The 144179-nt window shown below is 35.6% G+C and overlaps 3 protein-coding genes across 8 annotated transcripts in view; 2 read left to right on the top strand and 1 right to left on the bottom strand.

Moving 5' to 3' along the window:
• The window catches only part of sulf1 (sulfatase 1), a 128334-nt gene extending 72048 nt beyond the window's left edge, over window positions 1-56286 (top strand). The window contains exons 2-22 of one of the 6 annotated variants that reach the window (XM_051098695.1): window positions 1771-2093; window positions 21894-22122; window positions 24607-24846; window positions 25471-25622; window positions 30551-30720; window positions 34098-34248; window positions 34345-34520; window positions 36203-36331; window positions 36637-36693; window positions 41073-41208; window positions 44496-44706; window positions 46934-47189; window positions 47281-47377; window positions 47462-47556; window positions 47858-47935; window positions 49439-49611; window positions 49726-49868; window positions 50937-51060; window positions 53172-53205; window positions 53799-53852; window positions 54467-54642. In XM_051098695.1, coding sequence (XP_050954652.1) covers window positions 21954-22122; window positions 24607-24846; window positions 25471-25622; window positions 30551-30720; window positions 34098-34248; window positions 34345-34520; window positions 36203-36331; window positions 36637-36693; window positions 41073-41208; window positions 44496-44706; window positions 46934-47189; window positions 47281-47377; window positions 47462-47556; window positions 47858-47935; window positions 49439-49611; window positions 49726-49868; window positions 50937-51060; window positions 53172-53205; window positions 53799-53852; window positions 54467-54500 — 2679 coding nt within the window. In that variant the 5' untranslated portion in view covers window positions 1771-2093; window positions 21894-21953 and the 3' untranslated portion in view covers window positions 54501-54642. Of the gene's footprint in view, window positions 1-1770; window positions 2094-21893; window positions 22123-24606; window positions 24847-25470; window positions 25623-30550; window positions 30721-34097; window positions 34249-34344; window positions 34521-36202; window positions 36332-36636; window positions 36694-41072; window positions 41209-44495; window positions 44707-46933; window positions 47190-47280; window positions 47378-47461; window positions 47557-47857; window positions 47936-49438; window positions 49612-49725; window positions 49869-50936; window positions 51061-53171; window positions 53206-53798; window positions 53853-54466 lie in introns of all 6 variants that reach the window. The other 5 variants (XM_051098696.1, XM_051098692.1, XM_051098691.1 and 2 more) reach the window with 5 other exon arrangements.
• A 5067-nt stretch (window positions 56287-61353) lies between these two features.
• LOC127155942 (solute carrier organic anion transporter family member 5A1) lies at window positions 61354-123755 on the top strand. The gene is made up of 10 exons (XM_051098556.1): window positions 61354-61445; window positions 61883-63146; window positions 94232-94364; window positions 96469-96680; window positions 100788-100952; window positions 110599-110797; window positions 115572-115731; window positions 116063-116304; window positions 118290-118354; window positions 118640-123755. The coding sequence occupies exons 2-10, from the start codon at window positions 62195-62197 to the stop codon at window positions 119041-119043; spliced, it is 2532 nt and encodes an 843-aa protein (XP_050954513.1). The 5' UTR covers window positions 61354-61445; window positions 61883-62194; the 3' UTR covers window positions 119044-123755.
• Window positions 123756-125489: 1734 nt separating this feature from the next.
• csrnp1b (cysteine-serine-rich nuclear protein 1b) lies at window positions 125490-138314 on the bottom strand. The gene is made up of 5 exons (XM_051097882.1): window positions 138116-138314; window positions 132120-132322; window positions 129383-129642; window positions 129001-129297; window positions 125490-128601 (listed from the first exon to the last, which is right to left on the bottom strand). Exons 2-5 carry the CDS (start codon window positions 132301-132303, stop codon window positions 127642-127644), a joined length of 1701 nt encoding a protein of 566 aa, XP_050953839.1. The 5' UTR covers window positions 132304-132322; window positions 138116-138314; the 3' UTR covers window positions 125490-127641.
• Between the last annotated feature and the right edge of the window lie 5865 nt (window positions 138315-144179).

Below are 144179 nucleotides of genomic sequence, written 5' to 3'. Positions count from 1 at the left end.
CTTTGTTTTCATTTCCTCAACTGATGAACTTAGTTGCTAAGATAGCGCAGAACTAGGGTTAGCTTGTTTATTGAGCTGCAGTTTGATAAGACAAGCCATTTTCTGTTGACGTTCTGCTAACATGAGGATAAAATGATTTAACTTTCGATTGTCAGTGCACACCAAAATTCAAGAGTCTTGTGGGTCCAAAGGGTCAACGACATGACAACTTTCTTGTTTTATTCAATAATTTATTTAAAAATACATTCAAGTTGCAGTGCATAGATACAATGACTTTTTGTTTTGGAATTGTTAAATAAAATTTTAATTAAAAATACAATAAAATAAAATGCAGTAAAAATTTAAAAAGCAAAAAAAGTAAAAGTAAAATAATAAAAAAAAAGTTTAATAAAATAAAATAAAATAAGAAAAAATAAAATAAAATAATAAAATAAAATAAAATTCAATTAAATAAAAAATACAATAAAATAAGAAAAAATAAAATTAAAATCAATTAAATACAAATGGAATAAAATAAAATGCAATAATTTAAAAAGCGAAAAAAGTAAAAGTAAAATAAGTTAGTTTAATTAAAGAATATAATAAAATTAAATAGAAAATAACAAAATACAATGCGACAAAATAAAAAATACATTTTTAAATAAAAATACAACACAGTAAAATAGAATTAAATTAAATAAAAAGTTAAATAAAATTAAAAAATAAGAAAAAAAGAAAAAACTAAATTCAATTAAATAAAAAATATAATAAAATAAAATAAATGCAAAAAATATAATAAAATAAAAATTCAATTAAATAGAAAATACAATACAATACAACAAAATAATAATAAAATACAAAAAATAAAAAACAAAAATGTAAAAAAAAATACAAATTGAAAAAAAATAAAAATAAAAAAAATAAAAAGGTACATGTCTTATCCTTGTATAATGGAGGAAAAAAGAGCTTTATTAATGTTATAATATAATATTTTTAGATTTTTTTTATAATGCAAGATTAGTTATTGTTAACTATGTTATTGAGGTTATAAGGTAATAAGTTCCATTTAAACATTTGTTAAGCTTTGGTTTTTAACAGAAGCATTTTCAAAACCAACACCCATTTAAAAAATTGCATTTTTAAGAATGTAGCACCTGCGTTTTATTTATTTATTTATTTTCTTCTTAGACCCTCTTATCTCCCATTGTCCCTAAAGTGAATGTTTCCCTAACCTAAACTTTACTGGAAAATAAGTTATTAACACTAAATATTTAGTCTAGCTTCAGATAAATTACAGCGAAGCTATTTAAATCCAGTACAGCATTACAAATGGCAGTAGCCAAAATGAATGAAACTAAATGGCGCTAATGATCCTGGCTCAGTCTCTTATCTCTGGAAAATCTTTCTCGCTTAACTTAAGGCAATAGATTGCAAAGGACAGGAATGCTGCCGAGACAGCTGAAGATTTATAACGGGGAGGTGTGAGCTGGGCAGATGTAACACTGTAGTGCAAACGGCAGTGCATTGTGGTCTACGTAAGACTTTCTTACTTGAACTGACCACACTGTCTTTTTCTGTGCACTTGGCTTTAGAGGAAACTACATTATGACTATATGCACAAGTGAGACTTGAGGATCCCCAGGCTGCTTCCATGGGATTTCTGCGAGCTACAAGTGGCAACATAACTGTTCAAAGCCGTGCTGCCCTCCCTCCCTCCCTCCCTTTCTCATTCGCATTCTCAATCCCCTCCCTCCTCTCCTCCTCTCCTCCCTCTCTCTCTCTAAATCTCAGGTTACCGTGGCTGGAGTTTTTAGACATCTCTGACTAGTGTTTCCCTTATGTCCTTGTCCCTGCCTCCAGCCTGGGAAGAGCCACCCAGTACCCTCTCTGATTGGACTGGGTAGTTTGTCTTGACGCACCACTGTGCTGAGTGCTGGAGGACGTGTTTCAACAGATGGTTGGGGTTAGTGTGTGTCATCACATTGGAGAACGGATTAGAGGAGGAAGGTTGTCTTCCAGGAGCAGTGTGGTCCCCACAAACACTCTCTGAGGAGCTCAAGAGCGAACAACCCACAGCGAGAGAGAGCAACTCCATGAGCAAGACTGACATCCAGGTAGTAACACTTCTGATTCTCACTCTCTCCAACTAGTCTGTTTTTCCTCTGAAGGTCTGGGATTTTTAGTTGATCTGTATTAAATGTTTTTGGCTGCTGCTCTCATCTGAAGCTGAAGGGCTGTCAGATTTGGGAGTCAGTGAGAGATATTTCTGAATGAGAGATTGCAGTTTCTTTTGCATGTTATGCAAGTTTTAATGAACCATCAAATTGGATTTTGACTACATGAAGATGACATGCAGACCTTGGACATCTTACTATAGATATAGTATTACTTTCAAACTTCCAATTCTTTTAAATTTGATATTTACAAATTCGTTTAGAGTCTGAGCCTGCCGGCATGCATGCTGCCGGCAAACTCGTTCAAGTTTAACGCATTTGAACAGCATCAGTCATGTCTTGCATTAAGCTGCCGCTGTCTTCGTTCTGAACAAATGTGGCATTACGAACATCTCTTGGACCAGGTTGCAACATATGCAAACCGTGAGGTGACTCGTGCCACAAGTTTCACTCAACTCCAGTAAACTGAAAAAAAGCAGACCTGCCAATGAAGTGCTAGATGTCTAGCATTAATATGTTGCTGCCGGGCATGTATACAGCACGAGGTGTTTGCTAAAGGGACTGTACAGCTGTAGAGGCAAAGGGAGCAGAAGAATGATGCCAGGAATGCCACAAAGACAGAGTTGTGTGAATGATGTTTATTTACACACATTAATCAGCCATGTCAACATCACTCACTCACTCACACGCTGAAATTCATTTGAGAAAACCACAAATACATCAGCACCAGTGTTGAGATTTTACAATGAAAGCAGTCATTACCAGTGACGACTGCGGGATTTTGAAGGGACGTGAGTTTAGAAACTCATTTCTTCTCGTTCATCGTGTTTGCATTTCTGTGGATGTACAGTTATGCCTTATTAGTTGCTTTTTTTCCTCTAACTTCATTAGCGTTTGAAAAATCATTCGTTGAATCAATTTAACGCACAAGCGGATTTGATTTAATGTGAGGTTAAAAATGACCTCGCCTAATCAATCTTGATGGCTTGCGTTAGTAGCCAAAACTGCTTTTCAGTGCGTCCTTCTTTTACATGAGCCATGTGTAATTAGGTGTTGTAGCTCTGAGATCTGAACTAAAGTCTGTTTATGGTTTCAAACCCTTATTTAAGTCTGAAAGCAGACAATACCCTGGACCTGTTCTTTGCGAACAGAGCCATGCCGTAAACTTGTCAGTTAAAGCTCTTCATCAATCACTTGCTGTAGGTGCAATTCGTTTTAAATATATGAGCCTGCTTCTCATTTCCATGCACTGTTTTAAGTGACCGGTACAGTCGGGAAAGGAAAGTTGTCATTTACTCACCTGCATGTCGTTTCAAACCTGTTTGACTTGTGGATCGCAAAAGGAAATGTTGAATTTTTGGCCACTCTTTTACGTTATGAAAGTGGATCTGGGATTGTCAAGCTCTAAAATCACAAAACGGTCTACTGAAGTCATCTGATAGCTTTGTTTGATGAGCGGACCAAAATTTTGGAGCTTGACAGCTCGGATTCCTATTTGCTTTCTTCATTTGAACACGAATAGAAAAATGTTTCGTATTTCTTTTTCATATAACAAATGACGAACGTGTTTGGGATGACTTCGGGGTGAGTAAATAATGACAGAATTTTCATTTTTGGGTAAACGGATACATGATCCTGATCTCTGCATCTTTTAGAGATTGCTGTGGTTTTGTGTCATAGTCTGAACAGTCACTGCAGCTGTTGCGAATAATTTGCAGTTCAAGATTTGGATCTGCCAACACTAATATTGTTTCAGTAGCTGTTTGGTCTTTTGGAGCGTTTGACCGGGGATCAGCTGTACCGTGAGAGTTGGACCATGAGAGAGCATGAACTCTAAGCTCTGTGTGTGTGTGTGTGTGTGTGTGTGAGGGAGAGAGAAAAGTATGGTTCGTTTTGAAGAGCAACTCCGGGAGTCATTTCTGTAGTTTTGAATTTAGATTTCAGTCTTATTGTGATTTAATATCCTGTATGGCTTCTCCATTTTCCTAGGACTTTGAACATGTGTTAAGTATTTAACCCCCTACCATTCGGGTTCACTTACCAACTCAAATCAAAAGCAGCGGGAGCCCTCGTGCCACTGCATCGCGTGGCTCTTGTGCTGTTTATAAAATGCCTCTTTGCTTTTAACTAGTTGCATATATTCGCTGCCGTTATGTCAAACAATTCACAGTTGCCAGAGAGCTGGACATTTAACAGCTTGTATGAACAGTCCTTTCTGTCAAGTGCTGGAAAAATGGCAGCATGTGGAGGTGGCCATCGGTGCCAGCTGTTCCCAGGATTCTCTGAGGAGCACCATTGTGTTAGCCACACAGCCATTCCCACCACATGGACATTAAAAGTCTTGTTTAGATAGGCAGCAAGAGAGGAAATTGAGCCACACTGTGTAGTAGCTGTTTATCTCAGCTTAATAATAGTGTTCCTGCAGGAAGTGAGGTGGTTATTTAAAAGGGAAGGGTGGGTGACATCATTGCTGTAATTGAGAGTTGATATTGCATGGTGTTGTCTTGCTTATCTGTAGCTCATAGCCCTAATTTATGGTCTACAGTTTATAATTTCACTGTGAATATCTTCATAGAGGGCAGTCGTGATGTTCGGATGATTGTTCCTGCTTTAGGAATGACAGACTTATAAGAAACAACAAGAGAATGAGCTCTCAATAGCGCCCCCAAGTGTTTGAAGAGTGTCACAGTTGCATCATCGTCATGATAGGTCCAACTTAGCTCCAACTTGCCTCAACACACATGCCTGGAAGTCTCTAGTATGCCTAGTATGACCTTTATTAGCTAGTTCAGGTGTGTTTACTTGGGGTTGGAGATAAACTGCAGGACAGTGGCCCTCCAGGAGCAGGACTGGACACCCCTGCTCTAGGCAAAATGGACAGTTCTCTAAGGGCCTTTCAAGAACTTGTAAGAACCTGAGGCTACCAGTGGTTTCTCTAGTAAGAACTTGAAGATGCCTGTAGAAAGGCACTTGAAATTGTATTTTGAGGCAACTTTAGAAGGTATCTAGGGGTTCTCAAAGATTCTGGCAATGTGGCAATTTGAGGAACTCCAAATGGTGTCTCCATTTGTTTCACTTTTATAATAATGCCCTCTCTAAAAAGTCAGAGATGCTATTAAGTTCTGGACTTAGGCGTTGACTGTTAGACACCTACTTGAGCCCCTTGGGGTCTTGATAATTGGTAAGATAATGGAGCCAGTCATTGTTGATCTTCCTTCACATTGTAGATCGTTAACAAGAATAGAGGAACAGGTGTGTGTTTGTTTTTGGCTTGTCCAAAGAATGGACACTGTTAGGGACCTTCTGAACCCTCAGGACTGGGTGGCACTGGAGGATCCATTCAGATGGATTAGCCAGGTCTGAAGGGATGTTTTAGGGCCTTTCAAAACTTGCAAGAACTTGAGGCTACCAGTGGTTCTTCTAGTAAGAACTTGACGATGATAAAGGTTCCTCTAGTAACTTCATCATAAACAAAGTTTCTGGCACTTGAAATTGTATTTTGAGGCACTTTCAGAAGGTATCTAGGGGTTCTCAAAGATTCTGGTAATGTGGCAATCTGAAGAACTCCAAACGGTGTCTCCATATGTTTCACTTTTACAACGATGCCCTCTCTAATAAGTCAGAGATGCTAATAAGTTCTAAACTCTAGGTGTTAAATGTTAGACACCAACTTGAACCCTTTGTATAAGGTAATCAAGCCATTTGTTATTGCACATCTTCGTTCACATTGAAGCTGGTTAACAGAAGACGAGGTTGTTTTTGGCTTGTCCAAAGAATAGACAGTGTTAGGGATCTTCTGAACACTTAGGACTGGGTGACTCGGGAGGATTGGGATGGACTAGCCAAGTTTGAAGGGTAGTAAGGGTCTTTTAAATTTGTATGGAGAAGTTAAGAGTTAAAAGAGGTCAGAGGGTCCAACCACCATTGTGCCATCCCAAACCCTCCCTTACGCATTTTCTCACACACATGCCAGTAGTCATGTTGAATACTGCTACCGCATGCAATCTCACACAAACTAGCCTGTTCTTACCTGCCTATGGATGGCATTGTCCATACCATGTCAATTCCGCTTTAAAAGTGTTGTAGAGAACAGGCAATCCTATTTAAGTTTGAAAGAGAAAGGGCCTGCCTATATCACATGCAATTAAGCAGCCGTCAGGATGCATTGGAGTGAAGGAGGCTCAAAAAGGTGGTGTGGCCAGGGGGTGATGCTTTTATCCTCCACTAATTCAGAATATAAATAGAGAACCAACTGGGGGGAAAGAATAGGCATGCAGCTCTGCCGACAGCTCACCTAATAAAAGACAGCATGCAACGCTTTCAGAAACGTAACCTTCCACCCTTCCGGTTTAATTTTTTTTTTCTTCAGGAACGAATTGAGTGGGTTCATAATGGCCTCTTTTGGACATGACAGCTCTAAGCATGCAACGTATCCAGACTCGAACGTATTCTGTTGCTGAATGACTTTGATTTGCTTTCATGTCTCTTTCTTGTCTTTACCATGGGGATATGAGTCTGACCTCTGCTGTGGCTTGCTCTTGAGTGGAATGCCAATAAACCTTTCATTGCTTTGGGTTTGTCTCGCCAGAGCCCAACATGCAAGTCACTGGAGAGCCGTACCATCCAAATGAAGTGGTTCTGTGGTTTTCCTGTTTGGTTGCCATGGTGTGATCGATGTGGCAGTGGCAGAAATTAGATGTAGATCAAGGGTAGGGAAATTGCATTTGGGTTTCTCCTCTTTTAACTAATTTGGCCAAAATGTTGTTTCAAGTTGACTGACAGATGTTTTATGATACAAAAGGAAGAAATAAGAGGCAATTTTTATTTTATTTTGTGACTGTTCCAGTACCAGTATTAAAGCCTGTTTAAGTAAAAGACAAATAGGGGGCATAGGTGGCAAAGCGCATAGTGTTTTTTTTTTTTGTCATCACAATCGTCCCGAGTTCGAATCCGCCTTTTGCCAGACTCGTTCTTTTCCCTTTTCACATTTCATATCAAATCGGAAATGGTGCTGTAAATAGCATATCGCTAAGAAAATATACTATTTTCACTTGGTGTAAATAGCATCTAATTGTAATTGTGACTTAATTTCTCAAAATAAATTAATTTCGTAAATCCAGCTGTCATTATTCTCACATTTCTTTTGATTGTGACTTTGTGCGACGTTATTTTATTTTCTGACTTGTATCACAATTGTGATAACAGTTATTTTATTTTCTGTAATTATATCACAATTGGACTTTATTTTGAATTTTCTCACATTGTTTATATACATATTATTCTATCACTTTTAGGTTGAAATGGGATTCCATAAGAAAGAGACTGGCCAGCTGAGATTCCCAGAGGGCATTTCAAAGCTCTGCTCAGGCTCATTTGCATAAGGCATGTTTTTCTCTGGCACTCAGCATTTTAGCTTTGGCCTGCTGGCTGTGAATTCGCAAACGCATGTGAATATTTGCCTGTGCTGTTTTTGAAAATGAATCCTGTGATTTTGAAAAGATCATAGAGTCTGTGGATGGGGCGTGACCTGTAAGTACAGGTGTCAGAAAAATGCCAGTGCACTCAAAGTTAATTACGTTACAAATGATGTGATCGCACGCTTCGAAAAAAGCCACACGCATTCACGCCTCAAGCGCTGGCGAGGGGAGCATCGGAGTACAAATTACGGGTTGCATTTCTTCGTGTGTCTGTGTGGCTAAAGAGATGGATAACACATAGCATTTTTTTTCTTTTATGAGTACCATCCCACCGGTATCTATAGCAGAGAGTGACAGATAAGGTCAGGGATGGGTGTCTTTCTACAGAGATTCTGTCTGTACATGCCCCACATTCTGGAAGTGTACCATTTCACACTAGGACAGAAATGCTCTGACTGGGGCCTGCTGACAGAGCCCTCCATCCACCCATTTACCCCTCCCAAAAACAGTCTGGAATTCTGTTTCTGAGCTCCCCTTGTACACGTTAAGCTTTTAGGTTGCCGCAGTCTTCGCTAGAAGAGGTGGAGTCTCAAATGAACATCCACTGGGCAGAGTATGTGCCCATTTGACAATATGTAAAGCCTTGTGATATGCGCTTATGTGGCTTTGTCATTCGAAGTGCAGCAAGCAAATGGTCTTACTGATGAAATAAGTGTGAGTTGAAAGCTGATCCTGGCATTAAATGGAGTAACCCAGTCTCTCCACTTTCAGTCAGGCCATATGTTCCAGTGGAGAGGCCTGCCATGTAAACCAAGTATTTGTATTTGGGGTTTGAACACAATTCAGCTTGGCTCATTAGCAATAAGGAGTCAAGGGAAGCTCTTTCTAATTTTGTTCACCTGTGCCCTGAAGTATGACTGAATTTATTGGATTAACATCACACACTTTCAGACTACTTAAACAAGTGCACAAAACCCTGGATTTACCATCCCAAAGAAACTGCTAATTTGTTTTGACAGGTGTTCCAGTAGGAATATTCATCAGTCATTATCAGATGGGTCATTTCATCTGTATACATCTGTGGTCAGGTCTTTTCGCCTGCCCGTGTCAACAAGACACGGAACCCCCATGACATAGATGTGGCCCGGTGGCACCTCTTCTATATTAGAGAGGGATTTATGTCTTCAGGCTTGTAATGGTGCCACACATCTTTAATATAATATTAGGCTCACTTAAGCGGCAAGGATACTCCAGCTCAAACAGATTTGCTTGGCTCCCTATATTCTTCATGTGGGATCTGGCTGCTGATTTCATGGAAAAGACGTTGATTTATTTATTCGGGATGGTTACGTCAGTGGAAACTCACTGAAGCAATTTGAATATTTTCTTTATGTGGCGTTTTAATGTGTTTGGTGTATTTGCCACTGTGGTGAGAAGAAGATTTCTGCAAAAAATTAAATTAAGATGAAACATATTCTTTGGGAGGTTCTCTTTAACTGGTTTTGTATTGCAATCTGGATCTGGAGTTCTAAAACATCTATTTTTCCCCATAGTGATGTATGTTTTGTGGAGAATATGAACTGAACGTCAAAGTCTCTAAAAGAGAGCGTTTCTCAAGACAAAGAAGCACATTTATTATGGTATGGCTGGTTGCAGCTGTAATTAATTTTTCTCCCCCTCCCACCAAAGACCTGTAAAATGCTTTTACTGTGTCTGTTTCTCTGTTATTTGTCATATACCGAGTTGATCAAAGGCCAAATGTTTGACATCGCCCTTCCTCCATTATGCTGTCTTCGGAGATCTGCTTTTTTGCTTCTTTCATTAACCACACACTTAAAGGAATGGCCTGCAAACCTCTCCAGCGAGACCTCCCAGCTGACCGAGAGAGGCGAGGATGGCTTGCTTCAGCTGCTTCAACTCAAGCAAAAACGCCAGGAAGAATCTCCGCTCGAACACTGCCAAATTTGGTCAGAGCTGATTTCAGCCTTACCTGGCAATCTCAGCCGATTGTGCTTGCGTTTAAACAGCAGGGTAAGTAGCCGGAGAATGTCAAGGAGGTCTGAAGCTTTGACTGGGTTATGCTGCGCCAACTTTGCAGGTGGCTAATGAGTTGGGCCTTCATAAGAGAAAGCTAATCTCTCCCAAAGCCAAGCCGAGGAGGAGCTGAATGGAATTTGCTTAGCTCTGAATTCTGCGCCCTGTATGTTTAAGCCTGCTCGCTCTTTCTCTCCCACAGACATTGAGATGCTGCGCGGCACCCACCGAGAGTCACGTATGCCGCGGTGCGGGTCACCCATAACTCCGCCGTCGCTCTCAGACAGCGTGACTTTAGGGGCCTCTCTGCTTCTAGTATATTGGATTATGGAAAAATCATAAAACTTGCTTTAGCCCCCCTGCCTTGGCATTCAGAAGTAGTGATGTGTGCTTAGTTTGGAGATTAGAAAGTGTTTTGGGTGGGCTTTAAGGTGCGAGGCCCGGTGGATGGGGCTCTTGAGCGACGGCATGGTCGACTGCCATCAGCTGCAGCTGGATGTGGGTGTGTGTGAGACCGGTGTCACTGGAGAACCTGTTAATGTGAGCTGGCATGGTAAAGCAGCTTGGCAGCCTGGGGAACTAAAGTGGCCATGGCATCAATCTTTCAAAGTCTAAGTGCTCAAACTGTCTGCACAAGTTCACAGAAGAACAAATTACTTAACAACTACTGTCCTAACATTCTCTAAAATCTGGGTTTTTGTCCTAACCAGCTGCCGCTGGGCAGTTTTGTCAGTAGCCAGGTTTTTATTCATTGTTGCGTGCTGGGTCCAACTCTCATTGGTCCAAATTCCTGCTCCCCACAAGGCTTTGAAGACTGTGGGAGGCAGATTATTTTAATGACATTTACATGCATTAATAATGAATGAGATTGGCTTTGTCAGGTAACAGGACCCAGAAGCCCCTACTCTTTTTGGAGGGTTGGAGATTAGCGCAAAACTTGTTTTCATTGAAAGTCACTGCCATTTGCTCTGAAAACCACACTGTCAAAGCCTCTTTGCCATTCAGTATAGTGGTTAAACACTAACAATTCTCTGCTAAATATAGTCTGTTGCCTGTTGAAATTTTTCATAAAAGCCTCTAAGACGAAACAGAAATAAATGAAGCATTTTGGCTTTTAAAAAAAATACTACATAACCACAAGAATTTGGTTGTGTTAGTCTATGTCTTTAACAAACCACTAGATAACTCTGTCAGGATGGAGAACTTTGGCCTACAGGCGCGCATATGGCATGCGTTCCTATTTGGACAGTGGCATTTTTTTATGCTGGCTGGCATCACACTGTTGACAACCGCTGCCGCTCATGATTTGATTTGATTTTGGAGGTTTGCTCAGCTGTTCTAGCAGATAGAAAAGCTTCTGTTCCCTCAGCACAAGTCAAGCCTCTAGATACACACACAAACATAGTAAGTGCCAAAGAAAAAAAAAACTACCCAGGAACATCAATTGGATGTTTCAAGCACACGGCCTTGCATTTGAAAGAACTTTTTTCAAAGACTCCTCCCATTGGGGTAGTGTGACTACCAGGGCAAAGCTTTGGCTTGTATTGGTGGCTTTTGTTATGGAACTTATGTAGTCATTCAAATGTAGAAATGGGGCTGTTTCTGTTTGTGTTTTAATTCAGATATGTTTGTGTAGAAATGCTGTAAACATCTTCAGTAGGTATTAGCATCTTGTTTCGAGGCAATTTGGAGTTTCAGAGCTATTAGAAAGTCATTAAAAAGATAATTCATCCAAAAATGAAAATTCTGTCATTAGTCACATCATGTCGTTCCAAACCTGTAAGACCTTCGTTCTTCTTCAGAACACAAATTAAGATATTTTTGATGAAATCCAAGAGCTTTCTTGACCCTGCATAGACAGCAATGCAACTGACACGTTCAAGGTCCAGAAAGGTAGTAAGGACATCGTTAAAATAGTAATTTTATGAAGCTATGAGAATACTCTCTTGATCATGACTGATGCAGAAGTGAAGTTATTGTTGAATAAAGTAGTTAGGGCTGAAACCCTATTGTAATTCACGGATGAGTGATTTCCACGTAAAACTGATCGTGCAGACCAAACCGTAAGTTGTAGAGACTTAAAACTTGGAGGGATGGTGGTACACACCACCTACAACGTGACCGAGGCCCAACTGGCCTGACGGGGTGCTACAGTGATCAAAATTACGAAATCACAGGTAACCCCTAAACTGTCAGTCACAGGTTCAAGTGTCTTATGTCGTTGGAATCCTTGGCTAATGCCGGACAAAACGCGCTCCCCAGATTCAGGCAAAATTTTCGAGTATTTCGCATTTTTTGCAAAACCTACTTTTGCGAACTAGTCTTACGTTTTTTGCCCATTCGGAACCGAACCAGCGCAAAAAGATTTTCTGGACAGTGAATACCAATAATTATCAAAAAAAAAAAAATTGAACTTTTTCACTACGGCAAAAGGACTCAAAAACATTCAAAGGTAGCAGGATCACTTTTAGTAAAATGCCTATAACTCCTGAATGGAATGAGATATCTTTGCCAAACTTTTTGTGTTTTTTGGCAAAGATTGGTGCTATAAGAGGGGGAAAAAGAGAAATAGCTAGGCGAGCCTTTGTTCTATCAACATGAAAATCGATGTTCATGGTCTTGGTCCAAAGTGCCACAAGTGCGGGACATTTGTGTATCTCAAAAAATGACACGGTTAACGGAGGCCGATTGCAACGAAACTCGGTGGGCCTGTTTGACTCACAGCCCCAAAGGTCTTTGAGAATTTTGAAAGGAATTGGCCTCTGGGGGGCGGTATCACATTTTTTTTTAAAGAGCCTAAATGTTTGTACATTGTGCGGTTTTCCGCACAATGTGCAATATTTGTATCATATGATAGACAACTTTGCCTCTAGAACCACTGCTGTCAATTAAACAGTTTTTTTTAAATGATTGAGAAAATGTGAAAAACTTACTTTTGCAAGCTAGTCCTAGGTTTTTGCTCAGTCTGGAAAAGAACACTGCAGTGCAATTCTCTGGACTCTCTAGGTCAATAATTATCAAAAACATGTTGAAATTTACCCTTTGGGAAGCTATAACGGGGTCCAAATATACCCTAAAACCTAAACAAAACAAAACTTCACAAAACCCGCAGAGCACATGCGACAGGTAATTCTAAACAAGCGTGCAAAGTTTCTTTTTGCAGCTTCATAAAATTACAGTTGAACCTTAGATGTTGCATAGACTATTTTAACAATGTCCTTACTACCTTTCTGGGCCTTGAACGTCGTAGTTGCGTTGCTGATATAGGACTAATTTAAACTCTTGCATACTTAATACTGATAGGATTGAGATTTACTAAACTTCATCAGCTGAATCTTGTTTTAGTGACTGTAATCCAAAACAAAGATTCTTGTTTGAGCTTTCAGGCAGAGTAGCAAAGTTGCACATGGTTTTCCCCTTAGAAAAGGTGTTTGCGTGCGAGTCGGTTGGCACGGATGTCGTTTATGCGACTGCAGTGTATCCATCCACTCTGCAGTGATTAGGCAGAATGGTCCAGTGGCGTGAGAACAAACTGAAGCCACTTCAGTCAGATTCCACATTCTTGTTCTTACCGCATAATCAGTCGTCTGTTCCATCAGTGAGAACAAAATGTGCTCTGAAAGTGATTGAGCAAAGAGGAGCTACATTTGGGTACCCACTCTAAAACTGGTCACATCACACTAGTTTTGTTGGATTTTCTCACTCCCATGTGGGTGGACGGCTCTTGTTGATGGAGGCTCATGCGGTGCGCCTGATCACCTTCTGCCAAGACACTGTAGGGTTTGACACTCTGGATGAAGCGAAGTCCTGAGTGATTTTTAAAAAAAGAAATGTTTAAAATCCAAACCTCAAAATTCTGTGGCTAAGTAATCATTTCTCCCCCCGATGGGAATAATCAGCATGCAGAAATATGCAAACAGCTTCTGCAAAAACAGTCATCTATGTGTAGTTTCTATACGATCTCTGTATTCAAACAGCATGTTTTGCCAGATGATCCTAAAGGAAAAGTTCACCTAAAAATCAAAGTTCTTATTTACAGTACTCACTCATGTCATTTCTCTCTTTTTTTTTTGTGGAGTGAAACGAACAACGTATTTTTGTCCAATGAAAATCAACATGGTCCAATGTTGCATTTGGGTGCACATTCTAAAATTGGTCACATCACACTAGTTTTGTTGGCCTTCCTCGCTCACATGTGGGTGGAATCCTCTTGTTGATGGAGGCTCATGCGGTGTGCCTGACCACAGTCCTCTACAACTCTGTAGGCTTTGACACTGCAGCAAAGTCCTGGCTGATTTTAAAAAAAAGAAACGTTGCAAAACACAAACCTCAGAATTCTGTGGCTAAGTAATCATTTCTCTCCCGATGGGAATAATCAGCATACAGAAATATGCAAACAGCCTCTGCGGAAACAGCCATCTATGTGCAGTCGCTATGTAATCTCTATATTCAAACAGCCTGTCTTTTGCTATGTAAAACTTTCCAGATGATCACTCAAATGAGGGAAACTTCACTCAGGAGTTCAAATTCGCATTTAAATTTACTCACTTTTCTGTCATTCCAATTTTTTTTTAACTGTCTGTCTTGCTGTTTTTTTTTTCTTGTCGTTCACTTTTGTGTAGACTTTTTTTATTGTATGTTTTCAATTTGTATTTTTTGTTGTTTTTTTTTTTTTTTGTTTTGCTGTGTTTTTGTTGGGTTTTTAGTATTTAGTTTTTTTTTTTTCTTTTGTTTTGATGTGGTTTGTGTTTTTTTTTTTTTTTTTTTTTTTTTTTTTTTTTTTTGTTTAGTTTTGTCAGTTATATTTAAAAATATGTCTTCTCATGGTTTTTTGCCCCATTGACTCTTATTGTATAGACAAAATGTGTTTTCTAATCTTATGTTTTTAATTTGTATTTATTTTGTATGTTTCTTTTGTTTATTTGTTTTGTATTTTGGGTTTTTTTTTTTTTTCTTTTTTTTCCGTTTTTGTTTCGTTTTGATATGTTGTTTTTTGTGTTTTGTTTTGTTGTTTTTGTGTTGTATTTTTGTTTTTGTTTTAAATTTAGATTTTGTGCGTTTTGTTTTATGGTTTGTTTTATTTTGTATTTTTTTTGTTTGTTTTTGTTTTGTGTTTTTTATTTTGTTGTTGTTTTATATTTGGTGTTTTTGTTTTCTTTTATATTTTGTTTTGGTGTTTTGTTGTTTTTGTTTTGTATTTTGTCTCTTTTGTTTGTCTACAGAAGAGGAAAGTTATACAGGTTTGGTAAATGACACTGAAACAGGTGTGATGTTTCAGGACACCTGGTTCAGCGATGTCTGTCACATAATGGGATGTTTTGAGCGTCGTCCAGTAAAAATCAATTTAACGGTGTCGTTAAAGAAAAAACAAACCTCGCCTTGGACTCTTTGATAATTAAGATGCAACTGTCACAACCAATAAACTGTGAAGTGTTCTTACTGCTGACTCTCCAGTGACTTGGCTTCTGTACAGGCTCATTCTGTGGAGAACACGGAGCGAGCAAAGTCTCTATAGTGAGGGAATGGAAAGGGGGATTAGCCCTCGAGACCGTCTTTGTCTATGGAAACCTTGCATTTATGAATGGCTGACTCACTATTTAGCAGTGCCATCTGGTTTGATTTATGCTTGTTCTTGGCTCACGAGGGACTCTCATTTGCAATGAAGATGCACAAACAACTTTGCCATGGTGAAGGACGAGTTCTTGCGTGGTGCTCTGGTTTAAAAGGAATTATTTCAAGCTGACAGGGATCAGGGTTTTCATTTAGAAGCTGATCGCACATGTTATGAATGCAGCCTTGCCATTTTCGTCTTCCTGGACGAGGGATTGACAGAAACCAGACTATTCGTGATTCAGTCTAGATGTTATAAAACCCAGCGCAGTTGGAAAGAATGTGCCGGGTCATGACATTCTGATCTTAATCGTGCGGCCTGTTCCTCAGGAACTCATCTATCCTTACCTGTGAAGCTTGCGAGTTCGGCGGCGCTCGTTTCCAAGAGACTTTTGAGAGTCCAGGTGCTTGAGGTTTGGGTTAACCACCCCACATTACCACGTGGGTCAAAGGGGGTTCAGGGCGCATGAAAGTATGTGGTCTGGACCTTCACCACAGGCAGCAGTGGCGGCTTTTTGCTTGCCAAGAACCTCTGAGCCGCTGTCTCTGATAGCACTACATGGTAGAAAACACCGCTGTGTGGTTAGGAAGGGGGGCTGGATGCCTTAGTTTGCATGGAGGGGGGTTGAAAGCATAGTGAAATCATAAAAGTACAGATTTTGGATCACATTGAAGGACCCTGGTCCTGTCATCCATTAATCTGAAAATTGCACCTCTTTCATATGGGGCTATTTTTTGGCAGCTGTGTGTCAGGCTTGAAAGGTCCAATAGTAGCCTTTTTGTTTTGCTCCTTTGAACCTTCGAGACCTTTTTTTCTTAATAAGTCCCAAATATTATTCCCCCAGCTTAGCCCTGATTAGTACAGTAGAGGCTAATTTACTGGGTCATTTCCTCTAATCCCCAAAAACAATAAGAGCTGGGACGATGCTTGCTCCGGTGCTCATCTGTGACCCAGAAGAAAGCTTTCTTGTGTTCTTCAGCAATGCTGGTCTACAAAGGTATGGCGCTCAGCAGATGTGCGGAGAGCCTGAACGACATCTTAAAATAGCCTTAAGTTAGTGTGGTTCATCTTATAAAATTATGAAGTTGGTTCTAATTAAATTTTAGTTTCTCCAAGTATTTGGCTTGTTTTGTTTGTTTGTTTGTTTTTAATTTTGTTGGGTATTTATTTTTTCATTTTTTTTTTAATCTTATGTTTTTAATTTGTATTTTGTTGTTGTTGTTGTTGTTGTTGTTGTTTTTGTTGTGTTTTTGTTTTGTATTTAAATTTGTTTTTTTAGCTATGTGTTTTTGTTTTAATTTGTGTTCTTGTGTTGTTTTTGGTTGTTTTGTTGGTTTTGTTGTGGGTTTTTTTTGTTTTTGCTTTGCATTTTTGTTTTTTTTCTGTGTTTTTGTTTTGATTTTGAAGTTTTTGTTTTTTGTGTTTTTGTTTTGTATTTTGTGTTTTTGTTTTTGTTTTATTTTGTATTTGTTTTTGTGGTGCTTTGTATTTTGTATTTTGTCTTTAGTTTTTTGTGTTTGTTTTTTTTTTGTTTTGTTTTTTTGTTTTGTATTTTGTGGTTTTGTTTTTCTTTTATTTTGTATTTGTTTTTTTTTTTGTTTGTTTTGTTTTTTGTAGTTGTTTTTTTTGCTTTATATTTTGTCTTGTTTTTTAGTTTTTTGTGTTTGTTTTCTTTGTTGTATGTCTGTTTTTTGTGTTTTTAATTTGTTTGGTTTTTGTTGTTTTGTGATTTTTGTTTTGCATTTAGTTTTTTTCTGTTTTGTTTAGTTTTATTTTGTAGTTGTTTTTTTTTTTGTGCTTTATATTTTGTCTTGTTTTTTAAATTGTTTTTTGTTTTCTGTTTTTTTGCTGTTTTGTACTTGTTTTTGTAATTTGTGTTAGTTTTTTGTTTTGTTGTGTATTTCATGGTTTTGTTTTTTTGTATTGGGCTTGTTTTTGTTTACTTTTGTTTTGTATTTTTTTATTTCATTTTGTTGTGTTGTTTTTAGCTTTTGTTCGTTTGCTTGTTTTGTTTTGAGTTTTGTTTCGTTTTTTGTTTTTTTTAAACTCAGAATATAAAAAATAATTATTGGCTTAACAATATTATCCGGAATGTTAATATCTGTGTATCCCTAATTAGCACAGCATGGTCTAACAATGCTATCCTCTAGATTTGTTCAATGCAGGAGTATAACTTCAGTTCAATGTACTAATCTGGGTACTTTATCTCCAGATATTCATTGTGCTTCAATATAACCGCCTTGCATAATATTTAAAGCCAGTGAGTTGGAAGTACTTTTTGTTCTGCACATTACAAGCACATTATCCCAATAACAGTTTGACTAGGCCAGAGGAAGTCGCCAGGTTTTCCGCTAAAGGCTTCAGACACAAACATCACATCATTTTTGCATACCAGCCCAGTGCTGATTCAGTGTCAGAGAGTCATGGAAGTGTGGAAGCTTTGTTTCCCATTATTCATGGAAATGGAGGATAGCGGGTCTGTTTTTCGTAGGCAAGGGGTCAGTGGAGGACTCGCGCATCAGAGAGAAGCAAAGTAGCAGTTTATGTTCTTGCCAGTGCCACCAACTGGAACACATTTTCACAGTAATGAGGGTAATTAAAACAAAATTATAATTCACGACCCTTTTTCCCTCCAAGGAAGAAAATAGAAGAGCTATTGGGTTGACTGTATTCTAAAATTACAGTGCTGGAATGAGGGTGAATGTGTCATCTTTGAGGGCAGAGACAGTTTAATTCAGGGTTGCGTGAGGAACACATGATTGAGCTAAATAGCACGGTATTGGCTCTTCATTTTATATGTGGACTTTTTTTGGCTGCCGTTATTAATGTTAGTTTCAAACTGCTGGAGGCACATCACACAATAGTTCATCTTGTAGTGTCACATGCGAGAGGACTCATTTAGCGCTTTAAATTGAATACTGATGCTGAAATGTCAGTCTAATTTCCACCATCTAGACATAAAACAGATGATGGAAAGAAAGCTTATGTCTAAATTAACGTTTGAGAAACTTCTCTGTATATTTTCAAGAGGTTTTTATGAGATCTGGAAGTCATACTGTGTGTGTGCGTGTGTGTGCGCGCATATGCACATTCTGCTCTGACTGGACCTTGCCATCCCCAGCACCAGGGGTTTGTCTAAACAGCGCCAATGTTTGCACAGTGCTGTCAGGGTGACTGGACTGGCTATCCCTCATGCTGCCTCTCTGAAATCCATGGCTGTCCAAAAAAGCACTTAGAGCCCCATTTGAGAGGCAGCCCATCATCTGCACAATGATGGAGCAGGGCAAGCACATGGTTTTTCCGTTCAACAGCTCCTTCTTATCGGACATCACATGGTCCACTTCCTGAAAATGAAAATTGTCATTGTTTACTCACCCTAATGTCGTTCCAAATCAATATGACGTTACTTTTTAACATTGGTATCAGTCCATACAGCGACAGTTCTTAGTGATCACATCTGACAAGATTTAAAAAAAAAAAAAAAAAAAAGCACTGTAGAGGCAATGTATAAGTAGTTGTAAGCCATCGTATGGCTTTAAAAGTCATTAAATATATAGCTCAAGTCATATGGACTGATTTTATAGTGCTTTTTTTGTTGTTTTTGTACTACAGTTTTTCAATGTTCATGTTCAACAGCTGACGATAATATTCAGTAATGCAAAGTATCCAACTTTTCAAATTTTGCCATTTTAAATTAAAAACTGGTTTTAGCTTTTGCACAATTCATGGAAAGTAATTCCGAATTAAAGGTGATGAAACAAGAAACATTAACATTTTCGGCATTAAAGGACAAAATTGCTGAAAGTTTGCAAAAAAATTGCTGTTTTGTTTTTTTTGTTTTGAGTTCTGTGTTTTGTGCTTTTTGTACAGTTCTTTTACTATTTATTTATTCTTTATTCCTTCAGTCCTTTAATTCTTTTCATTTCCATTGCGTTTGCAACAACACCCATTTGGTTTTGTCCCACCACTGTCCAAGACATGGTTACATCCTTGCCTTCTCATAATATGATTTTGATTTACGTCACTAATTCATAAGGGATTTCCCATCTGTCAAACTGATTATTGTTTGTTTGAATATGGGAACACTTTGGCCTCAAGTTGATAGTGTAACCAGTGCTGACTCTAATTTACTCATTTATTTCTTGACTCTGAATGGTCTTTTTGTCACAAGTATTAAAATGACCTCTGAAGTTGGGTCATTTACATTTGTTTTTTTTGTTTTGTTGTTTTGTTTTTTGTTGTTGTTATGTGTGTGTTTTGGTTTTTTGTTTTGTTTGTTTTGTGGTGTTTTGTTTTTCGTTTTGTGCCCGCTAGAGTTTTTCGATGTTCATGTTCATAAACCGATGATAATATTCAATGATGCAAAATATCCCATTTTTAATAGCTATTAAAAAAGCTTTTATCTTTTGCACAATTCATGTGAGCTTATTCCTAATTAAATATTAATAAAGAAACATTAATAGAGCATTTTTGGCATAAAAATTTAAGGAAAATAAAAAATAAAAAATCATCATTTGCAGAAAGTTTGCAGTAAATTATAATTTTTTTTTTTAATATTTAAAACTTTAATTCTTTTATTTTATTTGCTTGATGCGTGCAGTAACACCCATTTAGTTTTGTCCCCACCAGTGTCCAAGACATAGTTGCGTCTCTGCTGTCTCATAATATGATTTTGATTTACATCACTAATTCCTAAGGGATTTCTCCTATGTCAAACTGAGTATTGTTAGTTTGAATATGTGGCCACATAATTTTGTAACGAGAATGAAATTACTATTGAAGTTGGGTCATTTTTTGTTTTGTTTGGTTTTTGTTTGTATTTTGTATGTTTTTAGTTTTGTTTTTGTTTTCTTTAGTTTTTGTTTGTATTTTTGTTTTTCGTTTTATGTTTTGAGTTCTAGGTAAATGACAAGCCGCTAGAGTTTCTCAATTTTCATGTTCAACAACCAACAATAATATTCAGTGTTGTAAAATATCCAATTTTTGGTTGTCAGATTTTGCCATTTTAAATTTAAAACAGCTTTTATCTTTTGCACAATTCAAGTTTGCACAAAGCAATTCATAATTCAGTCTGATTAAACAAGAAACATTAATAGAGACATTTTCGGCGTTAAAAAGAGTTTTTGAGAAAAAGGAAAAATTAAAAATCATTATTTGCATAAAGTTTGCAGTAAATTGGAGTTTTTTGACTATTTAAATCCTTTCATTCTTTTATTTTAATTTACGTTAAATTTGTAACAACACCTATTTGGTTTTGTCCCCACCAATGTCCAAGACATGGTTTTGTCCTTGCTCTCTCATAATATGATTTTGATTTACGTCACTAATTCAAAGGGATTCCCCATCTGTCAAAGTGAGTATTGTTAGTTTGAATATGTGAACACTTTGGCCTCGAGTTGACAGTGTTACAACCAGTGCTGACTCTAATTTACTCATTTATTTCTTGACTCTCACTGGTCTTTTTGTCACAAGTATGAAATGACTGTTGAAGTCAGGTCATTTACATTGCCAAGCAAAATTATCAGACCTAATGAATGGCATGCGACGAGGCCCAGGTGCATAAATGGCCATACTGTTTAACACCTCATTGATCGGAGACAAAGATCAGCATGGGGCCACAAGCAATATGGTCCTCCATAAGGTTTATACAATAAACTTGCAGAAAAAATTGGACGGGTGTATCAATCAAACCCAGTTTAATGCATGCAGCCAATCGACAGGAAAATTAAAATGTGAAAAATGACTTTACATCATGCATTAGTACAACAACTACAAGACTTAAACCCAAAACATGGGTTTTGGGAAATGAAGCATGTCTATGGAATATGAAACATTTAAGTCATCTAAGTGCTTGTGTAGAGCGAATGCCATGCCATGCCATGTAAAGGGGTCAGTGTGTAAATCTGCACGGCACAAGGGTTAATGTAGCGGAACCCTCTCCCCCATAGTGCCTTCGCTGGCTTCGTAATTCCCACCGGGTGTCCGCTAGGGGTCACAAGCTTTGGGCCTTCTGACTGACAACCTTGCCATAAAACGTGATTGGCTGGGTGTGGGACGGTGCAGCTCTTAATAGCCAATCGCAAGGCTTCAATGGTACTGAAGGAGTGTGACTGATTAGAGAGAAAGAGCTGGCTTGTGTGCACACACGGAGAGAGACACTCAGGCCTTTCTGACTTCAAGAAAGTGTCTGTAAATATGAGTTCAGGACTGAAGTAAAGATATCGGGTGTATGATGCCACATGTGACACTACTAAGCTAAGAACTTAACAGGTAGAGTGTTTTAAAGTTCATTACGTTGCAATTTTATCAAGAACTTTTGAGCTATGTATCTTTTTGTATGTTTATTTTAGTGGGCGGACATCCTGGAAGTAAGCTAGAAGTTTAAAGCATGTGCTGATGCCTTAAAAAGGGTGTTTTATGTTTATTTTCAGTGCAAGGTTTGAGATTTTCTATGGTCTGTTGCTGTTGTGTGAAAAATTGATGACACTGAGCTTAAAAACAGATGCATATGATTTATTAGAGGTCGCAGGCGAAGATCTGGAGTTGTCATTTGTCTTGCGAAGGAAGGAAAAGTGGTTCTTTTTAGTCTCTCCAGTTTCTGTTAACCATAGTAATATTTGTTTTGACCTTTTCCGAAAATCCCGAAGCATTAACATCTCTTTGCTCTTTTCTAAACAGATTACGTTGTGAGGATTCCAGACTTCTGATTTGTCTTCACACGCCCCGGTGCCCAGTCCCATGATGCAGCTGGTGAGCCTGGCTTGGATGATGGTCCTGGCCGCCCCACTGGTCTGCTTTGGCTTCACCACCCGTGGTCAGGGCCTGCGTGGGCGGGTTCAAGGTGACCGACGGAACATCAGACCTAACATCATACTCATCATGACAGATGACCAGGATGTGGAGTTGGGTGAGTATACCAGATGCAATTCATCTTTAATGGCCCATCTGTTTTGCAGACGAATGAGGTGGAGATCTCTCTTGAGGCTTTGTCAGTGTTCGGCATGCAATAGTTATGAATCAGCAAGTAGTCTGGAAAGTTACTGTAGAGATCCGCAGAAAGTGATATTTGGAGAAACATGGGAATGGAACTGTACAACAAACTTTTTTTTTCTTAATTCTCCTCACTGATTTGGGTGTTTAATTTTGCAATCTTCACTTCAATATTTGTGAGATTGATGTCTTAAGGAATTACTTTACTTACTTAAGGTTTAGTTCACTTCCAGAATAAAAAATTCCTGATTTACTCGTCCCAGTTTCATCCAAGAAGTTCATGTCTTTCTTTCTTCAGTCAAAAAGAAATTAAGGTTTTTGAGTAAAACAGCTTTTTCTCTGTATAGTGGACTTAAATGCTGGCCAACGAGTTGAAGGTCCAAACTGCAGTTTCAATACAGCTTCAAATGGCTCTTCACAATCCCAGCCGAGGAATAAGGGTCTTATCTAGTGAAACGATTGGTCATTTTCCAAAAAAAATTGCAATTTATATACTTTTCAACCACAAATGCTAATCTTGGACCAGCTCTGCGATGTGCATCTACAACTTTGCATTAGATCATCATGTTGAAACGGTCACATGTACTTCGGGTCAAAAAGGTATGGGAGGGTGAAAATCTCATTTTCTCCTCCAACTTCAAAATCGCCTGACATCGTTGTTTTACCTCTTTTTGTAAAAGGCATTTGACATTCGCTTTGTAAACACTGGGTCGAGCTGGTGCAAGATGAGCATTTGTGGTTAAAAATATACACATTTTTTTTTTTTTTTTTTTTTTTTAAATTATGATACTTTTGCTAAATAAGACCCTAACTCCTTGGCCGGGATTGTGTAAAGACCTTTGAAACTGCACTGAAACTGCAATTTGGACCTTCAGCCTGTTTATCCCCATTGAAGTCCACTATATGGAAAAAAACCCTGGAATGTTTTCCTCAAAAACCTTAATTTCTTTTTGACTGAAGAAAGAAAGGCATGATCATCTTGAATGACATGGGGGTAAATAATAGGAATTTTTACAAGCTGTGGAAGCTTGCAAGGAAGTGAACAAATCCTTTAAATCTAGATACATTTATCTAATAATCAAAATGATGAAAAAAGTATGAAAATCAGTCGTTTTTATTTAAAACAAGAAAATTATCCTTCACTGGGGTAAGAAAAGTAATGTTCTTTTCCATTTGGATTGTGTATTTTTCTTGCCCTGTTGGTAGATATTTCTTTCTTGTTTTAGGCATGAATTCATCCCTTTTTTGTTGTTGGTTTTTTTTTTTGTTTTGTTTTGTTTTTTGAAAACAAGACTTAATTTTGCTTCTCAAGGAACTCATTTTAAATTCTAAATGTTTACATATCAGTTCTGGAAAACAAATACAAAAAGAATTGCTTGCAGTACTCTACTGCAAAGACCATCTTAGGCCAGCTTTAATTTCTATACTGGTCCACGTTGGTTTAAGGTAGCACTAGTCTTGCTGGTGGATCACCATAACCAAACTTGGCCAACATAATGCCTGACGAATGTCTGAAATGTTCAGTCCTGTTCTTGGAGGGTCATGTTCCTGCAGAATTTGGCTGACACACATCTACCTGGTAATCCTGAAGACCTTGATTAGCTGGTTCAGTGTTTATTTAGGGCAGGGGTGACCAAACTGTTCTGGAGGGCCGATGTCCTGCAGAGTTTAGCTCCAACTTGCTTCAACACACCTGCCTGGAAGTTTCTAGTATGCCTAGTAAGAGCTTGATTAGTTGGTTCAGGTGTGCCTAATGGGGGTTGAAGCTAAACTTTGCAGGACACCGGCCCTCCAGGACAGAGTTTGGGCACCCCTGATTTAGGGTTTTAGGTAAACCAAGACAATCTTGCTGGTTAAACTAGTTAAAACACCTTGTAGGATCATCAGCATTGAAATGGTGACAGTAGGCTTCTTGTCTTTTGTAGGAGATCTGTTTAAGTTTAAGTTGTTCATTATTAACTCAGCCTTGGAAAGAAAAGCCTTGAGCCTTCTCGGACTTCAGTCCTAGGAACATTAGCTTGCTTGCTTGTTAGTCTTCTCAATCTGCCACCCAAGTCTCTCTTGGTATCTGTCCCATATGGTAAGCCTAACTGTTGTCACTGGATCAGGTTCCTTCCTCTGAGAGCATAACATCCAATAGGTCTCAATCTCAGACTGTCATCACAGGTTTGACTTATTTCCTCTTTTAATATTTAATGGCTTCCCTCAGACATCCGAGAGGCTAAGGGCCTTAGTCCTGGAACCACAGCCAGTTGTTGCACTGCCACAGAACTACAGGGATCCTTCTCCACATCGAACACTTTTAGGGGCTACTTTGACAGCTTGTATATTAAGACATGTTGAGGTTTGAACTACTTACACTGATTTACTTAACATGTATTTATCTTGCTTGGTCTGTCAGGCTCGTTGCAGGTGATGAACAAAACTCGCAAGATCATGGAGGACGGTGGAACTTCATTCACAAATGCGTTTGTAACTACGCCCATGTGCTGTCCGTCACGCTCTTCCATGCTGACTGGGAAGTATGTCCACAACCACAATACGTACACCAACAACGAGAACTGTTCATCGCCTTCCTGGCAAGCTCAGCATGAGCCACGCTCCTTCGCCGTTTATCTTAACAACACTGGATACCGAACAGGTAAGAAACCAAACAGAGTTGATTCCATCTTTCTTCATGTCTTGTATCATAGATGTTGTTCACTTGCCTATACAGTAAAGGCAAAAAATGATATATTTAGTGATACAACCGTTTCCCGCTTTATCCCTAAATGTCAGTTTCAAGTGTATTTGTCTGACAGCGTTGTGCAACTTCACTGGAATTTTGCTTTCACATTTGTTCCTAGAGGTCAAATAAAAAGTTTTACAGGAATTTTCAATTTGTCTGGTTTGTGGAAGCTAAACGTGGAGCTGAACGTGCCAGTAGCCCAGTTCTGTGTTTCTTGAGTGGCAGCACGTTCTGACGCTGAATACAGGGGTTCAGGCCTCACCACTGCTTGTGGTTTCCAGCTGATGTGTTAGTCTACAATTAACTCTCCAGGGCAGACTGGCTGCTTGCCCGGCTCTTTTGGAAGATGTTTTGGCTTAGCTTAGAGGGGGGAAAAGGGTTGAGGAGACATGTATACAATGCAGAGACAGACATTTACAGGTACTGTTCAAAGGCAGTGTTTTGAGACGCTTGTCGTAAGTGATAATTTTAGTCTTTGTGTCTATATCGCTGAACACGGATTCAAGTTTACACGTTTTTCTTTATTTTCTCCCACAGCTTTCTTTGGGAAGTACCTGAATGAGTACAACGGCAGCTATATCCCACCTGGGTGGCGCGAATGGGTGGGTCTGATCAAAAATTCCCGTTTCTATAATTACACCGTCTGTCGGAATGGGAACAAGGAGAAGCACGGCGCGGATTACGCAAAGGTATGTGCGCCCGGTCACATAAGTTCACAGTCCCGTCATCATGCCAAAAACATCTTTTAAACTCATTTTATTTAGTTTATGTTCAATTGTATGGTCTGTTCACGACTAATTTCAGGCCTCTAATTACATATAAAATTTAGGTTGGTTGACTGCACAAGGAATGTGGTTAGATTAAAGAGGGGATGGGAAGTTACATTGGTGTCTTGTGTATCATCAGGTGGTTACACTGAATAAAACTTGGTAGGAAAAAAAAGGCAGTGTCCTTGGGGCAAAGTTCCTTTTGGAAACAACTACTGTTCTGCTCATTTGAAAGGTCGGACATTTGGACTATGTTCAGACTGGCATACTTAGTATTTCTGCAGTCATCGGATGCCCATTTACAAAAGCTGATATAATTCTTTAGGGTTTTACTGAAAAGTCTATAACATACTTTGGTTAAAATTTCTCAATGGTAGTGTAAAACAATACCCTTTTTACCTGGTTAAAACAGCCCTGTTCACAGCGAGACGTTTCGGTGCATGTCCCTTTAAATGCTAATGAGCTCTGCTCACCCCGCCCCTCTTGGTTCAAGAGACTGTAAACTTTAGCTGCGGAACTTGCTAACTAGCACATTATTAGGAAAGGTGATTTGCAAAGATTCATAAAAACCCTTATACTCACTTCTTCTGTAGGTGAAGCTGGATAACGAATGAGTCACACAAACGTTTAGGTAGATCGGTGAGCGCATTCCCTTCAAAAACAAAAGTAACGTTAATCCACCACGTCTTCAGTGGCTCACTCTGTCTAAGATGAGTAAATGATGACTGTTATGTACATTATTACATCCAACAACAGAACACCTCAATCGCTCAATCAGAGACATTCTTGTCTACCCCTTGTATTGAAACAATGGCGGACCGTTTGCTTACTCAAGGTGGGTCAAAGGTAAGATGGTTGTGTCAATCAACAATCATAGGAGTGGCCTGTGCAGAACTACGTCATTCTGCCAGGAATCTCAGAACAGCAACAAGTGATTATTATTGTGGGGGTTTAAAAAAAACAGCACTGGGTGGATTTTTTTTTATCATTATAGGGTGGATGTGTACACACAACGGCAACACATAAATATGTTCAAACAACATGTAAAGGTGAATTTTGTATCTAATAACCCCTTATGAGGTCATGAGGTCAACAGTTTGGCACATTTAATAACGTATGAAAAATAAAATATAACAAGCAGTATGCAAAGTACATAATACTATACTATTACTACACAATACTAACTAGGGCTGGGTTTTGACACAAATTTCACGATTCAATTTGATTCTGATTCACAAGCTTGCAATTGATATATTTTTGGATGTATATCAGGTACGTATGCCAAATTTTCTCTAGGAAAAAAACTAAGGCTCCAATATACATGAGTCAGTTGGTATTACATTACCATAATATTGAAAGTTAAAATTAACTGATTTGTATACAAACGCTTTTTTTGTTGTTGTCGTGGAATATAAAAATTTAAATGGTGGGTGTCATAAAAACTTGACACATATTCAAACATTAAATGAAACATTGGAGAACAGTAAAAAATATAATGTCATATGGTGCATATATTTAGCAAAATGCTCCCCTTTTTTAGCTGACTAACGAGTTTATGGTCACCAACTGTTTTTCTCTGTGACCTTACATGACATCTGTTTACAAGCTGCTATTATACGTCTTTCTGCGGTTCAAACCCTGCCCTGGTGAAAAAACCAGCATATGCTGGTAGGTATGTTTTGATGCTGGGATGCTGGTTAGGTGGGTTTTGATGCTGGTTTAAGCTGGTCCTTTGCTGGTTCATGCTGGTCCCTGACCAGCAACATGACCAGCAAAAACCAGCTAAGGACCAGCTTAAACCAGCATCAAAACATATCTAACCAGCATCCCAGCATCAAAACATACCTACCAGCATATGCTGGTTTTTTCACCAGGGTGATTGAGCGAATACATGAGACAGGATACAGATTTCGGTGAGCTGTACTCCTTCTTTTAACATACTGTCGGATGTTTATTCATCTTTATTCCGTTCTGAAACTGGTATTAAAACGGAGGAGATGGTCCATTATCTTGCGCTTCGCGCTTTCCGCTTTCGTTTCTCTAGAACTGAAGCACTACAAGCGATCTGTCACTCCACATTAACATAGCACCAAAACGGCATTTATTGTTTGAATACTGTAATAAAATTGACAAAATTTTAAATCTAAGACTTCGTTTCATATCAAAAGTAACGAAGCTCAAAGCTTATTGCGATTTATTGGATGGGATGTGCGCTGCAATATTACGTTCATTACTGGAAACCAGGCTAGACTAATCGATACTTGGTTTACAGTAAGTTTCACTGTATGGCTAAATGTGAAGTGATAGTGACTTTTGCCATCCTTGCTCACCGTTAATATGAACAGAGTGATAAAATCAAAGTTTAAAGAGTTTAGTTTGACATGGCCACCTTCCATCTCTGTTTTGGAGCTGCTGTCAAAACAAACTTTTGGAGTCTCTCATTGCTGTCTCTCAGGTAGCATTTTTTGAGGGAATGTGGAATTTGTGCTGAGGTTTCATGGTTTGGGCATAAATTGGTCTGAGAGATGAGCAAATAAATGTTTGGACTGTTACTCGGACGTCAGTAACCTGCTTGTTGAATTGGATGAAGGTGTTAAGTTACCCACATGTGGAGAGGCACAAGAGGCTGAAGGTTTCTCCATGAGGTTTGCAGAAACTTTGTGGCTAGGTGTTCAAGTGGTTCCTGGAAACCTTAGGAGCGTTTATGTTCCTGTTTAAATGTTGAGATTTAATGCTAACAATGATTCAGTAGGTAGGCAAGAGCTATGAAGATTTAGAAGAACATCTTGGCTAGAAATGCTTCCCTAAATTTTGTACCTTTTAAGTCAGCAAGCAAATCAATACTTCTTCAGTCCAAGCTCTTTAATGTATTAGGTACATTTCAATTCTTTTTCACTGAAACGTTCAAGATGATTCCGTATAGTTTTCCAATGTAAACAAACATGCTGGTTCAATTAGTTGTATAACAGGGACCCTGACATGACATGGATATGTTTTTTTTTTTCTGTAATGCTGAGGAGCAAGGTCCACTGAGCACGTCTCTAAACAATAACTTCCATAAGACTTTTACTCCCACAGATGCCGGTAGCTGCATGTTTTAGCGATGGGGAGGGTGGGGGTAGGGTGGAGACTTTCCCACAACCAGCTCAGACCAGGAGCACTGCCATCAAAAGGCTTACGGCTTCAGCATCACGTGATTTTTACCCCCAAGCCCTTGTGCGCATTCCTGCTGCTGCCTCATAGCAGTAAGATTGAGACCTCAGTGTTGTCATAACACCAGACTCACGGAGGGCTGCGACCCTCTGTTAACATTGAGTGAAGCCGTCAACGCCCTTGTCGTGTTCAATACAGAGTTGTGAGCATCATAGCAATAGTTCTGTTGTTGTGTGTAATGTCGGTTTCATATAGTGGCAACACTTTACAGTAAGGTGACATTTGTTAACATTAGTTAATGTATTAACTAACATGCATGAACAATGAACAATACATTTATTACACTATTTATTAATCTTTGTTAATGTTAGTTGATAAAAATAGTCGTTCATTATTTGTTCATGTTAGTTCACAGTCAGTTAACTGATGTTAACAAACACAACTTTTGATTTTATTAATGCATTAGTAAATGCTGAAATTAACATTAAATGTCGTTTAGTGTAACCAAGTAAAAAGTAAAATTTTTCTTATTCTTAACACAGTATACACATTGAACACATAATTATATTTTTAAATGTATATTAATATATTTATATTTAAATATATATTTCCAATAAATAAGATTTTTTTCTTTTAATGAGACTTTTTTATATTCCAAATATGAATTCATGAACGTTTTTAGGAAGTTGTACCACATGATATTTTACATCCAGAAGTAACTTTTTTTTTGTTTGTTTAAAAAAAAAAAAAAAAAAAAAAAAAAAAAAAATTGTTAAAATATCTTACATTTTCCTCCAAATTTTCCCCAAGATTTATTTTTTTTTTATTTTTTTTTTTTTAACAAATATGAATTCATGAATCTTTTAGGAAGTTGTAACACATGATATTTTACATCCAGAACTAACCAACTAAAAATTAAATAAAATGAAATAAATAAATATATTATTTCAATTATTATATAAATAAAATTAAAAATTATTAAATAAATTATTTATTACCTATATAAAATTGTAAAATGATAAAAAATTGTTTTAATACTAATACTGTAATTTAATATTAATATTTTAAAATTTCTGTATTTATCAGATTTGCAGTTTTAAGGGTCTTCTGATCTAATAATCATTATTCATTTGTTTGTTTGTTTTTGGTTTTTTCCTCCTTGCATGTTGACCAAAGTTGTTTTTTGTTTTTTTTTTCCTTTAAGAAAATGTGAACGAGCTGTGAGACGCTTTTGTTAAAATATTTCCAAGAAATAATAAGACTGTCAAACCACTTGCCCAAGATTTTTTTTTCTTTTAATGAGGCTCTTTTTTTTTTTTCTTCTTTTTTTTGATTATTGAAATCAGGACAGTTATTTTGTCTTGACCTGACCTTGACCTGATCAAATTTAATTTTAATTTATAAATGAAAAGTATACTTATCAAAGAATTTGTGTATTTAATTCAAATTAGATGAATTGCAATTTAATTTTTTAACGATAATTCATTTTTTTTTTATGTTCATAAACAAATTTTAAAAATTCAAATAAAAATACAAATGAATATAAAATAATTAAAATAAATCAGAATGTATAGATAGACGGGGAAAAAATCGTATTGACCATTGCATTATTTGTTCAAGCTGTGAAAGAAAGCATATCCATGTGGAGAGCATTCACTTTATACTATATGCATGATTTTTTTTTCTTCCTGTTCCAGGACTACTTCACTGATCTGATTACGAACGACAGCATCAACTACTTCCAAATGTCCAAGCGCATGTACCCGCATCGGCCGGTGATGATGGTGATCAGTCATGCAGCACCTCACGGCCCGGAGGATTCAGCCCCGCAGTACTCGGAGCTCTTCCCAAACGCTTCCCAGCACATGTGAGTGACTCCCTGAACATTCAGTTAAACTCTGCTAGAGCGACAACGATGAACTCCACTGAACCCAGTCTATCCTGTGCGAGAGCCAAATCCCTGCTGGCGTTTGAATTGTTGAGTCTAGATATTTTTATTGTTCTGTATGTATTTATAATAGGATATTTCAAGGGACACATTTTTGTAAGAACAGTAGCATTCCAAGTAGATCATTTTCCTATAAATTTTAAACCATTATAATTTAGCTTGCAGGTAAATATAAGTTTGTAGCTTTAGGAATTTTTGTGGCCTCATATATTTGGACGTGCCATTAAAATTAGACTCCTCACACATGACACTACCACCATGAAACTAAAGTGATTTATCATCCAAGTAACGTTCTGGCACATGCCAAGTAAGATGATGGGGGATGAGATTTTTATGGTCCTCACTCGGGTGCCAAGACCTTGATGGGTTCACTGCACTATCATCAGTTTCGTGGCTAGGTTCCTATTCCACAAACAGTGCTGTGGCAACAGGCCATCCATCTCCAAGTCCTTAACATCCCAGGCATGTCAGGATTCTGGTCAGGGCGACATCGCACTTTTGTCCCTCGGGCCTATCTGTCTTCCTACACAACATTCTGGCTCTTCTCATATCAATCATGCCTTTCACTATGTAGGTTTGGGGAATGCTTTGTCTTAGAAGACCCTTTTGTGTTATTAATATCTTTTTAAGTGGATGGGCTCTGAATGGATCACACTTGGATACCCCAAGGTTCACATCGGCTGGCAAGTCGCTCTGGTGCCGAAAGGGTTGCCTGGCAAGTTGTGCCAAATGAACAGGGAAACAGATGGCAGGCGCAGGTTGCATTCTGGAGTGATGCAGCAGGGTTTCAGACACTTTTTGGGGTTTATTATTTATCAGCGGCGTAATAAAGAACAAAAGCGCACGCATCCAAAAAACAGAAATAAGGTGCTCAACCAAAAATAGAAAGGTAAATATAAAAATAAAAAATATCGCTTCAAGGACATTACTAACTTTGTTTGTTTGTTTGTTTACAACAAACGTTTATTTTACGTATTTGTTTTAAATATTTATATATTTATATTTTACTACAGGTATTATATTTATTTAATTAATGAATATTTATTTACTTTTATATTATATATATATATATATTTTTATAAAATTAATACATTTAATGTATATTTTTATTTTTACTTTGTCAGTATGTTTTATTTTATTTATACTTTATAATTTAAATATTTATATTTTACTTTATTATATACTTTTTATTACTTTAACTATATATATATTTTTTATTTTGAATGTTTATTTTACGTGTTTGTATTACACGTTTATTTATTTTCTTCTAGTTATATGTAATTAATAATAAATATTTAAATATTATTAAAAATACATTTTTATTTACTTTTATATTTTTTATTCTTTTATATTTTACTATTTTACTAATTATAAGTAACTATATTTTAGTAAAGCATGAATACATTTAATTTATATTTTATTTAGTATATTTTTATAGACTGTACCTTGTCAGTATTTATGAATAAATTTATCCATAGGTTAAATATTTATATTTTACTTTATTATATTTTTGCTTATTTTATTTTTTTCTGTTCTTATGTGTTTTTTTTTTTTTTTTATTTGCGCATTTATTTGTATTACATATTTATATTCTACTACAGTTATAATATGTAATTAATAATTTAATAAATAAATGTTTACTTTTATATTTTGTATTTATTTATATTTTACTAAAGTGTATAAATGCAAAATGTAATTTGTTTTTATTTATTTTATAGACTACTTTGTCTGTTTGTTATATTTTATTTATAATTTGCTGAAGGAGTTTAATATGAATAAACTGATACATATTTTAAATATTTATATTTAAATATTAATGCTTTAGTATGTTTATTCCTTTAATTTAACTTATTTACTTATGTATTTACTTTTGTTTATTTTGCGTGTTTATTTTAATATTAAATTTGCATATTCTTTTATATTCTACAATAGTTATGTGCTTAATAATGATAAATACATACATAAATATTTATTAATTAGTTATTTCACTGAATTAAAATAAATTAATAAATTTAATTTATATATTTTATATTTTTATTTTATAGGCTATTCTTTGTATTTTTTATATTTTATTTATATTTATTGAAGAAGTAAAATATTAATAATTTAATACATAATTTAAACTTTTGATACTTTTGGTACTATTATATTTTTATTTAATTTATTTATTTTAGAAACTATACTTTCTTTAATGTTAATAGAAATAATAATAGAATAATAGAATAGTATCATAATAAAAATAATAGAATAGAAGATCGTACTAGGTAACCATGCTAGAGTCATCATCTAAAAGTTCAATAAAGCTGTTTTTCGTGCTAGTTTGGAAGAAAAGTTGTGTAAGCCTGTCAGCTTTTTAAAGTGGTAATTGATACCAATAATCTTTTATTTTATTTTATTTTATTTTATTTTATTTTATTTTATTTTATTTTATTTTATTTAAAAAAAAAAAAAAAGAGTGCTGAGAGAGATTTATGAAACTCTTGATGGTTCTTGTGGTAATTCCTAACAGAAACTACACAAGAGTATTTCATCTCAAAGACAAACATTCTCTACCCTCCTTTGTGACAGGTGTCGAATCTGGACTAATTCCATCCTTTGACCTCCAAATTCCAAATTTGCTCTACCTATGCGAAAAGCCAGGTTTCTTTTGTGCGGTATATTAGCGTGCCTCAGTAGCTGGGTGAAGAGTTCAGCGAGCGGACAAAGGCGGACCGAGGAGGAGAGGGCAGAAGCCGTCCACTCAGACAGAATGGAGCTTTCCTGTGGCCATCACTCATTATGACACCAGGCACAAGAGCCTGGTCTGGAAAGCGAAGGAAGGCCGTGTCTTTCAGCTGTGGAGAGAGGCCAACTGCAGTCAACAGGTGGCCATCTCGTAGCCTTAGCTCCACAAACAAGTCCGCAGCCTCCTGTTTACCCAGCTTTTTATTCTCCACTTCAAATGCAAATGACTTATAGCCCTGTCGTTGCTGGACTTATTACAAACTTTATTTTGGGCCCGAAGGCTGGGGAAGCTATTATTTTTCTTACGCATGTGCCAACCCTCAAACGATTAAACGCTGCCAAGAAACCCTGAGACTCTCAGCATGGTGTGAGGAGAGATGGAGAGCGAGCCCAAGATAAACACCTAGCGAGGAGAATTAGTACGTTTCCGTAGACGGGGAGGGCGACTGCTCTATTATTGATGCTTGTCAAGTATGTTATACAACAGGCAACTCCAACAACCGCAAGTGCTTGTGAAATGGCAGACAGGTGCATGTTTTCCTCACAGTAGCGTGTTGTGCTTATTCACGCAGAACTCCCAGCTATAACTACGCGCCGAACATGGATAAGCACTGGATCATGCAGTACACCGGCCCCATGAAGCCCATTCACATGGAGTTCACCAACTACCTGCACAGGAAGAGGCTCCAGACGCTGATGTCTGTAGATGACTCTGTGGAAAAGGTCAGTGGTTTACGCGTTCCTTCTTCAAATTCTGGATTTTTAACAGACTTTGTTTATGAATGGAAAGGAAATGTGTGGGTTTGCTTTGCGTTACAGATATATAATGTCCTGGTCGACACAGGGGAGCTGGATAATACCTATATCATTTACACAGCTGATCATGGTTACCACATTGGACAGTTTGGCCTGGTCAAGGGGAAGTCCATGCCCTACGATTTTGACATCAGAGTGCCGTTTTTTGTCAGAGGTCCAAATGTGGAACCAGGGGCGAGGTAAAAGCAACTTCTGTTTGAAAAGCATGTATGTTTCTGTATTAAAATTTAATACACTAATTATAAAAAAAAAAAAAAAGAAAATAAATAATTAATAAAAATGTATTAAATTATTTATATTATTTAAAATAATTATATATATGAATATATTTATATACAAGTTATGTATTTGAATATTAACATTTTTATATAGGAGCATTATATTATAGTATAATGCACATTTTGCAATTTTCGCACATTAAAATATATTCATTTATATATTTTTGTATTTATACAAATTAATTATTTAGATATTTATTCAAATTAAATACTCTTTTTAAAAATAAAAATTGATGACATTTTTTATATATATTTTTATATATTTTATATATATATATATATATATATATATGTGTGTATATATATATATATATATATATATATACATATACATATACATATATATATATATATATATATATATATATATATATATATATATATATATATAAAAAAAATATATAAAAATATATATAAAAAAAGTCATCAATTTTTATTTTAAAAAGAGTATTTATATATATATATATATATATATATATATATATATATATATATATATATATATATATATATATATATATATATATATATATATATATATATATATATTATATATATATATATATATATATATATATATATATATATATATATGTATATATATATATGTAGTGTAATGCACATATGCAATTTCATACTTTTATTAAATTTGAGATGTGAATATTAGTTAATCAGTATATTTTTATTTACTAGCATTACATTATAGTGTTATGCACATTTTTTTATTTTCACACAAATATATAAATTAATATATTTTAATATTTTATGTATATATATTTATTTGTATATTTAGATATTTATTCAAATTAAATACTCTGTTTACAAAAATATAAATGAATTAAATTATACACAAAATTTTTATATATATTAAATTATATATTTGTATGTTTTTATATCAATTTATATATTGATTTATATTTATGTTGTATGTATTTATATTAATTTAAATATTTAGATATTTGTTAAAATTAAATAACCTATTTAACAAATAAAAATGTATTAAATTTACACATAAATGATAATATATTAAATTACATTTTTATATTTTAATTAATATATTATTTGTTTGTTTTATGTATTTATATTAATTCATACATTTAGATATTTATTAAAATTAAATACCCTATTTAAAATGTATTAAATTTACACATTTAAAAATTGTGTGTGTGTGTGTGTGTGTGTGTATGTATATATATATATATATATATATATATATATATATATATATATATATAATATTATAATATTATATTAAATGAATTTAAATGTATATTTAATGTTTCACTCTTTTGAAAATGTATTTATATAATCATTAATGTATATATTTATATTTTATATATTTAAACATAAACTGTACACTGTATGTGAATGCACTATACATATTGCTCATAATTTTATAATATATATAATATTAATATAATATTAGCAATGTAATGTGGAATAATACACATTTTAATATGCAATTTTTATGTATTTATTTTTAAATATGAAAACAAAATATATAAATTCATGTATGCATTTGCGATATTAGTTATCAACAATATAATGTAATATAATTTAATATAATCTGTATTACTTCATAGGAACAACCATCTTGTGCTAAACATTGATCTCGCACCCACAATCCTGGACATAGCTGGCCTGGACACTCCACCTGATATGGATGGCAAATCTGTCCTGAAGCTTCTGGAGCAGGAAAAGACTGGGAATAGGTGAGCTAAATCCTTTCCATAAAACACATTCCCAGTGTGATAAATGGTTGCGTAGTATCTGTTTATTGCTTTTAATTCAATTAAGTTGAGTTTAACGGTTCGTGAACATTTGGAGTTCATTTATAAGGGGTTTCTGGCAGGTAAAGAGCGCTGGAAGTGCTCTGGGGTCGCTGCCACTCATGATGGCAGGAGATGTTGAGCAGATCAAGGTGTCATAATTCAGGCCAAGCTAAACATCTGCTTATGGTATGCAAACGACACAAAGACGGAGAGCGAAATAAAATATTTGTGTTTTCCTATTGCAGATTCAAACCCAACCGGAAACCCAAAGTCTGGAGGGACACATTCCTCGTGGAGCGGGGGTAAGGCAAACATCATCCCCTCTTCTTTCTCAATCATACTATAAGATCACAGCAGAATGTGCGAAATAAATTAGAATTGATTTATTTCGTACGGGAGGCTTTTCAAACCCGTCCAGAATTTCACTGTAAAATCGCCAAAAGATAAGATCAGAAGTACGTGTTATGATTTTAGGATTCCATTGCACAAACATCCTTCTTCCTAGACGTGTCCCGGTTCAAGTTCACCTAAAAATCTGGGAAAATATCACAATAATGTTCTTGTTTATCCAAATTACCACAAGATTAGACGTATGCTCTCAGGAGCTCAACTATTCAAATGCCAGCTTTTTAGACTCTCATTATCATATATGTTTCAGTAACCTAGGACCCTCACAACACAAAAAATCCTTCCCCAGGGGAAATATATGATATTACCTGTGGTATCAGACTCAAACTTGATACATAAGCATAGCGTTTCCCTTGATTTCTGTGACTGATGTGAGGAATGTAGGTATGGTATTGAGGTTACCCTATTTAACTCGCGCAGCCTTTGTACGGCCATCTCTATGTGTTGTATCTGTGGCCGTGGGCACTCGCATTCCTCGTGTCACTCATAGGGAGCTGTCAGTCTGCGTAACGACGTATTACTGCTCCCACAGTCAACCCGTGCTTTGTTTCTGCTTAAGGCGAAGTGAAGGAGGTTTCTCAGGAATGGGGCAATCATAAAGCACATCGTTGATCAGTGCCGGCTGTTGCTTCCGTGACTCAGTAACCGTTGCGTATAAAGCCAGACCGCGGACTCGAAGTGTGTTTATACCAAAATGCCATTAACTCAACCTGTTTTGCACGGTCACGACAGCCCTCATTTTGTGAGAAGTCAGATTTAGCAGCTACTTCATTAATCAGATGTGGTGAAATCATGCAGAACACTTCATTTCCCTTACTGGCGGAGGTTAATTTGGGCCGGAATGATTCGTAATGGCGTTCCAGCTCTTTATATTTTAAAAAATGAAAACCCAAATTTTAAATGAGTGTCAGATGATGGCAGAGCTCATTTTTAAATGTAAAAATAGGCTAAATGAGCATGAACAATTAAATATGTATTATTGAATTTCATAAAATGCTTTAATTCATGCTTTTTGATGGACTGTGTTCATATCTTGTCTAGACTATCAGAATCAGTAGATTTTTAAGCTCTGTCAGCCTTTTTATGGATTGGTGGGGCTTAAAGAAGTTCACTTCTAGAACAAAAAAATACAGATAATGTACTCACCCCCTTGTCATCCAAGACATCCAAGATGTTCATGTCTTTCTTTCTTTGGTTGTAAAGAAATTGTTTTTAGAGGAAAACATTTCAGCATTTTTCTCCATATAATGGACTTCTATGGTGCCCCGAGTTTGAACTTCCAAAATGCAGTTTAAATGGGGCTTCAAATGATCCCAAATGCGGTTGTAAACGATCCCAGCCGAGAAAGAAGGGTCTTATCTAGCGAAACGATCGGCTATTTTCATAAAAATAATACAGTTTATATACTTTTTAACGTCAAACGCTCGTCTTGCCTTGCTCTGCCTGAACTCTGTTTTTTCCGGTTCATGACAGTTAGGGTATGTCGAAAAACTTCCTTCTCATGTTCTCCCTCAACTTCAAAATCATCCTATATCGCTGTTTTTAAGTTTTTTTGTTAAGGGTGATTTAAACTGCATTTTGGAAGTTCAAACTCGGGGCACCATAGAAGTCCATTATATGGAGAAAAACCCTGAAATGTTTTCCTCAAAAAACATAATTTCTTCACGACTGAAGAAAGAAAGACGTGAACATCTTGGATGTCTTGGATGACAAGGGGGTGAGTACATTATCTGTATTTTTTTGTTCTGGAAGTGGACTTCTCCTTTAAAAGAATAATTCACACAAAATACAAATTTGTAAAAATGTACTTACTCTCAGGGCATCCAAGATGTAGGTGAGTTTGTTTCATCATAGGAACAGATTTGCAGGGTTCATACAACGTGCTTGAAGTGCTTAAAGTATTTGAATTTGACTTTTTTGAAATGGAAAATCCTTGAAAATAGCAATATTCCTGAAGAGGTACTTAAAAAGTGTTTGAAGTATTGAAAGACAATGTATCTATGTAATAAGTATTTAATTGTTTCAATAAGCACATATCTTTTCACACAAGTTTACACATTTGAAAAAAAAAAAATTATACCTTTTTTGGCTTTCAGTTTATGTCAGAAAACTAGCAAGCTAAGCCAGGAGTAGTACTAGTAGTAGAAGACAAAAAAAAGAGTAACAGATGAACCAAATCAATTAATTTACGCTGGAACTGCTCTGATTGATTCAAACTCGTGACATCGGTTGTTCATTTCAAGTGGTTCACTAAACAAAACCAGATCAAATTAAAAGAGCCATTCATTTTTAAATTTCAACATTGTTCGTAATGATTTCAAAAAGCACGCAGTGATGGGTGAAACTGAGCTTTTCGAAACTCTTTTAAACCATTGTGTCACAAAATGATTTACTGTTTTGAAGTGCTCCAATCGGAAATCAGAATTTGTTTCAGATCAGGACTTCAAATCACGTATCGCAAATCATTTTAGGGATGCAACAATACAGTTAGTTCACGGTTCAATACGTATCTTGGTTTTTAACCACGGTTTTCGGTTCGGTTCCGATAGCTTGCCACATCAGTGTGTGTGGGGTTTTTTTTTTTTGGTTTTGTTTTTTTTTTTTGCATCTAATTAACAACAAAATACTCCTGTAAACCTCTGTACACTGGAAAAAGTGTGGATTATTATAGGTCTGCTTAATATTTCTTTTGAGAGAGGTATTATTTTTCAGATTTTTATAGAAGGGTATAACTGCAGCCTGGAGATTTTGTTTGTTGGACAGCAAGTTTAGAAAGGCTTATCACTGCATTTCTTTAGAAGGGAAGATGCTCTGCAAGTGTTGCTTTTTCAAATATAAATGGGGAGGCATTTCCTCATCTCAGCACGTGAAATCATGGGTGCACACAGCAAATTTAGAGAGAAATAAAACAAGGAAATTATTTAAATACAAAACCGAAAAACCGCAATTCACAAGAGCGTATTGAACCGTGGATGTCGTACCAAACGGTTCAATATTGTATTGAGTATTGTGACATCCCTATTTAACCTAGATTGGAACTTTGCATATTGTGAATCATTTGCGAATCAGATTGGAATGGGTTTGTGAATCATGTTGCGAATTCAATGATTCAAATCAAATGATTTTCGATACGTGATTTGAAGTCCTGATCTAAATCCAATGATTTGCAATATGCGAAGTTCCGAGTAAGACCGGTGTGGGTTCGGGACTTCGGAGCGTGTATGGCAAATCATTTGTTTCAGATCAGGATTTTAGAGCGATTTCACAAATCTTTTTTTTCTGTCTGTTTGTTTTTTTCTTTCCTTAAACAGAAGAAAGCATCAAGGCAGTGCAATCAGGAAAACAAAAAGAAAAAAGAAAGAAAGTATGCACAAATACAAAACCCTTAACGAACCCTGGATTAGGAGAAATTTAGCATTACGTCACTTGTTCGTCAGTGGATCCTCTGCAGCAAATGGGCGCTGTCAGAATGAGAAGCCAAACAGCTAATAAAACATTACAATATACCACAAGTAATGAAAATAATCCACAAGCTGCATGTTTGTAATGAACAAATCCATTATTAAGACGTCAATTTATCTAACTCAGGAGAGAAATATGCAGAGATTAAGCACTGTTTACAAGCAAAAACATTTTAAAATAAATGCATCTGTGGATTTCGATGTGAAAGAACAACAGAAAATGAACTTTTTCACCAGAGGAAGCGTCATAAATGATTATGGATTGGTATTTTGGCCAGAAGCAACAGTTAAAATGCCTTAATGCTGGATTTGTTTCTTAAAAAAATACAACTTTATACAACTTCATCACTTCAAGATGTGAATTGGTGGACTGGAGTCGTGTGGATTTGTCACATTTTTGTCAGCTGTTCTCATTCTGACGGCACCCATTTAATGCAAAGTATCCATTGGTGAGTAAGTGATGTAATGCTAAATATCTCTAAAATCTTCTGTGATGAAGAAACAAAACAGTTACATTTTTAATTTGGTGACCATTTCTCACTATTAACTATTTACAATTTTTCAATACATTGAGCAAATTTTCATTTTTAGGTCTTAAGTACAGTCTAATAGAACCAACTACAGCTAGGTAACTAGGACGGATATCTCCAGAGGAATCCCGGTCACACTGTTGTTTGTGTGCGATTAAAGTTATAATGCTCTCCGCACATTAGTTATGAGATGCTGACCTGGGTGGGACGGCTGTGCTTTCCAGGCTTTTGAAACTTTAAAGCGTGGCCTAGCAACTCACCAAAGCACATTTGTCATTCCAGCAAAATCCTGCGCAAGAAAGATGACTCAGGAGGCAACCTGAACACACAACACTCCAACAGCTTACCAAAATACAAGAAGCTAAAGGAGGTGTGTCAGCAGGCAGAGTATCAGACGCCCTGCGAACAACCAGGACAGGTATAAACTCAAATACACACATGCATCTACTCTCTCTGTATATATTAGGAATTTGCACACATATGCACAATGTTTGCTCTCAAACATCCTGGACCTTGTTTACCTTACTTTGGTGTTTACGCCCTAAGACATGATTTTTGCCCCAAACTTAAATGATGATTGAACACATTCATTTGCACCTTTACCACGAAACCAGAGATTGGAGCGTGCGGCTCACAGTCGAAGTCTTACGAGTGGTGCCACTGTAATTGAAACCGATATTTACCACGAATTAAGGATAATTGGAGATTGGTTATAGTTTTCTTTCATCAGCACAGTGTGTGCCTGCTCCACCAGACCCTCTGTGGCATGGCAATGAATCAGAGAAAGCTGAACATTACAAATTGGTACAATTTCAGGTAGCGTAAATGCAGACAGTATTTCAAGGACTGCAGTAATGCAAACCAGATTCTTTTTATGGTCAAGTTAAGTGTTTGCCTGCAACACTTTGTCTGGAAATTTGATTGAATGCAGAAAAGCTGTTGGAATAACACATGGGTTTCAGTCTTCGCATTTTAGTCCAGTCACCTGCCAGCAAAAAACTGAAGAAGTCGTTTTGAAGAAAGATCCTAACATGTTTTTATGAATAAACCTGACGTCTTTATTAAATTCGACATGAAGTCAGAGTGAGGCCATTTGCTTTTTTTAATACAAGCCTCTCATCTTAGTTTAAAAGTAGGTTAAATTACTGAAATTTTATGTTCACTTTAAACAACAGATTTTGCACAGTGGAAGACAAAAAAAAAGTGTATTTATAGAATGATTATGTATAGAATTGATACTGACACTGACTCAAGTAATGTCTGCTGAAAATTCAGTTTTTCCATCACACGAATGAATAAAATGCTTAAATATATTAAATTAGAAAGCAAACTGTTATTTTAAATTGTAATAATATTTCACTTTAATCCAGTTTTACTATATTTTTGATTCACATAAATGAAGCTTTTGTGAATATCGGAGACTTCTTTCAAAAATATTAAAAAAAATCTTTAGATTGATGTTTTCTATGGAAGTCTGTTTACCTATGAAAGGTAATTGTGAGTTTTTATCACAGAATTCTGACTTTTTTCTTGCGATTTGTTAATTAACACATTGCAATTCTGACATTTTTTTTCTCAGAATTTTATGATACAAACTTGCAATCATAACTTTTTCTTAGAATTGTGAGATATAACCTTGCAATTGCAAGAAAAAAATTCTAAATTGTGAGATACAAACATGCAACTCTGGAAAAAAAAAAAGTCAGAATTCTGAGTTTATATCTCACAATTCTGACTTTATTTCTTGCAATTGAGTTTATGTCCCGCAATTTTGATTTTGTCTCATAATTCTGATTTTTGTTTTTTCGCAGTTGCGAATTTACTTGCAATTCTGAGAAGTTTATATGTTTATATCTCGCAATTCGGAGACATGAAGTCAGAATTGCGAGATATAAACAGGCATTTTACTTTTTTCTCAGAATTGCGTGATATAAATTCACAATTGCAAGTTATAAAGTCTGAATTGCAAGACATAAACTTGCAATTGCAAGAAAAAAATCATGAATTGCGAGATACAAACATGCAACTATGAAAAAAAGTCAGAATTTTAAGTTTACATCTTGCAATTTTGACTTTATTTTTTGCAATTGTGATTTTATCACACAATTTTGATTTTGTATCTCGCAATTCAGATTTTTCTTACAGTTGGGAGTTTACATCTCACAATTGTCTTTTTCCTCAGAATTGTGTAGTACTTGCAATTCTAACTTTTTTCTTAGAATTATAAGATATAAATATAAGATATAAATTCGCAATTATGAGTAATAAAGTCAAAATTGATATATGAATCAAATTCTGAGAATTTAAGTCAGAATTGCGAGATTTAAACATGCAATTCTGACTTTTTTCCTCAGAATAGTGTGATATAAACACGCAACTGCGATTTGTAACATCAGTTGTGAGACATGATCTTGTAATTCTGAGAAAATATCAGTCTTTTTTTTTTTCCCCCACTTTATAACTCACAATTGTGTTAGTTTACATCTCGTAGTTCGGAGAAAAAAGTCAGAATTGTGAGATACAAACACGCAGTTCTGAGTAAAGTTAGGATTGTGAGTTTACATCCCACTATTCTGACTTTATAACTCGCTATATTGGGTTTATATCACGCAATTCTGAGAAAAAAAGTCAGAATTGCAAGATGTAAACTCACAATTGTGAGAATGTCAGAATTGTAAGATCCGCAAGTCGCAATTACCTTTTTTATTTCTTATTCTGTGATGGAAACGGGCTTCCATTGACATTATCGTTTTCCTGTGAAATGCACTCGTTTGGAAGACTGTCATGGTTTAATTGTTAAACACAGACAAAACTTGTAGTCATGGCCTTCTACTTCCAGCTCAAGTCTTAGCTTGAGTAGAGTATCAGTGTCTGTTTTTCCAATACACTCTTTCATTTTCGTTGACTAGTAGGAATGTGTTGAAAAAGCCGTGCAAAGACTGCATTAACAGTCCTACTGCCTACAGCGGGGTCAGTGAGGGCAGTGTGTTTGATTGAGGCTGTGTGAAAGTTTATGCCTGTTTCTTCCTCAGTCTGAGTCCGTCATTCAAGTAGTGAGGCTTCACATAGTTGGCTGTGGCACTGTTTGCTTATGTCTGTTTGACTTCTGGCTATTTGGAGCCAGTCTGTGTGCGTGTGTGGATGTGAGGTACAAGAAATGCTCAACGTGTTTTAGTGTGTTTGGCTACTGGAAGAACTAAATGAGTGAAAGTGCTCAAGCAAGCTTTGGCTAACTCCTTTTTGGTTTACCGCCCTTCAAACAAACATCCTTGCTGCGAACAGATACAGCATCACCCGCAGATACATAAACTCAGTGACGGGGCTCCAGAGCTTCTCAGGAAATCAGAACAGGGTTGTGGCCATTGTTTGGATATGGTTTCCCATAGTTGTGAGCACATGTCTGAGCTGTGGTCAGTTTGCAAAGCAAACATCTCTGCGAAATTAGGAGATTAAGTCGTAATTGGCTTCTGATTGCTTTTTTATGGGAAAAATTGCGAGGTGGCTCTTGTGCCGTGCGATTGCGAATTAATGGGATTACTCTACACATGCAGATGTTTGACCGCTAAGCTCGCCGTTCAGACAGAAGATTAATTTCATTCATAAAAACAGCTGTGGTTATGCAAATGAGGCGGCTCTAGCACAATAAGTGGTTAGCCAGACAAAAATGTCTACCCACAAACTGAATTCCTTCCCTTTTTGTTACAGAAATGGCACTGTGTGGAGGAGGTCAGCGGGAAGTGGCGTTTGCAGAAGTGTAAGGGGTCTTTGAAAGAAGGATCCAAGAAGAGGGCGAGGAGCCTGCGCTCTCGAAGCTACGACAGCCGCGAGAAAGACTGCCACTGCGGAGACCGGCCTTATAAAACGGCCAAGGCAGCGCGGCGGGCACAGAGACAGTTCGGCCAGAGCAGTAATCCACGTAAGTATATGCACTCAAGACTATAGACAAACACTGGAGCTTTTAGACTAGGACTGAAAGTCATTCACTTGTCGCCACCTACTGGTTTAATGATGCGGGAATGGTCAAATCAATGGAGTAAAGACAAACTTTTGAGTCACTGGGAAGAATCAGAAACTTCACTACTAAAACTGAACATTGAAACCGTATCTTCCCAAGATGCAAACTAGTTAGCTATCATAAAACTAAATACAAAGCTATTTACCAAGGTAATATGGGTGTTTTTAGTTCAGAGTTAAAGGGTTCACCCAAAAATGAAAATTCTGTCATTAATTACTCACCCTCATGTCGTTCCAAACCCGTAAGACCTTCGTTCATCTTCAGAACACAAATTAAGATATTTTTGATGAAATCCGAGAGCTTTCTGACCTTAAGTAACGCAACCAACACCTTCAAGGCCCAGAAAGGTAGTAAGGACATTGATAAAATAGCCCATTTGATATCAGTGGTTCAACCTTAATTTTCTAAAGCTATGAGAATACTTTTTGTGCACAAAGAAAACAAAAATAATGAGTTTGTTCAACAATTTCTTCCGTGTCAGCCTTTGACGTATGCTCACAAGGTATGTGGACAGGATAGTTGCCTTGCTGTTTATGCAGCATAAGAAAGCTTTTAGATTTCATCAAAAATATCTTAATTTGTGTTCCAAAGATGAATGAAGGTCTTGAAATGAGGGTAAGTAATTAATGACAGAAGTTTCGTTTTTGGGTGAACTATACCTTTAAATGTTTATGAAAGAATTCTCTTACGCTCACCAAGGTTGTATTTGTAAATTGGATTAAAAAATACAGCATGTATTAAAATTATTACAATTTAAATGAACAAATGAATTTATTTCAGGCATTTCAGCAGTCATTACTTACAGTCTTCAATGTCGCATGATCCTTCAAAAATCATCATACCTTTATTTTATTTAATTTTTTAATAAATGCATTTATTTTGTAGAAACTATTATGTAACTCTTTACTGTCACTTGTAGACTCTTTAAATAGAGAGGGGGGGGAAAGTTAGTTACAAATAGTTTAATTCATTTTTTTTTTTTTGACAGTTACAACAGTTTCCTCAACAGATCTGTTATTTTATTTATTTTATTTTATTTAATAAATAATTTAAAATAAAAAATAATTATTTTAAATATAAATCATTATTTTCTGGTAAATATTCTTTAAAAATGTTTTAATAATTTTATTACTATTATTAGTAGTAGTCGCAGTACTATCATTACATTAAGTAAAATATTTGTCACAATTTCTTCAAGTTAAACCGAATTTTTATTTTGACAGGTTGCTTTAAAGACCTGTAAGTTTTTGTCTATTATAGTATGATGATAGTTTTTCTCAAAATAAATGGTAAAATGCTGATGAACTGACTCTCAGAGCAGTTCTAGAGACGACTGTTCATGTTCCCATATTTTGAGACGGCAGAGGCTGAAAACACTGCAAGCGTCATGTGCGCTTCAGTATGTGTAGTAAATGAAACTGCGTGTCTGCGCCATTCATTCACACAGACTCAGAACATGCAAGATTCATATTTAAATAGTATTTTTGTGGACTAATATTCAGACACTAGTCCATATTGTGTTTTGATTGAAGTGTACCATCCAAGTTTCCACAACAGATCTCAGTTAAGCTGACAGAATTGTATGCAAACTTTATGCTAAATAATTTCAACTATTATTAATAAAGCGATGTGAAAAGCATGTTGCTGACAAGCGTCATTTAACTAAATATTTTAATTTAAAAATGCCTTGTGTGGTTAAATTATTCCATTTTTATCTGCTTTTTTAAACAAACTGTTCAAATAAACAGATTTATTAAGAGTAATCATGCTTTAGGGGGTAAAGCTGTGTATGCAGTACCATGTGACATTAAAAATGTATAATTTATCACTATACTATTCACTATACCTCTATATTTCTATTACACATAAAACTGTTGCTATGTAATTAGCTGTTATACTACTGAAAATGTAATTTAATTACTTTAAGGCTTCCATGATTGTAAGAATTCCAAGTCATAATTTGTTGGTGCCATCTACTGGTGATGAGTTGCATATGAGTTGCCAAAGTGGCATATGTTTGAAATATATTACAGGATATTTAATGAGCTCTACCAGTATGTATATAAATATTTAACTATGACATATAAATATTTAAGCATGTGTAGCTGACACCGATGTCTTCCTTCAGGCTACAGACCTCGCTTTGTTCACACACGACCGGCCAGATCCCTGTCAGTGGAGTTTGAGGGTGAAATCTATGATGTGGACCTGCAGGCTGATGACAAAACCCCTCTTGAGCCTCGTCCAGTCAGCAAACGGCACCATGAGCCCGAGGGAGGTTTTGATTCGGACTTCGGGTTGGAGTCCGACGACGGATCGGAGGAGATGCAGTCGGATGACACTAATGCTGTGGGATACCCCAATTCTCTTAAAGTCACACATAAGTAAGAGCTCCAAGCTTTTGGTCATATCTAAACATAACTGTATTAAAGTGCGTTTTGCTGATTTGTTGTTTGTTTTATCTTGGAATCACAGGTGTTTCATATTAATAAATGACACTGTACGCTGTGAAAGAGAGATTTACCAGTCCTCCAGAGCGTGGAAAGACCACAAGAACTTTGTGGACCAAGAGGTGAGGCCCACTGTCATGTATTATCTAAGATTACAGCTGTTTAAATTACCTGAATGATGTTTATTTCGTACCCTTGTCCCATAGATTGAACTTCTCCAGGATAAAATGAAGAAACTGCGTGAGGTTCGAGGTCATTTGAAGAGGCGGAGACCGGATGAGTGTGACTGTGGAAAGAAGAGGTCAGTTGACATTTATCTTAGGTAATTCTTTGTTGAGTCATGCAAACTGGATCAGTTTGGGGCACATCTAAGTGGACTGGAAACATGATTGGTCATCTTTCCACTGCTCATCTCTTTGGTTTGGTTATGCTACTCTATATACACTATTTCAAAGGTTTGGGGTCAAAATTGAATTTCTCTGATTAAATAACAAATTAGTCATTTTTAAATCTGAACAGCAAATCGAGTTTGTTCAAGGCCTTTTGAGAAATTCCAGCTGGACTCATTAAACTTAGTGCCGTTCTCTCCTTATTACAACCAGCTACTTTAGCAAAGAGAGAGAGCAGAAAAACAAACCTGAAAGATTGAAGAATAGGAATGACCATCTCCACCCCTTTAAGTGAGTGCTTCTCGTGTGTGTACGTGTGTCCATGCCTCGTCAGTTTGTCTGTCCTCTGTAGTAGATGAAGTGTGTTGGATTTATGTCTAGGGCCCTACGAAATCCATTTTATTTTTTTTGCAAATTCAGTTTAATTTTTTTCCATTTATATTTTTAGATTCCATTTTTTTCTGTTAAAATATTTATAGATTCCGTTTTATTGGTTAAATAAATTTTTAAAAAAAAGCATGCCTAGTTAATCAAAATCATGAAACTTACACAATTTAAAAGCGGTTTATTAAAAGTTTAACAAAAAATTAATTTTTAAGGCCAGATAAAATGTTTTATTTTTTCTCAGATTCAGCTTCTTAATTTTTTTGAATTTTATTTTAATGGTTTAGCAACATTTTAATAATCAAAAACATCTCCTAATTAATTGATTTTATTTTATTTTTAATTATTTTTTTCTTGTTTTTTTTTATAACTTTAAAATATTTGTTTTTCTGGTAAATATTCCTTACAAAATAATGTTTTAAAAATTGTATTAGTAGTAGAAGTACTATCATTACATTAAGTAATGTATTTGTCACAATTTCTTCAAGTTAAACCGAATTTTTATTTTGACAGGTTGCTGTGAAGACCTGTAAGTTTCTGTTTGTATTATGATATGAAACGAAAGAAACTGTAAAATGCCCATGAAGTGACTCAGAGCAAATCTAGAGATGTTTGTGTTCACATACTCATATTTTGAGGTGGCAGAGGCTAAAAACACAGCAAGTAGTAAAGGAAACTGTGCATCTGCGCCATTCATTCACACAGAGACATTTAGAACCTGCAGGATTCATATTTAAATAGTGTTTTTGCAGCCTGATATTTACAGACACTAGTTCATATCATGTTTTGATTTAAGTGAACTGACCTGCTTCTGATTTACTCATCCAAAATTATGACATTGCGCATTATGCAGTTGACTGTATTCGATTCCGTCCGTATTTTCCACATCACAGAAATCATAGGGCTCTATATGTCTAAACCCATGTAGCATCGACTGTGTGGTACAATTCACATTGATAATGCTGTCTCTTAATTCAAAGAATGTTGTATGTGAAAAAATGTATGGACTTGTGAATTTGTAGTTGAAATGTTCCAACAGTTCTCATTTGATCCTATTTTATGTGTGTTGTTGCATGCATGCATGTGTACATGTTAGATCAGTTCATTTTCAGTTCCCACAATCTGTGCTCATAAAAACGAGCGTAAAACTCATTTTGAACTGTAAACACATCATTACAACCGCAAAGTCACTTTGTGAGTATGAAACACCCTGGTCTGAAAATAAAACAAAAAAACTTGTGGTTTTTAGGGGAGGTGGTGTGTAAGCAATCCTTCCACTTTCTCATGACCTCTGACCCCCTTCTATGTGTGGAGCTGGCTGGTCTGCCTCCCCCTCATGGTTGTGTAATTCACCTGGGATGGAGTTCCCTTTCGCTCTGGCTCTAAAGTCTCCTTTATTTATGCCACCAGAGAGGCCATGCAGGAAGTGGACACCAAGACTCAACTCTACAACGAGATCCGCCGCAGGAAGAAAGAGAGGAAGGAGAGGAAGAGGCAAAGGAAGGGTGATGACTGCAGTCTTCCTGGCCTCACCTGCTTCACGCATAATAATGACCACTGGCAGACCGCCCCCTTCTGGAACTGTAAGGAATTGTTCATAGAATTTTGCTAGTGTTTAAGTCGCATTGACTTTTTTATTTTTTATTATTTCTTTAGGTATTTAGTAAATAAGTTGACAAAATTCTCTTTCTCCATAGTGGGTGGATTCTGTGCCTGCACAAGCTCTAACAACAACACATACTGGTGTCTGAGAACTATAAATGAAACCCACAACACGCTCTTCTGTGAATTTGCCACTGGTTTCTTGGAGTACTTTGACCTAAACAGTGACCCGTACCAGGTAAGGATGTGTGATGCGTTTTCAATATTTTAATAGGATAATATGCACTATTAAAAAGATGGTTCACCCAAAAATTTAAATTACCCCATGATTTACTCGCCCTCAAGCCATCCTAGGTGTATATGACTTTCTTCTTTCAGACCAATCCAGTTGGAGTTGCATTTAAAAAAAAAAAAAAATGTCCTGGCTTTTTCAAGCTTTATAATGGCAGTGAATGGGTGTTATTTTTCAGGAGTCCAATAAAGCACATCCATCCAGCATAAAAAGTGTCCCACACAACTCCAGGGGGTGAATAAAGGCCTCCTGAACAAATTCGATGTGTTTTTGTTAGAAAAATCAAAAAAGTATGAATGTGGAAGCAGAAAGGAAAAAGTAAAGCAAAACACCGGTCACAAATTAGAAGTACTAAACAAGGATTTGTAAAGAAGAATGTTGGAGGATTTCGATATAAGCCAAGAGGAGACTGGTTTTCCTTTGCTGTAAACAAAACTTGGTTCTCGTGAGACTAGGATATTCTACGTTACGCCTTCATCCTACGTCATCCGCTGAAATGCCACTTTCTTGTAAGCGTGTGTACAACAGTTAGCGTGAGCTGACTTTATAAAGTTTTAAATACAAATATTTTATTTACACAAATACATTGATTCACTTCAGAAGCCCTTTATTAACCTCCTTGGACTGTGTGGAGCGCTTTTCATGATGAATGGATGCTTTTTATTGGACTTCAAAAACTCAACACCCATTCACTGCCATGATAAAGCTTGGAAGAGCCAAGACTTTTTTTTTAAATAACTCCGATCTGAAAAAAGGAAGTCATATACACCTAGGATGGCTTGAGGGTGAGTAAATCATGGTGTAATTTTCATTTTTGGGTGAACTATCCCTTTAAATCTGATATGTAGCTTAGCAGTAGTGTTGTAGTGCTCCTATGGGGATGAAGAACTACTTCCTTCCTCATTTAAAAGCCCATAATTAAAAAAAAAATGACTCTTCCTGTAAGGACATGCTATTATTTTAATTACAGCACTTAGAATAGCTGACTCAATGAGTGCATATTATGTTTTGCAGTTAACCAATGCAGTTTATACAGTGGAGAGGGACGTCCTGAGCCAACTGCATTTACAGCTAATGGAAATGAGAAGCTGTCAAGGCCACAAGCAGTGCAACCCGAGGCCAAAAGGTTTAGATGCAGGTAACTCTCCTGTCCTGTCTCTTCTGTCTCTACACCACCCATTCTATGTGAAATGAGGGATGAAACATGCTAGCACACTTTATTTTTGCTTCTGAGAAGCTTTCAACATTCAAATCTGAAAGATGCAGTTGCATCTTTGCTGAAAAAACAAAATAAACCAGCCTTAGCTGGTTTGCTGGTCTCCAGCTGGTCTCCTAAAGTGCCTATAAAACCAACAGACCAACTTAGGCCGGTTTAGGGTTTATTTTTTGTTCAGCGGGTATGTACATGAAAAAATTGCTTGGTCTAATAGAGGCTGATACACGCTGGCTCTTTTTTTGCCAATACTTCATTGTCCAAGTTGAGAGGACGATGTCAAATATTTAGTAAAATATGGTCTAGCATGGTTTACTTTGACACGGTCTGATGCATGAATGAGGTGAACCACATATTGGATGCCATGTGGCACGATCTCTAATGGTGGATGATGATGAATTGGTCACTGAGTTTGGTTTCTCTCTAAACTGTCTGCTCATCTCCTTTTTTCCCCATTAATATTTTCCATTTTATTCCCTCACCAGGGGATTGTAATATCCCAGCAGCCTAGCGATCACATCATCTCATCTTTTTGCATTTTTTTCCATTCCTAGATGAATGGCTGCTGTGAAAGAGATTCTTTCTTTTATGTTTGTAGCAGCTCTGTGTAATTCTGAAAATCTAAAATTATAAACTTACACACACATTGATCTCTGAGTGTTTTTTAATTTTCTTTAGCAGTGGAATTGTGGTTTAAAAACATTTTCTATCAGGATTTTTGTTCTGTTTATTACTGGGAAGGAAGAGGTTTCTGTAACATTGGGTTTTGGCTATTTGCTGTCACCAGGACCATTGAGATTTTCACTGTTCTGAAAACAGTTTTCAGTGAGGAGAGGCTGACTCATAATGACATCATAAAAACCGGTTATAAGGGCTTTTGTTATTGAATATTTTGATTCATATTAAGTCGCCATAGCTTTTCAACAACTAAATCAATGAGCTCATCGCCTGTGTTTTGGAGGCAAAAACAATGGTTTTGGTTTGGAATAAAATCATCTTAGAGCAAATGTTTGGCCAAAGAAAAAACATCAGCATGTTCTCATACTCATGTCATTCCTGATCTGTATGACTGACTTTCTTTCACTGAAACTCTCTTTCATAAATGTTTACAGCCATTAGTTACGATTCACTTCCATTATATGGAAAAGAACAGCGCGAACGTTCTGTTAAACTTATAGAAATGGAAGAAAGAAAGGGTTTATAACAACATTTGAAGAAGTTTGATGACATCTCGGGCACAACTGAAACATTTTGTGATGAACACACACATCCATACATGTATATGTGACCCTGGACCACAAAACCAGTTATAAATTGACATTCATACATCATCTGAATGGTTTCTAAGTACAATATTTGGCCGAGATACAACTATTTGAATCTGAATCTGGAATCTGAGAGTGCCAAAAAAATCAAAATAGAAAAAAATAGAGAAAATCGCCTTTAAAGTTGTCTAAAGTAAGTTCACGTCCATGCATATTACTAATCAAAAATTACATTTTGATATATTTACGGTAGAAGCATGGAACATGATCTTTACTTAATATGAGAATGATTTTTTGGCATAAAAGAAAAAAACGATAATTTTGACCCATACTATGTATTTTTGGCTGTTGCTACAGATATGCCTGTGCTACTGGTTTTGTGGTCCAGGGTCACATATATGGTTGAGAAATGAAGAAAGGCAAATAAAAATATGATTTGCCACACGTACGAAATATACAAAAGCACATGCATGTTGATACATATTAGTCTGCATGTTATTTGTGACCTTAAGTCACTCAACACTGTTAACAATGTCATCATATAACACTCATTCCATACTTAACACTACATTTCCTCACTATCTTTTTCTTCAGGGTCATCTGAGGATTTTCCTCATTCGTCTTTCACATCATCATCCTTTCATTGTGTCTTTAATCTAACAATACCTATCCTCAGGAACTGGGGTTATGCATGAAGAACTGCAATGTGATTGTTTATTTTCTTTCTTATCACAAATTTAACATTTGAAATGCTTTTATTTTCCTGATCAGGAAGTAAAGATGGAGGAAGCTATGATCAACACAGGTATCCACACTTTTTGAATCCCTCATTGGCTTTTGAAATAACTGCATGGGCAGCTTGTTTCCACTAATACGCCATGTTTCATTGAGCTAAGTGTGTGGTTGCATGCTGGGTTGAGCTAACAATTCAAGTAAATCACATGAATACTAGTATATAAAACCCCATAGGTTTTAAAATTGCAGGATCATTCCTCTAATTTTAACTCTTGATGGATTGCTTGTTTTTTGCACTTTGTATTCATACACTCTTAATAATAAAGGTGCTTTGTGAGGTTCTTCACAGAGATGCCATAGAAGAACCAATTTTGGTTCAGTCAAAGAACCAGCTCTTTCTTTCACCACAAAGAACCAGAAAGGTTCTTCAGATGTTAAAGGTTCTTCATGGAACCGTTTAGACAAAAAGCGTTCTTCTATAGCTTTGTGACCTTTATTTTTAAGAGCGTAGATGTCATTTAAACTCAAATAATTGACATACAATCCAAGGCTATTTAGTGGGGACTTCTCCGTCCACAGAAGATCAATATTTCAGATTTTCTCAGATTTTTCTCATTCACGCCTGTCTTGACATCTCTGTTTTTTGGCTTACCTGCTTACCAGGCAACAGCAGCATCGAAAATGGTCAAAGTTGAGGAGGCCAAGCCTTTCATTCCTGTGAGTCTCTAAGACCATACGAATCCATTTCTGTTCTCATTCCACTCTCAAGTAGTGCACACCACATCTCCATAGACCTTGAGTTGAGTGGCAGTTCTGGTTCACAGTGCGGCCCGTGTCTCATAGGCCAAAAGTTACTGTCTGACCCGCTTTGGGAATGCTCATTTCATTCTCTCGCCCTCCTTTAACATGCTTTTGTTTTTGCAGTTTTTCATTTTCCACTTCTCGCCCACCCTTTCAGCCTCATTTTTAGTTTTTTGGGTTGCTGACTTCTTGGTTCCAGGATTTTCCATCTTTTCAGTCTGTCGTTGGATGTTTTATTTTGGTTTGAACCTCTGTCTGCGCACTCTTTATTTGACGTATTGGTTTTGGGTGTCCTTTCAGAGGACGTTCCCTGCCTTGATCTACATTCACACTGCTTTACTGCTTCACAATAGAGCTTTTCTATTGATCCTAAGGCTTAAAAAACACCGCAGTGGTGTGTGGGGCACTAATTCAAGACCCCCGGCACAAATAGGCCGGGAATAACTGCATGTTTTAGACTCGTTCCAAAGCAAATTCTGCGCCGAAATCGCCAACCCTTGCTGATTTCTCCAATGTCTCCCGTTTCCCAGAACACAGCCAGCCTGGGACGTCCACAAAGGTTAAGCTGCCCAATTTCACTGAGGACATCGACTGGCAAGGACTGGCAGATTTGTACAGCGTGAACGAGAGTCTGTACGAACACAGACGCAACTACAGTCCCGACCTGGATGACTGGACGAACTTTTGGAAGGATGTAGATAGTATGTTTGCACTGCTGAGAAATTTAAAGACACTCAACCAAACCGATAAGCTTGACCCCCTGGCTGAGCTGGGCTCCGGGGTCCAGGAGGAGGCCAGCGGCGCTGGATCCCTTATCCAAGAGGTACAGCCCCCGATTCCTGTCACCGAAGCTTCTTTGAGAGCTCCAACGCCCAAGACTCTTCAAAAGAGTCGTTTTAATGAACTCCCAGAAGGCCGCCCAACCAAACCAAGCGCGCTTCCCAGGGGAGACACCTGGGTTCAACAGCTCGAAAACGAGTTGGACAATGACGGAATGACGTTTAGCGGCAACGGCGTCACTGAACTGGAGACCCGCCATGATTTTTTGCTTCGTAGCTCTAAAATTCTGGATCTCCACCTGCTGGAAGAAGAGGAGGACATTTTTCAGGCCCAGGGTTATCTTCCCTTCTCGTCACAGCCGCCTGCCAGACCCCCAGAGCCCGCTGGGGAAACCCCTCCAGCCCGGAGCGACACCCCACAGGAGAAGTGGAATGGAAGCATCAAATCTTTTACCCACAAGCCCAGGGACGTTCAGGACTCGGAGGGTAGCGCCTCGGGACCATCCCCTTTGAGAAAGGACTGCTGCCATGCACTGTGAAGCCAGCCAACTCAGAGACACTAACCCCACGGAGCATGGACTTGCTCTCCTGTATAATCCAATGAATTCTTTTATTTTTTACAGGTGCCTCCATTTAGTAGAAATCAGTGTTATGTATTTTGTAAAAAAAAAGATATTATTATATATATATAAATATAAAAATGTAGAGGTAAAGTATCGGATGCATCTTAAATGTTGGGTTTGGTTTTAAATCGCAAGTGGGAAAACGCCATCAAAGTAAGGTTTTAATATATTTTAAGTAAGAAACACACTAAAATGGTGAGACCATCACAATTAGTTTCAATTTATCCACATGCAGATTGTTTCCCCACATATTTGATGCACTTTTTCCATGTTTCTCGACACATTTAGACGTAAACGACTCGGCATGTTGTTGGATTCGACTATTGGTGGTTGTTCTCTTCAATGTTTACTTCAGCTTGTTCGGTTCAGTTCACTGTTTACACTATAAAACACTGTTTTATACACTTGGATTGTGGGTTTAATGGTTTGACTTAGTGAAATGGTTCTCTTGCAAATGTTGTATAGTTCATTTACATTCAGGCCGTATAATATAACAAGGGCATTCACCATAAGTGCTTTAATCATGGATGACTCTAACATTTTCACTAACCTACAAAAGGTAATTAGTAATAGCTTGTTTCATTTGTGAAGAATGTGAGATGGGCATTTTAGTTTTCTGACCATTTTCGTTTTAGAATTGCGATGTCTAAATTTGTTTGAAGTAAAGTTTTTGAACATGAGATGACCGGCCAAATTTGCAACTTTAATTTTTAACCAGTGGTGTTGAAACAATTCTGGCTTCTGGAAAGCCAAGAAGCTGTTTTGAAATAAAAATCTGCCAAACATTCATTTCACCTACCGTGTTGCCTCTAACCTTTAAAATATTTATATATATAGATTGGAGTTTGCAATTGCATTTGCATTTCTTTTAAAAAATGTGACTCTGATGCAAATTAAAGTTGTAGAGCTTTTTATAATGTACTGCAAAGTAAACAGTTTTACAGTTAACGCTCTTATCTGGTGTCATTTTGGTGGAGAAGATGCAATTCTGGATGTGTTATCCTTCCAGCGAGTAAAAGGTATGACCGTATGAGGAAAATGCACTTTATTTCTTTGCTGTATCATGTGGACTTCTTGTGATTAGTTTTATTCTTTATAGCCATAAAAAGTTGTTTTCTCTCTCTCTCCACATGCTCTTTATTTTAGGCCAGGGCTGTCCTGGACTGAGTGCTTTGAATAAGAGTCAAGCCATTAGTAGCATTCTGCCAAGAAGAACTGAACGGGCTGTCTTGGCATGACTCTACCAATGCCATTCATTTTTCTTCATGTTTGCTCTATAAATAAATGCACTCCAGAAAGCCAGCGGAAAACATTTTATTTATTAAAGAAAGATTGAAACCCTGGTCAGGTTTGGCAACAATGCAATTTAAGAAGTTGCAGTAGTAGTGGTTTAACTGATTCATTTTAATATAGCTATTAAGTTGAGTGGTAACTAAATTGTTGTAGTGGATCCAGTCACTTGGCCATAATTTTGAGTGGTTGAGAGTTTCAACTTTAAACGCAACGTTGCATAAAAACAATGTAATATTAGGTGTATTTAGATATTAGACGTTACTGTTTTTAATATTAGGCATTAGGCCTACGGAAATACACGATTTTATTACAAACACTGACAACGCTGATTATATCGAGGTGTTTTTTTTTTTTTTTTTTTTTTTTAATCACAAACACGTTGTATGTTTTTCGTTTATTATGAACAATGTCAACATTGTTGCTAAAGTGTTTTTCTGTAATTGTATTCTAATAATAGTAATCTACCACTAGAGGGCAGCACTGTATTTTGTCTAATCCTGAACGTGATTTTTCATTGAGAGGTTTAAAAAAAAAAAAAAAAAAAAAAAAAAAAAAGCCATAAAACTGGCTACATATTATATTGGCTACACTTAAAATTATTTTAATAACATCTTAATCTTATTAAAAGAATACGGTTATTTAAATATTGATATTTAAAAAGAAAACACAAAGTAAAAATAATTTTACCTTCATAGAAATGTTCTATACTACTACTACATTTAATAAATGTAATGAAATGTTGACTGACCGAACTTTGGTTGCAAAAAACGCCATCAGTCAAAAGCTTTAAACGGTAAGATTTTTATTTATTTATTTATTTATTTTTAAAGTTCATCTTCTCACACAGCCTGCATTTATTTGATCCAAAGTACAGTAAAAACAGTAAAATTCTGAAATGTTTTAACTATTTAAAATAGCTGTTTTCTATTTGAATATAGTTTAAAATGTAATTTATTCCTGTGATCAAAGCTAAATTTTCAGCATCATTACTCCAGTCTTCATTGTCACATGATCTTTCAGAAATCATTCTAATATGCTGATTTGCTGTTCAAGAAACATTTATTATTATTATAAATATTTAAAACCGTTGAGTACATTTTTCAGGATTTTTGGATGAACATTATACACTATACAATTCAAAAGCTTGGAGTCAGTATCATGTTTTAATTATTAATTCATTAATTTTAGTAAATAAATGATAGAAATTAATGCTTTTATTTAGCAAGGATGTTTTAAATTGATCTGAAGTGGTAATAAAGACATTTATGTTACAAAAGATTTCTATTTCAGATAAATGCTGTTCTTCTGAACTTCTTTTTTCCGTCAAAGAAACAAAAAAATAAATCTACTCAGCTATTTTTTAACATAATAATAAATGTTTTTGAGCAGCAAATCGGAATCTTAGTGTGATTTCTGAAGGATCATGTGAATGGAGTAATGATGCAAAAAAATCAGCTTTGAAATTACAGGAATAAATTACATTTTAAAAATATTCAATTAGAAAACAGTTACTGTAAATAGTAAAAATATTACACATTTTTGGATCAAATAAATGCAGGCTTGGTGTGCAGAGGAGATTTAAAAAAAAAAAAAAAAAAAAAAAAAAAAAAAAAACATCTTACTGTTCAAAAACTTGACTGGTAGTGTATTTGTAGTCATCTAAAATGTTGGATGCAATACACAAATGTGACCACCAGGTGGTATCACCGTATTCATTTCCCCAGTGTATGTTTGAGTACAACTTTAGAGGGATGTGGGAAAGTCGTAAGTGGTGTCCTCACTGAAAGAGACGAGACCAAGACATGACTCAAAGCAAAAACATCCAGCATTTATGGAAGAATTGTGCAGCAGTGATGTTAGATGCTATTTTTGTGCTTATAGCTATTTGATTTGAATATAATCAACATGCTACTCTGACTTTCATTATAAGCTTGGCAAACACTGCCAAATGCACATTCTATGACTTTTTCAGGGAGTAGGGTGCTGATTAAGACTAAAGTGTGACACTGTTCATGGGTCAAAGGTCAGCTGGACACCTGGGTGAGACTTGACCTCTGAAGAAGACCATAAAGATTGGGTTTGACTTTATTACTATTATGATCATAATTTAAATATATCCTCAAGCATTTGTTTATTTATTTATTTTTGCTAATTGATCAAAACCGAAAAACGTTTATCATTTTATGAAAGGTTGTTGTTCTTATGTTCTTTTGAACTTTCCTTTTGTTGAAGAAAAACTGGAAGAAATCACCATTTCCAAATTTAAATATATCGTCAGACTTATTTATTTACTTATTTCATGATTTTTTGCTATTTGATCAAAAGTGACAGAAATGTCTGTAATTTCACAAAAGATTTGTAAATCTGTTCCTTTGAACTTTACTTTTGTTAAAGACTTCTGAAGAAATCAGTTTCCAAATTGAAATACATCCTTAAACTTTCATTCATTAATTTTAATCATGATATTTACTAATTGGTGAAAAGTGACACTAAACGTTTATATTTTTACAAAAGATTTCTAATTATGTTCTTTTGAACTTTCCTTTTGTTGAAGGGAAATTTGAAGAAATCATTTCCAAATTTAAATATATCCTTAAACTTTTAGTTATTTATTTGATCATTTTTTTGCTAATTGATCAAAAGTGACGGTACATTTTTGCTGTCACTTTCGATCAATTTGCAAAACATTTATAATATTACAAATAGTTAGTTCTTTTGAACTTTCCTTTTGTTAAAGAATTATAAAGAAAACAGTTTCCAAATTTAAATACATCCTTAAACCTTTATTTATTTATTTGCTATTTTATTTTTATTTTAATCATGACATTTTTGCTAATTGATCAAAAGTGACAGGAAAAACGTTTAGAATTTTAATAAAGGTTTCTAATTATGTTCTTTTGAACTTTCCTTTTGTTGAAGGGAAATTGAAGGAAATCACCATTTCCAAATTTAAATACATCCTCAAACTCTTATTTATTTATTTATTGCTAATTGGTCAAAAGTGGCAGTAAAAACGTTTATAATATTACAAATGGTTTCTTATTATGTTCTTTTGAACTTTCCTTTTGTTGAAGGAAAAACTGGAAGAAATCACTATTTCCAAATGAAAGTTTATTTTTTTTTTAATCATGATTTTTTTTTTTTTTTTTGACAAATTGATCAAAAGTGACAGAAAAATGTCTAATTTTAAAAAAAGATTTATAATTCTGTCCTTTTGAACTTTCCTTTTGTTAAAGAATTCTAAAGAAATCATTTTCCAAATTTAAATACATCCTCAAACTTTTATTTATTTATTTGTTTACTATTTCATTTTAATCATGATATTTTTGGTAGTTGATTAAAAGTGACACTAAAACGTTTATAATTTTACAAAACGATTTTGATTGTTCTTTTGAACTTTCCTTTTGTGGAAGAAAAATTGGAAGAAGTCACCATTCCCAAATTTAGATACATCCTCAAACTTTTATTTAATTATTTATTTATTGCTAATTGATCAAAAGTGGCAGTAAGAATGTTTATAATATTACAAATGGTTTCTTATTATGTTCTTTTGAATTTTCCTTTTGTTGAAGAAAAACTGGAAGAAATCACTATTTCCAAATCCAAGTTTGTTTATTTTTTTTTATTTATTTATTTTTATTTATTTATTTATTTTTTTGTCCTTCTGTCCTTTTGAATTTTCCTTTTGTTAAAGAATTCTAAAGAAATCAGTTTCCAAATTTAATACATCCTCAAACTTTTATTTATTTATTTACTATTTTATTTTAATCATGAAATTTTTGCTAATTGATTAAAAGTGACACTAAAACGTTTATAATTTTACAAAACGATTTTGATTGTTTATTTGAACTTTTGTGGAAGAAAAATTGGAAGAAGTCACCATTCCCAAATTTAGATACATCCTCAAACTTTTATTTATTTATTTATTTATTTATTGCTAATTGATCAAAAGTGGCAGTAAAAATGTTTACAAATGGTTTCATATTATGTTCTTTTGAACTTTCCTTTTGTTGAAGAAAAATTAGAAGTCACCATTTCCAAAAAAATCAAAGTAATTGATCAAAAGTGACAGTAAACACTTTATAATTTTAAAAATATTTTCTAATTATGTTCTTTTGAACTTTCCTTTTGTGGAAGAAAAATTAGAAGTCGTCACCATTTCCAAATGTAACTATATCCTCAAACTTTTATTTTAAATATTAAAATTAATATTTTGCTAATTGATCAAAAGTGACAGTAAAAACTTTAGAATTTAAAAATGGTTTCTAATATGTTCTTTTGAACTTTCTGTTTGTTGAAGAAAAATTAGAAGAAATCACTGTTCCCAAATTTAAATACATCCTCAAACTTTTACTTTATTTATTTATTTATTTGTTTATTTATTTATTTATTCGTGAAATTTTTGCTAGCTGCAACAGGTGGACACAAGTTGTTCACATGTTTTAAAGTTTTAAAGTTAATTGAAATTTCTACAATTATTTTTGTGGTTTTATTAGTTATTCAGTTATTTTAACAATTATTTCACATATTTTGACGACTATGATATTCAGTGGCAACTTGTTCAGTGACAACTACTGGGGAATGTTGTCGCAAATAACACTATATTTGGTGAGCTATAATCTAAACATCATGAATTGTGGTTTTTGAGGTCAAGAAATAAAAATAAGTATGTATAAAAACAAAGGAAAATCGACCTACATTTCCCAGCATGCACTTGGAGGGCTCCGTCACCCCCTTCATCAAATCCGCAATCTCATTCACTCACTGTCCGTGTCGAGGACAACAACTCACTACCTCCGTCTCTATCTGCCCGTGTAAGTACAACTACTCTTTATTCAGTTCACTCTTCATTCACTTCGTTATTATTATTATTATTAAGAGCTTAGAGTCGAGTTGTTGCGATGTGTTCTGAACGAATTCACTGAAAGGTTCAGTATTTGGACTGACAGTATATTGTACTATTTTTCTCCGAATTACACTAATGTATAAAGTCGTGACTTCGTAAACGTTAGGTGGGGAATTAGTTGTATTAGACAAACAAATAATTCGGGAGGGTTGACATGGTCTTTATTGTTCCTGACAGTGTTTTATCAGTGGTCTGTCGCAGGTTTACTGTTAGTCTTTGTCTTGCTCGACCGCTAATCTACCAGACAGCAGCTCGACTTCACAAAACAAATGACATTGTATTGCTTCTTGAATAGGTAGTAAACAAATATTAATACTAGTTTGTCTTTATTTCCTTTGTCTTTAGGAATCTGAGTCAATGAACTACAAAGAATCATTTCAGCACCATGACCAGAGATCTTTTCATCGTATGTGTATTCAAAGACATGAATTGAACTTTTCGCTGCTGTGCTTATAAATGAGGCGAAGTTGTTGGCAGCTACAACAGGTGACTTTATATAATATATCAAATGCATATGACCACATTCTGATTTATCATGATGAGGAATAAGAAAAACAGCTGTTGGACAGCTATGCATAGGGATCTTGTGTAGAAAAACTGTTGTAAACTACATTTAATTTATAATCTAAGTTCAATTTGCGACTCTACAAAGCCAAAATGACTTCTTCGTATAATGATGAGACCAGGAGTGATGTATCAGAATCTCTGGAAGTCTGTGAATTCCAGGGACAATATGGAGATCCGGGTGCTTACTACAAATCTAAAAGCCTACCCGTTCTTAACGGAGACTGTGCCACCGTTAATGAGTCGCTGGAACCGCGGCTGGTCAGTACGACCCAGACTTTAGTAAACACGGACCAGTGCTTGGCGTTCGATGATCTTCGACAGAAAGACTTGAGTGAACTGGATTCGCCCACCAGGACTGATTTCTCCCCTTCAATGTCCAGTATGGTGGGTCTCAGCAGCTCTATGAGAACTGAAACTAATCGAGCAGGTGGTAAAAAAATTGGCTTTTCGTTGGCAAGATTCATCCGCTTTCCTGTGAGGAAGTACATGAGGGTGATTCTGTCCGACTCTAGGTGTTTTTTGTTTTGTATGTGTTACCTGACGTTCATCCAGTCGTTGATGGTTTCAGGCTACCTTAGTAGTGTCATCACCACTATAGAGAAGAGATACAGCCTTAGAAGTTCAGAATCGGGACTGCTGGTTAGCTGCTTTGACATCGGAAGTCTTCTGGTGGTGGTCTTTATTAGTTATTTCGGGGGTCGAGGCCAGAGGCCACGCTGGTTGGCGGTAGGAGGGGTGTTCATCGCTGTGGGAGCAGCTCTGTTCTCTCTTCCGCATTTTATCTCTCCACCTTATCAAATTCAAGAGGTCAATTCGTCCACGGGGAACGAGGGCCTGTGCTCGAATGGGAACGGGAGCAGAAGGGACGCTCTGGACGTGTCGTCCTGTCCGAGGGACCAAGAGGGCAACGATCACTCTGTGTACGTTGCCCTGTTCGTCTGCGCCCAGGTTTTGGTTGGCATGGGATCCACTCCTATCTACACGCTGGGGCCGACGTACCTGGATGATAACGTGAAGAAGGAGAACGCTTCCCTTTACCTTGGTAAGAAGTTTCTTTTAGTTTTGTACTTCGGATATCACAGTTAAAGGATTAGTTCACTCCTGAATTAAAATTTTCAGAAAATTTACTCACCCCCGTGTCATCCAGGATGTTCATGTTTTTTTTTCACCAGTCAAAAAGAAATTGAGTTTTTGGGAAAACATTACAGGATTTTTCTCCAGATAGTGGAATTCAATGGGGATCGGCAGGTTGACGGTTTGAATTGCAATTTTGATGCAGCTTCAAAGGGCTCTACACGATCCCAGCTGAGAAATAAGAGTTTTATGTAGCAAAATGATCAGTCATTTTCTTAAAAAAAAAAAAAAAAATAAAAAAATATATATATATATATATATATATATATATATATATATATATATATATACTTTTGAACCCTTTTTTATATATATATATATATATATACACACATACTTTTTTTGCCACAATTATCAGGAAATTTTCATTCTAGAGTGAACTAATTCTTCAATAGTGTCATAATTTTTTAAAATGTTTTCTTCAAAACAAATTGTAATATTATTATAAAATTTACACAGCTGCATAAACAAATATAAAAAAAAGATATAAAACATAATATATAAGTATCATATATCAATATTTTATGTAATATAAATATATACACAAAACTGTATAAAAACTAAATATACACACTATTTTTTTAAATGTTTTAATTAATATATAATTATAGTTTTAGTTATTGATAAATAAATTATTCTCACACACATGTGTGTGTGTATATATATATATATATATATATATATATTTATATTTATATATTTACACACATTAGTGTATAATTATTCAACTTACACACTAGGTTCTATTTTTCAATTAATTTGAATAAATACAGAATACAGTATACACAATTTTATATATTTATATTTTATATGCATGTTACTTAAATATTTAAATATATATATTTAAATATTTATATACATCTTATTGAAAGATTTTTTTAAATATAAAAAGTGTGCAAAAATGATAAATATTGTAATATTTTTATATAATTTTGATATATATATATATATATACAAAAACGTTTTAAAAAAATCTATTTATTATATTATATTATATTATATTATACTATATTATATTATATTAAGTTTACCAAAATTGTAAAAAATTAACTGAAAATTTAAAAAATGACAAAAATGATTAAATAGAATAATATTTTAAATATGATGCTTTTATGTAATGTTACATTGTTATATTATATTATATTATATTATAAATGTTTACAAATATCCTTAACAAAAAAATGTAAGAAATGATAATAAATGATTAAATATAATAATATTTTTAAAAGGATAATTTTTTTTAAATATAATGCTTATATTATATTGTGTTATATTATGTTATATTATATTATATTAATGTTTACCAAAAAAAAAAAAAAAACTGGAGGAGCACCAGAGGTCATTGCAAGTGTAGGGGGGTATAATACATGATCACATGACCATTGTTCTTTCCTCTGTCATATACCTTTTTCCCTAATCTTTTCCAAATCCCATTCCTTCCACCCTGTGATTTGAGCATGCTGATGAATTTGTATGAAGCCTCTTTGGTTGCGCTTGTATTTATAGAGACGTTTGTTGAAAATACTGTTCCATACTTGGAAGAAAAAAAAAAAGTGACATCAGTGTTAAATAATCTTCTTGTTTTAGTTTTAATCAGCATCATGCTATAACCAACATGCTAAGTCATAACCATGGTAACTACGAAGATATGAAGCATGCTGGGAGTGTGCATAGTGACAGGTTATGACAAAACAAAGCTGCTTTAGTTGTATGATTGATTGGGACAGACCAGTGATTTTGATTTTTGTATGAAGACCAATTTATCTACAGTTTGTTGAGCAAGTGGGGCAGTGATGGACCCTCTGTCTGGGGCAAAACCCGACTGACTGTAACCCCCAGCTGTAGACACTCCCAGACTGCGTCTTTTAAAGAAGCACATCACTGATCCAGAAACAGGATCGCGTCTTTGTGATGGGTTGTAATGCTTCAGTGAACATGCACACGCAGTCTTTGGAATAAAGAGCACCCCATTATAAAGTACATATGCTGCAGCCTTAAAGCAATGTATTGATCACTGCTTACACCTGAAACAGTTCAGTGAGCATGATACGAGTGAGAGCAAGAGACACAAAACAACTGGCTTCTCTACATTCTGACAGCCTGAGGGTTTTCTTCTCCCTTGGAACTTCATGGCTAAGAATTTTTTTTTTTTTTTTTGTTATGTTGGTATCTTATACCTTAAAGCCTTTTTTCTCATGGTTTTTTTTTTCTTATCTTGGAATATGAAGCATTATATGAAGTTGATTAAGATGATAATATGCAGTTGTTTTTAATGCTTTGATCACTTTACCTTGTGCTCTTTATTCTATATGATATTTTAGATTAATAAAAATAACTAAATATTTAGAAGAAGTACATGGATTGGACTTCTGGTTGAGTCTTGATTTACAGACTGCAACATGCAGCTAAAAATAATATGAGTCATAAAACGAACCATTTATTGTGTCAAAATTGTACCTACTTTCTTTCTGGCATCTCCCTGTTCCAATTATTTCAAACCCCATCACAATTTGTGTAAAGCACTTGGGGCAAGAAAAGACAAATTGAAATCTCCCATACGTTGAGAGGAGATAAAGTGGAATGTTTGCTTTGTCCTCGTCTTGTTTGAGCCGCGCACACATTCTGCTAGCGTTGCTTAGGGCCGTTAAACTTCCCTCTGTGCTCTTCACAGGTTGTTCAAACAGGGTTTGTCTTTGCAAAACATGCTTTTTCTTCATCCTTTCTTCTGCCTTCCTTTGCCTGTGGTTTTTGAGTTAGTTGTGTGCAACGGACAAGCAGTCTGCATTATGAAAACATTTGCATACCCCAGAGTCCCTCAGGCAGATTCATTTTAATGAGCTGATGTAAATCAGTCTGTTGTCCACTGTTTTCACTTTCTGACACAATTTTGCATACTGAAACTGACCCCTGTTGGGGGAAGAATGACTGAGAATAAGATCTCTAACCTCTTTACTTGGTCATAAACATTAAAAAAATGCCCAATGCAGATAATTTAAAAATGTAAAAAAATGTGCCTTTTCATATCTCACAATTCTGACTTTTTTCTTGCAATTGCAAGTTTATGTCTTGCAGTTCTGACTTATTTTCTCAGAATTAAGATATAAACTCACAATTGTGAGATATTAATTGGAAATTTGGAATTTTTCTCAGAAATTTATAAGATATAAACTGAGAGAGGAAAAAGTCAGAATTGCGAGATATAAACTCACAATTCTGACTTTTTTTTTTCTCCGAATTGTGAGATATGAACTCGTAATTCTGAGAAATAGTCAGAATTTTGTGATATAAACTTGTAATTGGGAGTTATAAAGTCAGAACTGCAATATAAACTCGCATTTCTGACCCCCACCTCATCTCGCTATTTCAACTTTTTTCCCACAAATTGCACTTTTATACCTCGCAATTCTGACTTTTTTTTTTTCAGAATTGTGTTTCTCTAGCAGTTCTGACTTTTTTCTCACAGTTGCATTTGTCTTGCAATTCTGAATATTTTTTCTTGAAATTGCGTTACCTCACAATTTTTTTTTTCTCGGAATTTTTTTTTTTTTTTTCTCGGAATTACGTCTTTTTTAATCTCGCAGTTGTTTTTTTTTCGCAGTTTTTCGCAGTTGTTTGTTTGAATTGTTTACCTTTTTGGCAATTCTGAGTATCTCATAATTTTGCCTTTTTTTTTTTTTTTTTTTTTCCTTTTTTTTCTCAGAATTTCGCATTTGTATCTCGTAATTCTGACTTTTTTTCTCACAGTTACAAGTTTATTCCTTGCAATTCTGACTTTTCTCTGAATTGTTTATATGTTGCAATACTGACTTTTTATTCTCAGGATTCTGCATTTGTATCTCATAATTTTTTATTCTCAGAATTCTGCATTTGTATTTTTTTTTTTTTTTCCTTGCAAGTTGATATAAACAAGCAATTCTGAGGAAAAAAAACAGAATTGCAAGCTATAAACTATATAATACTTTATATCTAGCAGTTCTTTTTTTTGGCAAGTGCAAATTTCTTTTTTTCTCTGAATTCCGTGTTTTTTTATCTTGCAATTCTTTTTACTTTGAATTGCACATTTATATCTCACAATTCTGACTTTTTTTCTCGCAATTGCAAGTTTAAGGTTTTTGAAGAATTTTGTGGCCGTTCTTTTTAATATAATTGAAGTGAATGAGGACTTGGGCTGTAAAAAATACATAAATAAATAATGGTGTTGAGACCATTTTCACTCAAAAACTGCTAGTAAAAGAAATCACACTGCATTAAATGTGAAATTTTAAAGTACAAAAAATGGAACATACTCTAACTGAAATAGTGTAGTTAATATGACTTTTGCATTACATTCCAAGTCAAAGTAAGGTTTATACAGGTTTGAAATGGCATGAAGCTGCGTAAATAACAGAATTGAAATTTTATGGCTGAACTATCCCTTTAATGATCTTGTTCTTCATTTGAACAATGGACAGGACTTTGACCCCCAATTGGCAGCATGCAATTTCCTCTTAGGTAACAATTCATTAATGAAGTGGGGGCCCAGGTGTTTCTCTGACTGATTTACAGCCAGGCCAACGATTTTCTTAGCATGGTGCTTGTGGCTTATAGACTGCAGGCAATCTAGGGGGTCAGTTTTGATTGGATTGTTCCTGTGTGTTTGAGTATGTATCTGTATTGTAGGTTTGTTGCCAAATGTAGAATGAAGTAATAATACTTCACTAGGCAGCTCTGTAACTTTAAGCCTCTGACACTCTAATAACTAAGGGATGCATTATTTCTGTTTTGGCTGTTGCGCTTTTTGTCAGAGATAGTTGATCATAATGCACTGACGGCTCCCTGGTGGGTGAGCGGTTTTATTTGCGGTCGTAATTGAGGAATACTGCGAGATGGATGGAGGCTGTGTTAAATTGGTGTGCACAATATCAGGACGCCCTGTGTAAACACACCTACTCTGTCAGCCTGCTTCTGGTAAATTTAGAAGGGGGTAACAGCTGCTGCTTTTTGTGTGTGCGTATGTGAGAAGAAGAGAGACTTTGACTTTACTGGGTGTTTCTTCAACTACAAGCACTTGTGGCCCAGTGGGTTTTAGAAAATAAATGGTCTCAAAATCTAACTAGTTTAATTCGTCCAATAACATTACCCAGTGGTCTATATACATACAAAACCTGACTTTTTTTTCCCCACCACACTGTCATTTCCACCATAAATCATGTACTGTATTTAAGGGAGTCATGAAATGCAGTTCCAGTTTTCATGTTATGATAATGCATGCAGTTTCAGTGCAGCTCCAAAGGGCTCTACACAATCCCAGTTGAGGAATAAGGGTCTTATCTAGTGAAATGAACAGTAGTTTTCTTGAAAAAAAAAAAAAAAAAAAAAAAAAGGAAAAAAAACCTCAAATGTATATACTTTTTAACCACAAATGCTCATCTCGCACTAACTTTGCTATGTTTTTTTTTATGACTTCACCAACATAGGCTCATTCGAAATACGTGCCTCTATATACAGAGTTCTGGCATGAAGCTCTAGATGGCGCAATCCCGATAGGTCTAACTCAGTCTAACCTAATGACATCTTTATCGCATGGCACAGCTGATTGGTTCTCTCCTGTATCAGTAGCCAATGAGCTCACTGCTCAACATTCAAATATATATATGACTATTGCTAGCTGTAAGCAGTTTTGCAGCATGCTTCAGAAACCCTCCACCTTCCCCAGCTCCACCTGTATAGATCTGCTACGAGGTGATTCATGTATGCTATGGGGGTTTATTCATGCGTTATGTGCAACAGCAGTTTTTCTTGCATGCTCATAGCATCATGTTGTGGATGTATTACAGCAGCAGAGTAGCAGATCTATTCCGCCAAGACCAAATACATTTACATTGTCAGGCACGTTACCATGCTAATCTCTCAGAGAGTTGTCATGACAGAAATAAATTTCTGCAGTGTACAAATATATACATTTCTGCTATTTATGTATCACTGCAGTTTCCAATTAAAATGAACACTAGAGGCAACTTTTATTCCTTTTGACACAAAGTATGATTTACACACAGCTTTGATTAATAAAGCCTAATTTTCACACAGTTACTTACAGAATATTACATTATGCCTTCAAAACAATTTTAACATCCTGTGCAATTTGAAAACTGATACTTTTGCATGTTGTTGTAACATATATAGCTTCATATGCGTGAGTTTTGTAATTCAGTAAATTAGTTTGGTAGCTGACCCGATATGGCCTTGCACTTGAGTGATGAAGAGCTCCTGTACGAACCCCATGAAACTACAGTTTGACAAAATAGTTAAAATTCATATAAGAAAGTTAAAATAGCACAGCTGAATCAACAAATGCGTTTTTATATCACTTTCGCATTTGTTAACACTATCGTTTAGGTTTAGGGTTTGGTTTGGTGTAAGGGATATTTCCAACGTGATAGAGCATTAACATTTAACGACACTACCTGGATATTTTAATTCCGCAATACGTACCTCAAGCAGCGTAATAAAAACGCAACAATACGTGCCTGTACCAGTGTAATAAAAACATGCCACGGTCACGTACTGAACATGTGTTTTAGTGCCACTCTCTGAACATTTAGTCCAGTAAGTAACGGCACGAAACGTGCAGTAAGGTAGATAATTACGATGTTGCAGAAATGTATGTAGAGGCACGTATTTCCAATGAGTCTGGGTTGGACTTCACGCATTAAGTAATCACACTGGAAAGGCCATGTGTGGTTAGTTCTTCGTCTGTGTGCTTAGGTTCGAAAAATGAGGGTCGGGCGAAAAACTCCATCTCATTTTATCCTCCAATTTTAAAATCGTCCAACATTGTTATTTTACTTTTTTGGTAAAGGGCGTTTAAATATCTTTGAACATTCACCTCGTTATACAAGGTCATGCGTGGCCTTTCCAACATGATTACATAATGCATGAAGTCGTAGATGCAGATCTAGTGCAAGATGAGCATTTGTTGTTAAGAAGTATATTTCATTTTTTAAGAAAATGACCAATCGTTTTACTAGATAAGACCTTTATTCCTTGGCTGGTATCGTGTAGAGTCCTTTGAAGCTGCATTGAAATTGCATTTTGGATCTTCAACCCACCGACTCCCACTGAAGTCCACTGTATGGAGAAAAATGGAATGTTTTCCCCAAAAACCTTCATTTCTTTTAGAGTGAAGAAAAACATGAACTTTTTGGATGAACATCTTGTATTCTGGAAGTGATCAGATCCTTAAAAAAAAATCCTCCTGGTATAAAGTGCCTAAAGTTGAAGAGCCGCCCTACTTTTTCATTGTAACGCATTGCAGTTTTTCCTCTTTGTGTGCTCAACATTTCCAACAGCACACGTTGAGCTAAATACATCCGTCCTCTCTTGCTCCTGAATTTAATATTTTCCTCCACACGCTCCATCCATTATGTGCGATCATGTTCCCAGAGCTCTGCTTTTGCTGTTGTGTGGCTTTACAGAAACATTGGCACCCATGTCACGATACTGACTTACAGGACAGCCACGTCCAAACTCAACTACAGGTTTTGGTTACACATTAGAGTTACTCAGCAGATAGCGCAAGTAGTAAAGGAGCTTTTTTCACCCTCTGTCACTTTCCCATACTCTCCTACACATTTAAACACGTCATCGTCCTTGTGTATGCATCACGTCACCAGGAATGAATTGTATTTTTAGAAAGTCTTCTGTTTCAGTACATACACTAATTGATTTTCTGCACAAATGGATTCTATTTCTGGGTGTTTCCAAGTGAGCGAATTGCAGCGTTTGGTGATTGTTAAAGGTCACATGAAAATTGAATTTCCATTTTTCACGTGTTCTGAAGCAGTTGGCTTGTTTTAGCAGTGTTGCTGCTCACAAACTCCAAGTAACCTAATTTAAATGTATGGGCTGTGTGAATAATATATGATTTTGTGTTTGTTTCAAATGACTTGAATGACATAATGATTATACATTGCCATTTTATATGGCTCGAACATTACAAATTGGGCTATTACACCTATGTGCCTCTGAGCAGGCAGACTGGCTCTGACAGATGTCACATTGAGTTTGAAATGGGATCACAGCGCTTGTTATGGCGTTAATCGAAATTAGTACCTGTCCGCAGGGGTTGCCAACAATGCATGTCAATTTGACTCAAATTAAACAATCTTATTCTCCAAATTAACCCTAATTGCAGATCCGGGATTGTCACTGCATGACAGTGGTTTGAGCTAAATTATAACAGATCACTGTATTCATTGCTTTGACCCTTGGAGAGTTACAGCCTTCTGCCTTTGAAATTAAAATTGGCTGTTAAAACTGCAGGAGAATGGGACGAGGAGGTAATTTCAGCTTGAGTTGTTTTCATCTTTGATTGTACTTGTAGTGTGCTGGTAGTCTTTTATTGGGATTGTTTACCTCGAAGCATTTTAAGATTATGGCATTCTAGGTATTTGTCTTAAGCTTGACTAAAGATGAGCCAAGCAGTTGCTTAACACTTAAATAAGTGTTCATTGTGTGATTCTTGATGCTTGAGTTATTGATAGACAAGCCTATATACAGTTGAAGTCAAAAGTTTACATACACCTTGCAGAATCTGCAAAATGTTCATTATTTTACCAAAATAAGAGGGATCATACAAAATGCATGTTATTTTTTATTTAGTACTGACCTGAATAAGATTTTTCATTTGAACCCTGTTCAACAATGACTGTATGATTATAAGATCCATCTTTTCACACTGAGGACAACTGAGGGACTCATATGCAACTATTGCAGAAGGTTCAAATGCTTCTGATGCTCCAGAAGGAATCACAATGCATTAAGAGCCAGGGGGTGAAAACTTTTTGAATTTGAAGATCAGGGTAAATGTAACTTATTTTGTCTTCTGGGAGACATGTAAGTATCTTCTGTAGATTCTGAAGGGCAGTACTACATGAAAAGATATTTAGGCAAAATAAGAAAAACGTACACATCTTCATTCTGTTCAAAAGTTTACACCCCCGGCTCTTAATGCATAGTTTTTCTTTCTGAAGCATCAGTTGCATATGAGTCCCTCAGTTGTCCTCAGTGTGAAAAGATGGCCCTCAAACTCATACAGTCATTGTCGGAAAGGGTTCAAATACACAAAAATACTGAAAAACCAAAGAATTTGTGTGACCTGAAGGATTTTTCTGAAGATCAGCGGGCAGTTTAACTGATCAGGACGAGCAAGAAACTCATGAACAACTATCACTAAAGAAACAAAAAACACAAAGACAAACAAAAAAAAAACACAGCTGTGGATCAACACAGTATTAAGAATCAAGTGTAAGTAAACTTTTGAACGGGGTCATTTTTATAAATTCTATCTGTAAATGTCTTTTATGTGAAATGTCATACATGCATTTTGTATGATCCCTCTTATTTTGGTAAAATAATTAACATTTTGCAGATTCCGCAAGGTGTATACAAACTTTTGACTTCAATTGTATATATACTGTTGTATATATAAAAATAAATACGAGAGTAAATAATTAATGACAGAATTTTCATTTTTGGATGTACTAACCCTTTAACTTGACCTATGAATAATGGCTTGAATTTCTGATTGTTTCTCAAACATGCTTGAAAGCTTCAATGCAACCACATGGAAAAGAGCGACCAACACAGTCCATCTCCTTTTGCATTCAAGAAATTGCCAGAGTTTAATATTTTGGATGACCTCTTTAAGAAGTACATTCGCCCCTAGCTTTGTGTGTACTGTGGACATGTAAATATCTCCATTACAAATCGCTCTGAAAGACACCTATTGTCTTTGCTGACCCTTTTCTCAAAAGACATCTTGTTGCTGCTATTAAAATGGCACGATATGCGGTTGGAACCATACATAACCCAATGGAAAGGAGAAAGAGATTGTGCAAAACCTCATGCCATGTCCATTTTTTCACAGAAACCTGTTGTTTTGCTATAAATACATGGTAAGGTGATGATTTGCAGCCTCTCTGTGCATTTGCCATGGCTTATATCCCTTAATCACTCTTTGGCCTGTCTGTGATTTTAGATGTGACTTTGTCTTATCTAATGACCTTCCCTCAGGACATAAGGCTTTCTGAACTGCAAAATGTTTGCCATGTCTCTGTTCCAGCCCAGGAGCTATGGAAAAAGACCTTCTCGGAGGTACTCAGACAGTTATTTATCCGTAAAATATGCCTGTACTGGGATTCATATGTTGAAATTCTAAACCCAAATATTTGGTATTTAGAAACAACATCTGAAATTTAGCATGAAAGGTCATTTGTCTATTCAATGTGTGCTGAATCACATTTTCCATGTGCCAGTTTCCCATGTAACAACACAAGTGTTTGACTTGCTGTTCACAGTTGTTTCAATGTATGTCTTTATTAGCCCAGATTCTCAATTCTTTTGCTAATCTCATTTTGAAGACCTTGCCCCAGTTCAGAGTGGCATCTGCTGCTAGGTCTGGATGTTTTGTAGACTCCCTGGAGTATTGATGTATTATAGGGCTTGGTTAGTAATCCTTTGCATGGATGGGTGTTCCTGGATCTGATTGTAAATTGTCCAGACTCTGATGGCCCAGAACAAAACCATTGAGGAGTTCTTCTGGGTTGAGTTCCTCACATGGCAAGTTTTAGGGTGACTTTGGAGATCTGGTTTGTAATGTGAACCCACAAACAGCCCATACAGATGAGTTTTCAGGATTAACCTTTCTGTAAACCCCAGAATTACCTTATATGACCTTGTCTTTCATAATTGGTTATGTATGTCATTAGGGGTGGGCAATATACCGGTAGACATGATTACCTGTAGAAATTTGTCAACCGGTAGAGATTTTGGACTATTGTCTGTATCACAGGGACACACACATGATGTTGTTGTGCTATGTGGTCAAGAAAACAATCATTTGCATGTGTTTTTAAAAGTTACAGTTAGAAAACAAGTGATTTTAAGCTGTTAAAGCGCAATCTGAAGTGAAAGAGCTCAATTGGCTATATGCGACCCTGGATCACATAAGGGTCAATTTCTCGAAATTGAGATTTATACAGCATCTGAAAGATGAATAAATAATCTCTCCATTGATGTATAGTTTGTCAGGATAGGACAATATTTGGTTGAGATACAACTATTTGAATATCTGGAATCTGAGGGTGCAAAAAAAATCTAAATATTGAGAAAATCACATTTAATGTTGTCCAAATAAAGTCCTTGATAATGCATATTACTAATCAAAAATTAAGTTTTGATATATTTACTGTAGGAAATGTACTAAATATCTTCATGGAACATGATCTTTATTTAATTTCCTAATGATTTTTGGCATAAAAGAAAAATCAATAATTTTGACCCATACAGTGTATTTTTGGTTATTGCTACAAATAAACCCCAGTGACTTAAGATGACTAAACATAAGGTTTTATGGTCCAGGGTCACATATGCGCGCACTGTCTGAGAGACTGTTTCTGAGTGCTGTCATGTGGCGCGCACATGTGAAGACGGTGCTCATAGAGCACCAGAGTATTGAACAAGTTATTTTTGCCACTTTATAGGCCTTGAACAGTTAAATACACTTGCATGTGTCATAATGCTCGTCTTTCCAATTATTCTCTAAAATATAGTCATTTAGGTCTTAAGTGAAGCAAACAGCTGAGAAAGAAAACACACGTGTAACAGTAAATTGGATCCGGGCAGCTCTTAAAGTGACATCAGTCTAATATTCCTGCTGTCTGTTATTCATGGTAATCAAACAACAAAAGAGAGAAAGTCTCTTACTGCCCTTGACAAAATCACTTTTGCAACTTTAATTAGAAGAAATATATTTGAAATCTGTTTATATTTAGTGATATTGACACTGGTGACAAGAATGATGAAACTTCTATGCTTTTGAACAGATCTTATTTAAATCAAAAATAACTATATTGTGATTATATTGTTTGCGTGAAATAAAAAATCACGTTTTCTACTCTGAGTCTTAGGTCGAGTTTAGAGTTAGTTTACATTTTTCTGTTTGTTTTACATTCTTTGCTACAAAATTTATGTAAGAAAATGGCTTATGTTAACATAAAATGTAAAATTGAATGATAGCCCTAGATGCATTCACAGATATCTGAGCTGAACCCTGAATATCCACTGACCCCAACTACACCAACCTGTCACTGATTTTAGTAGATAAAAAAGCTGCAGGTGTATGTGAGTTTATTCTCTGACACCAGACACACACACAAAAGAGTGGGTACCCGTCTCACTGCCCCCTTCCCCCTTTGGGCCCTCATTGTTTGTGACCACTATGCAGATAAATACAGTGTGCACAAGCCAGTCGGCCCAGATGGCTCTTTTAGAAAGAATGTGCCGAGGGATCATCTGTCACTTACCCAGAATACTGGGTCATGGCAAAGGCATTTCTAAAGCTCATGCAATCAGTGCAAAGCCAGTTTGTAATCCAGCGTGAGAAGGAAAACAGACGTGCACTCTGATGGCCAGTGCACGTTTTCACTCCACCTACCTGTAATTGTGACCCTGAGTTTAATAAAATAATGAGGTAATGTTTGTCAGCGTATCAGACTATTATAGGGATGACATAATGTATGCCACGCATATACACTTGCTGATGGAGGCAGCAGTTTTAAGGCATCAAAAGTTGTGTGTTGCCTCTTAAAATTTTAGCTAAATTTGTAAGGCAGCATTTGCACATACATTACAAAATAAAAAAGTAAATGTATTTAGTTTTTAATTATTTTATCATATGCTAGTTATTTTTTTTGTAATTTTGTTTTTATTCATTTTATACTGAAGCCCATTTCTGCCACTGAATAAAAAAATAAGGTAATTGCAACTTTTTATCTCACAATTCTGACTTTATAATGCGCAATCGTGACTCACATTTGCATGTTATAAAATCAGAATTATAAGATATAAACTCATATAAAAAGTCACAATTGCAGGAAATAAACTTGCAATAAAAAACTTGCAAATTTTTTAAAAACAGAAAGAATTGTGAGTTTATTTCTTGCAATTTTGACTTTATAACTTACAATTGTGAGTTTATTTCTCACAATTTTGACTTTCTTACTTGCAATTGTGAGTTTATTTCTTGCAATTCTGACTTTATAACTCGCAATTGTGAGTTTGTTACGCAATCCTAAGAAAAAAAGACAGAATTGGGAGTTTATATCATGTAATTATGACTTTATAACTCACAACTATGAGTTTATACCACGCAGTTTTAAGAAGAAAAGAATTGTGAGTTTATATCACGCAATTCTGACTTTATTACTCGCAACTGTAAGTTTAGATCACACAATTCTGAGAAAAAAACTGAATTGTGAGTTTATATCTCCCAATTCTGACTTTTATAACTCGCAATTGAAAGTTTATTTCTCGTAATTCTGACTTTATAACTTGCAATTGTGAGTTTATATCAGGCAATTGCGAGTTTATTTCTCAAAATTATGACTCACATTCTGAGAAAAAGTCACAATTGCGAAAAAGTTAGAATTGCGAGTTTGTATCACGCAATTCTGAGAAAAAAAAGGCAGAATTGCAAGAAAAAGAGAAGTCACAATTACCTTTGTTTATTTTTTCAGTGGCGGAAGTGGGCTTCCATAGTGTTAAGATATTTAAAAGGCATATAAAAATAATACAAATCTACCTGTATATTTATTTTGTATTTTATGCTGTAATCTTGTAGTTTATTGTTATTTTTCTTCTCTTTTGTTTATTACTCCATGTTTTCTCATGGTCAGGTGACCAGAGAAAGAGTGATTGAAAGCAAAAGAAAGGAAAAGGGATACATAATAAGCAAGATCCACTCACAGAGTGGATAGGATTACAGATTTGGGAGGCCAGAGTGAGCATCTGACCTCACGGTGAATGACGCCGTGGCTGGCAGGGAAAAGGTACAAAGGGATTACCAACTTTTTCTTTGGGCGGTTCCTCGTAATAACATTCCTGCGCTAAAGCCCTTTAATGAGTGGAGCACGCCTTTGATCAGCAGGTCACATGGAGGAGGTGATTACCAGAGTGTGTCGAGGTCTCAGGTGCTGGCAAAGGATGTGATGAAACATCAGTTCTGTTGATGCAATATTTTTATCTATTTTGAAAGTTTAACTCTGTTTTTAGGTAGGCACTCATGTAATTCCACCAAAAAAAAAAAGAAGAGGTATACATCCCCACCCCCGTGTTCATTTATTGAATATTTAGCTAATTTGATAACAATTTAAGTATTGTTTACTATTCAAAAACACAAATGCCTAAATGTGTCTTGAAAATTAAAAAACAAAACAGTATTGTCATTGGTGGAAAAAAAAAGTCTTTTCCCAGTGTGAGCTTGAAACTGGAGCAGTATATCAGTCATGATGGATGAAAATTGAATTACCAGGTTCTGTTTTTTTTTTAGACATCACTGTCATAAAGGCCCATTTATAGTCCTACTGTAATCTCTGTAAAGGGACAATAAAGGGAAAAAAGAAAAAGCGTTAGTGACTGACATGACAGGCAAAACCTTTCAGAGAATTGGTATTCACTGAATGCATATGGTGGTTTTAATTGATAAGTCAGTTTATATTAGGGGTCAATCGATTATTGGCACCGATATTAAGCATTTTAATGGTTATCGGTATCGGTCATTTTCAAAACCAGTTTGCCGATAAAATAATTTTAAGGCATTTAAAGAGTTTTTGTCGGAGCCCTTGTTATTTTTAATTTTGACATTAATTTTAAGTTTTACACCAGACATATAAACTGACCAAAAATGCAACACTTTTGTTTTTGCCCCCATTTTTCATGAGCTGAACTCAAAGATCTGAGACTTTTTCTATGCACGCAAAAGGCCTATTTCTCTCAAATATTGTTCAAAAATCGGTCTAAATCTGTGTCAGTGAGCACTTCCTTCCTTTTGAGGGAGCGTGCATTTGGCATGCTGACTGCAGGAATGTCCACCAGAGCTGTTGCCAGTGAATTGAATGTTCATGTCTCTTCCATAAGCCGTCTCCAAAGGCGTTTTAGAGAATTTGGCAGTACATCCAACCGGCCTCACAACCCGCAGACTACGTGTAACCACACCAGCCCAGGACCTCCACATCCAGCATCTTCACCTCCAAGATTGCTCCAAGACCAGCCACCCGGATAGCTGCTGCAACAATCGGTTTGCACAACCAAAGAATTTCTGCACAAACTGTCAGAAACCGTCTCAGGGAAGCTCATCTGCATGCTCGTCGTCCTCATCGGGGTCTCGACCTGACTGCAGTTCGTCGTCGTAACCGACTTGAGTGGGCAAATGCTCACATTCACATTCGATGACGTCTGACACTTTGGAGAGGTGTTCTCTTCACAGATGAATCCCGGTTTTCACTGTACAGGGCAGATAGCAGACAGCATGTATGGCGTAGTGTGGGTGAGCGGTTTGCTGATGTCAACGTTGTGGATCGAGTTGCCCATGGTGGCGGTGGGGGATGTACAACAGCATGTTCCAGTTCCTGCCAATATCCAGCAACTTCGCACAGCCATTGAAGAGGAGTGGACCAACATTCCACAGGCCACAATCAACAACCTGAGCAACTCTATGCAAAGGAAATATGTTGCACTGCATGAGGCAAATGGTGGTCACACAAGATACCGACTGGTTTTTCGGACCCCCCGAAATAAAGTAAAACTGCACGTTTTAGAGTGGCCTTTTATTGTGGCCAGCCTAAGGCACACCTGTGCAATAATCATGCTGTCTAATCAGCATCTTGATATGCCACACCTGTGAGGTGGATGGATTATCTCGGCGAATGAGAAGTGATCACTAACACGGATTTAGACAGATTTGTGAACAATATTTGAGAGAAACAGGCATTTTGTGTATGTAGAAAAAGTCTTAGATCTTTGAGTTCAGCTCATGAAAAACTAATTTTGATTAGTGTATATCGGTTCAAAATATTGATTTTCAGTCTACTTGGTCTGTAATAATCAGCAACGGCCCTGAAAAAGTGTACATTTGGTTATATTAGCAGGAAGCAAGTCCATTCAAAGTTTTTCTCTTGCCTTTAATGATCTATCTTACCTTACATGAAATTGGTCCCAAGTGCACTTCCTGGCAGCCAATAAAACCAAAGTGGCAAATAACCATTAAGGTGGCAATTAGTCTATGGAACAGGAGGTCAGGTCCATGAGGAGAGCAGGTCAGCAGTTTTAGTGCCACCTCAGGATGTAGGAGGCAGACGGGAGCCTTCTGAAAGCTTACCTAGGGACATCTCCAGCTGGAGAAGAGCGAGTGGAGAATCTCTTTATGTTGGGAAGACACTCTGAAGTTGTTTTCTTAGAGAAAATGCCATCTTTGGGCTTTCTACTTTAGCAGAAATATCATTGCTACATTTTATTGTTTAGATTGTATGGACCACTTTCATTATGCTTTTACATTCTGAAGCGTGAAATCATGCGGATACTCTCAAAAATTGAGAGTTTATGGATCAGTCACTACTGTGCAGAAACAAAAGAAACTAGATATGATAATTGAGTTGTTTTGCCTAAAAGCTTTTTATGTAGCAGAAGTGTTTGTTGATAAAGTTACAGTCGTGGAATTCCTGTCAGCGACCGAAGCATTTTTAATGAAGGCAATTCTTGCCGCTGTCTTCAGTTTAACTGGAACGGTGGAACTTAGAACATCAGCAGTAGTGTTTCAGATTTGTAGTGAATGTTGCTGTCAGCATCAGTCGGAGTTCTGCGCGTTTGCATCAGAATCAGCAGAAACCGTGAAGGGAGTCAGCAATGTGCAGCAGAACCCCTGGAGAGACCCACCGGTTCAGCAAATAAAGTGCTCAGTTGCTCGGTGGGAGTGAAATGTTTATGGCTGGATGCCCTGTCCTGTTTATTTTTCTTTGACTTTTTAATGAAAGACTTATTAAAGAACTCATTTTGAGAATGCCCTGTGCAAGTTTATCTAATGCTTAGCAGAAAAGAGCATCAGTTATTTCTAATAGCTTTTCTATATTAAAGTGTTCTGTGCTTGCATATTGTGGTTCTAGTTTGACTTATAAATATTACAAAGACTTCCTCAAAATTGCCTCTTTTGCTGATTAAATTTACTAATCAAGCAGCTTATCCAATGTGTTTCATCTTATTTTATAATATTTAAACAGGATTTCATATTAGTCCCATTGGACAAACAACAGAGTCTGTTTTTCAAGTGACTTAACTAATTTGCTTAAGTAAAATAACTTAAGGCATTTGTTGCCTTAAGTTTGCTGAGTTTGAGCATAAAAACTCTTTACACCACTTATTAGTCTTTTTGGAAGAAGTCTTTTATGCTTACCTAGGCTGCATTTATTAATCAAGAATACAGTCAAATATTAATGTTGTGAAACATGTTTACATTTTAAAACAACTGTTTTCTATTTCAAAGTTTAATTCATTCCTTTGAAGGCAAAGTTGACTTTTCAGCAACCACTTTCTTCAGTCTTCAGTGTCACGTGAACTTTTGAACGGTACTTTATCATCTGATGTAGCCTGAGGGACTGACCATATGCAAACAAGACCATATTGGCCATAATGCGTACAGGTGGACGGGTTTACCAGCTTGCTTTTGAAAAAGTTAGGATATAGCTTAACATGTCTTCAGGCAAAGCCTGCTGAAGATGACAGCTTCTGGAATAAGATCTGGTCTTGTGGGGGAAATTATCGTAGCGACACATGACCCAGTTAATACAGATCTGGCGGTAGTGAAGACACTTGAAGGGAGAGTTCTTCAGGTACAGCTTAGTGAAGTAAGTTATTGCTGCTGTGAAGTTTCTGATCATAGTTTTAGGAGTGCCTCAGGGCTTTGTAGTCGGTCTATTCCCATTCTTACAAATTTCTACGCAAAAAGCTCTTGTTCTTCAGTTAAGTTAAGCACAATTTACTCAGTTGTCTAAAATTACCTTGTTCGTCAAAAAAATAAATATTCTGTCATCATTTACTCACCCTGCATAATAATGTTTTTTTTTTTTTTAACAATGTTGGGGTGCAAACAACACTGACATTTTGCAAAGTATTGTTTTTTGTGCCACAGAAATGCAGTTTTTCTTCAAACAGCCACTGTACTCAAAGGACTTGGTAATAATGATAAAGAGCAACATTACTGACAGTTAGGATTAAGCACTGTCACTTTGATTATACATCAGCTTGTGTGAAAGAGATGGTTTACCCAAAAATTAAAATTCTGTCATTACGTGCTCACCATGTCGTTGTAGACACCTACTGTATGACTATTTTATCAGCAGAACACAAAAGGAGGTGTTCGGCTGAATTCAAAAACATGAACTTCCATTCATGTCAAGCACTGGAAGTGAATGGGGGTGGATGATGTGAAGCTCCAACCTGAACAAGAAATGACCATCAAAGTAGTCCATACAACTACTGAATTACATTGAGTCTCATGAGGTCATTTGGCAGCTTTGTGTTCAAAACAGACTGTAATTTGGGAGCGAATATTGCAACTCTTATATATTTTTGGAAATATTAAATTGTGTTTTACTGTTTGTCTGTTTGTATATGTGTGTGTGTGTGTGTGCGTGTATGTGTAGAATTGATCATATATTTATGCTTTTAAATTATTTTATTGGCAAACCTGTTTATTTTTATTGGCAAACCTGAAAATGACCGATACGATAACCATAAAAATCCTAAATTATCAGGCAGGCCGATAATCAGTTGACTTTATTATTGGTATCGGTCATTTTCGAGCTGTTGTTGTTTTTAATTTTGACATGAATTTTCATTTTGACACGAGTCATATAAATCAGTTCAAAATACTGGTTATCGGTCTACTTAATCTGTAATAATCTAACTGCATCAGCCCTGAAAAACACATTCAGGTTTTGAAAATGACCGATACCGATAATCATAAAAATCCTTATCTATCAGCCAGGCCGATAATCAGTCGAACCTTATTATCGGTATTGGTCATTTTCAAACCAGATTTTCCTTATCAATTATCTATTATCTATAATAAGTGATAACAGCATTGTCCCTGAAAAACATACCGGTTTTAAAAAAATGGACTATAACAATAACCCAAAAAAATCCTTTTTGATCTCTGTTATCGGTATCATCATTTTCAAAACCGATTTGCAGATAAAATGATTTAAGTGCATTTAAAGAAGGTTTTTGTCAGAGCCCTTGTTATTCTTAATTTTGACATTCATTTTCATTTTTACACCAGACATATATAGTTTCAAAATATCAGTTATCGGTCTACTTTATCTGTAATAATCAGTAACAGCATCAGCCCTGAAAAACATATATCGATTGACCCCAAACCGATAACCATAAAAATCTTAATTATTTGCCAGACCGATAATCAGTCGACCCCTATTATCGCTATCAGTCACTTTCAAAACTAATTTGCTGATAAAATTATTTAATAGCATTTAACGAACGTTTTTGTCAGAACCCTTGTTATTCTAAATTTTGACAATAATTTTCATTTTCACACCAGACACATATATCCGTTTAAAATATCGGTTATGAGTCTACTTTATCTACTACCAATTTTGAAAATGACCGATACCGATAACTATAAAATGCTTAATTATTGGCTAGGCCAATAACCAGTCAAGCCGTATTATTGGTGTTGGTCATTTTCAAAACCGATTTGTCAGAGCTTTTGTTATTTTTAATTTTGGCATTAATTTTCATCTTTACACCAGACACGCATATCATTTCAAAATATTGGTTATCAGTCTACATAATCTGTAATAATCAATAACAGCATTGGCCCTGAAAAACACATGCCAGTTTTGAAAATGGCCGATACTGATAATTTTTTCAAAACCAGTTTGCAGATAAAATCATTTAAATGGATTTCAAGGACGTTTTTGTTATAGCCCTTGTTATCCTTAATTTTGACATTAATTTTCATTTTTACACCAGACATACATATTGATTCAAAATATCGGTTATCGGTTTATTTAAACTGTAATAATCGATAATGGCATCAGCCCAGAAAAACACATATCAGTCGACCCCTATCCGATAACCATAAATATCTCTACTTATTGGCCTGGCTGATATTCAGTCAACCCCTAATTTAAGTAATTGAAAGAAAATGAAGGTCATAAACTTTCTGTGTCAAGAGACAAGGCCCAGAATCAATAACAATCACAGTACACAAGCATCGCTGCTCTTCCACAGTGGTTATGATATTGTTAGTGGGTCAATGTCAGTGAAAAGTTGTGAGATTAATCATTTGAGTCCTTTTGACTAGTTGTGTAGAAATGGTGAGTTTGCTAAATGAAGCACAGTCTCTCTCTCTCATTTTTCTCTTTCTGTCTCTTCTGTGTCAGCTACATTGCTCTTTTTGTCTGATGGATCATTGCTGCTCTGTGGCCTTTGAGGCCTCTGTGTTCTCTCTGCACCTCATTACCCTCAAAGTCACACCTGCCCCAGGGACACAAATGCCCTCGGAGGGAGCTGTGGTTCCCTCACAGATTTGTGCTTCAGGTACAGCTTAGTGAAATGAGTTATTGCCACTCTCCTTTGTGAAGTAATTTTAGGAGTGCCTCAAAGCTCTGTACTCGGTTCTTTCCCATTCTTACAGATTTCGACATTAAAAGCTCTTGTCCTTCAGTTAAGTGAATTGCATAGACATGTGTAGATAATACATAGTAGTTTTAATGATTTTATCACAATACGATTATGTATCATTATATATTAAGTAGGTTGGGTAATATTAAAGCTGTCTTTAAACTCTTTTTTGGACATTTTCGCTGGGTGTTTGTAAATGAGTGTTGTCGGGATATCACCAAAGCCACGTCTAGTGCTCTGACTGGATTGAACTGGCAGCACAGCTGTGTCAGGCCATTCTGGTGGAGCTCTGGGACAGATATATAAGGTTAGAACTTGTAAGAAGACACTGCTGCATCAGCAAGTTGCCATGACAATGTCATTCCCCATTTCATTGTCTTTTACCCCTGTCTCCTAGCAAGGTTACAGGGTCGAACAACCATAGGGATTCAGTGCTGTATACTTACAGTAACTGGGAACTCTTCCCTGCCTCCATTTCTACATTCAGAATGCTGCTTTTCATTGGTTACATCGCTAACAAAAAGGCTCTGAATTCGTCTTCTGTTACATTTTGTGCTTCAACCCCACTGAACATTGTGTTATGAGTTGCTGCATGTTATGCTGTTGTTTTGCTCAAGCAAAATTCTCTAGGGAAACGAGGCTTCATTAGAGCCCAGTGTGAGATTATACAACTCAAGCCCATATTTAATCAGCTTCATGCTCATAACGGACAATAAAAACACAGACGTCCTGCGACGAATCCCCTACAGGGCACAATCGGTGACATTCGGGGACGTTACGATGTTTTATTTCATCATATGCTTCATGCTCGGTTGTTTTAAGGCTGTTAAGGGCCATTAATTATTTCTAGTGTTATGGACTTCACCTTGCACAGCCTTTTTGCTCTCTTTCATGGCAATGTCGGCATGCGCGTGCTGATTTTTTTTTTTCGGTATGTAATGAAACAATTTATTAATCTTCCCTAATTATTTTTGCCACTGGGGACGCAGCTCATTTAGCATGAAAGGTGCTCGCGTCAGACTTCATCATCTTCTGCTGAGATAACAAATCCTTAAGGAGTCGGTCGGGGTTGGGAGCGTTTCAGTCAACCTTTGTGAGCCGTGCCTGACGACGGGGGTAGAGAGAGAAAAAACAGCAGTTCCTCACACCGTGAAATAAACCGTATCTAAATCCATCACACAGGGGAGAGGGGAACACACACACAGCTGCACTACTCCAAAGGGATCGGTGGTGTGTGGTTAATCTAATTAATTAATTCATTAAATGTGTCGCTAATTAAATCACCAGTTCTGGGTTTAAACACTATTCTTACACTATTAAACTATTTTTTTTATTACGTTTTATTTTGTTTATTTTGTTTGTTATTTTATTATGTTTTATTTAGTTGGTTTATTTATATACTGCCCAGGTGAGGGTGTCTGATGATCTAAAAGACCCGTAAATAAAACACCCTGTGACCCTGGGTTCATCACTGAGGATGTGTCCAAGCTGCACCACTTAGGTGTTTCTTATAACTTGGTATATAATATATAATAATAATAATAATAATGAAAAAACAATTTATATGAATTATTATTAATATTAGTTTATATTAAAAGTTAAATGTATAGCAATTTATAATAATAAAAATAGTACAATAAAATATATAATGTAAATTATTATATTAATAATAAGAATTCTTTATAATTAATATATATTTATTAATATATAATAGTAATAATAGTAATATAAATTGATATTAAAAGTCCTTACATTGTATATGAATTGTTTATGGTTATCAATTAATAATAATAATAATAATAATAATAATAATAATAATAATAATAATAATAATAATAATAAATACAAATTAAATAATAATAATACATATATTGCATTAATTATTATATTAATTTAATTATATTGCTTTATATTACTTAATTTATTATACTTAATAATTAATATTTAATTATACAAATAATAATAGTAATAAGAAGAATTAAAACAGTTTATATGAAATTATTATTATTAATATTAGTTGATATTAAAAGTCTTATGTAAATACATTTTAATGCATATGAATTTATTATAGTAAAGATAATATAAAAATAATAGTAAATAATGTTAAATAATAGTAATAATAAATATATTAATTATTATATTAATAATTGCTAATTCATTATGCTTAAGTATAAGTAATGTATAATTAATAACAATAAAAACAGTTGATATGAATTAATATTAGTTTATTAAAACACTTATCATGTATATGGTGAATTTTTAATGTATATCAATTTCTAACAATAATTATTATTTATATGAATTAATATTAATATTAGTCGATATTAAATATATTATTATGTATATAAGTTTTTTTTATGTGTATATACATTTATAATAATAATAATAATTTCCTTTTTTTAAATAATTTTCAATTATTTTATAATGATTGTATAAATTATTTTATAATTTCGTTCATTTTGATAAATATAATTTTTTATTATTAAGTAATTATTTAAAACACTTTAAATTATTATTATTGTTGTTATTATTATTAATATAATAAAAGTCAAATTTTGTCTTTTTACATTGCTTTAAAGCAATATAATTTTATTTACATATATTTAAAAGAATATTTTAAACATTTTTAAATAATTCAATATGTAAAAAAAGAATATATAGATAACAGTACTTTCATTGTTGCTTAATTAATAGTCATGTTCTTTTTATTTTTAGTCAATAAATCCGTGTAAAAACAGCAAGTGTATTAATGGTGACAGAATATGCACCTTTAAGTAAAAAATTAATACATGAAAAATCAGCTCACAGGTCACATTCAAGTCCATTTTGATTGTGTCGTGACCAAAAGGGAATGAGCAAGTTGTTTATTTTGTAATTATGCCATCTAGTTTCAGTAATGTGAGGCACTGTCTCCTGTCATATGACTTTTCGCTGTTTCTTTATTTGTATACATTATTTGATCTCAGTAATATTGAATTATTTCCCCATCTAATTACTTTGGAGGAAAATCCAGTGGCTCTCATGAGAACACCATGTCCTTGAGTGACATTGATGTGTGGTGGCGTATGCGTGGTTCTACTGATGCACAGCTGCAGCACAAATGTCCTTCAACTCCCACTCCTGCAGCTCAGGAGTTTTTTACAGTTTACTGTAACCTGATTGGATCCTTTGAGATTTTTCCCATATTGTAAACACTGCATTTGTGCCGAGTGACTAACTGCAACGTATCTGCTGAGAAGGTCTGTTGTGTACGTTTCATCGCAAAGGTTCATTTGAGATTCGTGGAGCGTGCTGTTGTGACGTCAGTTGTTGACGTTGATTACGACAGTACGGTATTGCACAGACAGCATGTTTTTCTCCTCAGCAAGCACCTCCTCTGTCCTTCCCAAGAAGAAGGAGAAAACAGCACATTGGGCAGAGCTAAAATCTACGCTGGGTTTCTGCCAGGCAACAGGCAACCTTGAAGGATCTCCAATTAAATGACCCTCCTTCACCCTCTGTTCAAGCATAACGCTATTAACATGATCAATTGAGCCGAACAAAGCCGCTACACAATAGGGAATGAAATATGTGCATGTTCACCTGTGTGATGCTTGAGGTGAACTCTTTCAGTGATGGCTAATGATCAGTAATATACTGACTTCTGGCAAATGACTGTTGACAAGTAAGGTGATCAGTTCTGTTACAATTATGTTAATGATTATGGATTGGCTTTTGTGTATGTCTGTTATAATGATTGTGGGTTAATGAATGAACAACTTGAACTAGCATTATGAAAGTAACTGAGTCTGGATCAACACTCTTCTTGGTAATATGAACAATATTCATATTAACTGATCAGATTTTAAGATGGATAAGGTTAGAAATGCGTTTATTTAATATGAGAGTTCTTTTGGAGCCAATGACATGTTGATCTAGGAGTACATCTTTCTTGGAAAAAACACCAAAAATAGTGCCTATAATTTTATCCCGTTTTATATCTCGCAATATGACTTAATATCTTTTTAATTTTTTTGCACAATTGCAACTATATGTCTCAGTGGGACTTTATATGTCACAGTGTGACTTCATATTTTACAATGTGTATATTTTGCAGTGCAATTTTATATCTTATAATAATTGATATTTAATCACAACGTTTTCATGTAATTGCATCTATATCGCACAGTGGGACCTGTCTCATAGTGTGACTGTAACTCACAATTTAGCATTTATTTCTTGTAAATGTGACATCATAATTCAGTTTATTTTTACACTCAAAAGGTGATTTTTAACATTAAGACTTTAATATTTTATTAAAAGAAGTCTTTTCTGCTCACCAAGCCTACATTTATTTGATCCAAAGTACAGAAAAAAGTGAAAATTTGTCATATATTCACTATTTAAAATAACTGCTTTTTATTTGAATATATTTTATATTTTATTTATTTAATAATTCCTTCAAAGCTGAATTTTTAGCATCATTACTCATCATATAATCCTTCAGAAATCATTCTAATATTCTGATTTGCTGCTCAAAAACATTTATTATTATTATTATTATTATTATTATTATTACTATTATTATTAATATGTTGAAAACAGCTGAGTAGAATGTTTTCAGGTTTCTTTGGTGAGTAGAAAGTTCAGAAGAACAGCATTTATCTGAAATTGAAATCTTTTGTAACATTATAAATGTCTTTATCATCACTTTTGATCAGTTTAAAGCATCCTTGCTAAATGAAAGTATTAACTTCTATCATTCTATTAATTTTTTTCCAATAATTAAATAAATAAATAAATACATAGACTCCAAGCTTTTTAATCATACAGTGTATAATGTCACAAAAGCTTTTTATTTCAGATAAATGCTGATCTTTGGATCTTTCTCTTAATTAAAGAATCATGAAAAAATGTACTCAAAAAAATGTAAAAATGTACTACTTATAGCTTAATTATAACTTTTTTCTGTAATGGCAAATATAGGGGAGAGTGGGACATAACCTAACACTTTATGACCTTCTCAGTTTGTTATAAATCCACATTGGGTTCCGAATGTAATTTTTTTCCACATTAACTTTACACTTGTCTAGTACAAATATGTGGTTTTGTTTCATAAATACAGTGTATAATTTTTGTGTAAAAAAAGTGTAATGTGACAGCATGGCCCTATGATGGCCTAAAATATTATCTGATCTAATGAAAAAAAAAATGCAAGCTTAAAATTTTTTCAATAAAAATAAAATCAAACTTTTTCAAATAAAATAATGTCATTTTTAAGAATTAAAAATAAACTATCAGCCCCGATAGCCTTGTGGGCAGCTCTCTGCAGATCCCGCCCCCTTCTCTTTCTCCCACTTCGTTTATTAACAGCTAATGATCTGTCCTATCACAATAAAGGAAAAAAGGCCAAAATAAAATGTAAATTAAAAATTAAAAATGAACTAATTTTGGAGCTTGACAGTGAACACAAGACAGATGAGCCAGAACGCTTTACATTTCATAAAATAATAATTAGGAAACACTGAATATTGACTTCACCTGTTTCGTATACTTTTGCTATAGTTAATTAAATGTTCAGTAATATCTTTAAAAGAATTTTCTTGATAGCGTTTCATTTATATCTCACAGTGCAACTGTATTTCTTATTTTAAACTTTGCCTTGCAGTTACCTGTTGCATTTTTTACATGAGGCTAAAACAGGCTTTGATACATTCATGGCAAGCATAATCTATTTCTGTGAAGTTTGTCATGCCAAAGAATTCAAAACTGGCTCACCTCAAAGCACTCGACCCAACACTTACTGATAAACTGGCATGCTGGGTATTTTTTGCGCAATACAAATGCACCACATATTTCCATCTCTATATCAAGGCTATATCTGGCATTTCATTACCACATTTTATCCAGCAAAAATGATTCAACGTCTGTTTGTTCAGGGACGTCGTCCTGTTCTGTTCAGTAGGGAGATACAATGAAACATAATTTGTAGTTTTTCAATTACTTTACATTAAAATCACTTCATTAAGTGAAACTTTAGAGGACTCATGCTAGTCTTTACCAATACTCATTATGTGCTCAGTGTGAGCACTTGTTATTGGTAAAGTGGATTAGTATTGAAGCATTAATGTAATGACATGCCACTCTGATTTCACATCCTTTATAGTGAATTTCCATCTGCTTATGCTGAGCAGTAAAAATGGGATGCTTTGTACCACAGAAGCACTAATAAAATGGCTTTAATTATTGATGGATTCATGATGAATTAATTGACGACTTTAATGCTTCTGACGAGTGAAGTTTATTCCTCTGTATCCGACTGAATGCTGTTTTCGCTCTCTATTTGTTAGATGTTGGCCGGCTGTTTGGTTCTGTGTGCTGGGCATTTCTGCTTTGGGCTGATAAGAGCATTTATCAGCAGCTTTTGTGCTTTTAGAAATACTTTCTCCCTGCTCCCATAGTCTCCAGGGGTATTTTAGAAGAACCTGTTATTTAATTAGGCTGTAGATAAGGCTGATTGAATATTTGAGGAGTCAAAACTAGATGAGACCCTGGTGTTCCAGAGTTTGCAAAGAAAGCCACCCTTGTGAATAAATGAATAGCATTACGGGAATAGCCTGCGGTGTTATTTTTCTCTGCTTATGCTTTGAAGTGCACAAAAGAATTATGAGAGACATGTTTCAGACTCTCTGCCATGTTGTTTTTCAGCTGTGGCACATTGTAGCTTGTAAGTGACTTCACACTGACACAGCTTTCTTTTTCAGCTAATTTCTTGTTTATTTGTTGCAGACAAAAGTGCAGAATAAAAGGGTTTGTGACTGAGAGCAATAATATTTCTAGTGCACCATACAATGACTCATCTAACAAGATGCTAAATCTTCTAAAAAGTGAATTGTTGCAAACTTGACGCTTATCAGCTGAACAGAATAACTCATTTAACAATGCAGATAGTTAGAAACCGTCAAATACTGGCCTTGAAGATATATGGATTGACCACCAAACATACTTTATATAAGTTTTATATAAGTTTTATTAAAATTATGTTCTGGCTCTTCCAAGCTTTATAATGACAGTGAATGGGTGTTGAGTTTTGAAGTCCAGTAAAGTGCATCTATCCATCATAAAAACGGCCCCAGGGGGTTAATAAAGGTCTTCTGAAGCAAAAAAAAATCCATATTTAAAACTTCATAAACCATAATCTATAGTTTCCACTAACTGTTGTTAGCGAGAGAGTAGGATGTAGGAGTAGCGTAGGCTTTTTGTCAACGAAATGGTTCCAAACAAAGATCACCGGATTGTTTTGCATTTCTGAGCAACACACAGGACGGTGTTTTCTTATTGAATGAATCAACTTTTTGACTGAATCTTTGAAGTGATTCAGGAACTCACTCATTAACGCAGTCAAATGCTTTGTTCCTGAATGAATCAGCCATTTGAATGAATCTCAATGACTCACTCTTTAACAGTGACTTGCTGCCACCTACTTGCAATTTTAATTTCAACTTTTCCATTTGTTAAATAATTTCAGTTATTGGTATTTAGCGTTTTATGTTTAAAACAAAGCATATTTATGCATTTTTAACTGCAGGCCTTTATTAACTCAACGGGCCGTGAGAAGTCTTTTTATGATGGTTGGATGCACTTTATTGGACTTCAAAATCTCAACACCCATTCACTGCCATTATAAAGCTTACAAGAGCCAGGACATTTTTAATACAACACTCTTTAATACTATCCCTTTTAAATCCTTGACTGTCCTTGTTGGCATCATGGCAAATTGGTATTGGTCATAGTTTTCATTTGTGAATGTAGACTATTCAATTTAGTTGTGTGAATTTTGTGCATTGCTGTTAAAGATTAGCAATGAAGGATGAGCATGCAAGAATAAACCCATTTAGACGGTTTGTGAAGTTTGCCCAAACTATCAGCACTGGCCAGAATTATAATAGCATCTAAAAAAAAAAACAGAGAAGAAATTAAATAATACATCAGTTTTGTTTATGGCTGCCCCCTAATAGTCGAAGAGAAGAGACATGTCTGACCAAAATGTTATTAGTCGCTTAGTCACAGAAAAAAATACACAGAAAGTGGCAAAGTCAAGCAGTCTGTGACGGACAGATCGTTAACAGCTGGTCTATGTGGTAATATCGGGCAGGACATCCAGACGCTCACCTATCAATCATCAACCTCAAATATGACTTATCATTTCAAACATGTCAGTAGCAGAAACTTTACATCGCCACTCAATCTAATGTTAACCTAGAAAAATGTGCACTATTGAAGTCTCTGTGCAGAACGTGGAAGCTGATTAATAGTGCGCTTATACTGCAAGATAGATGGAGGTGCCGGTGCGGTCACTTGCTCTTAAAATACTCTGTAATTTTTGGTCATACAGATAACGAGCAATACATCTTTTGAATCTCTAAAAACTCTCCATTTATTTGTGTGCACTCAGAATAACAACAAAACGTTGTGCTTTTGTAAAATAATGAAAGCAAACATGATGCGCTTTCTGCAATCTCAGTCTCTGTGAACTTGAGTGTGAAACTTAGAAACTCTGTGTATACTTACCATACTGACATGAAAAATATAGGCTAATTAACCAATTCAAATGAAAAAAAAAAAAATCTCAGATTATCTAATCCATATGAAACTTGCATACAGACTCATCCACTACTGCGGTTTCACCGACTTCATCTCTTAAACCAAAAACAAAAAAAGCACTAATTTATCAATAAATTATTATTATGTTAATGCAGTCTCCTTGCTGTTTTTGACGCATTCAGTAATATAATCATTATATCTGATGGTACGCTGTGATAAGGTTTTTTTTTTTGTTTGTGTGTGCTTGAGTGCTTAAGCTATATAAGCAATTAAAGTCTCATTATTATGATTTATATAGTTTATTAATAAATGTGTGACTAATAGTCAACTAATGCTTTAAATGAGCGACTACTAGTCGACCAGAAAAATCTTTTGTCAAGGGCAGCCTTAATTTTATTCCAAATGGAATTGTTTAAATACACCTCACGTTGTTGGTGTCCAAAAGACTTAGGAAGACTTAAAGACAGCATAATATGTAATCAAACAGACAAAAGTCAGCCTGTCCTATTTCACAGTGTGATCATCACCCATTGCTAAATATGGTTCAGAGTGTGAAATATCTCTGCCCAAATGTCATGCTGCTTTGCCTGTAATGTGTGAGTGTGTGTATATTAGATTTGGCTCATTCTCTCGACTCCAGGCTGTAGAGGTCTCACGTAAGGACAGGAGACAGGAGTCTAAGCCAGAGTAGTCCTGTTTACATCAAATCAGAAGTGACTTATCGGTCTCCCTCAACATGTTTGTACTTGTGTTATATAACCCGGCAGGCCTTTGGCCAAACCTTCTCCCGTACTGAGGCAGATTAGAGATTAGGCCTAGTTGTGTAGCTGCACCTGCCTCAGTTCAGTGTGAGCTTCTGGCTGGATCAGAACCAGCTTGGCAGCCGCGAGGGCCATGTGGAAGTGGAGAGAGCCCACTGCTGCTTTCTGTGAACAGACGCAAACAGATGCCTGTAGGGATAATGCTCTCCTGACAGCACACACATCCATCCCTCCGGCTTTGAAAGCAACAACACAAAGCAGTCGAGCCTTGCATATGCACCTGTCCATGTGGAGGATTAGCAAATGCCGCTAAAGTCCTTTTTAAAGCAAGTCAGAGCACTCGGCAGTCATTTAGGGTGTCACCTCTGGGCTATTTCCAGTCATGCGAGTACAGCTCATATCTACTTAAATGGATAAAGACTGAAATCTCCAAAACTGTTGGCTAATCTTGTTGCAGTATCGAATAAAGTCACTAATGAGGTCTGACAAAAATCATATTGTACAGTTTAGTTTCTTGAGGTCATAACATAATACAGTACTAAGAAACCAAGAATCATTTATTAAAAATTCGAAGTGCATGCTGTTTCACTAAATTCACTTAAAACTAGCTCATATGAGTCATTCTTTCAAAAATCGGTTGAAATGCACTAATGGTGTTTGAGAGAACTCATAAGAGTTATTGTTCCACAATCAGACTACACAGGTCATGCAGTGCTTTTTTGATTTACAAAAAATAATTGCTTAGAAGAGTCATTTTTCTGGGTATCAGACTACATTGGTCATGCTGCATGTTTTTGATTAACGAAAAAGAATTGACTGAATTTCTTATTTGCTTTTGTGTCCTCCATATACTGTCGTATTTTGTGTATAAACAGCTCTGTACAGCAGGTAGAAAACTGCTACTAATACATGATGTTCTTCAGCTAAGTGGAAGCATGACGCACTATTAATGATTAGCCCTTCATGCTCTTCATCATCTCAGTGTGGCTGACTCAGTCGCCCAGTGAGTCAAGAGAGCCACTGAAAGTGGAAAGAACATTAAGAGCCTTAATCAGACATCCTATGAAATGAAGAAAAAACATATTATGTGGGTGTACAGAGCGTGGTTTGTAACGTGGTTGTTTGTGTCTTTCAGCTATTATGTACGTGATGGGGGCTCTGGGGCCAGCTGCGGGGTACCTGCTTGGAGGCGTTCTGATCGGCTTCTACGTGGATCCCAAAACCGTCATCAACATTGAGCAAAGTGATCCACGCTTTGTTGGCAACTGGTAAGATCTGTTCTGTAGCTTCTTTTCTGCCTAATAAAGAATTACATACATTTTACCACTTTTTGAGAACATTATACTAAATATAATGCTGGAAATCCCATTTCAATTTATTAATTTTATTCCAGCCCTTGCAAAAATAGCATAAATTTCATTTTTGTCACTTTCTAACACATTTAGCTTAAATTAAAACTGGAAATGCCCATTTCCATTAATTTGTTTTGATTTGTCATTTATGGAGATTCATATTTCAGTTTCATTACAGCCTGTATAAATTCAGTTTTTACCACTTTTTGAGCACATTTTACTACATATAACACTGGAGATCCCCATTTTAATTTATTTCCTTAAAGCCTTTGAAAACACAGCAAAAATGTTTTTACTTCAATTACCCTTGTAAATCCCACATTCCAAATGATTTATTTCATTCCAGCCTTAAAACGAATGGCATACTTTCAGTTTTTACCTCTTTCTGAGCATATTTTACTGAAAATAACACTGGAAATCTTCATTTCAATTCATTTGTTTTTATTCCAGCCTTTGACAGAGACTTTTTGATCACATTTTGCTACAAATAACACTGGAGCTCCATATTTTAATTTATTTCTTTCATTTTAGCCTTTGAATAAATAGAATAAATTTAATTTTTGCCACGTTTTGAGCACAGTTTACTAAATATAATGCGCCTCATTTCAATTCATTTATTTGATTTCAGGCTTTGAAAAATAGTATAAATTCCATTATAATTGTTGAAAGAATAGCATGAATTCAATTACCATTTTTTTGAGCATATTTTGTGCTAATAATAAAGCTGAAAATCTCCATTTCACTTTTATTTGATTTTAGCCTTTGAAAGCATAAATTCAAATTTTGCCACTTTTTGAGCACATTTTATTAAAAATAATTCACGGAGATCCAGATTTCAATTCATTTATTTCATTCCAGCCTATGAAAGAATATCATAAATTAAATTTCTACCACTTTTTGAGCACACTTTTTAACTAAAAAATAAAGCTGGAAATCTCCTTTTTTAATTTATTTGTTTCAATGCAGCTTTTGAAAGAATAGCGTAAATTCCATTTTTACCACTTTTGAGCACTTTTTTTTTTTTTTTTTTTTTTTCTTCAAAATAACACTGGAAGTCTGCATTTCAGTTTATTAATTTGATTTCAGCCTATGAAGTCATAGCATAAATTCCATTTTTACCACTTTTTGAGCATATTTTTACTAACAATAAAGCTTGATGTGTCCATTTTAATTAATTGACTTCATTTCAGCCTTTAAAGGAATTTTTGAGCATGTTTTGTACTAAAAAAATAAAGCTGTAAATCACCATTTGACTGCACTTAATTTTGTTTCATTCTAGCCTTTGAAAGCATAACAATTTTTTGCCAGTTTTTGAGCATGTTTTATTAAAAATAATGCAGGAGATCCAGATTTCAGTTCATTTATTTCATATCAGCTTTTAAAATTATATCATAAATTCAATTTCTACCACTTTTTAAGCATTTTCTTTATTAAAAATAAAGCTGGAAATCTCCTTTTTAATTAATTTATTTCAATTCAGTCTTTGAAAGAATAGCATTAATTACATTTTACCAATTTTAGACCACTTTTTTTTTTTTTTTTTTTTTTTTTTTTTACTAAAAATAACACTGGAAGTCTACATTTCAATTCATTAATTTCATTTAAGCCTTTGAAATCATAGCATAATTTCCATTATTACTACTTTTTGAACGTATTTTTTGCTAAATTCATTCATTTCATTTCACTCATTTCAATTTATTAATTTCATTTCAGCCTTTGAAAAAATAGCATAAATTATATTTTTACTGCTTTTTTGAGTGCATTTTACTACAAATAATGCTTCATTCATTTATTTAATTTCATCCAGTCTTTGAAAGTATAAAGTATAAATTAAAATTTTTCCACTTTTTGTGCACAAATAATGCTGCAATAATGCTGGAAATCCCCAATTCAATTCTATGTTCATTTCAACTTTTGAAAGCATAGCAAACATTCAATTTTTATCACTTCTTGAGCAGATTTTACTAAAAATAACAATCTCTAGTGTGATTTTTATTAATCCATATCGCTATGTTCTTAGGTGGAGTGGTTTCCTGCTCTGTGCTTTCGCCATGCTGTTGGTCATCTTCCCCATGTTCACTTTCCCCAAAAAACTGCCCCCTCGTCACAAGAAAAAGAAGAAAAAGCACGGGGCGGACAACACCTCTAATGATGATGATGTCCTGAAAGAGAAATCTAACAGCAAAGGCCAGACTGTCGCATCCTCCATGGGCTTTGGGAAGGACATCAAAGGTGTGTATCTGATAAAGGTCATGTGATGAAGCACACTACAAGAAGCATGCAAGTACATATTGGAGTGATACCTTGAAAACGTGGTTATTTACAAGTCATAATATTGAAAATCCTTATTTGCAGTGACTTGTCATTTACGTGACATATTTAGAATCTTACAGTACAGTTATTATAAAAACAATCCTCTGGAGTTTAGTGTCCTTCACAGGCAGGATGTGAACCTGCAGTCTTTCAGTTATCAGCCCAGATCTTTGACCATTAGGCTTCGTCACTCCCTCATTTAATTAGACAGCGCTGCTGACCACCACTCTCAGGAGATTTTCAAAGGCTGATATAAATATTGTAGATTGATGATCAAGCTCAAAAAGTTGTAAATGAAGGCTGCGTAAGCTAGCAGAAGTTGCTTTTCATTATTCATCTGGGATAAGCATTAATGACAATTCTGCCACCATCATCACTAATACGGTCCCGTTCATTATCAAACTGTTGGGAAGTTGAAGAATTACTGCTGGAACTTTATCTAAGAGATGACAGAAACCAGTTTCTGCCTTATGACAAAAAAATGAAGCCGGAAATTAAATAAGATAAATGTTTAAAATAAGAATTAAACTCACTGACACTGTGTATATAAAGTCAATGTGACACTGAAGACTGCAGTGCTGACTGCTGAAAAATTGCCATGAAAAAATCAATTACTTGTTAAATTATATAGTAAAATATATATTACAACTTTAAACTAGAACAGCGTACATTAAGTGGTATAAATCTCATTGCTATTCTCATCACGCTGTGTCTAAACTGTATCCAGATAAGTGCCAATTATTATTTGCCTGGAGAGACTTTTGTCCTGCTTTGACAAATACACACAAGTGACTACAATCAAGACAAGCCTTGATCTACAAACCCACTGTAACCTACTTCTGTTCCCCCCGGCCTGCATGGGTTTGCATAAGTAGGCTTTCAACATTTCAACTGTTCCTACAATGCCTTACAGTAGGCTAGAGTAGTTTCTGGGACTTTGATGTGGAGACAGACAAGCTGTTTTGTTCATTAGTAGCTAAAGCGTCTAATCTGGTTTCTTTTCACCAGCTTGTATGTCTCTTCTGTCAGTCCCATAGATGGTATGAGAGTTCAACCTTTAGGAGCAAATTAAAGTTTGATTATAGTCGGTTACCATGGAAACAGTGCTACAGCGCTAACCTGCTAATTAAAAGAGGTGGCTTTGTTGGCCACGATGAAGCATTCGGCTAAAACTTATGGGATTTAAATGGATTAGCCGATGAATCCAGAAGAGCTGTGGAGACACAGTGTTTAGGTTTAGCTGTCTTTACGCTATTACAACAGCAAACATCTGTTAGTATGGATTATATGACTGGTTTGAGAGCTGATGCGAAGAAGCGGGTCACGTTTGAAGACAAATTAGCATGAAAATAAGTTGATTTTAATCCAACTATCTATTTATCTATGTATCTATCTACAGTATCTATCTAACTATTGGGTGTGCGATAATGACAAAAAAAGATTTTTCATTTTAGGAGCATTTTTACCTTTATAAGGCCAATTTTTTTCTAACCTAAGTAAATGTATGCATCATCTTTTTTCAAATTCTTAGATTTAATCAATAAATTCAAATAGTAAGACACTATAGTCTCGCTGTTACCATTCAAATGAAATCAGTATCAACTAAATTTGTGCAATTGCAAGTTTTAAAATCATAATTGCAAGATATAACTTCACAATTCTGAGAAAAAGTGTCACAATTGCAAGATATAAACTTGCAGTTCTGAGAAAAGAAGTCAGAAGTGAGTTTGTATCTGGCAAACTAGCAATTGTGAGTTTATTTCACGCAATTCTGGAAAAAAAGTCAGAATTGCGAATTCATATCTCGCAATTCTGACTTAACTATTAATTGCAAGTTTCTCACACAGTTCTGCCTATTTTTTGCAGTTGCGAGTTTATGTCACGCAATTCTTTCCTTCTTTCTTTTCATTTTTACTCAGAATTGAGACTTTATTTCTCAGAATTGCGAGACAAACTCTGTCACTTAATTGAGTTTTTCTCACAGTTCTGACTTTATAAATTGCAATTGCATGCAATTCAGAAAATTACTGTGTTTTCCTGACAATTATGAGTTTATATCGCAGTTCTGTTTTTATAACTAGCAGTTGCGAGTTTATATCACACAATTCTAACTTTTCTACTCAAAATTGAGACTATTTCTCAAAATTGTGTTTGTCTCACAATTCTGACCAGTGTTGGGGGTAATGCATTACAAGTAACGCAAGTTACGTAATAATATTACTTTTTTCAAGTAACTAAGTAAAGTAACGCATTACTTTTGAATTTCTAAGAAAATATCTGAGTTACTTTTTTCAAATAATTAACGCCAGTTACTTCTTTCCCCATTTATTGAATGACAAGTCTTCTGTTGGGAAATTGGGAGTAAACATGATGTTACTGTATCTAGACTAAATGTGAACATGCATTAATTCATCTCACTCACAAAAAACAGATTTAGTACTCCTCAAAATGAATAAAAACAGTGAAATGCAAACTCAAAATATGACGCAAATCTGCAATAATTATGTTAAATAAAACAAATATCCTTTATGTATTTAATTCCATTTTATTAAACAGTGTCTTTGCTGCTGACCTTCAATGATGCAATTCAACCATACTAATAAGCAAAAATTACTTTAGATAAACTAACATTTGTGCTTCATTTTTTTTTTTTTTTTTTTTTTTTTTATAGCTAAAGAGTGATCTCCTGCATAAATGTACATTTCTTTCAGCCTGTGGTGAATTCACTTCACCTTTAGTGTAAAAGGGCTTTTACATTAGAATTATTTTCTATTAAAAACAAAGAAGCAAGCCCTGCCCAGATTTAAAAAGTAACGCAAAAGTAACGTAACGCATTACTTTCCACAAAAAGTAACTAAGTGACGTAATTAGTTACTTTTTCAGAGTAACGCAAAATTGTAATGCATTACTTTTAAAAGTAACTTTCCCCAACACTGATTCTGACTTTATAAAATGTAATTGCGAGTTTAAATTGTAATTCTGATTTTAAAAAAGTCAGAATTGCGAGTTTATAACTCACAATTCTGACTTTATAACTTGTAATAGCGAGTTTGCCACGCAATTCTGAGTTTGTTTCTCACAATTGCGAGTTATATCGCAGTTCTCTTATAACTAGCAATTTCGAGTTTATATCAATTCTAATTTTTTTATTCAGAATTGGGACTTTTTCTCAGAATTGCACGTTTGTCTTGAAATTCTAACTTGCAATTGTGTATATTACACAATTCTGACTTAATAGCTTGCAAATGCAAATTTATATCATGCAATTCTGAGAAAAAAAAGTCAGAATTGCAAGTTTATTTCATGCATTTCTGAGTTTATTTCTCGCAATTGTGAGTTTATATCACAGTTCTGTCTTACAGCTAGCAATTGCAAGTTTAGATCATGCAATTCTGACCTTTTTACTCTTTGTCTCGTAATTCTGACTATAGCTTGCAATTGCGAGTTTATATCTCACAATTCTGACTTTATAACTTGCAATTCCTTGTTTATATCTCACAATTCTAAGAGAAAAATCTGAATTGCGAGATGGAAACTTGCAATTGCAAGAAAAGAAAAATCAGAATTGTGAGAAAACATTTTTTGAATTTTTTTAATTCAGTGGCAGAAATGGAATTGCATGTCAAATCGCATATTGTTTAAACAACAACTACGATATTATCGTAGACTATATATTGCACTCCCCTAGTTTTGGATATATATTCACTAATATTAGACATTTATGCTTATTTTCTCTATTTTGACATTTAGATTACCTTTACTGCTATCTAACACTCACTTAAATGTAATATTTAAAAGCACTAATAATTTATCTGTTAAATGTCATTTTTATCAAATTAATATCCATTTGTCACACTGAATATTTAAACGTTGTAATGCCTAATTTTATTTATGATTTATTTAGTTTTTGGTGCTTCATTTTTATTTTATTTAGATAAAATATTGCAGAATTTTTAGGACATTTAACAGTTATTGCTGTGTGTATTTGCTGATGCTATTTTGTTTTTTTTATTTCTCATTGTACAGATCTCCCCAAGGCTGCAATAAGGATCCTCAGCAACATGACGTTCCTGTTCGTGAGTCTGTCCTACACAGCCGAGAGCGCTATTGTCACTGCCTTCATCACCTTTATCCCCAAGTTCATCGAATCTCAGTTTGGAATCCCTGCCTCTAACGCCAGCATATACACAGGTACATGTTTTCTCCGTAACAGTATTTAGACCTCTCATTCTATATTCCCTTATTTCTCCTTAACACTTTTACGCATGATTTCTTTTTATGTCATATCACACATTGCACATGATTCACACTCTGTTCCTCACATTACAGAACATGTGTTAAAAATGAAGTGTGAAGGCATGTGTGATATTTTTTTTCACAGCTGTGTTCGCTTATTTTGTGGACGCATATTTGATAGCTACTATATAAAGCTGTATATACAAATATGCTTCTTTGAGTATATATCACTGGGTCCTGAGATACCATCAAAATTTAATTGTTGCTCATCTACATCAACCCTCAAAACATATTGCCCTCTATCTCAGACTCTATATCATTATTAAGCCCTGCATATGTCAAAATATCTCAGCACAGATGCTCTCTCATAAGGTGACGGGAGACTGGCCAGGATTCCTAATCAGAGCCCACCAGGACTGAGTAGAGAGTGTGATCCACTTCTGTCAGCATGGGTCACTGCCACTTTCATGTGGTTCATTCAATATATATATAGGTCCCACTTTATATTAAGTGGCCTTAACTACTATGTACTTACATTGAAATTAATCATTTAATACAGTGTACTTATTGTGTACATGCATGTATTTACATTGTACTTGGATTTTAAAAATATGTGCATGTAATTACATTTCTAATTAATTTCTGTAATTACATTTATAATTACACTGTTGACCCGTCCCTTACACCTTAACCTACCCATATCACCAAACCTTTCCCTAACCTTTCTTCCACCTTAACAGAAAAGTGTTCTGCAGTACAGTATGACCACATTAAGTACATTGTACTTTTTTTTGCAAGTACATAATAGTTTAGGCCACTTAATATAAAGAGGGACCATTGAAATTAAACATTACATAACGTAATATAGTATTTGACATATTTCTAGTGTTATACAGTGTGTGTGTATGTGTATGTGTATGTGTGTAATAAAGAATATTATAATACTGTAAAATCTAAAATAATTTAAATGTAAAATTTAAACACAATGTTGCAACTTTATCTCTGCAACCTTTATATTAATATTAGTGCTATCAAATCGATTAATTGTGATTAATCGTATCTATTTAATTGCACCCAAAATAAATTGTTTACATAATGTAGGTGTGTGTACTGTGTATATTTATAAGTGTATATATAAATACACACACATGCAGGTATATATTTAAGAAATATATAATAAAACACACACACACACACACAGAAATATATAATAAAAACACACACACACACACACACACATCCATCCATTCATCCATCCATTTAATTACATATATATACATGTAAATACTTGTATAAACATATATACATGTATGTGTGTGTATTTATGTGCATATAAATATACACAGTGCACACACCTACATTATGTAAATATAAACTTTTATTTTGAATGTGATTAATCGGTTTGACAGCACTAATTAATATTAATATTGTCAATATTAAATATTGTTAATATTAAATATTAATCATCCAGTTAAAAAGAAATGTATATGTATATTATATATATATACATTCTATATATATATATATATATATATATATATACAGGGTGGGCCATTTATATGGATACACCTTAATCAAATGGGAATGGTTGGTGATATTAACGTCCTGTTTGTGACACATTATAAGTGGGCCATTTATATGGATACACCTTAATCAAATGGGAATGGTTGGTGATATTAACGTCCTGTTTGTGACACATTATAAGTGGTCAGAAACTTGTAAATAACTCATGAAAGAATAAAGTTACGTTAAAACCAAGCACACCATTGTTTTTCTTGTGAAATTCCCAATAAGTTTGATGTGTGATGTATCCATATAAATGGCCCACCCTGTATATATATATATATATATATATATATATATACACTAAAATTAATGTTATTTTATTTAATTAATTAATATTAACAATCACAAAGCAAAATCTTTGGCCAATAGTAACAAAATTTTAATAAAAGTTAGGTTGTTTATGTATTGATTTATTTATTATAAATAATTTATTTAATAACAATAATTATAATTGTATTTTCTAATGTTATATATTATATTATAACTTATTTTTTATTTATTATATTTTATTATTATTATTAATATTATTAATAAACTAATGTTATAAACATTTTTTTAAATTGCAGTTATGTACATTTAATATTATTAATATTATTATTATTATTATTAATTGTAATTAATCGATTTGACAGCACTAATTAATGTTAATATTGACAATATTAATATTGTCATCCTGTGTCGTATAGGTAATTTGTCGTATAGGTGATCTCTGTGCAAACTTTTTGTTAATATTAGTGCTGTCAAATCGGTAAATCGCGATTAATCGAATCCAGTTAATTGCATTCAAAATAAAAGTTTGTTTACATAATATGTGTGTGTACTGTGTATTTACATACATGTAAATATATACAGTACACATACCTACATTATGTAAACAAACTTTTATTTTTAATGTGATTTAACTTGTGATTAATCGATTTGACAGCACTAATTAATGTTAATATTGTCAATATTAATATTGTCAACCTTTGTCGTATAGGTAATTTGTCGTGTAGGTGATCACTATGCAAACTTTTTGTTAATATTAGTGCTGTCAAAATGATTAACCATGATTAATCGCATCCAGTTAATTGCATTCAAGATTAAAGTTTTATTTTGTATGCAATTAATCACGATTAATCGATTTGACAGTGCTAAAATTGTCAGCACTTTGTCGTATAGTTGATTTTAGAGCTTTGTAGCAAAATAAAATGTGAGTTAAGAACTCAATGCCACAATGCTGGATGTGTTTTTACTGTTTTAGGTGTTTTACTGCACATTTATTTTACCAAGTAGCCTTTTCAAATATGCGCAATAATGATGGCTTTTGCAAATATGAGCTGTAATAATAAAGGTGCTTTCTAAGTGGTGTCTCAGTGATTAGTGTCTGTATATAAACTAGCAGGGTTCTGCTTTAGAGTCATTACTGTGGCCCCTAAGCTTGTTGCCAGGATACAGCGAGCGACATAAATTAATGGTATGGTTGCTGTGTCGACTCTTAACTATGCTTGTGTGTTCTTAGATTATAACAGGAAGACAACTTGTTGGCTATAGCTGTCAGGACACAACACTCATGGATAAGGTCTCTCCTTCAAGCAGAAGCGAATAAAACTTTCTCTGATTTAAAGCCATGCTCTATTAACAGCAGATTGATATGCCTGCTGAAGTCGGAGCATTCACACTGGCCTGGATGTTTTACACATCAATAGATGCAAGCAGTTTGTCGTTTTTGTGCTGTTTCCTCAGTTATGGCTGCCAAGATTCCCTTCAGCCCATAAGACTGCAGCTGCAATAAACTAGAGACGGACAGAAGACAGATGGTGTACCATAAAACAGAAAACTGAGGCCAGGGAGCATCAGATCTACATTTATGCTCCAGCTTTCCTACAAATTAATTCAGTTATAAATCACAGCTTGACTGCAGATTTAACAATGGCTTTAACAGTGTTTCTAGATCACCTATATGAATGTTCCTATAGAGACATTGAAACTTGTGTATGATGTTAATCAAAATATATTCAGTTAGCCTAAGTGTAGACTGGTTATGGTTAAGTAGTTAATGTACGATCACAGAAGTGTGTATATCAATGTTTTTACGACATTTCATCCAATCTGATTTAATAGTAGAACTGTCCGCTTAAAAACAAAAAAAATTTATTTGAGAAAAATTTATGAGTTTCTAAAATATAGCATGTTTGTTTATTTATGTATATATATATATATATATATATATATATATATATATATATATATATATATATATATATATATATATATATATATATATATATATATATATATATATATATATATATATATACTAATATGAATGTTATTTTTGTTTTATTTTATTTATTTAATTAATCAGAAAAAAAATTATTTGGCCAATATTAACAAAAAGAGTTAGGTTGTTTATTTATTATAAATAATTTATATAATAACAATAATGATATATATTATACTTTATAATATAATATTATATGTTATATAAATTATAAACTGTTTTTTAATTGTAGATATGTACATTAATATTATTAATGAAAATATTTTTCATCTGTCCATTTAATTAGTCCATTATTAATTAAACTGATAATTATAATTTATTTTTATTTAGGTAATATTAACAATCAGAGAAAACTATTCTTTGGCCAAGAGTAACAAAATTTGAATAAACATGTTAGTTAGCTAATTAGTTAGTTAATTATAAACAATTGTATGTAACAACAATAATTATACATAATTATATTTAAAAAATAATATATATATATATGTAGTAATTCTTGTTTTTGATCAATTTAATGTTATACGCATTTTATTATTATTGTTGTTGTTGTTGTTTTATTTACATCATGCATAATAATAATAGCTTTTTAATTACTATTAAAATTAGTTTTGAAATAAACTTATCTGTTATTTTTATTTTATTTTAGTCATTTAATTAATATTAACAATCCGGGGGGGAAAAAAAGAAATAATTCTTCAGTCACAAAATTTTAATAAACAAGTTAGTTTGCTTGTTTATTGATTTATTTTAAATTATGATATATAATAACAATAATTATACATAATTCTATTTTAAATAAAATGTACAATTACAATACTAATTAATATTATTCATACTAATATTATAAACAAAAATATTATAAACATTTGGTTAATTATGGACATGTACATTAGAATGTGCATCACAGGTGTGTGTCTGTATTTTAGTTAGAACTGTCTGTTTTAATAATAGCAATTTTACATTTCTCATCTAGTATCAAACAGAGACTTGATGATAAAGTGTTTGTTTTTAGATTTAATTCTCATTCATTCTCATGTGTCTCACTGTGTCTTTAAGTCCACATGACTTCAGACAGCACTAATGACAGCGATATGAGTGTGTGTGTGTGTGTGTGTGTGCAAGAGATCTGTCAGTGAGCTGTGGTCATTAACACCCTGCTTTGCTCCAGCTTGTTGCCTACAGGAATCGATGTACTTTGGCTTTGCATGTCCCACGCTGCCCTCCTCCTCAACACACGCACGCATGCACGCACGAGGCTCTATGCCAGCTGTGCACGCAGCCGGGGCCGAATCTCTCAGGACATCCTCTCAAGGAGACTTTCCCTGCTCTCCTTCTAGTTACACTGAGGGTTTTTGTGAACAGTGCTTGTTTCTCCTTCTCTTTTCATGACAAGGAAGTGTTCCTGACGCACAACTGGCTAAATATAGCCCAGAGGAACACTGTATTGGCTTCACACAGCCGTGGTTGTCTCGTGAATGGGCGTTCTTACCACCTTGTCAGGCTGGAGGGTTATGTGTGTTTATCCACGTGTGGGTGTACGAACATTCGATGGAGTGTAATGAATCAGCCTGGCTACTTCATGCTAGTTTGGTGCTAGTCTAGCTGATGAACGTGCTGGTGAAGCTGGCTGACTAAGAAAGTCTTGGTGGTTTAGCTTAAGAGATCAGAGTTTGTCTGGTTAACATGGTCCAGTTTGCCATTGCTAATAGATTTTGCAACAGCATCATACACTCTTAAAAATAAAGGTGCTTCACGATGCCATAGAAGAACGTTTTTTGTCTAAACAGTTCCATAAAGAGCCTTTAACATCTGAAGAACCTTTCTGTTTCACAAATGGTTCTTTGTGGAGAAAAAAAGGTTCTTCAGTTTATAAAGAGGTAAGAAAGAGATGGTTCTTCAAAGAACCTTTGACTGAATGTTTTTTTTGTGGAACCAAAATTCTTCTATGGCATTGCTACGAGGAACCTTTTAAAGCACCTTTATTTTTAAGATATTTAAGCATAAATATTTAGATTTTTCAACAGTATTTTTTCAGATTTTTTACCAGTCCCTTATTTTTGTCAGTTAAAATTTACTTCACCCCCTTGTCATCCAACATGTTCATGTCTTTCTTTCTACACTCATAAAGAAATTGTTTTTTGAGGAAAACATTTCAGGATTTCAGGAGGTTCCCGTGAGTTTGAACTTCCAAAATGCAGTTTAAATGCAGCTTCAAAAGGCTCTAAACGGTATGTCGAAAAACACAATTTGCTTATTTTGGGTGGGTTTTGTTGTAAAAACCTGGCAACCCAAAATGCAGTTTAAATGCAGCTTCAAAGGGCTCTAAACAGTTAGGGTATGTCGAAAAACTTCCATCTCATTTTCTCCTACAACTTCAAAATCATCCTACATCGCTGCAGAAGTACCGACCCAGTGTTTACAAAGTGAACATGCAAAGAAGATCAAACGCCCTTTACAAAAAATGTTAAAACGGTGATGTAGGATGATTTTGAAGTTGGAGGAGAAAATAAGACAGGAGTTTTTCGACATACCCTAACTGTCATTAACCGGAGTTCATGCAGAGCTAGACAAGACAAGCATTTGAGGTTTAAAAGTATATAAATCGTAATTTTATTTAGAAAATAATTAATTGTTTTGCTAGATAAAGCCCTTCTTCCTCAGCCGGGATCATTTAGAGCTGCATTTAAACTTCATTTTGGACGTTCAAACTCGCGTGCACTGTAGAAGTCCACTATATGGAGAGAAATCCTGAAATGTTTTCCTCAAAATTTCTTTACAACTGAAGAAAGAAAGACATGAACATCTTGGATAACAAGGGGGTGAGTACATTATCTTTAAATTTTTGTTCTGGAAGTGAACGTCTCCTTTAACACAGTGCTAAGATTGTACATGCACGTTTTACATATTTTAAAAGGTGTTTTTTATCAGGAAAATGATTGCTAATTACACTCTAAAGTGATCGTTCTCTTATTTCTACTCAAGGACTGCATAAAATACACATAAGGGTGCTGTCTCAGCCAATAAAATGGCTTGGGCAAGGAAGGGATGGATTTTGCAGTGGAATAGTATATTGCGTCAACCATGCAACTGCCATTGACATAAATAAGAATGATAGTGGATATATAGACAACCCTGGTTTAGCTGCTTTCCTTGACTGAATCAAAAAGAGACTGATGTTGAATTTGACTTCTGTTTAGATTGTGTTATGGTGCATTCATGAGAAAGAGTGAGCTTCAGCTTTTCTTACCCACTATAAATTTTCTTTTATGAGGCACTCACTCTTGACCGTTCTGAAAGCAGGCATGTGCTTGCCTTGCCCACCCGATGGATTTACACAGTGACCTCGGACTGCCAGCAGTCAGCTTTGACTTTCAAATCCCAAGCTGTGATGCCAGCACGTGTGCCACACTGCTCTGCCTCACGCACATTTCTCTCCCCGCTCCCTGTTATTTTGCCAGCTTGTGATGTCTATCTTTGGTTCTTAGTCACTCCATCACTGCATTAACGTTTGTCCTTGGTCTTTGTTACTTTTTTCTTTTTGCTTCAGTCTTTTGATTCAAAAATCGACAGCCAAGCGGCTGTGACGTGAACAGATGTTTTTCTTTTTCATGACGGTCCTGTGAACTCAGTTCAGGATGTTCACATTCCTTCAGGTCTTTGTGTTAACTTCCACCCATAGAAATATGTAGACATTCCTTTCCTTGAGCTGCATTGTCACATTTTACTTCTATAATTTTGTGGAATTTTACTTTTGTCCCCTATATATCAGTGGTGTGTGGTGGTGTTCTAAAATGAGGAGGCAAAGTCCTCAGTTTTTTATCAAATGTTAATTCATGTCCCAGTCACAATTTCTTGGTTAAATAAACATTAATTACACTATCAGAATATATACATTTTTACATTAACAATGTAATAAATATTTTATTTAATAAAGAGCAGGCCATATGTTTTTTAAGTGTCCTGATATTGTGTTGGAGTCCCCTACAACAGGTTTAAATGCATCTAAGGTCAGAAAACATTGTAACTTTCTCAGAATATACATTTGTAATAGAGTCATTTGTCAGTGATTTCGTTTGTTTGCTTCCATTCTGAGCAAAACCCCTCCCTTCCATAAGCCTACTCTGCTCTGATTGATCAGCTGGCTAAGCCTGTTATGATTGGTACAGAGAGGAGTACAGTAGTCAACATTTGAAGTGGATCAAAACCTTTCATCAAAGTTGTCCTAAAACAAAAACAATACCTGTTCTTGTCGTAGGACAACTTTGATTAACCTTTTTGATCCACTTCAAATGTTAACTACTGTAGTTGAGCAAGTTAGCAAGCGCTACAATCTGTGTTGCCAAGTCCACAGTTGTTTTTGAAGTCCGCGGGTTGTCCGCCAATAACGTCATATTTAGACCCTGGAATGCAAATTTACCATGGGAACCCTGACAAAAAGCTTGTATTTTACACCTTAGAATGTGATTTTTTTTTTTTTTTTTTTTTTTTTTTTTTTTTTAATTCGCCCCCCTCTCGAAACGCAATTGAGCTATTTTAGGTGGGTTTTGTTGTAAAAACCTGGCAACCCTGAAGCATGCACCTTCACATAAAACAATAATATAGTGCTCCAAATAATATAATGTTCTTCAAATAATGAACATTTTGTTTAACACTTATGCAAGTGAATCGTGCCCACACTTGCCCACAACTGCTAAACTGTAAACACTAACATGACTAACTGATGAAGCAACACAGTTTGTAAACCAAAATATGTCTTAATTTTTAAAACAAAGTAATTAGAACAAGACGGTATACATTTTTAGACACATTCTTAGGAAACAGGATTTTTTTTGCGAGCGGGCGGGAATTATGCTAATATGTTTCCCAGTGAAATAGACAGAAGATTCAAAAATTTGACGACTCGTTAAGGTGATTCAGAATCTAATCTTTCTTTTTCTTCTTTCTTCTTTTCTTTATTTATCATGAACGTTTTTGGTTAAAAACTTGAATTGAAGGATAGCGACGTTACAAACTGATTTTTTTTTCGAAAACCCATATGACCCGTTTTTTAAAGCCATGTATGAATCTCATTAAGTTAATGTTTTTAAGCATTTTACATTTGTTCCAAAATAATAACTCAAGGCAGAAACAGTTTAAACAATATATTTTATTTGTGAACTTACATTCAGCTATTTCTTTTAATAGTAAAATTGTAACTAGTTTTGCATTTTTCAGATCATCAGTAATCAGAGCTCGGTAAATGCTGGTCACAGACACTGAGATCATGTTTTCAGGCCATTTTAAGTCTTATTTTGATGTAACAAAGTGGTTATATCTAAGTGTGTGAGTTGTTTACTTAATAATTTAAAGTCTTCCCATTAACGCTTATGAATTATATTATTCAAACTGATTCGCTAACGCAGATCGTGCACAAACACGAGGCGGGATTTATCGCATGAATCAATCACATCTGAACATAACCAGTCATATCCAATCATATCGCAGTGGAGGCACTGCTTCCTCTCACGTATTTTCCCCCATTTATTCTCAATTACCCCTTATGCTTTACAGTGTCTGTTAAAACTCAATGGGCTCAGGAGAGGCGAGAGATATGTGGGCTCCCGCTATAACTTTGCCTGCTGGTGTCACTATATACTTAATTTTCTTATCCAATAATTTGAGGAGGCACTTTCTCCTTTGGCTCTTCGAAGGAAACACCTCTGAATATATAAGTTTTATGGATACATACTGGATGAGTATTATGACTGATCTCTCTCCTTTTTTTAAATTTAGGTGTCATTATCGTGCCCAGTGCAGGGGTGGGCATTGTACTGGGAGGCTACATCATCAAGAAACTCAAGCTTGGAGCTCGTGAGTCCGCAAAGCTGGCCATGATCTGCAGTGGGGTGTCTCTGCTGTGCTTCTCCACCCTTTTCATCGTGGGCTGTGAAAGCATAAACCTGGGCGGGATCAATATTCCTTATACCACAGGGTAAGAGAGTTATGCAGGCACTAAAGCCTGTCAGTGTAAGATTTGATGTATACTGCATGGATTTGGGTATCCTGTTTATGTTTTGTGGTTTTAATTGTTGTGGGTCGTATAAACACTAAAATACTATGAATGACACAAGAAGCATATGTTGAACAGCAGGTGCAAAGGCTGTTTCTCGCGTCATGGTGCATTTCAATGCCCTTACATATGTCTGCACGTATGGTCTGAAAAGACATTTTGATGAGTTAGTATGTGATTGATTTTGTGGATGTTTGCTTGCACTTCTAACTAATCCTACACAATATTTTGCTTGTTAAATGTTACTGTACATAGAAAAAGCATGCCCAATTCAGACCTTAAAATTGCATACTAATGTGAAATTAGTAAGCACTCACTGCTCCTTAAAGCCACCTGAAACCGATATCTAAAATATAAATAAAAAATCATATATATATATATATATATATATATATATATATATATATATATATGTATATATATATATATATTTATATGTATATATATATATATATATATATATATATATATATATATATATATATATATATATATATATATATATATATATATATATATTAGATTTTTTATTTAGATTTTCATATTTATGTTTTTAAGAAAGTATGGGGGAAAGAATTACTAAATTAAAAAATAGGGGAAAATAATTAATATAATAAAATATAATAAAAAATAATTCAGTATAAAAACTGTAGTAAGCTGTATAAAACTATGAAAAACATTTTAAAAAAATGAAATGAGAAACATTGCTGTCTATTTATTATTCATAGAATTTTCAAATTTTTCATTATCAAAATCGTACAATTATAGTGTGCAATACAATATTGAATATGTGATACAAATGTAATAAATGGACAAAACTAGTTAACTTTTTTTTTTTTTCCTGGTTTAGGCTTTTTCAGATTGTGTTTATCCCATGAGCCATGTGTTTGACATTCCTGCTCTGTGAGCTCCATTGTCTAATTCCTGTCGTCCACCTTACAAGGCACTATTGAGTGACATAACAGGTTTCTTGTGCTGAAGTCTGCAGTAGGGGTGTTTGCACGGCCCTGACCAGCGAGACAGCGTGTTTGTGGAAGACATGACACAAACGTGTGAAGCCCTTTCAACAGATAGAGCTGCTCTGTAGAAATACAAAGCATTTACTCAAAGTAATGAGTCAACGCTTACATTTCACATCCGTCCAAACTTTTTCTTTCCACTACATTTCTCAAGGTTAGCCTTTCTCATCCTGTATGTTCTATAACGGTATTTTCATGGTTATAATAGACACACAAGTACATTTAGAAGCTCTTATTTATTATTTATTCATTTACAAACCACAGCTGCTTTAGCTCGGCTGACCTTGATGAGAAAACCGCTTCCGTTAACTGAAGCTTAAAGGAGAGCTATTATGCCCCTTTTTACAAGATGTAATATAGTCTCAGGTGTTCACAGAATGTGTCTGTGAAGGTTTAGCTTAAAACACCCCACAAATCATTTATTATATCATTTTGAAAATGCCTATTTTGTGTGGAAGCAGAAACACACTGTTTTAATGCATGTCTCTTTAAATGCAAATGAGCTGATGCTCCCCGCCACCTTTTCTGGAATATAGCTGTGCCTTTACAGCCTGTACCTCAGATACTCTGCTAAAAAACATCTGGTTTTGATTACCATATTAATCATACTGAAATCATGCGTTTTTAAGACGTATCAGTTTAAACTTCTGATATATGGCACACATCTGAAGCATGCACAAAGCAAGCTGCTGTAACACGACGTGAATACTAAACTAAGTTCTCTTTCATGTGTTATTGCATTTAAACTGTCAAATATACACAAGGTTATGTTAAAAACACACAGGAGTTACAAAAACAGTTATGTCTGTAAATGTAAACATTTGGGAAAGAAGTCGCATGTTTATGGGTTGTTGACGTGACATGTATTGTCACTGTCCCACAATATAAAAAGGAATATAATTAATATTGTCGTTATTTGAAATGCTGTAAATCATTAAACATTTCTTTGTCGTACGTGGAACTGTTGTTATAAAAGCTGCAATGTTATTCTGATTTATTTATTTATTTATTTGAGCCAAATGTCAAAATTTTTCCTATTGTGTGACTGTCTCAAGCATGGTTCAATAAATTACAACTTCTATAAATTAAAAAGAAAAGCATAAAAAAATTAATCCTGATTTTAAATCGGCCAGTTTCAGAGAAGAACCCCATTCATGATCATGTTACTGAAGCCCCCTGTCAAGCTCATGACATGTGCTCATGGTTTTGGAACCACTACAAAATTGTTATGTTTTGTTGTCCTTTAGTGGGACCCGCTTAAGTTGTATTTGATTAAAAACTGTATTTTGTCGGCGCCGATAGCCTTGTGGGTAGTACGTCGACATACAGCGCAACTGCGCTCATGGCGACCCGAGTTCGATTCCTGTCTCGAGCTCCTTTGCTGGTCCTGCTCACCTCTTTTGTCATCTGTCCTACTGTCCCCCCCCCCCAAAAAAAATAAAAAACTGTATGTTAAACTACATAATCATGGAAAATTATGCAAATGTGTCTTGCAAACCACTAATGCCAGGTTAGCTTGGAATAGCGAAGTCATTAATTGACACAAAAAGCTTAAACGTCCTAAGATGTGACAAAAAATGTCCTCCGGTGTGACGCCTGTACTGTCACACCATAAGACAAAGATGTCACACCAGAGGACAAGGTCTCTTTAAACAACATTTTAAATAATTACATAAGATTTGTTTAGCTCCCTTTTATTTTTTGTTGATCATTTTCAGTGTTCTTAAATGCAGTGATTACAATAAATAATTTTTGCAGAAAAGATTTTTTTTGCAGAAAACTTGTACTGTTGTAAAGTGTCATGAAAAAAAAAAAGAAAGAATTGACAAAGTTGGGGACCAGTTATATTTTTTCAACACTCACACTACACAAATATATGTATATACATAATATATATTTCTTTTTCAAAAATGGTCTTTTACAAAAAAAAAAAAAAAAAAGCATCTTTTACTGGCTATTTGTCAACTACCCTTATATTAGATCTGTGTGGCAGCAGCATAATATACTGTACAGTAAATAAATTAAAAAGAAAAGCATAAATGTTAATAAATACCTTTGGCAGAATTGTACAAGTGTCTATTTTAGTAAATGGCAATCATTTTTTTCATCAGTATATTTCTGAAAGTGTAGGAACTTATACATTTTAACTCTGAAAACCATGTCCTGTGGTGTGACACCATTTCCTGAATTTAAATCGGCCAATTCCAGAGAAAACTTTATTTAGTTGAAGAACCCTGTTCATGATGATGTTACTAAAGCCCCCTGTCAAGCCCATGACAGGTGCACATGGTAAATTGTTTCAGAATTGTTGAAATATTTAACTTTTTTGGAACTGCTACAAAAGTGTTATGTTTTGTTGTCCTTTGGCGTGACACCCAAAGTTATATGTAATCAAAAACTGTATGCTAAACTACATAATCATGGAAAATTATGCATATGTGTCTTGCAAACCGCTAATGACAGGTTATGGGAATAGCAAGGTCATTAATTGACACAAAAACTGAAACGTCCTATGGTGTGACAGAAAATGTCCTCTGGTGTGACGCCTGTATTGTCACACCATAGGACAAAGATGTCACACCAGAGGACGTTTCAGTTTTTTGTGTCAATTAATGACCTTGCTAAGGTCTCTTTAAAAAGCATTTTAAATAATTAAATTAGATTTGTTTAACTCCTTTCAGTGTTCTTAAGTAAATACAATAAACTTATTTTATATTTTTGCATAAAACGTACTGTTATTAAGTGTCATATAAAAAAACAATGAAGGAATTGAGAATTGGGTTGTTCTTTTTCACGTTTTCTGGGGTGGTAGATGCATCAGGGATCCGATTATAACACTTAAACACTGAAAAAGTCAGATTTTCATGATATGTCACCTTTAAAGAAATGGTTTGTCCACATATGAAATTCTGTCATTATTTAAGACATTTTTTCTTCTGTGGAACACAAATTGAGAGCTGCCAAACTTCAAAATGACAAACCAAGCCACCATGTTATCCCTTTACTTCCTGTAAGAATGAGAGCTGATTATGGTGTGTAGTTTTATAACAGAGGGCTCTGTCTCATTCAGTGTTTAAAGACTGGATTCCGATCGCTGCTGTTTCCGTCCATCTTTCTTGCTGTGTAATGCCGTGATTCATCCCCTCATTCTGCTGTAGATCTGAGAGGATAATGTAAAGTCAACCAGATCTGTTGCTGATTGCTCTGCGTTTTATGTGGGAAAGAGCTTTGTTTGAATTTGCCTGTCGTTCCCACAGCATTAAAATAACTGTTTATACAGTATCTCTTCGTTTATTTTACTGTCTGTCTGCTTCCTCCTTACTCTCTTTTATCCTCTGCGGGAGATGATAGTTTGAGAGGAATCGTGGCTTTGAAAGTCATTTTTGTTTTTTAAATAGTCGAATGACAAATAAATAAATCTTGTTGTACTGCATTGCTGTATTAAAGAGACAGTTAACCCAAAAATGAAATTCTGTCATTAATTACTCAAACCCGTAAGACCTTCATTCACCTTCTGAACACAAATTAAGATATTTAATGAAATCCAAGAGCTTTCTGACCCTGCATAGACAGCAACACAACTACCTTGTTGCCCACAGCAGCTGATGTGATGCATTTTATTCTCATAATGAAGGGTCGGGTGTCATAATTTCCCCTCTGTCTGTGTTTTTCTTCAGGCCGACACTCACTCTGACCCACAGAAACCTGACGGGAGGCTGCAATGTGAATTGTGGCTGTCGGATCAACGAGTACGCTCCTGTCTGTGGCTCAGATGGCATCACATATTTCAACCCATGCCTGGCGGGATGCAGCACGGTTGGCAATGACAGCACCGGGGTGAGCCACACTGCATGTCTTTCTGGAGATGCTCCAATTTTTTAGGACAGCACAGATCATTTCAGGTCAAGACATGCCCAACACCAAACACTGATATTAAATCTTAATCATCTAATCAGATGTTCTGTTCAGGCCTTTCATTCCAGCTACATCTGTTTACATGTAAACATCTTTTCTCATATCTTTTATCTTTGCCTGTTGATCTGGGTCACTGATACAGTGTCCTTTTTATTCTAGAAAAACTGATTTGAAAGCTAGTTGGTGTTAGCATGGTAAACAGTTTTCTTGAATATCTGTTGTAAGGTTCATGTGCCATTTTTTTTTAATGCAGATCAGAAACTACACAGACTGTGCCTGTGTGCAGAGCAGGCAGGTCATCACACCACCCACCAGCGGCCAAGGCAACCAGCTGCAGCTTGTCATAGTGAAGACCTACCTGAACGAGAACGGATTCGCTGTGTCAGGAAAGTGTGATCGCACCTGCAACACGCTCATCCCCTTCCTCATCTTCCTGTTCATTGTTACGCTCATCACAGCTTGCGCACAGCCCTCCGCTATTATCGTCACTCTCAGGTAGGAAACTGTAACTAATGTTTCTGTTCTTTTATGATGACTATAGAGGTGCATTTTTTCTTCATTAAAAACAGAAATAATTAGGCATTTTTAACACATTTGGAATCGGTAAGAGGTTTTTGAATGAAGTCTCTTATGCTCGGCAAGACTGCATTAATTTAGTTATCATGAGCAGCATGAGCATATTATTAAAAATAGCTCTTTTCCATGGAAGCCCATTTCCGCCACTGACATTTTATCTCACAATTCTTTTTTTTTTTTTTTTTTTTTTTTTCAGAATTGCAATACAGATTCGCAATTCTGACTTTTTTCTCAGAATTGCGCATTATAAACTAGCAATTGCAAATTCTAAAGTCATAATTGCATGACATAAACTCACAATTGTGAGTTGCAAGTGCAAGATATAAACTTACAGTTCTGGCTTTTTTTTTTTGCATGATATAAACTCATAATTGACGTTTTTCTCAGAACTGCATGAAATACTCACAAATGTGAGAAATAATGTTAGAGTTATGTGATATAAACTCAATTTTTTTTTTTTGCTCAGAATTATGTGGTGATATCTCACAATTGTGAGAAATAAGTCAGAATTACATGATATAAACTTGCAATTCTGACTTTTTTCAGAATTGTGAGATATAAACTCGCAGTTGCTAGTTATAAAGTCCAATTTTGAGAGGCAAAAAAGACTGTTCTCAGAATTGCGAGTTAATCTCACAATTATGATTTAACTCATAATTGCATGTTGAAAAGTCAGAATTGCATGATATAAACTTGTAATTGTGAGTTACAAAGTCAGATTTGCAAGATATAAACTATAAATTCTGACTTTTTTTTTTTTTTTTTAGAAATGTGTGATATAAACGTACAATTGTAAGAAGTAAAGTCAGAATTACGTGATATAAACTTGCAATTCTGACTTTTTTCTTGCAAATGCAAGTTTATATCTTGCAATTCTGATTTTTTAACATGCAAATCATAATTGAGATATAAACTCGCAATTCTGAGAACATAAGTCTTTTTTGCGTCTCAAAATTGGACTTTATAACTTGTAATTGTGAGTTTGTATCACAGTTCTGAGAAAAAAAAGTCTGAATTGCGAGAGGTCAGAATTGCGAGTTTATATCACTTAATTTTGAGAAGAAAATAGAAGTTTGAGTTTATATCATGTATTTTCTGATTTTTTTTTCCTCAGAATTACAAGTTATAAAGTCCAATTTTGAGACGCAAAAAAAGACTGATATGTTCTCAGAATTGCTAGTTTACGTCTCACAATTATGATTTAACTCGCAATTGCATGTTAAAAAGTCAGAATTACAAGATATGAAGTCGCAACTGATAAAAAAGTTTATATTTGGTAAAGGGTTAAAGAGTTTATATTTGTCAATTCTGACTTTATTTCTCAGAATTGCGACTTTATTTTAGAATTGACTTTATAACTTGCAACTGCACATTTATTTCACGCAGTTTCTGGGGAAAAAATAAAAAGAATTTTGAGAGAAAAAGTCACAATTAGCTTTTTTTTTTTTTTTAATTCAGTGGCGTAAACAGGCTTCCATAGCTTGCTTTCTTAATATATTTAAAAAAAAATGTATTTATTCATTTTATAGCAAATCTAAATTTTAGCAGTCGGCTTTTTACTCCACTCTTCAGTGTCACATGATCCTTCATAATTTGTTCTCATATACTAATTCGCTGCTCAAGAAACATTTATAATTTTCAATGTTGAAAACAGTAGCTTAATATTTTTGTGGAAACTGATACTTTTTTAGGATTATTTGATGCATAGAAAACAGCATTTATTTAAAATAGAACTATATTGTAACATTATAAATGTCTTTAATGTTATGTTCAATTAAGTGCATCCTTTCTGACTGAAAATTATTAATTTCTTAAAAAAAAAAAAACTGACCCCAAATTTTTTATTTTATGCAATTATTAGTAGAGGGTATTATGGAATACAATAAAGTCATTTTGTTTTGCAGGTCAGTCGAAGAGCAGGAACGACCATTTGCTTTAGGAATGCAGTTTGTGTTGTTGAGAACTCTGGGTAAGTCACAAATGCTTTATTTACTTGGGGAATGCAAAGATTTAAAAACTAACTTTGTCATGAAATCCATCAGCCTTGTTTATTCCTGCAGCAGAGCTTTTCATATAGCACCACCTTGTGTTCTTAAACGTAAACTACAGCTCAGCATTACAAAGCATACATTTAAGTTAACCAGTGCAGCATAAAATTCAAAGCTCACAGAGTCAAACGTTTGGAAAAATAAATGGAAAGTTAATAATTCAATCTTCCTTTTACCACAATTCTTCTCTTCTTCCATGTCTGCAGCCTACATTCCCACACCTATCTACTTTGGTGCGGTGATTGACACCACCTGCATGCTCTGGCAGCAAGACTGCGGTGTTCACGGCTCTTGCTGGGAGTACGATGTGACTTCCTTCCGCTTCGTGTACTTCGGCCTGGCCGCCAGCCTCAAGTTTGTGGGCTTTGTGTTCATATTCCTCACCTGGTACTCGATTAAGTACAAAGAGGATCGCCTAGAACGCTGGCAGCGGCATCTGCCTCCTCTGGGCACCGTCAGCGAGCTCATCTGTCACGCAGGAGGCCACAAAAGCCACGCTCGTACCCGCTCCTGCCCCGTGTTCACACCCCGTCCCGAGGCCACCGACCAGCCCCGCTCAACCGTGGACACTGCAGCCAGAGCTGCCCTGGAAATGCCCTCAAAGCAATAACCCCACCTGCCCGCTCGCTGCAGGAAATGCACATTTGAGGAACGTGCGCCCTGACGTCTGCCTCCACGTGCCTTCCTGTCGGTGTCAGCGCCGACGTACGCCTGTTTTGCCTCCGCGTGGCTTTCAGGGGCTTGCTGCGCTCACCGATCTCAGTGTCACCAGTACAAGCTCACAGCAAATACAGGTTGCGTCAAAATCATGAAATATTTGCTGTCGAAGCGTATGGAAGACATCTCATGGTGCTAAATGAGGAACGGAGAGGACGTATCTCTGTATCCGGTCTTGGATTCCAAGATTGTTATATCAAAGACAGACCATAAGCACAAAAGGATATCAGTACTATGCAACGCCGTACCGCATTAAAGCCTCCTAACTGTATTATCACTATTCACAACAGTATTCCCAACAGCAGAACATCTGACATGGTCTGAACAAATCATGAAGAATTTCACTTCAGAATGGTGTTAACAACTCCCTTCTGGTTAGTTTGGAGGTGTCAATGTGATTCAGAGCTGTACTGGAACATTCAGCCTGCTGCAGAAAGATCACATGGTCTCAAATTGGCCCGTCAGCAGTAAGGTCTGCCGGCTAACAGGCTGAGCGCTGAGTGCTAAAATGCATTTGGAAAAGGACTTTGAAGCCTTGTCTTCTTATTCTTCATCTTCATAGTCATTCTGTTCAGTGATTGACTTTCAAATAGCAAAACGTGTTTAGATGCATACTGTGGGATCAGATGTTTGTTCAGTGCTCCAGTATCAGGTCTTGAAGAAGTCAGATCAATTTGATGGATTTTTTGGCGAATCCGTATTCAAACCGGTTTCGTTTTTTGCAAGTGTGAACAGCAAAAAAACGCACGAAACCTGAAGTTTACAATCCCAGTCCAAACCATGTTCATATCTGGTTTGAAATCTGATTCAAATCTGAATGGTTTGGAATGACAAGCTGGATATGTGCATTTTTCTCACTCTTTCCTTATATACACTCTAAAAAAAAAAAAAACGGTTTTGCACTGGTGGAGCCTTTTCATAGTTCCCAGAACTATTGGCAGAAGATCACGCTTTTTGATGTGTTTGCACCATAGGAACTAGGAATGTATTTACTTCCAGGAACTCCGTTTGGGAAACTAAATTAGCTCCTACTTCACATTAAGGGTCTTAAACAGTTCTATGGGAACTACCAGTGACGTAAAAATACACCTTTTTTCCCAGAATTACGTGAAATAAACTTAAAATTGTAAGAAATAAAGTCAGAATTATGTGACATGAACTCACAATCAACTTTTTTCTCAGAATGACGTGAAATAATCTCAAAATTGTACAAAATAAAGCCAGAATTATGTGATATAAACTCACAATTGACTTTTTCTCAGAATTGCTTGAAATAAACTCAAAATTGTGAGGAATAAAGTCAGAACTACGTGATATAAACTCGCAATTGACTTTTGTCAGAATTGCATGATATAAAATCACAATTGTGAGAAATAAAGTCAGAATTACGTGATATAAACTCGCAATTGACTTTTTCTCAGAATTACTTGAAGTAAACTCAAAATTGTGAGAAATAAAGCCAGAACTACGTGATATAAACTCACATTTGACTTTTCTCAGAATTATGTGAAATAAAGTCAAAATTGTAAGAAATAAAGTCAAAATAACGTGATATAAACTCGCAATTGCATTTTCTCAGAATTATGTGAAATAAACTCAAAATTATAAGAAATAAAGTCAGAATTACGTGATATGAACTCACAATTGACTTTTTCGCAGAATTGCTTGAAATAAACTCAAAATTGTGAGAGATAAAGTCAGAATTATGTGATATAAACTCGCAATTGACTTTTTTCTCAGAATTACGTGATAAACTCACAATTCTGACTTTTTTTCTCAGAATTGCATGATATAACCACAATTGTAAGAAATAAAGTCAGAATTACATGATATAAACGCACAATTCTGACTTTTTTCTCGCAAATGCGAGTTTATATCTTGGAATTCTGACTTCTTTCCTTAGAATTGTGAGATATAAACTCGTAATTGCGAGTTAAAGTCCACTTTTGTGAGAAAAAGATGTGATATAAACTCAGTTCTATTTTATTTTCTCAGAATTACGTGATATAAAATTACAATTCTGACTTTTTTTTTCAGAATTGCGTGACGAACTCACTATTGTGAGAAATAAAGTCAGAATTATGTGATATAAACTCAGTTCATACACATACAAAACACCAGCTACCTGCCATTTTTAAAAAGCCGTGTAAAAAATATTTACTCCATGAACATGGAAAACAATAATAACTGCATTTAGCTATCTGTTGTCTGCAATGTCATGTTGTTTTCTCAGTCTTGATGATATGTAACACTGCAAGTTGTCATAGGAGATTTAGTCAGATTTTTGTTCTCTTTTAATCACGTAAATTGTGCGTTTACATTCCACCTCCGTTATCACAAAAAAACAAAAACGGCTCTGATCACCCTCGATTTACCAGTTGGTGGTGTTTATAAATGCCACTAATAAAAACGTCACTTTTGGGCGCTTCAGAGTTCCTGCTGCCAGTGCGAATGCAACCAGGAAAACGTCCTGAGGGGAAATTTGGTTCTCTAGGAACCACCATGCTGGCTAGTTCCTGGAACTAAGTTCTTAGATCTACGCGGTGCAAAAGCGCCTATTGGCATAAGGTTCCATAAAGAACCTTTAACATCCATGGAACCTTTCCATTGCAGAACTGTTGAACGAAAGGTTCTTTTGGGATCCCGAAATGGAACGTCTGTGGCAGGACTGCGAAAACCCGCTTTTGGGACCTTTTTTGAGAGTGTATAGTGAAGTATGTGACTCTATAGTGAATTAGTGATCAAGTCAGTGATTTTAGACACAGAATTCCTTAAAGGGACAGTTCACCCCAAAATGAAAATTCTGTCATTAATTAAACCCTTGTGTCATTCCAAACCCGTAAGACCTTCGTTCATCTTCAGAACACAAATTAAGAAATTTATGATGAGATCCGAGAGCTTTCTGACCCTGCATAGACAGCAACGCAACTGACTAATCAAAATTATCCTCGTAGCTTCACATGCATTGCTGTCTATGTAGTGTCAGATGAAATGAAAACCAAATCAGAGTTGTGTTAAGTGTGAACAGTGTTTTAAACTCAGATTCAAATGAGGAAGAATCAGGATTCAGTCTATCGCTCATACTGCTGCTGCTGCATCCAAATACCTGAGCATGTCTGAGCAGCTTTAGCGTTAGCATTGGTAAAGCCATAGCAGAATGAGAATGGATTCTCCGCTTTGGTTGACTTATATATGAGCATGTGCTCCGGCTACAGCCTGATCCTCAAGCACTGGCTCTATTCTTATGCACCAACTATGTATAATTAAACTATTGCCTAATAATATGCAAACCTGAAATTTTCAGTACTCTGTGATGGGTTTCTAAAGCCAGTTTGGCAGTTCATTAGATGTAGTCCAGTTGCTTTTGATCAATACTACACAGTACGGAAGTCATGAAGACGTTTTTAGCCATGTGCAATAGGTATTGTTTGGTTCGGTTTTGATTAATGAGGGACTAACGTGATAGATGTGCTTAGCATGCAAACAACAAAACCCAGCTCAATCGATGAAAAAGTAATGGAGACCATGCTGTATGAATTCCATCCTATTACATATCTCCACTTTTGTAAGCCGTACTGTGTTATGATCAGAATTTCAGAACTATAATATGAGTACATACTTTTTCCAAACCTCTTATTATCAGTGTTTTTCATAAAAGATGAAATGTTTCAGAAGCTGACTTCAGTATTAGAATGTGATATTTAAAACTGGGGCGTAAGAAGTGAACTCAAGCCCTTCTTGAAATGACTTTTTCAATGTTTGTGAACTCTAAAGTGTACCGTGGTGAAAGTCTGACCTCTTTGCAGTAATCAGGAGCTCCTCATTAGTTTGACCTACAATGTGAGCTGCTCAAAATCATTCTGATGGAATCGACCATGTAGTGGCTGCAAGACAGCCTAAAATATCAAGGATCTTGAAATAGAGGAAAAATTTAATTTCAAAATGAACGTTCAAACAAATGTATTTTACTCCCCAAGTAGCCTGTTGTTTTTTTCTGCAATGTAACATTTAAAAAAAAGAGTATTTTTCCTCCATGCTTGAGGTGCCTTGGCAGAGGAACACAACAGGTTTTTTTTTTTTTCTCAAAGTGAAGAACAATTTATTTTGTGCCCATTTAAGCAATTAACTCGCTTGCCCCATTATTCAAGATCAGCTCACATTTGAAGTCAAATGAATGCATTGGTGTCTATTTTTGCTATCAGCAGGGCTGATTTCAGATCAGTGTAAAGGCCAGCTGTGTTTGTCCATCTTCAGTATACTCATGGACACAAGATGTCCTGGACTCCCACATGTGAACTGTTCATCTAGACATTTACTTTAATTCTGTCTTGGTTCTTCAATATTTTATTGACATGTATTTATTGAAATAAAAGAATTTAGAAAGAAGCGTCAATGGGGACATCACTGTATCGTGTTTCACTGTAAGTTTTCCTTGAGTTTTCATGTCATTAAAACAGTACATTTTTATATTTAATGTTTTTATTTTTTAAAAGGAATTACAGCTTTTCTTCAGAAACTAGTCTTTTTCTTTTATTATACAGTAGCGCCACCTACAGTGAGACCATCAGGAGAGGTAAAAAAGTTTTTATGGCTTTCAAGCAACTTTAATTTATTTTAGCAGGAACAAATCTTTAAGGCAACTTTCTATCCACCTTATTTTTCACGTAAGAGTGAACATGGCCATTTATCAATTTTATGGGTTTGGCTTCTGGTCTCATCCACATCCAGTTATTTTTAGCTGTACAAAATAACTCTTCTGCTGCTTGACATTGTGTATTGGTGTGTCTTACCATATTATTTTTTTTGTATTATCTTATGAACATACCAGATTGTAATGCACAGTTTTAACGTTTTCTCACGTTGTTATTCTTCTAGCTATTTCCCTTATAGCAGCCAGTGAACCGGAAGTCTCGCCCATATGCGTATACCGTGCCCTAATTACACACAACGTGACGTCAGGACAGGTGATAAAAGGTATCTTCTCCATGTTAATCGGAGTTTTTGTCCTGTGACGACGTCACGCAAAATTTATATTTTAGAAACAGTTTCTCCCTTACGAAAATTAACCATGGTTTTATTATAGTAAGTGTAGTAACCAAGTTTGTTTACGTTGATTTGTATAACCATATTATTACAAGTACCATGGTTAAACTATAGTTAGTGTAGCAAGACCATGGTTAATTTGTGGTTACCATGGTTTAACTATAGTAACCTTGCTTTTTAGGCTTTATTTTTTTGGTTAATTTTCGTAAGGGCTGTAGCAACAACATACAAAGACAGTTATAACCACAGGTACTGATTATGTGCTTTATGCTTTTCTTAAGTGTCTAATGTGAGTTACATTATCATAATTCGTGACATTTAAAGCCATATTGAAGTCAATAATAGATAATTTACCTCAGATCTTGAAAATAAATTTAAGCTAACATATACGTTAAAACTGCGAACCAATACGTGTTTTCCATGACAAAGACGATATCAGTAACTCAGTATGTAGTTTAAACAATGTTAAAAAGATTTAATATTTATGATTTAGATTATAAACTTGTCCATTTCCCCAGCAAAAATGCCTGCGCGGGCCCGCTGTGGGTTTACTGTGGGACAGTGCGGGCAGAGCAAGCCCACACTAAACCCGCTGTGGGACCCCTATGGGTTAGCGCATGTGGGCCCATAGCGGGCTTGCCCGTTTGGGCCCCCATGATAGTTTTCTGTGGGCAAGCCAGTAGTGGGCTTGCCCACACTAAACCCGCCGTGGGCCCCCTGTGGGCTAGCCCATGCGGGCCGACAGCAGGTTTGCCCTTTTGGGCCCTCATGATGGTTTTCTGTGGGCAAGCCAGCAGTGGGCTTGCCCACACTAAACCCGCCGTGGGCCCCATGCGGGGCCCACACCAGTTTGCTCAATTGGGGCCCAATGGGGATTTTCTGTGGGCAAGCCCACAAGAAAACCCAAAATTTTGCCTTTTGGGACCCCATGTGGTTTTTCTGTGGGCAGTCCATCTTGTTAACAGCAAAAGACAGCTAAAACTAAACTTTTTAAAAATGTTTTATAATTGGATTCTAATCAAAATTGTTTTTTTTTTTTTTAAGTATTGTTATATCTACATGCAAATGTTACATTTACATAACGATCGTTGCTTCTTAATGGCTGTAATATTTCAATGATTCTTGTTGCGTGTCACGGTGTTACTAACACGTTGAAGAATAAGGTATACTTTTTAAAATATATATTGTAAAATATTTGTGATAATAGGTCTCAGTCATATTTGTGATTTACAAACTGCAAAAAAATATTGCATCTTTCAACATCACTCATGCACAAAAGAACAAGACAATGGCAGATAAGAAAAAGCTTGACTTTATTTTGAAGGGACAAACTACTGTCAAATGACTTGAATGAAATGAACAGCTTTAAACTGTTAAGCGTGAAAATATATAATATAAAAGAACTGCTTGGTTTTGTCTTTAGTTTCATTGAAGCAGAAAATATATACAACAAAAAGGCAGAAGTAAGAAACACTTTGAAAAGCATCAGAGATCAAAAACATACATCAATCATGACTAATAAATACCAATCATTTCCATTTCATCGCGATGAGGTGATACATCTTTACAAGGGAATAAGAAAGCTGGACTCAAATGAATGAAGCTATTAGCTTACGTGAAGGCAAAAATAAAGCAAATACATTTCTGATTGTGCATGTTTTGCTCTAAACGCATGTAGTACTGAGACAAATGAACGGGTCTTGCATGCAAATGCTCCTATCGGGTCAAATAACTCTGCGCCGACAGCTGAAGTCTGGATGGTCGGATATGTACATCGATTCATTTCCTCAAAGCTCATTCAGAAACATACAAACTTAAACGTCTTCACCGTGAAGTGGAAACCATACGGGCAACACAAATTTGCATATGATACAGGTTGCATAATATATGCAGGTTTTTAAATCAACAAAACGTTTTGGAAACTACTAAATTTATACCCACAATTCATGTTGTCAGTGGTGTTCACTCAACTAGAGTACAATCTTGGTAAATTTGTTTAGGTAGTTACATCGTAAGTAAACCCCGCTTTATGCCTGGCCAGAATACATTTTCATTCAAGCATAGATTTAGCTCTATTAATATATTACAAATGTTTTGATATTCGAAGAACAATGTGGATTTCATTTCTTAATAAAATAATTTGTCAATAAACAGATTAGAATTCTCTCAAATCTACATAGTTACAAAATGTTAATTCTCTATATCATAGGCAACATCATCGGAAACTCTGATTTTTAATCAATAGGTAGGTTATACAGCATCATCTCGTTCGTTAAACAAGAAACAGCGACTCCTCGTGTTAACAGGCACAAAGACTAAACTTCTCCTTTGTTTTCTTTATTGCCCGAACCATGAATAAATTAAGTTCTAATGCTGAAATGCTAAACGTGAAATAATTTAACCGAAAGTGTTACTTCATAGAATTATAGATTATTAAATACTTTGCAGTTGGTGCCCCTTCCTCCACAGCTGAAACAAAAAGATGTGCTTCACACAGGTTAACGTAGGTGAGAAACGTGAACAAGCTGCATTATTTCCTCTTCTCCAGAGCACAGTGTGGCTCAGATAATATTCAGCTGGCATTTGGAGAAAAAAAATAAATAACTCGATAAGAATAAATAAAAGCAATAATGGTCAACAGATATCACAGTTAACTCACATTAGGCGATATCTGCGGCGTGTAGAATAAATTAAAAGGAACACGTTCACTTTTCTCCACCTTGTGCTGATGATCCAACACCATAAAATGGCATGAAAACAATCTTGGATTCAGAGGCAACGTCTGCGCTCTGATTGGTTCTTTTTTTTCACAGATAAAGTGCTAACTGAGGAGCCTCTGGGGGATTCGAGTACCGTTAGAAAATCCCAAGGAGCCGTTTTGTGGTACAGGAGTCTTCCTCTAGCTTTGCAAAAAAAAGTACAGACCACCGTCTCGGTCCAAAAATGACCGAGACTGATACCCCTCCAAAGGGGGTTGTTTAAATGCTGCTTGTTTTGGTGGAAATTCTCTGGAAAAAATGCCAAATAACAGCGATGGTCAAAATGCATTGCTTCTGAAAGCTAGAAAAAGTCCCTGAGATACATAATCAGCATTATGACTCCCATTGGTGCCCCTTCTGAATTCATATAAATAACCTTAGCATAATAATAATAATAATGGTAAATGTTGATAATACCACCAAAGTGGGTGAGAAGTTCTTCACCTTCCTGGCCATATGTACAAATATTCAAAAATCAGTCGGCCAGACTGAACTGAAATGTTAGCTGCCACAGCAATGGCAATAATGATAATAAAGATTGTTATAATAACTTAATGCTTCGCTAACATCTTAAAGGCAGATAATGCAAATATTGATATCCTGGGATGGAGGGTCTCCATAAAGTAAAGAAAAACAAAACATAGCATTCATTTACAATCCCCAAGTTCATTTGTACAGAAAAGCCCCTGTTAGACTTTTACAGACTCCATCACGGACAGCTTCATGGCATCTTCTAGCATCTGATTGTCTGTGAAAGTGGCCGGAGGTTCAGGGACAGAATCCGACAAGCCGATCAGAGACTCCAGGAGACACGTTCCCGGGTCGGCGGCTTGCGGAAGGCTGGGGTAAGTAGGCAACTGGAATTGAAAGAAGTTGTCCACGTGTTCGTACTCCTTTAAGGAGTTGTACAACGAGCTCGGTCCGAGACAAGGAAATCCGTCGAAGAACTCCAGGTCTGATTCGGACGACAGGCTCAAGTCCATGTAGCTAGCCGAGTGATCGATAGAAGGCGAGGGCGTGTGCGGGACGGAGATGCTGTGGAACAGCGCGTTACCTTGATTAGCGTTCTCATCTAAGAGCTCAGACATAGCTGTGTGGCTGTTGTCCATTTGTGACGTGCTGAGCCTGTCGTCCATCGTGCTGAAAATGCCGTAGCCCATTGACTCGCTCTTTTTCTGGTAGTCGCAGTTGTTGTTGCGCTCCCTAACAGAACAGTCCTCATTGTCCGTGTCGCTAAAGCTTAAGATTCTCGTAAGTCCGTTTTCATCGACGTCTAACGACGACTGCTCGCTCTGAGTGTTTTCGACAGATTCTGAGTCCTCGCTCTGGCTTGAAGAACTAGACGAATCGGTCATGTCGCTGCTACAGCTGTTCTCTCCCGCGGCTACTAGCTCCGAGTTGAAGTGAAACGTGGGTCTGTCTGGCGTAGTGCTGCTCTCTGCTGGTTGGCTTGGGGAACTGCAGTCTGGCTGGTCTTCAGAGGGCGTCTCGCTCTCTGGCGTGTGCTCCTCCAGACGCTTCTCCAACTCTAGCTTCATTATGGTGTGGATGTAGTGGGTCTGAACTCGGCTGGAGTTGAACTCGATGCGGCCTTCCGTGTTGCCACAGCCGTCTTTAGTGCAGCCACATGGGAAGGATGAATGGTCCATCTGTGAAATCAATAAACAGTACATTAATATGAAGAAAGTATACAAAATACAGCATTCACGCCATCATGTCATCTACATACAAATATAACACACATTACAACTATTTTAAAGTTTTTTTTTTTTTTTTTACAAGAGGTCTTATGCTCCCTAATGCTGCATTTATCTGATTAAAATATTGTGAAATATTATTAAAGTTTATAATAACAGCATTTTAATATATATTAAAATGCAATTTATTAATGTGAATTTTACTTCAGTCACTTTTGATTAATTTAATGCATCCTTACTGAATTAAAAATGTTGCTGGCACAATTCTGTACCGTTTGAGCTACAGGAATGAAATCTGTAAATATTACCCATAACCTTGGGATGCTTTTTCGAAATAACTGAATCGCTCACCTGACATTTGATCCCAGCCAAACTACAGCTGCAGCTCTCCGGCTCGCAGAAGCCCTGGCAGTCGCATCCACAGTCTTCTCTTGACGCCCGCAACTCATGCAGTTGGCGCTTTTCATCTTTATCGATTTTCTTCACGCCAGCGGCTTTGAGGATGGCGTATCTTTTCTTAGACGGGTAGGGATGCAGGAAGGAGCCATCATCCACGTTTACTCCACTGAGGTCGATTTCATCCTCTGGGATGTCATCGATAGTCAACTTGTCGGCCTCTTCAGATTCCTCGGTACCATTTTTGGTAAGCTGCCACAGAAAATGGATATTTATATTTACATGAACTCCAAGTCACCACTCATGTTTGACAACAATGAGAAAAACGCAAGAATACCTTCAGTTTAAGAGCTTCCAGTTTCTCCTCCCTCAATCGGTTTTTGATTTTCTCTCGCCGTAGGTGGCGCTGTGCTATGGCGAACTCTGCTAACGTGTAGCGGCGCTGGGCGCTGTGCCTCTGCACCATGCCAAGGGTGCAACCTCCCCGGCTGGGCACGCTGGTGAACCCCTGACAGCGAGGAAAGAAGAAGACCGTGACCTGGTCAAACTGCACGTTGCCTCGCCGTGTGCGCTTGGCCTTCTTCAGGATAGATGTGGCTGAGGAAAGAGAAAGAACGAGAGGATAAATATAAGACGTTCCGGCTTGTGCTGGACTTGAAAAGAAAACATTAAGTGGAAAACAGCAGGCGAATACATTCATGCTTGGAATTTCTTAATGGAAAATTAACAGCACATGTCTGAGAGCGAAAAGAGAGAGTGGTGGAAAAAAAAGAAGAAAGTTCTGTTCCTAGTATCTCATTGGGGAGTATTTGAGTAGGAAGTGTGCCAAGCGTAATGGGAAGACTTGGAGTGGGTGAGTCTCCCGTAAACATCAAGATCACATTAACGTTGTTGCGCATGCACTAAATCTCCACTAGATGGCAGGCTACACACAGCAAATCAGCCCAGCGCTCTAACCACATTACAAACAAACAATATTCCACTACTTAACATCAGAACAGATGTCCAAATATTTCAGCTAATAGTTTTCGGTCTAATCCAGTCATATGCAAAGACAACTGCATTCCTCTTTGCTCATGTCTGACAAACAATCCACCCAGGAATTTCCCCTTGGCACTAAAGTGTGCAAGGAGCATAACGCATCCAAAATCACAACCCAGCGGCTAGATGATCTGGAAGCCTGAGGTTTTTATAAGTGGTGAAGGCACTCAAGACGGTTGCTATTTAACAACATGAACCCCATCTTTAGACAAGACATGCCATCTGTCCACACTTTCCTTTTAAATTACTCCTACAACCTGCCAAAAAATCAGCATTTTTACCAAATGAATCAGTCAACGTCAGTGGTTGAACCGTCTCAAAGGAAAAGGAATTTTCTTCTTGAACCAAGAAAACCTTATGTTTTTACTCGTAAATTCCTTGTACTCTTTATTTTGAATTGTTAGCCTCTGTGAGAGAGAAGCACATTCTCCCTTGAGGCCACCAGCTCACCGATTGTTATCTGAAGGGAATGAAGGAGATGGATCTTACTGTCCCTACAGCTGGTTTATATTAGACTTGCAATGGTGGGAACTCATCCTTGCACATTTTCCTATCTAGAAAAAAGAAAAGTCTAATGGAAACCACAAATGCTCTCATATGCCCTCATATACAGGCAAGACTTTCTCAGAAATACTACGGCATGTTATTGTTTGAACAACAGAGCAGCTTTGTGTATTATCAAGTTGGTATTGGAGATTAGAGTAAGCAAGCACTGACTTCTCAATGACATCTGTTACGCAACAAGACGGTCTGATTCTGGTGACTCCATCCACCTAGTGTGCTCAAAAATTGATACTCTGTGGATGTTAGTCAGAGTTGAGGCATGTTTTATTTTAAGTCAATGGAAACAAGGCAATGAGGGACAGACAAAGAACATGTTCCGTGGTTTGTACTTTTGAGTGTGTTGTTGCCAACCATTACGCAACAGTGAAAATACATCCAAAAATCAGAAAACATGGTTTGTGAATGTTAGACATGTGCAAGCTACTGAACAGACTGTACACTACCATTCAAAAGTTTGGGACGGTATTTGTTATTTTGAATTCAACACGGATGCATTAAATGGTTTTAAAGGGATAGGAAATGCATTCATAATGTCACTTACACTTCTAAAGGTTTTATCATTACTTTCTAATATCAAAGAATCAAAAAGCATCACAGTTTCTGCAAAAATCACAAGAACAACAATTGAATGCTAGTATGCATCTGTCACTCACAGCTTTGTTTTCATTCCCGTCAAATTAAATATGCCGTCTATCCTCACAATGCTCCATTCTCTGACTTTGTTTCATAAACACAAGCAGACAGCCGTATCGTTTCCCTTCCTCTCTTCTTCATCCTTCCCTTCCTGCTCCGCACCCCTCTTGCCTTTCTCAGCACCTGTGCTGGGTTCATGCCCAGTGCTCAGACAAAGCTCTGCGTTCATTCTGTCTCCGTCACATGGCACGCTCGCTGGCTCCCTGCCCTGCCATCCTGGGAAACTCACAACTGTTTGCTTTCCCTACCCTGACTCACCCCAACAACCTGGATGGAGGGCCTATAGGAGGTGACCTCATGAATGGGGCATGCATCAAAACATCCCGTGTAATTAGTTGCATCCATGCAATTAATCTCAGACCCTCTTTTATCTCAGTAACACCTTATCAGGTAGGACACATGGTTGAGATAAGCCTTACAGACCTCATGCATGAGAAATAGGACTTGAAGGAAGTCTCAAGTTCACACAAAAATGAACATGTAGATGAGTTTCTGTATCAAAACAGATTTGGAGAAATTTAGCATTACATCATATGCTCACTGCTCTGCAGTGAGTGGGCTTTTTGCTTTTGACTTATTGACTGGAGTTGTGTTGACTGCTTGTGGATTATTTTGATGTTTTTAATCAGTTGTTTGGACTCATTCTGACAGCACCCATTTTTTTGCTGCAGAGGATCCACTGGTGAGTTAAATTCACCAAAACTGTTGCGACGAATAAACTCTACATCTTGCAACTTAATCAGAGAATAAATGAGTTGTCAAGAGGGGAAACTCACTGTTGAAGGATGTTGCAGGGGAGCTGGGGTTGCTGGGGGTCGAATCCAGGGTGTCGGAGTAGCAGCTCTCCCCATCCGAGTCCCACTCAGAGTAGGCAGAGGAGGAGAGAGAGGAAGGGGAGGAGGAAGAGTAGCACTGGTCCTCCTCCACCTCCTCATACTTCCTCTTGAGAACCCCGCTCATGGCGCTAGCGTTTGGTGATCTGTGGGAAACAAAGACAGAAGCATTACAAGAGTGTAAAAAGGGCAAAAAATAAAACTAATTTATTTTGCTATGGAAATGGTATCGATATTGCAAGCAGCGCTCTTATTGTTCTAAATGTCCAGTGAGGTTTTTAAATACAAGCTATGAGCATTTACTCTCCAAACAAGCAGCTGACCACACTTTATGCTGCCTCTGAGCAGTGAGGAAAACAGGAAGCAATCAATCACGTCTCTTTGCTGCAAGTCAACAATTACCAGACCCTTCACCCACTTCCAAATCCAATCGCTTAGACAAATACATTGATTAGAATGGGGGTTGATTACACAGCCACATTAGTGAGGAGGGGAAATATAGGTTACCCCACTCAAAAAACACACACAACCCAGGGCCGGTAGCGGCAATTACGCTTTACACAGCTGCTAAATGCATTTTATGAGACTCTGTAGTAAATGTGTGTACAGCTTGGCACAGTAAACATGTTTATGTAAGCCCAGACTGCATTTGTCGCTGCTCCTGTGGAGAGGTTGCTTATTGGGCAATAAAAGCAATCAATCCTTTGGCAGGAAGAGTCTAGCCGGTGCCCACCAGCTTTTAAGGGTCAGAGCCGGTGCAGCACAGTGGCGTTTACACGAAACCATCATTTGATACTGGCGGCTGTGGGCTCGTTTGTTTCTCTGCCCTGAGATAAACCCCAGTCAGCTATAGTTCACCTCAGGCTCGGCTTCTCGATGCACTCCACAGCTCAGAGGAGTTCATGCTGAAACAGGCAGAATGGAAGGAAGGAAGGAAGAGGGAAAAGACGGAAAGCGTTTGATTTAGAGATGAGAGTTTTCACTGCTGCTTGAAGGTGTGACAGCTATGCTAACTGAAAGAAAGGGCATTTTTTTCCAAAAAAATTAAGTGATAATGAGCAGTAAATAAGGGTTTTAAAACAAGCCTTGTCGCCAGCAAGACAAGCCACTTCGAAGAAAAAGTGACAGACGGTCGTGACTGGCAGATTACACATCTCATGATGTTGGTCTATGGTGTGTCATCGACAAAAAATAATAAAGACCCAAATGACAGTGATTCATCCCTGCCATATACAGAGTGACTAACACAATATGACTCAATAGTAGTCTGCCATTTGTCTAATAATCAACCTTTGGATTTACTTTTATATTATCAAAGCATACGAGTACGAACACTTCTGGTGCCACTGTATTTAAAAATTTGGAATTCAAATTGACCACTCTAATAACTGACTTAATTCACTTTACTTTATACAAACAAAAACAGTATGGAATTGCTCATATTTGCTCATCTCTGATCTTCAGACACAAGTATGTAGACTTGCTTTTCCCACAGGTTGTTTTGTTTACAATCAGACAAACTTCTATTTCTGTTCATGTGTGTTTCACACATTAGTGTCGCGGTCGCAACGTGCCAGACGTCGAGGGCACGTCTGTGCCGTCTGCACATTCAGCCGCGTCTGCCAGATATCGCTGCCAAGGTGAGTCTTTATCTTCGTCTGAACCTGACAATATCTTCCACAAGTCAAACTTATCTGCTCGTGCAACACCCCAACAAGAGGAACTATAGTTAGAAAGTTATGCAATAGTTTGTGCCCCACTCAGACAGATAAATGACACAGCAAACAGTCGACTTGCCTGAAAACAGCAGCAGAGGCGAAGGACATAATCTATTTTTACTGCAAACAGTATGTGTCCAGATCTGTCCTCATTTGCATCGGGGAGCGTGAACCCTTACATGCTACGTCTTGATTGAAAACAAGCAGCTTTGTGCACAGACAAGCCCAAAGGAAAATCTTTTTATACAAACGGCAAGATGGCGAGGGAGAACCTGAGACTTGGCTCCCGCCACACATGCGGAGAAGGTTGCAAAACAAAGAATTCCTCCTCATCTGCTTATTTGACTAGTAAATTGGCTTTCCCCTTTTCTCACCATCACATTTCTAGGAAATCCACTCTGGCTTTGAATAAGAAACTACCTGCAAATGTTGCTCGTTCCCGAAAGAAAAAGAGAGAATCCCTGAGGATGGCATGCATGCCTTACCAAGCAGAGGAGTTTTAATTAAGGACTCTGGACAGTGAGATAGAGGGGGGAGAGAGAGTGCGAAACCTGGGTGTTAGAAGTGGGTCATTGTCTCTTGACTGCAGCCTACCTGACACATTGATTTGTTAATCTTGCTTAACGGGCAGAAACAATGACGACGAGCTAATCCCAGGAACAAGAGAGGGGGGATGCGAGGGGCTCAGCTGGAGGTCAATCTGGAGCTTGTCCTGTTGCACTCCAACATCAGCGGCGACTAGAAATACGAGCGAGAATCTCACAAATGCGAAGTCAAAACACACATAAATCTGCTACAGAGCAAGTCTGGATTTTACATTCACATCCAGGCAGAAGCAGTCACCGGTGAAGTATCCCAGAAGCTCCAAGCAGGTGAAACGTCCATAGTGAAGCATAAATTATGCAAGACTGATATTCCAACAAAGGCACTGCACTGATGAGGTATTCTCAGTGCCGCTGTCACAAATAAATCTTGTGCAGAAAGCACAGATCTTCAGCCATTTGCGGTTTAACGTAGTGCAAGTTAACCACACAGGCTTCATTAAAACTTTTTGAACTCCCCCGCTTGTCCTGCTTCCAAAAAGCAGCCTGTCTGTAAACAGTGGAATCCCGACCTGCTCTTATGCAAGAGTGTTGACTTTGCCCCTCCAGCTCACAGCTTCCAACCAGATGATAATCAGCAGCATGTACCTCATCTAAAAAGTGCGACTGTGATAACAGCCTGCTAAAGACGGTGTAAAAACCCTTGCGAGATAAGTGGAATCAAATCCAGATTCCACAATAAAAGAAACTCTCCCCCTGCTGGTCGGCCCTTAAGAACTGCAGCCAAGGAGGAGGGAGTCGCGTGTTGTGCCGATCATCACTCTAGATGCTCAGCTACGCCAGAGACATTCTGTTCCTGAACCTCAACCCATGCAGAGTACACATTCATCCCAAATAGGAGCGTGCACGCTGATGTGGGAGGAGGGTAGCCGGCGAGAACTTTAAACAAATAAATAATACGATGTCTCCAGCCCACAGGAATTCTCCCCTGGCAACGGCGACACATTCTGTAATAGTCTATCTATCCCAGATGTGTCTGTGTAGTCCAGACCGCTATTGCCCAAGAGGAACCACCTCAGACAGACAGACACACACATCTATAAAAACACCTGATGGGGCGTCACGAGTCATCAGTGATTACATTATTAGGGTGGAGATGATCGGTCTCCCAGGCTCTCTTCATCATACTGTGCATTTGCAAATTTGAAACAGACAAAGACTAAAACAGACCAAACATTGTGCTGCAGAGTATGAAAGTTTACTTTACTGACATTCTGAGTGAAATTTAGTATCTGACTAAGACAATAATTTTAACTTTAAAACCAGAGAAAACAGTGTTTACAAAGTACAAGATTAAATGAAACTTAAACTGAATAAATGGATAAAATAAGTTACTTAACACATCTAACACTACTATAATGATCAGGAAGAAAATATTCACAGTAACAATTGCTGTGTTCAATTTTAGGATGGAGGTCCCTCACATCAGGATGATCATGTGAGACCCTGGACCACAAAACCAGTCATAAAGATACATTTTTTTTAATTGCTGAATAAATAAGCTTTACATTGATGTATGGTTTGTTAGGATAGGACAATATTTGCCTGAGATCAAAATCAAAATATTGAGAAAATCGCTGTTGTCCAAATTAAGTTCTTAGCAATGCATACTACAAATGTACAAAATATCTTCATGGAACATGATCTTAATACAATACAATGTATTGTTGCCTATTGCTACAAATATACTCTTGCTACCTATGACTGGTTTTGTGGTCCAGGGTCACACATTTGGGCCTCTGTGACATCTTAAAACACCCTCTGAAAATAATTTCACAGTTTAGAGTGAATCATTCCTCACATTTTAAGTCAACAAGTGGAAAATATGATCGCTCAGGAAACTGCCTAAACTGAAAGAAGATATTTCCATCACACATGGAACAATTTGCATCAATATCCGAAATGCAAACTTCCAACAGAGTGCGCAAAGTGTAGCTTCCTCGAAAAGTCATCAGCACGAGTTTGTTCTGACTAACTTAATGGTGACAAAACAAACACAAGGCATCTTTACCAATCTCCCATGGGAGAGTATTCGTGTGTGTCTAGGGTGGGGGAGCTCAGGGGTCAGCCGCTCACGTCTGGGGCGCTCGCTGGTACCTCACAAGCTGGGAGGAATGTTACAGAGTGACAAAACAGATGGGATCCCTCTACTTCTCTGGTTTAGAGACATCAGGACCTCCACCTCCCCCAATACAACTGAACTATCCCAAATAAGAACACCCAGTTTGTGGGTGGGAGCTTAATAGAAAGATGTACACTAATGATGTTGACATCATTATGACTGGTTTAAATAAGACACTACCCAGAAATGTCACTTAAACCAGCTGACTGATTCACTGGTGAGTGGCTGATTTAAATGACCACGGTACACGTGCAAGTTCACACCTCATCAACCCAGAAGTAAGCAAACAAAATAACGTTTATCATACAGGACCCATAAAAGATAAGTATAACGTGTACTCCAACTCAAAACAACAACTCACTTGTGACCAAGTGCAACACAGTTTGAAAGACAAAAACACAATGAAAGACTTCCTTAAGTTGACTTTGCAAGTTGAAGTATGCAAACGAACTACGAGGGACAATATTAATTATTTAACATAAACACACTCAAACTTTCAAAACAAAAACGCGCATAAGATTTAAGAATAAGTATTTTGACAACACACAAACGCCTATAAATTTACATACAAGCTCAAACATTCAGGGACTGTGAATTACCTCAGGAAAATTATCCAGCGAATATGTAAGCAAAAAACGAGTGTGAAATGAGAACATCAGGTTACATTTTCACCTCAGTTATTCCAATCACGCCGCGCACAACGTGTCAGCAATTGCTGACGAGCCTCCCTGTGATTGATTGATGCCAATCACAGCAATCATTACATATTTATAAGCCTATAAACTTTTCTAACATATCATTAAAACAACAAATGCTTAATTTTAAAGCAAGTGGTTGTTAGTGAATAATTTACATTTGTATACAAATACACATTTTAATGACCTCAACCAAGCTCGGATCAAGTAAGGTCTCCCTCAAACCTGCGTTCAGCCTTGCGTTCACCCACGGTGACGTCACTGAGGACTGGAAGTGCATCTGAGCGCAGATCTGCAGGCAGACTATTGAAATGATGCGGTGTGGCACCTTAAGGAGTCGCTCGCGTTTCAGAAGACACACCAGCTCTCTAAACGTGAACGAGGAATGCACTCAACACATAACACACATCCAAACCAGCAATTACGGCTTATTGGATACACACACTATGCTGGAATTCTGCCAGTGGATCCGATCGGAACCGAGAACGAGATTTTACGCGAGAGTGGCAGAGAAAACGCTTAGATTTATTCTTAACACTTAAAAACGTTTAAGAGTTTATTAGTGAAACGAAATTAACAATACACTAATAAACACACAAGACAATGGTGAAAAACGTAAACTTTAGTTATTAGTTTTTTCTAGCACACAACAATGTCCTTGGCTATTTGGAATAGTTACACAACACATTTTATCTGTTTACACTGGAACACTGAAACTATCTGGCTGGACTCCAGCACCGAGGTTTGCCTATTAGACACATTACAAGTGCAGCGTTAAACAGCGCGGAGCTCCGCTACTCACCGATAACGTGTCCGATCAGCATTAGTATATCACAAAAGAGAGAAAACGAAGAAGCGGTAATAATCCAAGTGATACGACGGCGCGTTTATCCGTATAGAGCTCCCGTTCTGTCCGTGCGGCTATTGTGCGCTCGCTCGCTCGGCTACTGAAGCGGCAGCTGAAGCTGTTCCTCTTGTCTGAAGCAGGCGGCTGAGCAGCGCAGTCTTTTCGTCAGTGGAAAACTCCCTCCTGGCGTGTGACGCAGGCGGTGACACTGCCCACGCGCCGCTTCCTGCCTTCGGCGCGGAGCGACACTCCTCCTGGCGCGCTCGCATCCTGACAGAGAATCACTATAGTAACATGATTGAGAAAGGACCGGAACACAATAACCGCGGGTTATGGGAAACAGTAAGTGTTTCACTGCCCTGAAAAAAAATATACTGTAGCAGTGTAACGTTAGTAGCTCCTGTAAATATCGTAGCAGTCGTAGTAAATAGTATTTCCTTAAAAAGACTTTTCAGAATCTTTCTGCTAGTTATGTAAAATAGTTTATTTACTATGGTAAATAATAGCCTATATAAATATATTACATAGCATTTATCTAATATATGCATGTATATCATTTAAATATATGATTTACTCTAGACGCTGCTTTTTGAATGTTATCAACATTTTTAACTATGTTGTGACTGAGTAAATGTAGTTTGATGTTGTCCGGGTGGTTATTATTCGTCATTTCCTGAGTCAGCCTCCTATGAATTAATGAGTCATAAATCTTTTGCATCATTTAGTAGTAAATCCTGTTTTGCTTTTGCATCATTCAGTAGCAGAACGTGTAAAACCATTGCTTAATTTATTGGTTAGGTTGTTGCAGACGTGCTGTATTGACGTGCACTTAGACATACTAAATGAGTCATTTCATTACATTTTCTACGTTTTCTAAAGTAAAGGCAATTCAGAGAACTGTTTCTGAACGCATTCTAAATATTAGATATGTATTGCCAGCAGACGTGTCCATATTTAATAATGCTTTACGCAGATTTTCAAAAACAGACATAGATGTTAACTAAAATATTTAATCAATTAAATTCAAATATTTTATGGAACAATATACTGGGAATTCTAAATATAAAATAAAATTTAATGTAAATTAAATTAAAATATTTTGAAGAATATACTGGGAGCTCCAGTAAAATAAACTAAAATAAAATGGTGAAAAATTGAATTTTTAATTAAATTAATTTCATTTATTTATTTTTTTTTGTAGAATACACTGTAAAATAAAATAAAGTGAAATATTTGAAACAATAATTTTTCATTTAAATTAAATTAAATTAAATTATTTTTAAGAATAAACTGGAAACTCTAAATATAAAATAAAATATTTACATTATTGATTAAATTATTGAATTAAATATTTTAAAAATATTTTTATTTTGTAGAATATACTGAGAAATACATACATAAATAAATAAATTAAATAAACAAAATTAAATTCAATTTAATTATTTTTGAAGGATATACTGGGAACTCCAACAAAATGAAATAAAATCTATTTTAAAATTACATTTTAAATTGATTTTAATTCATTAACTAAATAAAATGAAAATATAAAAAATAATAATTTAAATTAAAATATTTTTGAAGAATTTTCTGGAAACTAAATCTAAAATAAAATACAATATTAAAACATGTAAATTAAATTAAATGCTGGGAACTCTAAAATAAAATAAAATAAAAATGTGAAGAATATACTGGGAACTCCAATAAAATAAAATAAAATATATTTTAAATTAAATCAAATTATTATTTTTTTTGTAAAACATACTCTAAAATAAAATAAGATAAAAATATTATAAATATATATATATATGTATATATATGTGTGTATATATATAGATATATATATATATATATATATATATATATATATATATTTTTTTTTTAATTTAATGATTTTTGAAGAATATACCAGGAACTAGATATAATTAAATATATATAAAAAAAATTAAGTTATTTTTATTTTGTAAAATATATTGGGAACTATAAAATAAAATAAAATAAAATAAAATAAAAGTCATATGACTTGGAATACAGTGCATATATTTTTTTCCATTTATTAAAATCCATGTAAAAGCAATTCAGAGAATTGTTTCTAAACACATTATAAATATTAGAAACATATATTGGTTTGGGCCCCAGCAGCAGACACGCCCCCAGATTTTCAACTTATCTTATGTACTTCAGGGGTTTTTATCATTAAAATTTGGCTGGGTGCTAAACAACACATTTTTCTGTGGTGTGACAAACTCACAACACATTTAATATTGCTTTACACAAACTGGGGATGAAGGCAAGTTCAAGGTGAATCACCGTGATTTCAGGTATGACTGAACATTGCTTCTCCTCCTATCTCAAGCATCAGTGTTACAGCTGTGTCATCATTACCTGCGCACGCCTGCATGACACAGAACTCCACTAATGCAGCATTTATCAGAACGATGTACAGCACAGACGTGTTTAGGAGGAGTAAACTTTCAGTTTCTAGAGAAAAAGGGAGTGCTGCCAGTATCACACAGGTGTAAAACTTTTGGGTGGAGCCAACAAAAGACAGCTAGTGTTTGCGTACAGAGTATAATAATCGAACACAGGACCACGGCCCTCATTTTTAAAGGGCTTCGGTCATCGGGGTCCCATCCCAAAACAAATAGGCAGGTCTGATGGCATGCTGAGAGTCACAGGTCTGTTGTTGTTGCAATACACAAATCACACTGATAGACTCAGCTGTGCTCAAATCACTACTCCTGAACACTTTATAGTTAATGTTGCCATTTACATGAGCAATTCTGCGTTCATGTTACTAATGGGTGTTTACTTACGATTCATCAGCGTTGGTTTACTTATTAGTGCACGTGTGGAGACAACTGGAATGTACTGTAGATAGTCTCTGCCTGATTAACCTGGCTGTCGCCTGCATGCTTTTAAACACTGTTCAAGCGTATCTAGACAGTCTGCCTTTTGGCACTTTGTCACTTCTCTAACCACTGCTGGTGTTAAAGAGATTGGTTGACTGTGTCACTGTGGTCTTGAACAACGGAAGAACTTGTTGAAGAGAGAAACAGAAACTCAGTAAGCTTTTATTACTGTTACACACAATAAGATTGATAAAAGATGGCTCGGGACATGAAAGAACTCATCACAAATTCCCCAAGTGAAAAAAGTTCAAGGCATGAACAGTGATACTCACAAATGTTTGTCTGCTCTTCCAAGAAAAGAAGCCTCGGGAGGGGGAGGGGAATGATTTTGCCAGGGCCACTGGCTCAGGCCTGCATATATTACCCACTATGTCTTTAAAAGTGTGCCAGAGACTTTACCGCAGAGGACGCCCCACATCGGGAACAATAATGGCCCTCAATGCTTACCATCTGCAGGGAGAAAAAAAGCCATTGCTGCACGTGTTCTTAGCGGCACCTCACATGAACTGACTCGCACATTACTGAGCTGGAATCATATACCTCACTGAATGCATTAGAAAACAAGTGCATGCTGAAGTTGCACATTCAGCTTTTAAAGGGAAAGGTCACTCAGAAATTACAATTCTGTACATATATCATTACTCACCTCACAAGGTGAATTTTTGAAAAATGTCCAGCCCCAAAACTTAAAAAATAAAATAAAATAAATAAATTAAAGCATTTTTGGAAGAATATAAAATAAAAAAAGAAAATATAAAAAAAAAAAAATTACACTAAAATAAATTATGTTTTTAAGAATAAACTGGGAATTCTACATTTGAAGAATAATAAAAATAATAAAAAATAAACTAAAATCTTAAAAAGATGTAAATTAAAATAAATGAAAATTAATTTTAAGAATTTAAAGAATATACTGTGAACTTTAAATATAAATTAAAATAAAAATATGTTTGAAGAATATACTCAAAACTCTAAATATAAAATAAAATAATTAAAATAAAAAAAATAATTTTAATTAAATCAAAATATTTTTAAAGAATATACTGGGAAATTAAAATAAGATAAAATAAAATACATTTTAAATTATAATAAAATATTTTAGAAGAATATACTGGGAACTCTTAATATAAAATGAAATAAAATCAATTAAAATAAAATCTAAAAAATGTGAATTAAATTAAATTAAAATATTTTTAAAGAATATACTTGGAACTCTAAAAATAAAATAAAATAAAATAAAGATATTTTGAAGAATATACTCAGAACTTAATTAAACTAAATAAAATAAATGTTAAATCAAATTAAAACATTTTTGAAGAATATACTGGGAACTCTAAATATAAAATAAAATGAAATAAAATAAATAATTAAACTGTAAATTAAATTAAATTAAATTATTTTTGAAGAATATACCGGGAATTCTAATAATAAAATAATATAATATAAAATTAAATAACAAAATAAAATACATTTTAAAGTACATTTAAATATTTTAAAGAATATACAGGAAACGCTAAAAATAAAATAAAATACAATATTTAAAAACCAATTTAAATTAAATTAAATTAAAATATTTTTAAGAATAAACTGGGAATTCTAAATATAAAATAAAATGTAAAAAATAAAATATAAAAAGGTAAATTAAATTAAATTTAAATATTTTTTAAGAATAAACTGAGAACTATAAAAATAAAATAAAATAAAAAGTTATTATGTTTAATCACATATCTTTGAATACAGTGTTTTGTTTTGTTTTTTTTTAAATCACCTTTTGTGTTTTATAGAATAAAGAAAGCCACTTTTCTTAGATTTTTGGGTGAACTATTCATTTCAGTTTGTTTAAATGTTTAATATCTCAGAAAATGGCTTTAGAAATAAGCAAAAGTAAACACCCTCAAAAGAGTTTGCAAATACAGGAAAAAAACAGCGATAGGTATTCAGGACAAAGCCTTCCAGTGAGTGTTAAGAAAGAAATGGGTGCTTCCAGGAGTCAGGGTGAAGTGCAGGTTTTCTGAGAACAGATTGATGGCCCCAGCTGTCTCTAAGGAGTAAAGCGAGACAAAGCTGAGCAGCTGGTCACCTGTAGCTAAGACAAGTGCTGATACAGCACTTCTAGATCCGCTATTCAGTAGGAACCCAATTACTGCCTTACAGTCCTCCTGTATTCTTATCACTCCTGATTATAAAGTAGCAACAACTTCCAAGTATGACGTGTGCTGACAGCAGAACAAAAAGTAAATGTACACAAAAAATTTAAGGTAACTTTAGCAGAAGTTTCAGAAAATTCCAACCCTGTTTGGCAACAGAGTGCATTTTTAAGTGCCATTAGTCACAGAAGAAAATTACCCCATGATTTACTCACGCTCAAGCACAGGGGACATATTAAAAAATGTCTCTTAAAAAAGCTATAATGGCAGTGAATGGCTGTTGAGATTTTGAAGTCCAAAAAATCTGCATTCATCCATCATAAAAAGTACTCCACAAGGCTCTGGGAGTTTAATAAAGGCCTTCTGAAGTGAATCAATGCGTTTGTGTGAGAAAAATATCCATATTTAAAACTTTATAAACCATAATAACCAGAATTTAACGACGTTTTTACTTCAGTTGCACAGTATTGGACCGGTCACTACAGCAGTAGCACATAAATTTAACCCTGATCTAAAAAAAACCCCCAAAACACATAAAATAAGCTTCACAGAAGCAACACAAACTAACTTCTGCCTCTTTTGAATAATTAAGCATCTAAATGAGAGATTAAAAAGACAGAGAAGCCAAAGCTGAGTTAGACACAGGGGTTAATCTGCAGGCGGAGGAGAGTGGAGACACCCTTCCCCCCAACTCACCGCCAACCAATTACTACACAGAGCTTCTGCTTCACTCAGAGACAGACGGATCCAGCCAGTGATATGACATCATCAGATGCCCATTAAAGGAGAGTTTACTTGTTTTCTCCCCCTCTCTCTCTCGCTCTCTCTCTCTCTCTCTCTAAAGACGAGCTCAGAAACGTGAAGCCTATTTTCCCTCCGGAACTCTGTCACGGGGTGCAAAGACAAAGAACTGTTTGTTTTTTCTCATTAGAACTTTCTGTAAAACTTGGGTAGGGAAAGAGT

The sequence above is a fragment of the Labeo rohita genome, chromosome 24 (assembly GCF_022985175.1).
Source record: "Labeo rohita strain BAU-BD-2019 chromosome 24, IGBB_LRoh.1.0, whole genome shotgun sequence".
Lineage (NCBI taxonomy): Eukaryota > Metazoa > Chordata > Actinopteri > Cypriniformes > Cyprinidae > Labeo > Labeo rohita.
This window is presented reverse-complemented; position numbering and strand designations above follow the sequence as displayed.

Coding starts and splice junctions, on each gene's coding strand:
- LOC127155942 (XM_051098556.1), top strand. CDS start 62,195: ATGACTTCTTCGTATAATGATGAGACCAGGAGTGATGTATCAGAATCT. Junction 110,798..115,571: donor AATATTCCTTATACCACAGG/GTAAGAGAGTTA, acceptor GTTTTTCTTCAG/GCCGACACTCACTCTGACCC. Junction 115,732..116,062: donor TTGGCAATGACAGCACCGGG/GTGAGCCACACT, acceptor TTTTTAATGCAG/ATCAGAAACTACACAGACTG.
- csrnp1b (XM_051097882.1), bottom strand. CDS start 132,303: ATGAGCGGGGTTCTCAAGAGGAAGTATGAGGAGGTGGAGGAGGACCAG. Junction 129,298..129,382: donor TGGAAGCTCTTAAACTGAAG/GTATTCTTGCGT, acceptor TTTCTGTGGCAG/CTTACCAAAAATGGTACCGA. Junction 128,602..129,000: donor TGGCTGGGATCAAATGTCAG/GTGAGCGATTCA, acceptor TTGATTTCACAG/ATGGACCATTCATCCTTCCC.